The sequence below is a fragment of the Azolla caroliniana genome, unplaced genomic scaffold (genome assembly GCF_043228905.1).
Source record: "Azolla caroliniana isolate FFs.n. ecotype wild unplaced genomic scaffold, voAzoCaro1.0.p SCAF_10, whole genome shotgun sequence".
Taxonomy (NCBI): domain Eukaryota; kingdom Viridiplantae; phylum Streptophyta; class Polypodiopsida; order Salviniales; family Salviniaceae; genus Azolla; species Azolla caroliniana.
This window is the reverse complement of record NW_028230445.1, coordinates 16,118,825-16,263,003: the sequence shown is the minus strand read 5'-3', so window position 1 is coordinate 16,263,003 and position 144,179 is coordinate 16,118,825. Positions and strand designations below refer to the sequence as shown.

General features: G+C 42.5%; 1 protein-coding gene, 1 long non-coding RNA gene and 5 pseudogenes across 6 annotated transcripts; 3 read left to right on the top strand and 4 right to left on the bottom strand.

The window, feature by feature from the left end:
• Positions 1–11,814: 11,814 nt before the first annotated feature.
• On the bottom strand, positions 11,815–14,835 carry LOC147859197 (pentatricopeptide repeat-containing protein At3g53360, mitochondrial-like; annotated as a pseudogene).
• Positions 14,836–27,366: 12,531 nt separating this feature from the next.
• Positions 27,367–42,168, top strand: LOC147859196 (uncharacterized). 2 transcript variants are annotated; one of them, XR_015530365.1, is made up of 4 exons: positions 27,367–27,582; positions 27,635–27,785; positions 28,414–28,497; positions 42,095–42,168. It is a non-coding gene; the product is annotated as an uncharacterized LOC147859196 (long non-coding RNA). The 2 variants fall into 2 exon arrangements; XR_015530364.1 differs by lacking the exon at positions 42,095–42,168 and having other exon boundaries at positions 28,414–28,941.
• On the top strand, positions 42,139–43,236 carry LOC147859195 (syntaxin-81 pseudogene; annotated as a pseudogene). Its single transcript, XR_015530397.1, has 3 exons — positions 42,139–42,168; positions 42,441–42,591; positions 43,117–43,236. The product of XR_015530397.1 is annotated as a syntaxin-81 pseudogene (transcript).
• Positions 43,237–44,846: 1,610 nt separating this feature from the next.
• On the bottom strand, positions 44,847–82,196 carry LOC147859192 (putative cyclic nucleotide-gated ion channel 20, chloroplastic; annotated as a pseudogene). The gene is made up of 13 exons (XR_015530363.1): positions 82,013–82,196; positions 80,314–80,519; positions 76,995–77,093; positions 66,659–66,793; positions 62,156–62,281; positions 62,030–62,070; positions 61,688–61,835; positions 47,824–47,969; positions 46,539–46,616; positions 46,340–46,466; positions 45,814–46,057; positions 45,243–45,399; positions 44,847–45,038 (listed from the first exon to the last, which is right to left on the bottom strand). The product of XR_015530363.1 is annotated as a putative cyclic nucleotide-gated ion channel 20, chloroplastic (transcript).
• Positions 62,922–64,938, bottom strand: LOC147859194 (uncharacterized; annotated as a pseudogene).
• LOC147859193 (uncharacterized) lies at positions 74,560–76,070 on the top strand (annotated as a pseudogene).
• Positions 82,197–83,777: 1,581 nt separating the features above from the next.
• LOC147859191 (uncharacterized) lies at positions 83,778–88,557 on the bottom strand. 2 transcript variants are annotated; one of them, XM_087325516.1, is made up of 3 exons: positions 86,201–88,557; positions 85,594–85,949; positions 83,778–85,446 (listed from the first exon to the last, which is right to left on the bottom strand). In XM_087325516.1, the coding sequence occupies exons 1-3, from the start codon at positions 87,673–87,675 to the stop codon at positions 84,020–84,022; spliced, it is 3,258 nt and encodes a 1,085-aa protein (XP_087181642.1). In that variant the 5' UTR covers positions 87,676–88,557; the 3' UTR covers positions 83,778–84,019. The 2 variants fall into 2 exon arrangements, with proteins under 2 accessions (XP_087181642.1, XP_087181643.1); XM_087325517.1 differs by having other exon boundaries at positions 83,778–85,443.
• Positions 88,558–144,179: the final 55,622 nt, after the last annotated feature.

The window sequence follows — 144,179 nt, the reverse complement described above, 5'->3', positions numbered from 1 at the left end:
TGGGAATGCCCCATAAATAAGAATAGTGTACACGCTTTACGTCAATTGTATGAGGTGTACTTAGATGAGAAGCGACATCGCATAGATGATATGGCCATAGCATTGAAAGCATCGGCGAGCTAGAACTCCGAAGAAAAGGGAAAAGGGAAGATGACTCCAACATTCAAACTTGCCTTGGACATCGAACAACAGACGGACCTAAAGAAGGTGTTCGAGGCGAGAATCCTGTATAGTCGGCTGGAATTTTCCCTCTTGGAATTGTTCGGAATAGCAAAGGAGTTACACGATCTCCTTGTGGATCTTGTGAAAAGAAAGAGGCAGGTTACAGAGGAGTAAAATGCTCTGACAGTGAACGTGACTGGCATCCTAACAAACGACACGGAAGCAGAGGATGATATTCCAAACTCTCATTATACAAAACCACACTAGGCATGCGCAACTAAGGAGACTCCAGTTCGGATTGGAAACATTAGAGAACTCGTAGTTGTGTTGATTGATCATGGATCAGAGATCAATCTGATGTCCAAGGAGTTCTGCCTTATGGGGAACTGGTCTATAAACACAAGTCATGAATGGACGATCTAAGCAACCATAGAAGATTTATTTGTGGCTTGTCCGGATGTGATAGTTAAGATTGGAGATGTGGAGATTGATCAAAATTTCTTCGTTTAGGATGAGATTTCACATTCCGTGATCCTTGGGCAACCCCTCATTACGACGTCATAGATGGAAGCAAAGGTGCTCAACAGTGGAGCAACTTTTGCACGAATTCGGAGCCAAAGGAGAGGAAAGATTGTTCAATTCTTGATTGTACCATCAAATCACGAAAGGAACAAGAGAGAGCTTTTGTCCCACACAAAAAGGGATTTTTAAAATGGACTATTGCGGAGTGGGGGAGTGATAGTCTGAGGAGCCCCGATACCCCACGTAGGAAGAAAACTCTCAGAGCCATACAAGTGTGAATCAGTCTAGATGGGGCATCTACGTACATGGTTGTGATCGGAGTAATGAAGAAAGAATTCCGGAAGATGCAGAATGAGCTACAGTCTGCATCAATCATAAAAGAAGATGAAGAAATCGTTGGGAATTGAGACCGTTAGTGCGGAACATCAACAACACCTTGACATGAAGATCACCAAGTGTACAAGATGGAGGCAAGATCAAAGAACAGAAACTGAGATTAAGAGAGAGACAAAGAGGCACACAAGATGCAACGGTATTATTCAAGCTTAGAGTTATAAATGAATGGCGGCATTAACCAAGATGAACATCAACAATAAACTAGGTTACAAAGCCCCTTATATACTAATTGGGCTAGTGCAACTACCCTTTGACCTATTTACAGAATTGTCCTAAATCTAGTTTGTCCAAGATATAATGTGAATACGGCCATTATAAACTAGTATTCGAAACTCCCCCGTAATGGGTGTATATAATGAAAATCTGTAATATAGAAAGCAAATGGACAATACAATTTTGTATAAAGTCGTTGAACAAATTAGATTTCTGTTCGAGTTGGTAAACTCCAAAAAACAAAATACCAAATTGGTCGGGGTCGAAGAAACTAAGACTGAACCTCTAATTGTCGATGATGATTGTTCGAAACTATCATGAATGTCCGACTCAATCAGACGAATTCTTCATTACGCCCATCTAGTGCTAAAGGGATCTGAATCAACCCGCCGAAAGACACTTGGTCATCCTATCTGCGACATTATCGGTTGTAGGTATCTTCTCGAGGTCGATTTTTCTTGAAATGACCCAATCCCGAACAAAGTGATATCTCACGCCGATTTGCTTCGAGGCATTGTACTGAACCGGGTTTTTCGATAGAGCGACAAAACCTTGACAATCGCTATAGACAACTGGAGCTGAGCCGGATTCAACTTGTCGAAACGTGCATGCCAGTCGACTGAGCCATAACGCCTCCTTCGCCACGTCGGACGCGGCTACATATTCAACCTCGATCATTGATGTGGTAGTGCACTCTTGAAGTTTCGATTTGCACGAAATTGCTCCATTGTTGAATTTGAAACTATATCTGGTTGTCGATTTTCGACTGTCCACACAGTCGGCAAAGTCCGAGTTGGTGTATCCGACTATGCCTGAAGTGTCATTCGGATCGAGTAGGATGCCATAGTCTTTTGTGTCCACTAGATATTTGAACACATGCTTTACTGCGTTCCAATGCGATCGGCTGGGGTGGTGCATGAATCTATTGATGACTCTGATGGCATGAGCAATGTCAGGCCGTTTTGCGACCATCACGTACATCAAGGAGCTGACTGTCGGTGCATACGATACCAAATTCATATCTTCCCCCTCCAAACCAGATGTCGGGTAGTCTCGCTGAGATAGTCGACGGTTAATGGGGAGCAGGGTTGAAGCATATTTGGCTGATTGCATGTTGAAGCGTTCTAAGACACGTCCAATATAGTCGAATTGAGATAGAAACAAGTATCTTTGATTCCGATTCCGATTTATCTTCATCTCGAGAATGTGTCTTTCTAGACCGAGACCCTTCATGGCAGACTTCAACCACAATTGCCAAACTAGTTCGGCAAGCTCTTCGGCATGCCGACCGAAGAGTAGCATGTCGTCCACGTAAATGATGAAGAAGATGGGTGACCCATCTTGAGTTGTTTTGGTGAAGAGGCAGTGGTCCTCATTGCTCTTTGAGAGGCCGACTGATTGGATGAAGTTGTCAAACTTCTTGTACAATTGTCTCGGTGCCTGCTTTAGGCCATATAGACTCTTCCTGAGTCGGCGGACTAGATGTTCCTGGTTGGATGCCACAAAGCCTTTCGGTTGCTCCATATAAATTTCCTCCTCTAAGTCACCATGGAAGAATGTCGTTTTTAACTCTAGCTGAATCAGCTCCAAATCTTCGGTTGCCACTATGTCGAGCATGAAATGAAGGGTCGTCATCTTGTTGAAATCGATGCCATATTCTTGTCGAAAACCCTTTGCTACTAGTCTGGCCTGGAATTTTGGGGTGGACGAATTGGACATCTCTTTTAATATGTAGACCCACTTCCATGGAAGAGCACGTCGATTCTTCGGTAATTCGACCAAGTCCCAAGTCTTGTTTGCCCGAATGGAGTTCATTTTCGACTCCATAGCCAAATGCCATGTGGTTGAATCGGTTAATACCGATGCTTCTTCGTATGACGTCGGTTCGCCAGCATCCGTGAAGAAGATTCCCAGAGAGTACCTCTCCGGGGGTTGCGACAGTGTGTCGGATCTTCGAGGGATGACTTGTCGCATCGGGTGTCGGAGTTGAATGGTCCAAAGCCAAATCATTCCACTGTGCCGAATCGGTCGGAGCCGAATTGGTGCGAGAGGTTTCGGCTACCCGTAAAGCTGACCTCGTGTTTCGGGTTGGGCCATCATGAAGGGTTGGCACTTTAGAAAAAGTTACCCTTTGGACTTCAATATGTCTTTCGGCCGTCTTGTGCATCGCCGACTCATTGAACACTACATTCGAACTTCGAACGATTTGTCTGTGCTCGGGGTCCCAGAGTCGGTATCCGAACTCGCCGTATGATCCATAGCCAAGGAAAATACATTTCTTGGACCTCGGTTCTAATTTGTGGCGGTCGTCTTTCTGTATGAGGGCGTATGCCTCGCATCCGAAAATCCTCAGCATGTCAAAATTCGGCTTCCTGCCGGTCCATAATTCCTGAGGTACTTGATGTCCTCGAGGCCAACTCAGTGACATATTGATTATGTGTATTGCCATAAGTAGGGCCTCTACCTAGAAGCCATCTAATAGTCCGAAGTGTTAGAGCATGGACACTACGCATTCCTAAATTGTCTGATTCATTCGTTCAGCAATTCCATTATGCTCTGGACTATAGGGTGTCGTATATTCACGTTAAATGCCGCATTGTCGGCAAAATGTGACGAATTCTTCAAACTTGAACTCTCCTCCGTTGTTAGTTTGAAGACATTTTAGCTTTCGATTGGACTGATTTCTACCATTGGGAGCCACCCGATCTTTGGTTTTGATCGGATAGGCACACACCTTTCGAGTCGAATTATCAAAACTGACGACGTACAAGGCACTGCCGAGAGACTGATGTGGCATAGGCCCACTGACGTCTGAGTTGACCAAATCGAGTGGACTTAATTCTCACAGTATTGTTGTCGGGTGTGATGCGGCTATCTAGTTTCCATACTAGCAATGTTCGCATAATTGATGATCGGAGAAAGAGAATTTGGGGATGTATCTAGCTCTAGATAAATGTGTTATGTCGGCCTTGTTGAGGTGTCTGAGTCATCCATGCCATAGTGAAGACACGAGAATATAAACCAGGAACAAGTCACCCTCTTTGAGTGTGACGTATAACGGGTACAATGAATGTACTTTTGGTCCTCGAGCAAGCAGGAGGTTCCCCCTGTGGAGCGTCCACCCACCTGATGAGAAGCCAACACGAATGCCATCTTCATCCAATTGTCCAACTGAGATCAATGGTCTTAAGAGCTTAGGTACATGTCAGACATTGTGTAGTACTAATGTAGAAACACCTAAGAGGTTTGATAATAACGTAGTGCTGCAAATTTCCGACTCGGATTGAGTCGGAATGTCGGGTCGAATATTGCCGAAACTGGGATCTATGAGGGGTCACATGGTAAGATGCACCTGACTCCAAGAGCCATGTGCTCGATTCCTTAGTCATAAGCAGAACTTCTTATTCGATTGGGTTTTCAATGGATAATATATTCGGGTCGTTTGACAATACTTCGGCTGAAGAACCAACGTAGTTGACCTCCTCATGCCAGCCACTCTTTTGATTAGCTCGCTAAGCCTTATCATTCTTGGCTTTGAGTGCACGACAATCGGCTTTGATGTGCCCGGTTTCTTGCAGAGTTGCATATTCGGTTGTCCCGGGACTTGCTCGGACTTCGCTGATTGTTCAGTTGTTGGGAAGAACTTCTTCCTCGATTGTTCGATCGATCGGTCAAACCTTGTACTACATAAACTTCATCTGTCAAATCTTTTGCAAACGATTTCCTCCACGTTGCTTTAGTCAGTATTGCACTCGTAACTTCGGAGTACTTCACAACAACAGTGGAAGCATTGCACACAATTGTGACGAATGTTCCCCACGAAGGAGGCAGACTACTCATGAGAAATATTTCTCTTAGTTCGTCCTCAATTGTTGTCCCTTGAGCTGAAATCTGGAAGCTTAAGCTTTCGTAATCGTTCAAGTGTGCATGGACCGTGTCGGATTCTTTCATCCGAAGGTTGTAAAGGTGCCGAATCAGATATATCTTCATGGCAGTGATCTTCTTCTCATAAGTTTCTGACAATGTTTTCCATAGTCGAAAGGTTGTCGAACATGATTGCATTGTGAAGTACACTGACTCCAACAAGTGCATCTGAATGGTGGCTCAAACAATTTTATGAAGTTTCGTGCCCTCATTCGGTTTGATTCCTTCTGGAGGGTTTTTGTTTTCGATTGGATCTATCTCACCCTTGACTATTTGATAGTCTTGGATCTGCTCCTTCAAGAAGTTGAAGTTCGATCTATCGAACTTCCATAGACTCATCTTTGATGAGCGGGATGTTGATGCCATCTGTGTCGGCTTGTTAGAATCTGTTCGATTATTGGTAGATTGTGTGTGAAGTGGTTAAGTCGATTGAATTAGCCGAATTGGACACGAATGCGCCGATTAGCCGTGTAAAAACGTAGGTGCAGAAGCGTTAGACAACCAGCTTAGCCGGATAACAACAGAGAGAGAGATTAACACATAGAAGGTATGCAGGAGAGACAGAGACAGACAGAGAGAGAGCAGAACAACTTAAATCTATCATAAACAACTCTGTAAAATTCTCTATACCTACAACGTGCTCAACAACACTATTTATACAAGTTCTAAGAGGACTGACAGAAGTACAATGTACTTCAATGGTCACACAAGCGTCTGACACTAACTACAAGACATTAACTACCTAGTAGTCTAGGCTGCTACTAGGCTTCCGATTACTAATGACTCCGGCGAACCGGATCCCCAACTCACCGGCTCACCGATCTGGCTCATCCTTCCGGTGTCGTGTTGTTACGCTCTCACATTTGAAATGAGGCGGGACCGCGGGGGCCCTGAACCAAGGAGCACGAGAAAGAAGAGGGACTACGATTCACAGAAACAAAGAGAGAGAGAGAGAGACGAGAACAGAAGATTCTATTACAATGTCAATGACGATTACAATCGGCAAACCGGCAACAGACCCAAAACGGAGGTCCCACGCACACACACGGACAACACAGAGAACGCACGGTGGAGCCTCTGTTGGAAGCACACAGGCCTACACGCAGCAGAGGCAACCGACACAGAAATGTAGTGGAGAGGAACGGTTTAGGAGGAGAGGGCTCGGTCCCCAATCCGATAGCACTTCGTTCTCCCCAAAAACGTGATACCTTCTTCTTCTTCTTGGCCTTCTTCTTCCGGTTGGCTCTGTCCTTCTTGACTCTGTTGTCGTTGCTGCTTGTTTCGATTTGTTCGAATGTGTCAACTTCTTTTGTCGACTCGGCTCCTTTCTTCTTCTTGTCTCTCTCTTTGTCGGTTCTTCGCTCACCGGCGCAATTTGTAGCTTCTTTGACTTTGCCCGTTCCGGTGTCTTTGCCCGTTCTCCCCCTCAAGTGTGGCACGTCGAGATGCTGAACACCAAGAATTTTGGTGAAGTGTTGTAACTTGTCCGATCCGAGCGGTTTGGTGAAGATGTCCGATCCGTATGAACATACCGAAGTTCAACGTCACTGGTCACGCTCACACATGAAGTGGTAGTGCACTTCTATGTGCTTTGTGCAAGCATGGAATACGGGGTTCTTGGTGAGCTCCATGCTGCTTATGTTGTCGCAGTAGATCAGGATCGAGGTCGGCACCTCGATCCGCAAGTCTTGCAACAGTCGCCGAAGCCAAATGGCTTCACAGGTGGCAATGGTAGCGCCCCGGTATTCAGCCTCTGTTGGTTGTTTTTTGCTGCTCCACGCAACATCTACGCTACCAAGGGAATAGCTGGAGGTGGATCGGCGATTCGATGCATCGCTGGCCTAGTCGGCATCGGTGTAGCCGACTAGCTCTTCGGTTATACCATGCCGGTATAACAGTCCCTGTTTCTTCGTGCCGCTCACATATCGCAAAATTCAATGTGCACACAGAAGGTGCTCCACGGTCGGCTTCTGCATATATTGGCTGATCACGCCAACCGGATAACTGATGTCGGGTCGGGTGATTGTCAAATATATAAGGCTTCCGACGATTTGTCGGAACCGCTTCTCATCGCAGGCCGGTCCAAGGGTGTGGAGATTGGTCGACATTCCGTCATGCCGAACTTGTACAACATATTTAACACATAGTGTCTTTGTGAGAGCAATAGCCGTCAGGGGTTTGGATCACATCGATCCCAAGGAAATAATGAAGGTCCCTTAGGTCCTTCATCTCAAATGCATTCGACAGTTGGGACTTGACTCGGCTGATTTCATTGAGTCCGGGTCCGGTGATGACTAGATCATCAACATACAGGAAGATGCAAACCGGACCGTCCGAACCTTGCTGGATGAACAATGAAGAGTCGGACTTGGAGGCCGCAAACCCCATCTTACGCAACCGATGCGTGATCTTCAGCCCGCATACAACTGACTTGTTCATCTCCGACTGGAAACCGGGGGGTTGGGTCATAAAGACTTCTTCTTCAAGATCGCCTTGAAGAAATGCATTCTTCACGTCCATCAGGTGAAGATGCCACCCCCTTGCCGCAGCAACCGCTAGCACCACATGAACCGTCGTCATCTTCGCTACCGGAGCGAAGGTCTCGTCGTAGTCGATTCCGTGGGTCTGCGTGTATCCCTTCGCCACTCACCGGGCCTTGTACCGGTTAATCGAACCATCGACATTGTACTTTACCTTGTACACCCATTTACATCCAATCGGTTTACAGTGTCGGGGAGGGTCAACTAGGTCCCATGTGTCGTTGGCATCAAGTGCTCGCATTTCTTCCTCCATAGCGGCACGCCAATTTGCGTTCTTTGCCACTTCTGTGTAGCTCTCTGGCTCATGCACTTCCGTCACTTTGGTCATGTACGCATAATGATGTGCCATGTACTCATTGTACCCGTACCGCTTCATGGAGTTCTTCTGGCGAGAAGACCGGCGTAGCCTATCGTTACCTGGTTTGAGGCCCTTCTTGGCTGGTTCAGACTTCGTTCCAAAAGATCCGCCTTCAACCTTCCCGGAGTCGGATTTGCTCCAATCTGACTCAACGTTGCCGGTTTTGTATTCCGGCATCTTCTTCTTCCCCTTCTCTTTGCGCGTGAACCGTCTCCTCGGTTCCTTGCGCAGGTAAAACATAGCAGAGTCTCCACTACTCGCTGGTTCCTCATCCGACTAGTCATCTTGACTCAACCGCTCATTCGGTCTGCTCAACCAAAGCGATTCTGGACTCACATCTAGAGTCTCGAACCCTTTGTCTTCTAACTGGACCGGTTCAGGCTAACTAGGCTCATGCTCCAGTATCGGGTCGGCGTCGGAAGTCGGAGCCGGTAAGGCATACCATGATGCCGTCTCATCAAACTCAACATCCCGGCTAACTTGGACCTACTTCGTGCGGGGGTTATAACACTTATATCCCTTTTGCTCATGTGAGTAACTGACCAGGATGCATTTCTCTGACTTTGCATCCAACTTCCTCCGCTTCTCATTCGGCACATGCACATATGCAATGCTATCGAATATACAAAGGTGTCTCAAATTCGGCTTGCGCCCAAAATACAACTCATGCGCAAACAGCTTGTTACCGATCCGGTTTTGGATATAGACACCGTCTGGACCGCCTCAGCCCAATAGAATTTGGGCATGCTCTTCTTCTCGAGCATTGCCCTTGCCGCGTCAATAATTGACTGGTTCTTCCTCTCGGCCACACCGTTTTGCTCCGGTGTGTATCTGCAACTGAACTCTCTCCGAATTCCTTTTTGCTGTAGATAATTGTTGAATTGGCCGGAAAATACTCTTTTCCGCCATCCAACCGCAGGCACTTGATCTTCCTCTCCGTTTCCCATTCAACCAGGCTTTGCAGGTTCCGGAAACACTCAAAGACTTCGCTCTTCCGCTCAATGAGGTAGATCCATGTGTGTTGGCTGTAGTCGTCAATGAAGGAGACGAAGTATCGACTCCCGCCAAGACTGATGTTCTGTGCCGGTCCCCATACATCCGAATGAATAAGGTCGAGCTTGTTATGGCTACGGTTTCGTTCGGTGGGGAATGGAAGCCAATGTTGCTTCCTGAGTTGGCAGGTTTCACATATTTGGACCTTCCGGCCACTGAACTTCGGCAAACTGGAAACAACTTGTTTCATTTGCAGGTCTTGAAGCCTTCAGTAATTGACGTGGCCGATCCGCTTGTGCCAGAGATCAATATCCGATTCAATCTTCTATCCTTTGGCGAACAAAACGGGGCCGACGTTATTGGTGTCGAGGATGAACATCCTCCCATCTCTGCGCCCTTGCGCAATAATCTGGCCCTCTTCCTCGATGAAGCACCCAAGGTGCGTAAACCGCACCTGCATTCCCTGGTCAATAATCTGACCGACTGACACTAGGTTCTTCGTGATAGTCGGAACGTGTAATACGTTCATCAGCTTCCCCCTCTGTCCGACGTGGCTCAAAGGGACTTCTCCGACATGCACGATTGGGTGAGGAGTGTCATCTCCGGTTTCAACGACTCTCGGTTGTTACGGTTTCTCCAAGAAGGAGAACCACTCTTTGTGGCTCATCATGTGATTCGACGCACCGGAATCAACGTACCACACTTCCTCCGATTTGGAAGTGGTCTTCTTCATCGAGTTAGCCTCGTGTTTCATCACCAAGGCTCCCTTTACCAGCTTTTCCGGTTTTGGATCCTCCTGATCCTTCTGCGTAGTGTGAGTATTGTCGGTTCTCTCTGCCGGCCTTACCGGATCCGGATCTATCCAAATCAGCGCGCCCTTTTTACCACAATACCAGCATTCCGCGTCGGCCCTTGCTTGCCGGCCTCTGGCGCCGCCTTGACTCCCCATGCTTGTGGAGGGTCCGGAACTGTTGTCGGCACGTTCTCTGTGCCTTCGGTCCTGCTCTTGCTGGCCGCTACCATTGCGAGTTGACCCACCTCGTCCACCACGCCCATGGGGCTGATCCGCCTCCGCGTACAACATTCGACTGTCGGTGGGTGCACTTGTTGATGCACCGGCGTGGTTCTCCTCTACAAGGAGCATCGAATGTAAGTCGAAAAATGACAGTGTATTCTCCCTTGTACATACCGTCGTTCGGAACGCCCCCAAGACAGATCTGTACCATCTCATCTTCCTCCACAGTGACGTTGATAGAGGCAAGTGAGTCACAAATCTCTTTGATTCGGGCCATGTAATTGGCTACCGACATGTCCTTCTATCGGACATTGCTCAACTCCTATCGAAGTTGCAGCTTCCGGGCTATAGTACTTGTTGCAAAAACCTTCTTCAGGTTTCCCCAAGCTTCTTTTGGCGTCTTGGCATCTCGGACATGGCTCAGCATCTGGTCTCCGACACTGGACGCAAAGCAGTACATCACTTTGCTTGCCGCTTGTTCCCACACTAGGAAGTCCTTGTGTGCCGCATCAGGTGTTGTATCGTTAGCTCTATCGACATAGCTCTATCATATGTAGGGGCCTTTTTTTCGCCCTTGTTCTCTCCCCTTTGAATTCACTAAGAGCCACTTTTCTCCAAGTAGCTTTTCCATGTTAAATAATTAAGATACATATATATACATGTTTTCTACTTACCAATAGTATATTTAATTAAGATAGATCATATATTTCTTATTAAGAGTCATGTTGGCTCATTTATAGAAACTCAATCAATATATATGTTGTAGCTTGTAGGATAGAAAGAAAAAAAGAGGATGCACTTTGTTTCTCTAATATATAAAGCTAGGTCAAACAATGTAAATAATGACGCATCGATGCCAAGGTATCCATACACTAGATGTCTTGTCAGTTTGGCAATGTCTTCCATTGCAAGAATTAACTTTTTTTTGATATATCTTACATGAATACCAAAATAATACTAAGAATGTACAAGATCATAAAACAATGATTCATAGAAAATCACACACAATGTATTCTTTAAACTCAAACTCAAAACCTCATTCTATTCACTTCAAATGTCTCAGATTTTGGATTAGCATCTTTTGTAGTCAATATCTTCCATTGGTTATAGCCCTAGGACATTGTCAACTACATTGCATAGGACATTTGTCCCATCTTGATTAGCTATGTCATTAGGTCATCAAATACATAATGATTGACTGAACATTATCAGATTGTATCCATTTCCGATTGCATTTTTATCTAAACATGTAATCCATAAGATGTACCATTGTTAATTGAAAATCATAACGAACACAATGCTAGACTAAAGATATATATGTAATTATGTGAGATTTTAATAAGGAAAAGGTTTCCATGTCAATCTTACCAATGTGAGGATTTTATGATGACACACAGTTGGACATTAGGAATTCTATTTTATAGGTGGATTATGTTGCAATTCCCCAATTTATTTTAAAGGGGAAAATACCAAATGCAACTAACTTGTTGGGTATTTACAGAAATACCCTTATGTAGCACCAAACTACTTCGAGATAATCTTGTAAATACCCAACAAATGTAATTGGGTGTTTTGCCTTGAAGCTATGTATTTGCCTAATTTTTAAAAATATATTCCACAACTTAATTTATCATTTCTCACGAAGTTTATTCTTCGTTTATAGGTTCAAATTCTACCAAAGAACCTGCATTAATCTATTTGAACTTAGGCTCCTCGATTTCAAAATTCTGCATGTAGTTAATACCTTCCAGTAACCTTTATGGACACTCCACTATTTGGTGCACATGTTTCATCACCTGCAACTAATTCATGCAATATATTGCCAATTTCAATACAAGCCCTTATTGGCTTCTTCCAAGAATTGACAATCTTCATTGATTGCATGCTACAAGATTTCTTGACATATTCGAATCAGAGTAAATATTTGCCATAAACATGTACGCTACCGGAAAAGTCGGATTGATTTGAACAATTTCATTAAAGCAATCCCCACCCATTCCTGTATGACTGAACTTCTCAGAGGCAGTAAGAAGAGACATCCATCCTATGATGTCAGGTGAAGTCGGTATTGTTTTAAGTATCTCTAAAGCCTCGCTCAAATTCCCACTCCTAGCAAACAAGTCAATCATACAGTTAAAATGTTCCTCATTTGGCAAAGACCCATAGACTTCCTTTAGAGACTTGAAATATCGATATCCTTCATCTAGTTCCCCTAATTGGCTACATGAAGCAAGCATGATCGTATGGATTCTATCATCTGGCTTAAGGCCTTGGCATTGCATTTCATGTATACATTGAACTGCAAAGTCCCATTTCTCATGTTGGGCATAACCAGCAATCAACGCGCACCATGAGAACCAATTCCTATTCTCTAAGGTGTCAAACACTTGCCGTGCCTCATCCAAAGCTCCACAAGTAGCATACATGTCAATAAGACTAGTTCCAACAACAACATCTGATTCCAGTTGATTTTTCAACACTTCACTATGTATATGTTTTCCTGTCCCCAAGACTCCTACATTACCACATATTTTTAAAACACATGAGAATGTGACTTTATCTGGATTCACCCAAGGACTCCGTTGCATTTGATCAAAAAGTTCCAATGCAGAAATCGCATGTCTTTGCCTGACATATCCCGAGATCATTGCATTCCAAGATACCATATCGAGATGCACAGCTCGATCAAATATATTCCTTGCCTCTTCTAAGCTTTCACAGGTCGAATACAGGTTGACTAGTGCATTTCCAATGATAACATCTGACTCCAGACCATTTTTGAGAATTTGATCATAAATCAGTTGTCCTTCTTCTAAAGCTCCGATCATTGTGCATGACTTTAGAACAGATGAGAATATAAAGCTACTGGGTTTTACGTGCTTCTTTTGCATTTTCTCAAATACCAATAATGCCAAGAGTCCATAGCCATTCTGGCCATATCCAGCAATGAGAGAACCCCACAAGACAACATCTTTCTTGGGTGAGATGTCAAATACTTTCTGAGCCTCTTGAATAGCTCCATGATTCGAATACATATCGACAGCAGAGCTTCCTACAATAGCATCAGAATCCATCCCACTTCTAATGACTTGATCATAGAGTATTAAACCTTGCATTGTATCCCCAATAATGCTACATGCCTTGAGAACACTTGCAAGGATGGCATTGTTGGGCTTGATAGTGCCCTTTTGCATCTCTTGGAAGTGCTTAAGGGCAGAATGACCTTGATTATGTCGAGTGTATGAACAAATCAAGGCATTCCATATAGCCACATCTTGAACTGGTAAGCTATCAAATACCTTCTGAGCTTCATTTAAGCTACCACAATTCCCATACATGTCAATCAAAGCACTAGAAACGATCGGATCTGATATATGCCCCATTCTAATGATCTGATTATGTATATATTTGCCATGAACAATGGATTGAATGCTACCACATGCTTTTAAAGCACAGACAAATATAACTTTATCTGGAACAATATTAGACATGACCATTTCATTATAGAGCTGAAGTACAGCATTGCCATAGCCATGTTGGGCATATCCAGAAATCAATGCACCCCATGAAATAATGTTCCGGTTTTGCAATATGTCGAATGTTCTTTGTGCCTCCTCAAGGCTCCCACACTTGGCATACATATCAACGACTGCACTTCCAATCAACATATCTGATTCAAATCCACTCTCGATTAACTCACCATGAATCAACCTTCCTTGCCTTACTGAAGCCTCATTGCTACATGCTTTCAATGTGGTCAGAAATGTGACTTTGTCCAGTTTCTCGTCTTGTTCATGCAACTTCTCAAACAAGCTGAGTGCCAGTGATCCATACCCGTGAAGTGTGTATCCGGTAATCATCACACTGAATGACACGATATCTCTATTCATGGTCTTGTCAAACACTTTCTGAGCTTCATCGAGATTGCCAGACTTCGCATACATATCGATCAAGCTGTTCATGACAGCTTTATCTGAATCAAACCCGTTTCTCATAATCTCGTTGTGTATAATCATGCCTCTTTTCACACCATAACCATCTGAAGTAGAGCCTTTGAGAATAGAAAGAAAGATGCACCGATTGACCTCAATTCCTTCAACATTCATGGTATGATACAACGTTAAAGCGACATCGTGTCGTCCCGAAGAAGCATAAGCTGAGATAATGGCTTCCCATGATAACACACTGGGCTGGGGAATGCTGCAAAATACTAGGTTTGCCTCTAGCAAGCAACCACAAGAAGCATAGAGTCTGATGAGATTATTGCTTAGTATGTTAATCTGGAAAAACCCATTAGTGATGATAATACATTGAACTCTCCTTCCACCTTTAAGGTCCTTCTTGTGGATACATTCTCTTAAAAGACCGTAGATGAGTTCCTTTGACACATACATAATCTACATTATGATAAATATGATTCCAACCGATAGGTTAATAATTTTCAACATAACCAAGAACACCTTAGAGACGGTAGGCTATGACAATATTTATTCTGTCTGGTCCTGAGTGAAAATAGAACACGAAGAAAAGCCATAGCTTGAAACATTTGGTGCATGCATGTAGAATCTGGGCTGTGTTTGGTAGGAAATGGTGATGCTTGAAATGATTCCCATTGCTTTTGAGTCGAATAATTTTTTAGATTTAGCAAGCAGAAGAAACAGGTGACAGCACCACGAAGCCTTTGGCCACTCCTCAGCATCATCTCTCTTTCATACAGTGTTTGGTTCCTTGGTTTCGATCATACCCAGATTCTTACAATTAGTGCTTCTACTCTACTATTAAAATTTAATACCTTGGGGTGGAGAATAGCTAGCTCTAGGGCCAAAACAAAGGCTCCCCAAAGTTGTTGAATGAATGGTTGGCTCTAATGGTGAATAATTTGCAAGTAACAATCAGCCACAGTTCGATTCGGTTCGAGAGTGTGAATACCAAACCGGTCTAAACCCGAACCGTTTAAAAATTTTGAAACTTGAATCGAATCGAATCAAACCGGAAAACTGTTTTAAACCAAACCGTTGCCGATTGCAATTTGCAAGTAGGAACTACATCATCTTCTAAATGCTAGCTACTATGGACTGTAAAAAAACAAGGTCTACAATGATGCCTTTAAGACATGAGGATAACAACATAGCCACGATTCATATTGTTGGTCGTGGTTTTGGGGTATATGTATGCCAAGACAATCATCAAGCGATTGAGGTATTTCCTAGGCTATCCTTAGTCAGCCTTGGGCAACAACTTCTTAACTAGGAGAACAATCACATGGTAATCGTGATTGCCTTGTCATCCAAGGGTGAAAGGGTGAAACCACTTATGCTTGTAGTTGACAAGACAAGCGAAGTGGTTGGACATGCATTACACATGTGATACAATGGGACAAAGTTCACTCTTTGAAACACTCATACTTAATGGCACACAAAACAATGCATTGTGTTTAATTACTTGGTAGAATTCAAGACTCGCAAAGTTAATCAATTAACACATAACAATGCACCATGTTTAATAACTTAATAGAACCCAAGATTCACAAAGTTAATCACTTAATTTTAAGAATTAGAATTAGAATTAGAATTTTTTATCGTCCATAAAGAGGCCAATTTTGACCTATGGGACCAGAGTATACATGTGTTCTTGATATGTGTCTCCTTTCTAAGAAGGGGTATTCATACATTGAAGCACAAAGTCTCTATGTGTGAATAAAGCATACACATATGAGCTCAACCTTCTCGATGGTGTCTTAAGTATGGCACTTAAGTTATCACTCCCTCTTAGTATGTCAGCATATCTTGAATGAATTGCACTATATGTTGAGCATGTGAAGAGCAAGTGACATTCATCCTCTACCATGCCTTCATTGCATACTTTGCATGTCTTCAAGTCCGTTACATTTTGACACCATGATGCAACTTCAATACCTAACTTGTGAGGTCGAGTGCGAAGTGGTGAAAGGGCTCTACGAGCATTACTACTCATATTGGTAATGAAATAAGGTTGGATACTATCAATAGGAATTCTTGCTTTATATTGAGACCAACATTCAAGGTTGACATTTGCAATGTAGTATTCTAGCTTTGTCCTCTTAGCATCTTCCCACTTCATCCTTAATGATTCCACCAACCTTTCCTCAATCATTACATATTGCATAGCATTGCCCGAAAGCTCTAAAAGATCATCCACACCCCATCTTCTAAACCATTTCCTTATGTCAACAACCCAACCGGATGAGAGAATCTTACTTTTATGATTCTTTTGTAGCTTACATCTAACATTCCAAGCAAGATGTGGTAATCGATGATTTGACATATTCTTGACTTTTGTAATGTATTTATATACTCTTTGGAGTGCCAATAGTTCTATGGGTTGAACACCTATTTCCAAGAGCATGATCTAGTAAGAGGTAGTGCATTTAACTCCTAATTGCCTCCTTAAAAACATCTTTTGAATTTTCTCGATCTCATTCCATGCATTAAGAGAGATGGTGCCACCCCATACTTCTACTCCATAAAGCAATACTTGAGTTACCATGGCATTGAACAACATTAGTTTTACTTCCCATCCACAAGTATCACTTTGGTTGCATTGGTTCTCCAAAAGGTAATACGATTTCCAACCAACTTAGAGCCTAGAATCAAAGCACACACTCCATTTATTTGTGGTGGGTACATCAATACCAAGATATTTAAAGCTTTGAACAAATTGTATATGTTCTCCTCTATATGTGAGCATAGGGTAATGATGAGGTTGGATGGTTTGCAATACCATCATTTTTGTTTTCTCCACATTCACTGCTAGTCCAATACTATGGCAAATTTCTTCTAATACACCGAGTAAATGTTTCATACTATCAACATCATATGAGAAGAGTACCACATCATTTACATATAGAAGCAATAAGATAACATGTTGCATCAATTTGAGGGCATTCAATCCTTCTTCTCTTGCAACCTTATTCATCTTCTTCTAATTTATCAATGTAAAGAATCGTGTATGATCCTTGTGTAGCGGAATAGGTGTGAACTGTATGTGTGTGTATGAGAGAGAGAGAGAGTATACGCAAGGTTAAGTATATTAACAAAGGAGAAAGACTCAACATTTTACAAAGAGGGAGGAGGGTGCTTTATATAGTCACCCTCTCTCTTCATTAACTACAAGACTCATGGAGCATAGGGAATGTGAAAGCTCATAAGTTATATGTCATAGAATATGATTCTATGATTCATACTAAATGCTAGAATACAAAGTGGTGACTTAATGGTGACTCTTGACCGTTGGAGTGTCTATTCACTCTCAAGGTGAGTTCACACACTAGACCAAGTTGAGCTTGATTCTCAACACGTCCCCTCAAGCTCAAGTCGGGTCGGTTTCAGATGGTATCTGAAATCCGCTTCGACTCACATTCCGGAGTCCGCGTCGACTCGCTTTATGCGGAGTTGCAGAATCCGTGCTCCAGCTTGCGTTGTGTGTAGTTGCGAAGTTTGTGCTTCGGCTTGCGTCTTTCTTCACGGCTTCGTTGCGTGGTTGTGGAATCCACGCGTTATTGCATAGTGCGCGATTACGGAATCTATGCGTTATTGTGTAGTGTCTTCAATACTCCCCCTCAAGCTTGGCAGGTCAGGGATCGTCAATCCAAGATCGATCATGAATTGCCATAGCTTATTCGCTCCTAAGGCTTTAGTGAATATGTCGGTCATTTGAAGATTGGCGCTAATGTGTTGTAGGTCGACATCGCTAGCTAGAGTGCGCTCTCGAATGAAGTGATAGTGGACTTTGATGTGCTTTATCCGCGTGTGGAACACCGGGTTCCGAGCCAGATAGATATTGCTCATGTTGTCACAGTAAAGGGAAGTCAGATCCTTGATGGGTACGCCCAGATCCTTGAGTATCCTTTTGAGCCATACGGCTTCACATGCGGCCACTACCGTGCACCTATATTCCGCCTCTATGCTTGAAAGAGCGACGATTGGTTGCTTTTTGCTGCTCCAAGATATTGCTCCACTGTTGAGGGAGAAAAACAAATCCGGAGGTTGATCTTCTATCAGCTTTGTAGCCGGCCCAATCGGCGTCTGTGTACCCCTCGAGTCGTATTGGCATCGCGGTTTTGTAGAGGATGCCGCAATCCATTGTGCCGCTCACGTATCGTAGAACTCGCTTAACGCAATCCAAGTGAGTATCACGCGGTGTTTGCATGAATTGGCTAAAGAGACCGACCGGATAACTGAGATTGGGTCGAGTGATCGTGAGGTAGATGAGACTCTTGATGAGTTGCCGATACTGAGTCGGCTCACACACTTTGGTGCCGGAGTTCACATCTAGTTTGAGATTGCGATCGAGCGGGGTTGCTGCAGATTTGCACTCAGCCATTCCGAACTTGTATAACAAGTTGAGGATGTAGTGTTGTTGAGAGATCATGATTCCGGCCGGAGTCCGAATTACCTCGATGCCAAGGAAGTAGTGGAGCTCCTTCATGTCCGTCATTTCGAACTTGTCGGAAAGGAGGGATTTGACCTTATTGATTTCGACGAGATGCTCGCCTCCAATGACTAGGTCATCCACATATAAGATGATGACGATCGGACTGGTGGAATCGCTTCGTATGTAGAGGGAGTTGTCCGATTTTGACATACGAAAGCCGATTTGATGAAGGTATTGCGTTATCTTCGAATGCCAAGCACACGGTGCTTGCTTGAGGCCGTAGAGAGGCTTCTTGAGTCGGCATACAGCTTTCGGATGGGTGCTCGAGTTGAAGCCGGGTGGTTGGATCATGTACACCTCCTCTTCTAATTCGCCTTGTAGAAAGGCGTTCTTGACGTCCATTTGATGGAGGTGCCACCATTTCGCTGCGGCAAGCGCAATTATAGTTCGTACCGTCGTCATCTTTGCCACCAGGGCAAAGGTCTCTTCATAGTCAACTCCATGCATTTGTGCGTAGCCTTTCGCTACGAGTCGCGCTTTGTAGCGGTTGATGGAACCGTCGACGTTGTACTTCACTTTGTAAATCCATCTGCATCCGATCGCCTTTTTGTGTGGTGAGGTGGGAACGAGATCTCACGTCTCGTTCTTCCGTAGTGCCTGCATCTCCTCGTTCATTGCTTCGATCCATTGCGGGTCCTTCGCAGCTTCGGAAAAGGTTTCCGGCTCCCGTACTATCACTACCTTCATCATAAAGGCGTAATGGTACGCCATATAATCGTTGTAGCCGAATCGGCTTACAGGGTTGTTTTCACGAGTGGATCGGCGAAGCTTTTCATTTGCAGAGATGAGGGCTTTCTTAGCTCCGATTGGTACCTCAAAACCGCCAAACTCACTGTTGAGTGAGTGAGTCAACTCATCGTCGTTGAAGTGATCGTCTGCGTATTCCGCCATTTTCGCCTTGCCTTTGTCCATCTTCGGGCTAGGCCGTGATGTGCTTTGATCGCTCAAAGGCTCTTGTGGTCCGCTCAGTCGGGTCATGATCGGACTTTCTTCGAACATGCGTGTAAGGCGATCTTCATCCATTATCTCTTGTTCGGCGGATTCCGGGTTGAGCGGAGTTGTCTCTAGTGCGTACCAGGATGCAGACTCGTCGAAAGCGACGTCTCGACTTACTCAAGATTTTCGAGTTGAGGGGTTGTAGCACTTGTACCCCTTTTGCTCCAATGAGTATCCTACGAGGATACATTTCTCCGACTTCGAGTCAAGCTTTTGACGCTTCTCATCGGGGATGTGCACATACGCTATTGCGCCGAATATCCGAGTGTGCGATAAGTCCGGCTTCTTTCCGAAGTATTTTTCGTGCGGAGTGACCTCGTGCATGCCGGATGTTGTGCACCGGTTCATTAGGTAGACGGCCGTATTTGCAGCTTCGGCCCAATATGACTTGGGCATATGCTTCTCGTTCATCATGGCCCGCGCTACTTCGAGGATGTGCCGATTTTTGCACTCGGCTACTCTGTTTTGTTGCAAAGTGTGTCGGCAAGTGAATTCTCGCCGAATTCCTTCCTTTCGGAGATACGCCGTGAAATCGTCCGAGAAGTACTCCTTGCTGCCATCTTATCGGAGACATCGTACATGTCGGCCCGTGGCTTTCTCGACTTCATTCTTGAATTTTTGGAAGTGTCCGAACACTTCGCTCTTTTGCCGCATCGGATAGATCCAAGTGTGCCTAGAAAAGTCGACGATGAAGAGCACATAATATCGGCATCCGCCGAATGTAGCCGTCTGTGCCAGTCCCCATACGTCGGAATGACTACGTTGAGTAGACCTTTGCTCGTGTTCTGCTCTTTCGGGAATGGGTGTCGGTGTTGCTTGCTGAATTGGCATGCTTCGCATACACCTTCAATCTCCTTCTCTTTGAATGTCGAGGGTCCGATGACGACTCCTTTCGATTTCATTGCTTTGAGTTTGTTGGGATTGATGTGACCGATTCACTTATGCCATAGCTCTATGTCGGAGACGGCTTTCATGCCCTTTGCGAACATGGCTGATTTCATCTCGTGTGAGTCGAGAATGAACATTCGGCCCTCTCTTCGTCCGCGTGCGATGAGTCGGCCCTCTTTTTCAATGAAGCAACCGCCTTGATTAAATCGAACTTGCATCCCTTGCTCTACAATTTGGCCGACAGAGACCAAATTCTTTGTAATGGTCGATACATGCAAGACATTTTTAATGTAATTTTGCTTACCTTCTTTTCCGAACGGAACATTGCCGATGTGCCGAATCGGGTGCGTAGTGTCGTCTCTAGTTTCGACATAACCGGGTCGCTCCGGCTCTCAAAGTTCGAGAAACCATTCTTTATGAGATGTCATATGGTTTGAGGCTCCGAAGTCAACAAACCATATGTCCTCCGGATTGAGGGCACTAGTTGAGGTAGAGGCCGACATAGAGTTTGCTCTATGTTTCATCATGAACATTCCGCCACGGTCGGAGTTGTATGCGTACATTCCGCCACGATCCTCGTAGTCGGAATTGTGCCCGTACATTTCGCAATACTCTTCGTAGTCGGAATTGTGCACGTAATTCGTGAGTTTTCAGGTTGTGGAAGCTGATTCACGCATCTTCTTTCGGCACTCTTCTTCGTGGTGGCCGAGCTTTACGCAATATCCGCATTCGGTTGCGTTTTGACGGCTCGAGCCGGAGTGGAAGCTCTCCCTTCTTGCGAAGGTTCCTCGTTGGCTTCCGTTTTGCGACCGAAATTGGGAGTTGTTATCGTAGGTCGGACCTCGTCCGCCTTGTCCTTGGTCGAATCGGACTCTCGACCATCCGCGTCCTCTTCCTCCGTTCGAGTGCGTGTAGAGCATGTGGCCTTCCGACTCATTGCTCCTTGTACGCACGTGGTTTTCTTCGACCAATAGCATTGATTGGAGCTCAAAGAAGGAGGGAGATTTCTCCCGTGCTAGAACAGCGGTTCGCATCACGCCGAACCGTGGTGCAAGGCCACCGAGGCATATTTGAACCATCTCATCATCATCGATATTTACGCTTATTGAGCCGAGCGAATCGCAAAGCTCCTTGATCTTCGAGGTGTATATCGTGATGGACATGTCCCATTGTTGAATGTTGTTCAACTCTTGGCGGAGTTGAAGCCTTCTTGCGGTTGTGTTTGCCGCGAAAATCTTTCGTAGATTTTCCCATACCTCCTTCGGCGTCTTGGCTTCGCGAATGTAGCCGAGCATGTGATCATGAACACATGTCGCCAAGAAATACATCACACGGCTTGCAGCTTGCTCCCATGTCGTGTATCCGGGAGCCGCTTTGGCGGGTCAGTCTTCGTGCTCTCCTTTGATGTAGCTCCAATAGCCTTGTCCGACAAGGTATTGGTGCATATTGTACTCCCAAGATGCGAAGTTGTTTCGATCCAACTTCTCAGAAGGGAGAGCGCTCCCCATTTGAGTATTCATTATGTCGATTCTTCTTCTTCTTCTTCTTCTTCTTCTTCTTCTCTCTTCGAATGCGAGCTATGTAGCGATGCACCGGTTCTTGGTCGTTAGTGTGGAGCACAACACACGATCACGATGAGGCGAATGGGCTAGATCGAGCTATCAAATCGCTCTGATACCATGTAAAGAATCGTGTATGATCCTTGTGTAGTGGAATAGGTGTGAACTGTGTGTGTGTGTGTGTATGAGAGAGAGAGAGAGAGAGAGAGTATACGCAAGGTTAAGTATATTAACAAAGGAGAAAGACTCAACATTTTACAAAGAGGGAGGAGGGTGCTTTATATAGTCACCCTCTCTCTTCATTAACTACAAGACTCATGGAGCATGGGGAATGTGAAAGCTCATAAGTTATGTGTCATAGAATATGATTCTATGACTCATACTACATGCTAGAATACAAAGTGGTGACTCTTGACCGTTGGAGTGTCTATTCACTCTCAAGGTGAGTTCACACACTAGACCAAGTTGAGCTTGATTCTCAACAATCAATACATAAGCCAAAGAGTGTGGGTGATAGTGGACATCCTTCCTTGACCCCTATGTTACTTAAAAAGTGCTTTGAGATTCCACTATCCATTTTTAGTTGCCATTTAACTTGTTCATATAGGCGTGCAATAACAACTCAGTACTCTAATGGCATGTCAATCTCTACCATTCTATTCCAAAGCTCACTTTGTGGTACGATATCAAAAGCTTTCTTGAAATCAACAAAACAACTATAAAGTGCTTTTCCTTGTAGTCAACTCTCTTCCATGATTACTCTCAATGTGACCAAATGATCCACAGTGAAGTGTTTTGGTCTAAATCCTGCTTGCCCAAGTGCTCTTTTGCTTGTACTTTCAGCCCATGTGCTTACCTTTTGCTCCATAATAGTGCTATATAATTTAGCAATAGTTGAGCTCGCCATTATTGTACAATAATTTGATACTTGATTCTTATCTCCGGCTTTAAATATTAGTTTAATCCAATTCATAAGCCAATCATTTGGAAATCCTTGTTTTATAACTTGCTCTATAATTGTCATTATCCAATGACGAGTATGTGGCATTGTCCATTTTAAAAAGAGTTGGTAAAGATGGAAAGTGATTAATGTGAAACATTATATTAGCGTTAATCGACACATTGGTTTACAAATAATTTCCTAATCCATCCCTTCTTCCTCTTTGTCATTCGTCTCTCCAAACCACAATAGTTTGTCGGATAGTCAACAAATGTATGAAACATCAACAAATAAGCACCTCTAACCCAAAAGAAGTTACGAAGAAAGATGTTGAGCAAAAAAATTTGTTGATATTAATACAAGCACAAAAGAACTAATGAAAATGCGTGGACTAGTAGTGGGCAAGTTAAGGTCAACAAAAACACAAAATATATATAATAAATGACGAGATTGAAAAACTGAGTGCTATTTTCAACTACACCCCACAAGGATCGAAGAGTAAAGACAACAAAAGATGTAACGTCTTTTAGTATCCTTACCGGTTTTAGTAAGGATAACAAAAGATGCAAGCTATTGACATACAATGATTAAACTTTTAAGTTATAATTAGTATAATGATCAAGAGAGATAGATAGATGGATAGATTCTATTCTCGTATTCAGAGGTTAAATATGACCAATGAGACCAAAAATATTAAATTTCACGTAATACATGTGAAAGTGAGTAGCGACTCTCGATGTCGATGTTCAATAACTTTACCAAAATGAATGTTGCAATCAAGAGTGCACATTGTGATTGTGAGAGAAATTCGTGGAAAGATTGTGTTTGGTCAAAGATGTGTGGAAAGCATAGTTAAATATGATCAAATGCAGAGAGCATTGTATCAAAGTGTGATACTTGACTCTCGAACTTGTTTTTGGAAAAATGTGCATAGTCAACCACTCTCATCACTTGTGCCCGACACCCCGCCTCACCTCGCAATGCATGTGAGCTATGTCGCATGTAAGCAATGGTTTGGATGGCAAACAAGGGGATGAGGTCTAACATGTATTGATGTGTATGGTTTATGGAGGAATTTAGTGATGCATCATGAAGCAAGTGTGTTGCATCCTATCCATCCAACCATTTTCCCATATTGTATTTGTTGAGATATCAAGCTCAAGTAGATTTAGTAGTTAACACACATAACTTAGTAGTTACCTAAATAGAATCTAGTTAGTGTGTTGACCTTAAAGCCTTAAATAGGATTTTGTACTTGAGTGGGATACATTGTAGATCCTCCACTCCCATGTCCATTTAATATAGGACTTACACCTTTGTACCTATATTCTAATCACACATGTGCACCTTTGCACATGAGATGTATTTTTGTACCTCATTGTGGGTATTTTTGTATTTGATGATGCTTATTAATATAGAGGAAAAGTCTTTAGCTACACTCTTGTTAATCATCCCCCATTTACATTATTGTTCATGAGTATATTTACACCTTCGTACCTATATTCTAATCACACATGTGCACCTTTGCACATGAGATGTATTTTTGTACCTCATTGTGGGTATTTTTGTATTTGATTATGCTTATTAATATAGAGGAAAAGTCTTTAGCTACACTCTTGTTAATCATCCCCCGTTTACATTATTGTTCATATTTACACCTTTGTACACCTTTGTACCTATATTCTAATCACACATGTGCACCTTTGCACATGAGATGTATTTTTGTACCTCATTGTGGGTATTTTTGTATTTGATGATGCTTATTAATATAGAGGAAAAGTCTTTAGCTACACTCTTGTTAATCATCCCCGATTTACATTATTGTTCATAAGTGTATCTTCCTCTCACACACATACACACACAAATCACATAATCTTCCGTTGCTTTATATACTCACATAATTAGACCCTAATTAACCCTAGTTAATTACCTAATTATTAATAGTATCCAACCGAAACAAAAAAATTTGCTTTTATGTGTCTTTTGAATCCATTTGCTTGTTTCCCATGAGATTCGAGGAAGTCAATGTGAGGGATTTTTTAAAACCTTAAGCATGTATTCAATAACCCTTTCCATGGTCACGATCTCAAAGGGAAGTGATCTCATCTCAAGTAGGAGGAGGGTGTATGGTGTTTGTTTCTTAACTCGTATAAACTTTGTAAAAAAAAGCTTTTGGGCATTTTCGAAAGATTTAGGGATGCTACCACCCCATAGAGAAGTACCAGTGTCACCAAAGTGTCGAAAATGTATTTCTCGAGGACCCAACACTATTTCTCCATGATTGCATGTGTTCTCAAAAGTATAATATGGTCTCTTTCTTGCCTTTAGGTGGTGGGTAACACATTCATCCCATCTATGATTTGATTTGAATGAACTTCAAGGCCAAGATATTTGAAGCTCTCCACATGTTCAAAAAGCTCATTATTGTATATAATGCACGATTTATCTCTTTTTTGGCTCTTCACAACCATAGTCATTGTTTTAGAGCCATTGATTATGTGTGTGTGTGAGAGATAGAGGGAAAAACTTTTAGTTTCCAAGATGGATGTAACTCAATTGGTAAGGTTTCCCAACGGAGACAAGGAGGTCATGGGTTTAACCCTTACATTCCACAATAGCATCTAATGAATTAATAGATATCTATGAAGTTATAGAGATGTGAGAAATTTGGGTTTCGAACCCAACACGCAGTGCTTGTAGTGTAACAACTTACCACCAAGGGTAAGTTAATTATAATAAAAAGAGAGAGACTTTTGTTTAGGGAGTATAATAGAAGGAGGGATAACCCTTGTAAAATGTATATAATTTCACCTTTATACTTCCCATTCATTTGACTAAATTAAAGTTATGTCATTTTTCACACTCGAAGGGTATGATGGTCTATAAATATTACATTTGTATCCCTTTTCAATCTCCCATTCACCCTCTCTCGCTACTTATATGTATGTAGGAATCTTGAGTGTATCCTCAGATCAAAGCATCAAATGGGAGATTTTCAGTGGATACTTAGCAAACGAAAACCTATAGCTATACCTAATCAAGACAATAATGGTATTGCAATCTTGAAGATTATTGCTATATTTTTTTCGTTTATTGAAGATACACTGATTGCTTCATGGGAATAGTATGGCGCATCGTGAACAAGAACACGAACAATTTCTTTGAATCTAATGGCATGAATAACAATCGGCAACAATTCGGTTCGATTCGAGAGTCAAAACCGAGCGGTTAAATTTTTTTGAAACTTTGAACTGAACCGAACCAAACCATGAAACCGTTAAAAACGAAATGTTAGGTAAAAATCCAAATAGTTAAACTATTAAACTATTAAACTGTTAAACCGTGGTTTCGTGGTTCGGTTTTGGTTTTCAACTTAGGTCAAAATTCAAAATTTTAAAATTTTGATGATTTCAAAATTAAAAGAATTTTCCTAAAATGTGAAAATAGGCTTAAAAATGAAAAGGTTGTTTAAAAAAATATTGAAATATTTAAAAACCATTAAACCAAACCGAACCATTAAAAAAACTTGAACCTAAACTGAGCCGCGAAACCGCGGCTTAACGGTGGAAACAGTACGGTTCGGTTCGGTTCAAACCGAACCGTTGCCGATTGTTAGGTATGAAAGAAAATGGATGTGTGGGGAGCATGGTTCATGGACTACTTACAACTAGTAATAACACTCCACAAGAACTAAACCTCCCCACACAACCTGAACCCATTGAGGTTCCAACCCAAGACCTAAATCCCACCAACCCTCTCTCTCTCTCTCTCTCATCAATCATTCTTTGTTGCAGTGTTATATTCTTTCCATCGCCAAGCAACAAGACTTACCAGGTACTCTCTCTCTCTCTCTCTTCCCCCATTCCAGTGATATTCAATGTTGTAATTACTTTGAATGGATCCATCGCTATGTCCTGGGGGAATCAATCAAAACTTTACTTTGCAGATTCCATCGTATAGATCCGTGGAATCGCCAAAAATATGTCATGCCACGCAACAATTTTACACTAGTGTTAACCTTCTGCATGATGCAACATTTGCACACTACTATCAGCATGCTGTGTCAGGAAATCATTGCTATTCCTCATATACGTAAATCATACCCTGATGCAGCATCATATTCCATCATCTTGCGATGCACCATTTCACTCTAGGATTGCCATATTTTGTCTGGTGATCATTATGTTCCACATGGACATATGACTTTCACCACGCAACATTAAACACTAATATCATCCTATTTTGTCCGAGAATCATCATATTGCACATATAGACCACATGCTATGATTCAAATTTGCACCGGCATGATAATACCTTGCCTGGAAGTCATTATATTCCAGATATGCACACATCATATCATGATCCAGTGTTTCACATTATCATCCGATTGTGTCATGAATTTATCATATTCCATAAATGCGGACAACATATCATGATGTAACATTGCACAATATCATTCTATTTTCTTTTGACCAATAGATATTGCCATGTAGGTTTTTCTTTTTGTCCAGCGAGCTATTTTGCAAAGTTTGAACTAGTGAAAGCCATCTGATCCTTCTCATGGATTTCTTATTTTTGCCTTTATAAATCGAACTGTTGTTAAGGTACAAAGCATAATAAATAGATTTTTATCAAGGATTTACCAATCATGTGAAGCATTCCATCCTCCATGGGCTGCATTTGAATGTCAACTTGACCTTAGAGATCAAGGATCCTCTTGACGCTGAAGATGGGAACAGCCAGAGATATAAACAATGACTTCAAAACTTGCATTCGTGCTGTGGCTGTCCATCAAGGGCTGGATGAGGTTAGTTAGATCACATCCTTGTTTTATTTTTCATAAAGCGTCTTTCACTAGTATCAAAGATATGAATAAATGCTACTTATGAATATTATTATACATTGTCAGTATAATATTGATGCTAATAGACGGAACTAACCTCTGTGTGGAAAATGTTGCAAAACTATCAAGTTCTCAAGGTTAACTATATCTTTATGTAACTTATCCATGGGTGGGCATATACACATGTAAGAATTCCATAATGGATCGTATGGGATGTTTTCATCCCCTTTAAAGGCTCGTTGCTGTGTACACTCTTCATTTCTGATTCCGTATTGTAGAAAAACATTGATGCTTATAGAGCGTGTAGCAGCATGAGGTCTTTAATGATTAACGGTTGTAAGAGAGTAGCTCACCCTTCAGTCATTATATGGTATTCAAGAGCATGAAGATGAGGAACGGTCATGTTAGAAGTTTCTCTTTCTTTAGTCACTATCCCTTCAGATAGAGAAAGTTGCTACCAAGAAAGGATTCACTTGCAACAATGTCACATTGTCTGCATTAATTATGCTTTAGTATTTTGAATTTAATTTTGTTAAGACTGCTAGTTATTTCGAATTCACTAAATATGTGCTGTATCTTACATTTGCAATAGGCAACCATAATGAAATTGACAAGCTCTTTGATCATGCCGAAAGCTATCGGGCGGTCTGGTTTCACGAGTGCTGGAATTGAATTTGTATGGTATTTTAAACTTATATTATCATGCATAAAGTTTCATAACAAACTTCTAATGTAACTTTCCAATTAATCATGCTTACATGATATATACATGTATATTACGTGAGATATCTATGTTAATTCCATATGAGATGTTTGAAGGATTTTAGAGCTACACACACCCACACTACCAAGGTCGTATCTTGTAGGGATTTGTTTGAAAAGATGGAGGCTAGGTGGATTCTAGAGATAACACTTGGTGAGTTGGAAGTGTAGCAAAAAACTTTTAGGTGACAAACCGCAACCTTGAGGCTCGATATACAAGCTCACTGTTAGGGTAACTTGAGAATTCTCCATATGCAGAGCATTAGCAACTTCTGCATATGCATAAGATACAAACTCTGCCATTAGAATAATGAGAACTCTCTATATACATAATACTAGTAACACTTTTAGGAGTTGAACAACCGCATCCTTGATATTCTTCATACAAGCTCACCATTAGGGTAACACAAGAATTCTTCATATCATAATGTTGATAATTTCTAAAGATGTAACTAAGCCACTTTCAAAGAAGAAGAATAAACCAGTGATGATAACCCTTCAACGGTGTGGCAATGGTGGTCGCTTGAGAGGAAGAGTGAAGTACCTTAATGAAGGAGATATTGTGGGGATATTTACTGCCAAAGATGCCATTTCAGATCACCAAATAATTCTTCTTCATGAGATAGAAGGGAACACCGGGTACAAAAGTATTAATGCCAATGCAGAGAGTTGGGGAAAAAACAGCTATAAATGTCACGTGTGAATGAAGTTTCCACACAATATATTTGGCCATTATCAAGTTTCACATTTTTTGGCATAATGATTCAAATCTGTGTGCTAAGAATGACAATCTCAGTTGCAGTAACCCTCATTCATGTAGCAATATGTCTGTTGATGCAAGTCATTGAATCTTGGATGAGAAAATATAGAATTTGTCAAACTTAGCCAGTCCAACAGTACAAAAGATGCAAATCACACACAGAGTATGAAAGGTCTTCGACATCTTAATTAATAGGAATGTTTGTAGATGAGATCTCTACAAAACAACCACACATTGTTTCAGGTGTCAAAAACAAACGTTCAAGAGCCAACTCGACAAATGGCCACTAAAATAATGAATAAGTTATTTACATTCATGGGATCATCTCTACACATGCAAATTATCTAACACTGGATGATATCAGCATTCCATTCTTCTTCTTGATGGAAACTATTCATAACACCATCTTCACTTCGATGTATGACCTAACTGCAGAGCGTCTTGTTTTGCCTATTACGTGTGGATTGAGACATTGATTGGGCAACAGAATGCCATTCTCAATGTTTGCATGCAGCTACAGCATTGGCTTCATCCTGGAATTAATCCTGCATTTCTCTTGGACAGGACCTTTCAGGTTTCTATTCAATGAGGCACCTGTCACAACTCTATCACTTCTTCATGCTCTCTGATTTGCAGAGATAAGATCTTTGGAATTGCACTATCCAGCACAGTTTTTTGTGAGGAGATGTACGAAAATGTCTTATTGGAGTTCACATCTCAAAGATTCTTAAAGCCTTCAACTAGGTGAGCATACACCAAGCTCGTGTTGTCCAGTACGGTAAGTATATGATCTATGCTATATTTACGGTACTTTAAGACTTATATCATACAATATGATGATACGACGGTGAACTGTGTGCCATATGGAATCAATCCTTGCATAGGAGGAATTAAAGAAAGCAGAAGCAGTTATGCAAAACAGAAGCCCACAATTTTAAAAAATATACAAGGTCGGAGTGCATGCACACACACACACATGTGCTATCCAAGATACATCATAGAATGTGGTCTTAGAAGAAGAGCTTTAAATGTTGGTGGGGCAGCGAAGTCATGGCCTCATACATACCAATTTAATGCTGAGTAGGAATCTTGTCCAAGGATCCCATTCAAATTACAAAATATTCTTTTAGAAGTTGTACAGTTCTGAAAACGAGACTGTACAAACTTTAGTAAAAATTAGAAAATATTAATGAATTTAAAAACGTTTTTCTAGTTTAGCTAGAGAAACCTAAAGGGCCTTTAATCCCAACAGCCTCTTGGGTACTTCATGACTGTTGCCTTTGGATCTGGCAGAACAGTTGTTATGCTGGTTAGTTCAGGATGCAAGTGAGTGAATGTGATCCTCAGATGCACGGCTTGCTAAGTGCACATGGATTTGTGGTATATAATAGATTGTCACAATGGCCTGGATCAGATGCTTTGAACTCTTGGAACCCAAAAGAAGGTGCAAACACAGTCGAGTACCTAATCTGATCTACATCTCTTATACCTGAAATAAGACAGTTCACAATACCTGGTAGACCTATTGTCTTGGCAGCAGATCATGCATATCTATGCCTTGAGGTGAAAGATGGGTGCACAAGGGATGTATATGCCAAGGAGAGTGGGCTGGCTAACTACAAATTTACTCGAGAGACAATTGATGTGTAAAGTTGTGGAGTATATAATGTTATGCTAGATTTGGATCCTTTGGCACAAGGATTGTCAAAGTCATTGCATAAAGCAGCCACAAATGCCTTTCCTCACACAATGGCCAATGCCCCCAAACTCAGTAGAGTCATACAAAATAGTTGGTATGATGAGGAATGTCGTGATACAAGGAGATGCTTGCAGCATGAAGTAACTTAGGGTATTTATACACACAAACAAGCAAGCGCAACCTTCCAATGCCTTGTGAGGAAGTAAAAGAGATTGTATTTAGCTAAATTTGAACTTCATTTGTATCGCTTGTTTCTAGGACAAGAAAGTAAAAGAGCGTGGAAAATGTTTAATGAGAGGTAATCTACCACACAAGTGACCTCACGTCAGGTGTGGCATGATATGCTAAGGTCCTATATGATATCCTGGGGCAACCTCCACTTCCCCACCCACATGGCTCACACCCATATGAATCCACTGTTTCTACTTCACAAAATGTAAGGAATGCCATTGATCGGTTACAAAATGTAAGAAATGTAATGCCCAGGATCATGATATTGGTGAGCACTTTATCTATGCCCACGACTTGTTGCTCCTGTTGCTAGCACACATATTTAATAGAGCTATGTGAGAAGGTTTCCCTATTAGATGACAGAACATACCATTGTGCCAATCCTCAAGAGTGGAGATCCAATGATGCCAATCAACTATAGAACAATTATAAATGGCTATTACTTGGCTAAACTATATGGCTTGATTCTAGAGTCAGAATTGAGTATATGGGCAGAGCAAAATTGCTGCCGTTCAGGTGGACAAGCAGGCTTTCAGAAGGGGTTCACAACTTTGGATCACATATTGACCCTCCAAGCCCTTATTGAGGAGGGAAGAGCCCATAATAAGAGGATTTATTACTGCTTTGTGGATTTTTGAAAAGCCTTTGACACTGTACCGTGTGCTCGGCTTATGCAACAGCTAGAAGCCCTTGGTGTCCCGACAGATATGCAATGGGGAATCTATGCACTGTATGAATCCATGGTGTGGTCGGTCTCCCAAGGGTTTGTCAGAGGGATTGAATAGCACAATCAGAGTGAAACAAGGATGCCCACTATCACCCACTACCTTCGGTCTCTATATAGATGAGGTATCACATCGCATAAAGAGATTCGGCGGTTCAGGAGCATGCTTAGCGGGTATAGCTATAGAAATATTAATGTACGCTGAAGATATTGTGCTGATTTCTGACTTTCTGGAGGGGCTACAAAGACATCTAAATGCCCAAGTATTTTGTATGGACAAAGGTTTGTCAATAAACATGGATAAAACTAAAGTGATGGTGTTTAACACTATTCAAGCATGGGTAACATTATCAAAACTAGAATTCTTCTTGGGGCCCCTCTCCACCTTCCACCTAAGCTGTGCAAGAAGGGCTCGAAGCCAATCCTAGGGAACAATGAAGCTTCATAGCGTCTTTCTGTCCAAGTGCGGGTAGTCCGCATCTTCACAGACATGTCTATTTTACTGAGTCTTTCTCCGATACAGTGCCCAGATCGTTACGCCTTTCATGTGGGTCGGAACTTAGCCGACAAGGAATTTTGCTACCTTAGGATCATTATAGTTATGGCTGCCATTCGCTGGGGCTTCGGTCACGAGCTCACCTGTCATTAGGTCACCAACTCCCTTAACCCTCCAGCATTGAGCAGGCGTCCGGCCCCATGGACTACGACCTCCAAATAAAGGCCATTATCTCCTGGCATTGCAGGTGCTTCCCTCGCTTCAGAGACTTCTCCATTCTTGATCAACCTATGCTAGAGATCTTTCGAAGACAGAAGTTACAATATATCTGGCTTGAGAATCTTACATGTGCAGATAACAAGATTCTTTAGTCTCTTTTTATCTTATTTACTTTTATGTATACTTAATAACATTTATTTTATTTTGATTTGTTGTTCTCAAAGACAAGACGACACTTAAGATGTAATCTCTTGTTTGTTCTTATTGGCCATTTTGGCCCCATAAAAGACGTTAATATATCTTTCTTTCTTTCTTCACATACTCTTTGGTGATTTTGAGAAACATGTTGATTAGGCGGAAATATGCTGCTCTTATACAATTATGATGTTGGCTCATGTTGGACCCAATCATACATTCCAGATATGACATTGAATTTGTTTGTATGTCAGGCCTAATCATGTTGGTTAGTTTGAGATGTAGATGCACGGTCTGACAAGGGCCATGGTCCCTTCTTTGCGTAATCTTCGCCAATTAGAAGATCATGTTGGATGGATAGAAAGATGACATTGGGTTCGTGTTGGGCTTGCATACATTCGAAAGCCAATTATGGGCATGCATTTGGTCTTTAGATATCAGCCAGAGTTATATTTTTCATTGAAAACCATGAATATGACATGATTATTCTTTTTAAGAGTTGTACTGTGGGCACAACATAGTTTGGTATGTACTTATCTTACAAAGGGCATTTATAGGATCTTGTCTCTATGCTCACATAGTCAGAATGTTGTGAGGAACTCTGAGCATGTCACATGCTACCCCCTGATGATTCAAAGAACCATCACAGAATAGGTGTATGTATGTATTGGCACTTTCAGGGGCATGAAACTAAAAAAACCAAGCTTTTCTCACCTCTGCTTAGTTGTTGCTCATAGTGAAATTGCAGGTGGATAATGTCCCCTCTTAGTAGTATCATGAATGAGACTCTTGGCCTGTTGCCATCATATATTTTCATAGGACAGTTGTGTACTGGGCCCATTTGGAACACTTGCTTAAAAGAGGGCGTGTGATGAGGAGATCTCTTTGTTTTCTTGGGCATATCCTCTCTGCCCAGGACTTCTGCTACACAAGTGGGGTCTCAACCAGGAGAAGGGTTACAATAGATTGGGCACATATAGGCCACAACCATCTGGACCATGGCCACACCACCCTTATCAACAAATAAGGGTACTTCTGTCACTTCTGAGATCTCTCCATCTTGGGGTGGCCCATGTTGGTGATTTTGAAGATAGAAGTTTCAGTCTATCTAAGTTCAGAATCTTAAATGCTTAGACAACTAGACTCTTTAGTATCCTATATTTAGTTTTATTTATTTTGGTTGGTTATCCCAAAGATGAGAGAACATTTTACAATGTAATCACTTGTTTGGTCTTACAAGCCGTTTTGGCCTCTTAAAAGGTATTACCATATCTTTCTTTCTTTCATCAAATCTAGTATTTTACATCCCTTCATGATTAGACTACATTTGAAGATGATGTAGTGGGTGAGAAGTAACCATGGAAGCCTCTACAAAAGTTGCTTGGGGAATGGAACGTAGCTGATGATGCTTCCGTTGCAGCCTTGGATGACATCAAGCATTTCCATAAATCTTCCCACCAAATGTTTTTACTATGTTATTTGTTGGAGGGGACAACCCTAGAAACTAATCTCTCCATTTTACACTCTCTAAACATTTCTCTCTCTCTAGATTCACTTTATTCCAATAGTTATTTCATTTGACTTTTTGAACTAGGACATCGCATGCGACGAGGTTACAATACACCAGGCAATAGCATTTTGTCATGCACGTAGGCCTTGGCCTCTTGGACCACAATCTCACGACCCTTGTCATTGACAAATTCCCATCATTGCAAGTTCTTCCCTCTCTTTGGAGACCTCTCCATTTTGGATTGACCTATGCTAGAGATCTTTTGAAGACAAACATTAGAATGTATTTGACTTGAGAATCTTACATGTATAGATGACGAGATTCTTTAGTCATATCTTATTCTATTTCTATTTACTTATTTACATTTATTTTGGTTTGCTATTCTCAAAGACGAAACAACATTTTATGATGTAATTTCTTGTTTGGTCTCATAGGCCATTTTGGCCTGTTAAAAGGTCCTATATGATATCTTGGGGCAACCTCCTCTTCCCCACCCACATGGCTCACGCCCACATGAATCAATCTTTTTTAATTCACAAAATGTAAGAAATGCCATTGATCGACTACAATTGGGACGGCCCAAGATCGTGATGGATTGGTGGGTGAGCACTTTATATATGCCTGTGACACCTTGCTCCCATTGCTAGCACACATCTTTAATAGAGCCATGTGTGAAGGTTTCCCTACTAGATGGACTTAACATACCATTGTGCCAATCCTCAAGACTGGAGACCCCATGATGCCAAGAAACTATGGACAATCATGATTGGCCGTTACTTGGCTAAACTATATGGGTCGATTCTAGAATCAGAATTGAGTATATGGGCAGAGCGGAATGGCTGTTGTTCAGTTGGACAGGCAGGCTTTCGGAAGGGGTTCACAACTTTGGATCACATATTGACCCTTTGGGCCCTTATTGAGGTGGGCAGAGCCAATAATAAGAGGATTTATTGATACTTTGTGGATTTCTGAAAAGCCTTTGACACTCTGCCACGTGCTGGACTTATGTAGCGGCTAGAAGCCCTTGGTGTTCCTATAGATATGCTATGGGGAATATGCACTCTATGAATCAGTGTCAGGAAAACTGCGGTTTTCCAAGGGTTTGTTAGAGGCGGTGGCTAGCACAATCGGAGTGAAGCAAGGATGCCCACTATCACCCACTCTCTTCGGTCTCAATATAGATGAGGTATCACATTACATAGACAGATTCGGGGGTTCAGGAGCACGCCTAGCAGGTATAGCTATACAAATATTACTCTATGCTGATGATATTGTGCTGATTTTTTACTCTCTGGAGGAACTACAAAGACATCTAAATGCCTAAAAACTATTTTGTACGGACAAAGGTTTGTCAATCAACATGGATAAAACTAACGTGATGGTGTTTAACACCACTCAAGCATGGTAACAAGATCAGAACCGGAATTCTTCTTGGGAGAGGAAAAGGTGGAATACACACGCTCCTACACATACCTAGGAGTAATATTTACAAAGCCTAGGTTCTCCTTACGGGAGGCTGCTTGTGCCCGACTTTCTCGTGGATATGCAACCCTTGGTGCTCTCGAGAAACAATGTGCACATTTGCAGTTCCAAGAGCCATGAACTAAGTTATGGTTATTTGATACACTTGTCACACCAACTCCCCTCTATGGAGGAGAAACATGGGGACCGAGTCTTAACAAGGCACATCATTGGAAAGATTTATAGAGACCTTTGTGAGAAAAGTTGTTAATAGCAGCAGTGGAAGAGTTAGAATAAAATAGACACAGCCAAGCTGTGAGAAGGCTGTTAGACAACAATAGAAAAATGGTTGCAAAGAGTAGAGACACAACCAAATAATAGAGCTTGTTTTTAAGTAGCAACCAAAGTAAAAAAGTCTTTTACAAAAGAGGCTGGTATAGCCTATTTATACAAAATTGGGGAAAGTGGGTGAAATGGTTGTTTGGTAGTAAAGTGGCTCTTGTACTACCAAACAGGTACAAACAACTAGGAATAAAAGGGAATTTCTTGGAAAAAGTAGAAGAGAAAAAAAGGCATTTAAAGCATTACAAATTCTAGAGAGAGAAGGCATTAAAGGAGTTGCAGATTCTAGAGAGGGAAGGATCTAAGAAGGGAGAGAATATAGTACAAAGATAATAAAGATGAAAGAGAGTGCAGGGCTGGAGCTGCCACCCTCCAACAACCTTTAGTGTCAATGATTGCCCGCGTGATAAGGAGCAAAGCATCGGTGCCCCACAATATAATCCGGGTAGAGATGGGAGCAACACCTATAATCACTAAGGCATTGTTCCGATCAGTGACATTTATCCAATGTCTTTGGGAGCTCCCTAAACGAAGGTACCCAAGGTTCGCACTTATGTCAACAAGACAACTGGCTAAAAATGGAGACCTTCATTGTTGATATGTTGAAATGCAGCAATGGTTTGAGTCACATGGCATGAGTATAGCTTGGATTGTCCCCATCTAAATATGACCAAAGTGGTAAAGAATAGAGTGATCCGAACTGATATTATTAACTTGGAAAACAAGATAACATGGATTATCCCCAAAATATCATTTGGTACAAAGATGGCCCACTATAAGACACACTTCTTACACATATCGAAGGATGGATTTATCATCATGCCACCTTATATGGACATACATCTATCCTATGAGCTGTGCAGTGTGATAGGTCAGCTAAGAACTTCATCACATCAGCAACAGATTGAGGTAGGCAGATATACACGAATACCTCTAGAAGAAATTAATTTGCCAATTGTGTCATCAAAGAGTGGAATCCGAAGAACACTATGTTTGTCACTGTAGTGTCTTTTATGAAATTAGAGGGAGATACCATTACCTTTTTCTAACGGGATTAAGATTGTGAGATCTTGATAACCTATGCTCATATTTTTTCTCCAATACAACTTAGTTTGCTTTGAGCAGCCAACTATTTGTTTTTTTTCCATTTCTGTCCCTACCACCCTATGGAGAATGCTCTAAGCAGCTATATATAGTTCCATTTAAATTATCGCTTAGGGAGGAGTAGGCAGCCCTAGTGTATCTAGTTACAACAATTTGCCTATATCCATGGCTTCCAATGCCCCTATTAATCTTCCACCATTCCTCAACTTCGCAAAGAGTCTATTCTAGACTGAACCAACTATCTAGATTGGAAATTGTAGACGATGACCATACTGCAATACTATCTTTTGTGGAATATTGGTAAAGGAACCGAGCTCAATTGTAAGGAAACTTCTACTATTTCATCTTCAACACCCACACAAGTTGCAATTAACTCTTGGCTGGACAAAGATGGTCACGGTCATGCTTTCATGCTCTTCAATATAAAGTCTCAAGTTCCTCGTCAATTGCTTGGGAAAGATGAAGAGACATCTAAAGAATCGTGGGATGCAATCCATTTAAAGTATCATAGAGGCGACAAGCTCAAAGAGCTCTTCAAGTTAGAGTTGGGAGGTGAACTAGCACTTCAAGTTCTACATGTTAAACACAAAGGCAAATGGAACGACTCACCTAACAATAATAATCCAACTAAAATATCGTAAAGGCAACAGGCTCAAAGAGTACTTCAAAATAGAGTTGGGAGACGAACTAGCACTTCAAGTTCTGCATGTTAAACACAAAGGCAAATGGAACTACTCTCCTAACAATAATAATCCAACTAAAATATCATAAAGCAGCAAGTTCAAAGAGCACTTCAAGGTAGGGTTGGGAGGCGAACTAGCACTTCAAGTTCTACATGTTAACACAAAGGAAAATGGAACAACTCTCTTAACAATAGTAAATCATCTTCAAAACTAGGCCACAATCCATCCTACAAAGAGCTCACTCATCACTATTGTGGCTAAAAAGGCCACATCCAGCCTGATTGCAAGAAAGAGAAAAGGGATATTTCCTCAAATGTCATCCTCAACGAACCCCAATCTCATACAATGGTCAAGCACCAGTCATACAACCAACGCCAATTCTTCCCCTATGACTAACTGAAGCTCATTCTCTTTTGATGATTGGATTATGGATAGTGGTTGCACAAGTTATATAACTCATGAAAAGTCTATCTTGTGCAATATATAGCAAAACAACTCAAAAATTTCTATTGGAGATGGCTTGATTCTTGAGGCTTAATGCATGGTAATGTATTTTTAATTCTTCTTCAAGTCAACAACCAACTATGATTCAAAGTGTATCACATGTATGTCGCCTTTCAGCTGACCTACTCCCAGTTTCTTCTATCAATGAACAATGTTATGGTGTCTACTTTGATAACTCTAACATAGAGGTTATTGACATCAACAACCTACAAATTGTTGCTTGCCGCAAAAAGGAACCTGGTATGCATCAGCTTAACAGCTCCAACATCCCATTACCATTCTCCAAGTCTCATATACTACAACTTCTTCATCCAAGTTATGCCTTGGTAGCTCAACAAGAATCCTCAGTTGTGACATGCTTGCTTTTTGTTCAAGAGCTCTCTTCATCCCAAATAGTGCATGATCTTCCTCATTTCAATATCTCCAATACTGGCTTCTATACATGCAAAGCACCACCACAAACTTCTCCCTCTCAAGCTACTCATCATGCCACATCTATGTTGGGGTTAGTGCATCTGGATTTATTTGGTTCAATGTGACACATGACTCTCGGAGGTGCATGATATTTCATGCTTGTAATTGATGAATTTCTCATGCAAAGTTTGTGTTTACTTACTTTCAACCAAATCCGAAGTATCCTCCATGTTGCAAGACTGGGTGTCTTTAAATGAAAACCAATATCTCCAGGAAGGTTCGGAAAATCAGATCTGATAATGGCGGTGAGTTTATTTCAGGCACCTTCAATACCTGGTATTGTTTGTCAGTTTTCTGTCCCCAATTCTCCACAATAAATGGAGTGGTGACAGGAAGAAAAGACAATACAAGAAATGGCTTGATCTATGTTGTGTCAATCTTACCATGTTCTCAACTTTGGGGTGTAGTTGTCCACACAACTATCTATATCACCGACCATTGTCCTACTACAGTGGCTGCTGAAATGACCTCTGAAGAGGCATTTACAGGTCACAAAGCTCCCACTTCTCACCTTCGTATTTCAGATACTAAGCGGACTAAGTTTGAGTCCTTGGGTATAGCAACTATTTTAAGCATATCAACTATGGGCTCCTTAAACTAAAGCCCTTCTCATTTTTAGAGATGGTCAATTTTTATAGTCACAGTCTAAGAAATCAAGAGCTATTCCAGAATTTATTGTGGAGGATCCAGCTACTCCTATTTCAACTTACCCACCTACGTCCTCCGATCCTATTTCCACTATCGAAAGCTTATCCTCTGTTTCAAATTCCCCTATTCAATCCTCATCTCACAAACCTACCTTGAAATGTCAACTTCCATGATGGCTATGACAAACTGTTTGTGATTCACATCTTTTCATGTTGGTCTTTATCAACATGCAACCACCTCATATATACCAGTCACAAGAGCTCATATTGAAGGGCAGCACGAGGATTAGGGTATAGGTCAACCAAAGAGGGAGAGAGTGAGAGACAAATGGAGAAAGAAAGAAAGAAAGATATATTAACGTCTTTTAAGAGGCCAAAATGACCTATAAGACCGAATAAGAGATTACATCTTAAATGTTTTCTCGTCTTTGAGAACAAATCAAATTAAAGTAAATATTACACAGTAAATATAAAAGTAAATAAGATGAAAAGAAAAGAGACGAGAGAATCTGGTTTTTGGCACATGCGAGATTCTTAAGTTAAGTATATTGTAGCTTTTGTCTCCGAAAGATCTCTATCATAGGTCGATCCAGAATAGAAATGTCTCCGAAGCGAGGGAAGCACCTACGATGGCGGGAGATAATGGCTTTTATTTGTCGATGACAAGGGTGTCGAGGTCGTGGTCCATGGGGCCGGGGCCTACGTGCACGGCAAATTGCCATTGCCCGATCAATCGTAACCCCTTTGTTATATCCTGGTCTGGATCCCATTTCTGTATCCTGGGGTTGACTTCTAGCATTAGGAGTGATCGAGCTAAAGAAAGTTGTGATTGTTCTTTGTGGATGAGCTTGTGTGGCTGTATTCTTCAACAACTTTTCCCGATGTCTCTTGAGCTCGGCAAGAAAAGTCCTAGGCAAATATGAGGACCAAAGATGCCTAGGACTTTTCTTGCTCGAGCTCAAGAGACATCGGGAAAAGTTGTTGAAGAATACAGCCACACAAGCTCATCCACAAAGAACAATCACAACTTTCTTTAGCTCGATCACTCCTAATGCTAGAAGTCAACCCCAGGATAATATTGATTAGTTCCCTACTCATTTCAATGTAGGTGGACTGTTCTGGAGCTGAGAGGTGTTGGAGGGGGACTGTCCCAGAATTGATCTCTCCATTGTACATAATCTCTCTAAACATTTCTCTCTTCAGATTCACTCTATTCCAACCATAGATTGACACATGCGTGATATTCGTGATATTCTCCATGCGTAATATTCTCAATATTCGAGAATACGAAATGGCCCATGAATATTTAAAAACCAGTCGTTTTGCAAAATAATATAAACATTTTATTTATTTATTTAAATAAATTTATTTCACCAAAAAAAGAACAATTATTCATTAATAGATTATAGTGTCAAGAGAGTTTATGAAACTTATTTTAATTAATCAATTAATCAATTAATTAATTAATTTTTAAAAAACGAGTATTTTTATATTTATTATACAAATATGATTAGTACGAACTTTGAAGATATGATTAGTTTGAAGTACTATTTTTAATGTCAAAGTAAAAATATCCATAAATTTTGAGGGAATAAAAAGTGAGAAATTAATGAGCCTTTATTTTATTTTATTTATTTATTAAAAATAAAACGAATACTTATAACTTATAATTTATACATTTATTATAAAGATTTAGTAGCGTCAAGTCCCCAAGTCCCTCTTTTATTATCCCTATTTATTGTCAAGTTCCTTTTTTTTTATCCTAGGAAATTAAAAAATAGGGAGTTTTTATTTTTTTTGGTTTAAATGAATACTTGACCACCCATTCGTATTTGTATTCGTTTGCAATCGAATGGGAAACTCGACGAATGCGAATATGTCAATCTATGATTCCAACATTAATTTCATTTGACTTTTGAACCTGCCAATACTTCATTACAACATTTACTAATTGTTGTTTTGTCTTCAGTGCTCAACTATTTCAATTCATTATGCTCCAAGACATAGTTTATTCCCTTTCATAAATGCATCTGCAATGAACCTGCAGTCTCATTTTTGTATTTCAAGGCTTTTAGCGTCACTAAAAAAATACTCCTTGTTTAGTTTATTTTTCTGCTGCTGGAAGCCTCTTTGCACGTTATTACTGTTCGTAACAGTTTTCTCACATTATTATCTTAAAGAATACTATTTCAATATAACATTAATAATTATTTTGATTTGTTGTTCTCAAAGACGAGACAACACTTAAGATGTAATCTCTTGTTTGCTCTTGTAGGCCATTTTGGCCTCTTAAAAGACATTAATATATATATATATTTCTCTCTTTCTTTCAGCCTTTTGACTTGATTTCCAGCTGCAATGTTATTTAAATGCTCAGTACCAGGAGCGATATGCTGATATATTCTGACTTTTCTAAGTTTTTTTGCTTCTCTGTCATTGGCATGTTCTGCTCCTGCTATTAGAGCCCATAGTTTCCAACTAGAGATACTTTCTCGTACATTGTAACGAACAAGATCGAGACAGCATTGAGCATGAGGTATGCTGCTTTAAAATTTTAAATTTGTAATACTAATTTTCTTCTTTCATTTTGTTCGCTTGATGTATTTTCTTTCTTTCTACCGGATATTATGAAAGAAATTGATGAAATTATTTTTTATTGATACGTTTCTTATATGGAATAAGATGAATGTTCTTCTGGGTTGCATATATAGGATAAATGTCTGCATAACTGCCGGCAAATAAGGATGTAGTTCATGAAACAGGATAATCTGGGAACTGAGCAACAGTATGCTTTCTTACTCATTTCAGATGGGAATGTTTGTTAAGACTTGTCAAGGAACGTGTAGAAATTTTGAAGAATACCATTGGCAGAGATGAATCAGGAGGTCAAAGCAAATGGCTTAGTGGAGTCATTGGCAATTCTTCTAATGCTGATTTAGTTGCACACGAGCATGGTGTGGTATGATTTCCTCTTGGTTTCCTTGCTGATGTGTGACTTGACATGAATATCTATAGTATTAGAAGAGCTAAATTTATGTATAAGAAGAGCTCTTCAAAGAGATTTTGATTTATGGACTTTCCTGATCTATCCTTTCATGGTGCTACAATATACTGGTATAAGCAAAAAATATATTATCTAGCAAAGATGAAAAGAGACTGCTAATGCATGGAGTGGGGCCACCATTACTGTTGGTGTTTGAATATATGTGAGCTTTGAATACTATTATCATTTGTGGAGATGTATTCTGTACAATAAATTGCGTCTATCTTTGGCTTCTAAATATTCTCATCTTGCTACATTTTACTTTCAATTGCCCATTTTCCTTGTACACTAGTTAAGGACATATTTGTAGAGAACCTTTAAAAAAAGAATCATCGTAATTAGTCACCATGTCATTTTACCCTTTTCGAGATGTTGAAAATTGCAAGTGAATCAAATTTTAGTTAATGAAAATAAACATTTTAAATTAGCTATGTTTTCCAGATGCTTATTCTGAGTGAACGGTTGCATTCAGTGACTGCATATTTTGATGGCTTACGTGCGGTGCGATTTCAAGAAGCTATTGGAAAAACTATGCCATGATGGAGAAAAGGGATGGTTGCACAGAGGGTATATATGAATAGGAGTTGATATTGTAAAGGAAACTAGACAAGAAACTCAGTCTGAATTTGAATCAAAGCATCAGTTGGATGATGAGATTCATGCCTTGCAGTAATACATAATTGTCATGCTTACATGCATATACATACAGCATTATGCACATGTATATTTATATACACATTGTCCTTCCATGAACAAATCCGTGTGAAAAACATGTGATAGGTGGAGCTTACGAATCTACTAGATTCTGCACAAGAGACAGAAAGATGATCAAGCTTTAAATCACTTGTCTTCAACCCATGTTCTTCAGCAAGCGCAACAAATTGAAATACTATATCAGCAGTTTTGCCATTTATTTATTTTATACAAAATCATGCAGGCAGATGCTATTTTCATGTACATACCCCGCTTCCCCTTTTTTCAGCTCTAAGATCTACTGTTATGGTCATATTTTTAATGCCTGTTTACTTGATTGTAATGGTGTCGTTGTGAGTTTTTTTTTAATATCATGGTGGCATACGGTGCCTTTAAATGAGGAAAACATCGCATATTCTATCAATTCTATTTTCCTTCTCTTCAACAGTTAGTGTTTATTACATTTTTTCTCTCTTGTAAGACTTGTTTTTTTTTCACTGGTCTACTTGATGTAGGTGGCTGCAACAGAAAATGTGGATAAAGGAAACAAAGAGATACGCAAAATGATTGATTGATCCAACATTAATTGGACTTTCATCATTCTTTTCTTCATCGTCTTTCCTCTTGCCCTTCTATTTTTGCATTGGTATAACTGAACAGTTTTGTTTGCCATGAATTATGTGTACCATGTATAGCATTGTCTCTTTTTAGGATGTCTAGCATACAGAATTGTTATTGACTTTGTTGTTCTATACCATGTTTCAAGAACCTGTGTTTATCGGACCCAAAAAGACTGCTATTATGGAAACCAATTGGACAGCATCCCAATTAATGATATATATAAGAAATCTGGTCTCTTAATACCTTTTCAATTTCTTCATTTTAAATGATTTTTTTCTTGCTTTTCGTCAAATGAGAAATGGTTTTGTTAGATGTAGTCCTATCTACATGACATCAACTTTGTGGCAGACTACAATGGTAATCCAACCTTCATATACCAGTTTGATACATCATACCTCATTGTTGAATACAATGGAAAGCTTCACATGCTTCAAGTCTATTTATAACCCACTTAATAAGGCCAAGTAGGCACCAATCTTTTATATGCCAATATAGGGCACCTGCACATGCAAATGGAAATGTGGGCATTTTCCTCATATTTTGAATACTGACATCTCAACAATACCAAAACAATACAGACATTTTACCTATTATGGTGTTAAAATGCAATGTAATGATTTAAGTTGCAATTCTTATGAAGTGTTGATTCTATCAAATTTGTAACACATACATTAAAATGTGTATTTTGCTTCTATAATAATATATTTGACCTCCATGGGAAGGGCAATAATAAAATCTCCCCCCCACAAATACAGGTAGTGAAATGAGATGCAGAGGGTAGAGTGATGCAAATGTTGCACAAGATCTCAAACACATGAGTCTTATTCATTGTGGTATTTTATCTTCTTCCAAAGGGATTTACAAAAGCTTTTAAGATATGAAATTTGACTTCCAGATGAAGGAAAGAAGTATTTACATTAAGTAGCCTTCATGGGCACACAGGTAGCTATATCACATTTGCACTCTATACCCTTTTGGCAGACATCCGTCTTCTCCATGCTCCTTGAATACAACGCACAGCCACATTCTTATAAAACGGGGACTCATACCTATTATGTAGCATGATCATTGGCGGCAATAAAAAAAACTTAGGGGCATTATGAAAAATACCAATGTATTTTGAGTTCTTTTCTAAAATTTATTAGTGTATGCATATAGCTATTTATTCGTAAGTGATTTGATCACGTTTTTCTAGAATCTTTGACTAGCTCCATAAAACGAAGATAAAAGTAGTAGTGGGAGCTAGGATATACCTTATTGCACCTTGAATTCTCGGGTTTTTCAAATGATGGTTAAACTGATTAACCAAAAACACTAAATCCTCAGCTTCCAATGAGAATGCCTCAACATTGGTAACACATTCAACGGTCCTAGTTGAGAAAACTCCACGTTTCATGTTCATCCCAGGTTCTGCACAATGCATTCATAACTAATAGTAAACGAAAAAGATAAATGAAAAATGATGTTCAAAATCGAAAATAGATAAGAGTTAACGAGAGAAACAATTGACTCACATAGAATAGAATACAAGTGTAGTGGAAAGACACTGAAAAGTACACTATTATGCAGAACTTAGGAATAAGTTATACTGCAAGTACAAAAGTTATTACTTTTTAGATATTCAATTTTAACAGGTAGTTTTGTCATGCTCAGTGTAAAATCAAACACACCTTATATAAGTGTGCTGACAACAAAGCTTCACAATGGATACATTAATGTGTAGATTTTATAAAAATATACAATTTAATAAAGAATGCGATAAACCAATTTCTATCTCTAAAGAATAAATGATTATACTGGACTTAGTAGGATGAATGATAATACCTGATTTGATATGATGCTTCAGGCAGAACATAAATAGTTCTTCTCCACAAAAACTTCCTCCAGTAAGTTCATCCTTGCTACCATCATCATTGACACTTACAAGCTCTCCTCGAACAATGAATAGCATACGATCCACAGAATAGTGAGGTTGAATGATTACACTGTTCTTAATATAGACCTTCTGATGTAAGCGTTCAAGAATAGCATCAAGAACATCCTTTTCCATAACTTGAAAAATGCGCACCTGGATGGAACATAACATTTCATCTAGTTTAATATTTCTAGTGTTTGGACGTCTGCACTTAAAATAAAAATATGAGTACCATCATGCAAATATGCTCTTATGAATGATAGTAAGTTCAATATGAAATAACATTGCTCCAACCACAAAACGGAGTGAACTTAAGAATTGCTCCTAATAGAACCCCCCAATTCAGAGATGCTCCAGGATTTCATTACAGGCAATCACTTCACTCGAGCATTATAGCGAGCACGAAAATGAATGGAAAGTAGGGTTTAGGTTTACATCTTTAGCATAGGCCAGTTCACGCCTAATTTCTTTATGTAAATCTTCAGGCAATCCTTCAAGTAATTCTCCCTCATTTACTCCTCTTGTGGCTGCCCATTTATACCTTTCTGCCTGTCGCACCTTCCTGCAAGGATATGGGGATAAAAGTTGGTACAAATATATAAAATAATGATATGAAAAGAGGTAGAGAAAATACCTCTTCAGTTCTTGGGAAAGGTTACGTCATTTCATCCAGACTTCCACATCATACCTTCGCAGATGCATGTCCATTTGCCTTAAATATGAAAAACAAAAAGAAGAAATTTTTCATATTACAAAAATACACATGGGAGACACATAAAATTAATTTCCCATGAGAACTCCCTAATATTCCTAGGCAATGATAACTGCGGAAATCATTGAGGGAAATGTTTCCGCATCCATTCATGAAAGAAGAAAACTTCTTTTTCCTGATCATGATTTAAACGTTTTGAGATGAAGGATCAGCTATTCCAATGATGGTTCTCCACGCAATAAAGATTGGTTTTCTAAGCTAGGAAATAACAATGTGCCCATTAAAGGTGTCATTTATCTAAGCATCTAAAAATTGGGCTGATTCCCTGTAGATACAGGTATGAAGAAATAACTATAGCAGCTTTTCAAGGTAATAATCATACCTTACCGAACAAAAATACTGAAATACCAAAACATAATCATAGAAAATGGTTTTTCTTCTATAATACATCATAAACAGCATTTTTTTTTCTATAAACCCATTTCTGAAAAACATAATGGGTGTTGGGGTGGTGGTGAAAGCCATTATCTCCAGCCATCACAGGTGCTTCCCACTTGAGAATCATACATGTACTGTCACGAGATTCTTTAGCCTCGTCTTAGTTATGTTTATTTTGGTTTGCTGTTCTCAAAGATGAGACAACATTTCAAGGTGTAATCTCTTGTTTGGTCTTATAGGCCATTTTGGCCTCTTAAAAGACAGTACATATCTTTCTTTCTTACTGTAACCCCATGGACCACGACTTCAACACCCTTGTCATGGACAGATAAAAGCCATTATCTCCCGCCATCGAAGGTGCTTCCTTTGCTTCGGAGACCTTTCCTTTCTGGATCGACCTATGCTAGAGATCTTTCGAAGACAAAAGTTATGATACATCTAACTTGAGAATCTCACATGTGCCGAAAACCAGTCTCCCTAATCTCTTTTTATCTTATTTACTTTTATATTTACGGAGTAATATTTATTTTATTTTGATTTGTTGTTCTCAAGGACGAGACAACACTTAAGATGTAATCTCTTGTTTGGTCTTATAGGTCATTTTGGCCTCTTAAAAGACATTAATATATCTTTCTTTCTTTCTTTCTTTCTTTCTATACACAGGCACATTGAGATGGTGATTAAAATAAAACGTTCTTAATCCTTCAAAAGAAAAACTAACCTGGAATTTTACAAAATAATCCAAAATGATGAATCATAAATGTATTACCTTCTCCCCAATGATTGCAAAAAGTTCTGCACATTTCCAATAAGCAAAGCAAATAGTAATAATCCTAGACCAATAATGCCCATGGTAAAAAGGACCTCCCAAATAAATAAGCTTGGAACAAGATTCCCTGCCAGTGTGGTTATTTGCTGCAATAACAATAAGCTTTATCATATTATTTTCAACTATATGGACTTCTAATGGTGTAGATAAATATTTGATTATTCTTCTCTAAGCATCTAACATATGTCAGAAAATGCACAGAATTGAAAATATACTGCAGAAAATATACTGCAGCTTTACTTTCTGTCACTATTGCGTCAGGCATATGCAGACATAATATTTTAACTATATAAACATCAGCCGTGGCATGTAGATTGAAGCTTCCAATCAACTAACTGAAGACACACACTCTACATTCTCATGAGCTATTATGGTTTGAGAAAAAAGATCACAATAACGCTAGGTAGTCTATACTAGGACTCAGAAAAGGCAAAGCTCACTTGATGGCAGGTTTATGACATGACACAAGAACTGTATCAATTGTGAAAAGTTAAAATAAGGTACTATGGTCACATTCTGGATATGAGAAATTAGGGGCTAGGCTATATTTATGTAAAATATGCGTATGAAGACCAGCACAAAAACATTTTCAAAAGAAAATGTATAGAATAAGGAAAAACAAGTTCCTACCAGAGTTCATGACGTCAAATCGGAGTGAAGCGTAAGATTGTGACAAACAGATATAAAGAGAGCCAAACTATACAAACCACAGGAAGTGTTAATGCATTTTCAATAAGTTAAACTCTTCCAATAGCAGAAAGTGTTAATTCATGGAACTCACAGCAAATACAATAGTTGGGGAGACAGGTCTATAAATTAAATGCCCTTTGATTTGATGACTGTCAGGACGTAAAAGTTATATACTTTTAGAACAATTAAAATTGCATGGAACTAGCCTATTTTAAATTTCTTTTCAAATAGAAAATTTATTTATTGCAAGATCTTGAGCAGAGTGTATTATTGTCATTTTAAGATTATAAGGATTAGTTATATTATTAGAAGTAAAGGTATTGAGAGTTAAGCTGAAAAAACTAATAAAATAAGTGTGTGTTCCAAGGGTTTAGACAAAAACACGTCACCTTTTGGTCAGGATGGCATTAGTCACATTTTATGGTTTGTACTTTTACTATATGAATTAAGTTTACATCCGGGATTATACATCTATGAATTCTCTTCCTTTGCTTCAATCAGAAGGAAATTGAGGAATCAAGTTTATGTGGACGAAAAATGATTATAAGGCATGGGGAGTGATATTTCCCTAAGTTGAATAAAATGCTGAATTGGAAATGAATATCCGGGATTATACATCTATGAACTCATGAGCCAATTCTATGCCGCTTACCAAGAAGCTCATGAGACAGTTCCACAATTTATTATTCGGTTTCAAAATCTTCAGAGGTAGTTAGCACTCCAAGAGCCACTCCCGACTACATTAGCCGTTTTTTATTTTAAAGAATAATCACTGGAATAGGTGATCGACAAAGCACTCATAATGTATATAACATAAACAAGTAATAGTATGTCTATGACATCATTACAGAAATCATTACCAAATCCGGAAGAATTAAGGTTCTGGCAAGCAATTGAATGCACCACATGCTTGAATCCAGGGCATTCTTCAGTAGAATGCACACTGAGTACGCAAAGTCCAATCTGCCATTCGAAGGCACACACAATTAACCTGTGTGAATATAATCTCCTGAACAAAGTCGCGGCTCCAATAAGGCAGATAGAACCACATGACGATCGCAGAAATGACAGAAGTCGTCAAACGCCCTGGTTTCAGGAAGACACTCAGTCACCCTGGATCGAAATCGACGAGATGATTATCGAAGGGATAAGCGGCACAATGATTATCGAAGGGACAATGACCACCAAGATGACTACATAAGGGATAGTCGTCACAAATATGAGCGTGATTACTCACCTCGCTATGATAAAAATGATCGATGACAGTACAAAGACTCGAGACATCAGGATGACAGACGATCTTACGAGCAATGGAGGCATGATGACAATCGATAACCTAATCATCGATTTAGTGACGAACGATGAGATGACAATAGACAACCTAAAGCCTCCAGGCAGTTTCAATATAATTCTCGTGCCCGAGACAAACCAGAGCCACAGGATGTTCGACAATCGCATTACGAAAAAAGGGGAAGCCAGTGGGCTGACTGAACCTATTTGCTATATCTGTAGAAAAGACGGTCACTATGCAAATCAGTGTCCGACAAAGGAAAAACGTAAAGCCCCAGCAGTAAATATCGTAACCGTAGAGGTCCAGCAAGCAGACAGAGTGGGAAATGCAGGAAGCAATTCGAAAGGCTGTTAAAGAATGGGTAGACGAAGCTAATAAGAACAATGTCGCCAGAATGCTGCAAGAAAATAAAGAGCTAAATGACACACCAGTAAATTCGGAAATCCGCTCAGAAGAAGTAGCGAGACAATCACCAACAGAGGATGAAACGAAGAATGAGTTGAACCAGGTGTCAGTAAATCACGTTACCTCTTGCAAGATTACTGAAATTAGTGCCCCGATTTACGGAAAAAGTAGCACACATAATCACAAAGAATGAGTTGAACCAGGTGTTAGTCAATTTTACTAATCAAATTAAGGGACCAACAATTATGGATAGCATCATACGGGGCCAAGATCTCTTGCATAGCATCATCGACGGCGGGTCAGGAGTCAATGTCATAAACAAGACGACCTGTGATCGACTTGGAATTACGGATTGGGAAGTATGCCCATTTTGGCTAAGAATGGCTGATACGAGTTTAGTACGACCATTAGGGCAATTCAACAATTAGAAGTATCAATTGGGGGACACTTGTTTCACATATCGGCAGTAGTGCTGAAGTTAGATGCACCGGGGGCATACCCACTGCTACTTGGCCAACCATGGCTTCCAACTGCTAATATCAAGCAAAATTAGCAAAAAAATGTCATCTCATTCCGAAGAGGCAAGACAAAAGTAAGAGTCTCTACCCAAGAAAAGGTGTTAACCAAAAAGGAATTGGTGCCTCTGTATGTGGAATTATGATGGAAGGCTTAGAAGATAGTGAAATCAAGCAATATTTAGAGGAAAACCCAAGAATAGTACCATTGTTCGAAATTGATGTAGTAGAAATTATCAACCCTTACATCAATAATGAGAATCTTGGAACAGAGGACCAGGTTCATCAATTAGATCCTAAATCTTTGAAGGAATTGCAACATCAGCAAGAAGCAATAGAAAACGAGATGCAGGTATTTCAAAGAGTAAAACCTTCAACACTGGAAGAACTTAATCTTGCAGGGAGTACAGTGAACAGAAGACAGTGCTCATAGCTAAGGATATGCCACCGAACGATAAAGCCGAATTAGTAAAGTTTTTTCGCCAATATAAGGATGTTTTTGAATGGTCGTTTGAAGACATGAAAGGGCTGGATCCAGCATTTTGTTAGCATCAAATTCACCTTAATAAAGAGGCCAAACCAGTTCAGCAACGCTGATATCGAATGAAAGAGGAGATCAACAAACTATTAAAGGTCGGTTTCATTAGTTTCATTAGACCAGTGAAGACGATCAAATGGACCCGTTGGAAACAGAGGTCCTCAAATCTTATTTTGGTGAGTATTCTCCTTCTGCAAAAGCTTATAGAACTCAAGGAGGTCCAGATGTTTTCTTCCGAGAGGTTGCAAATTTTTTGTTGCAGGTAGCATGTATGAATCTGAAATCTTACTGCATGCCAAAACAGAAGGCAGGATTCATACATTACAGGAGGAAAAGCCACGAAGCCGATTATTGCACAATGGCTAACTTTATTATGCCCAATGCCATTAGCCACCAAGGGACGTAAGACCCCGGAAAAGCAAAAGGGGCAGTCATCGCAAGCATTGCCAAAGCAGTCGGCAAGGCGACAAATATTGACAGGACCACATGAGGAATGGCAAGAAAGTCAGGCAACAACAGGGCGACCGGCGACTGAGAGAGTCGTAGAATCGAAGGGCCCAGCAGCAACAACCCATCGATGAAGAACAACCTCCCAGGACACAGCAGGAAGAAAGGGGATCACAAGAGGAGACGACTACATTCTAACCACCACTCCCCAAAGAAAAGAGGCGGCTAACTTCACAACAAGTCGACAGAGAACAAAGAGCAAACCCAAAGTTGACACACAGCAAATAGTGTCAACTGGGAAATGTCTAAAAGAAAACAAACAATGACTGAAGATCAGAACCAGCCAAAGAAAAAGAAGAGAAGATTGGTAAAACAGCATCAAACACAACAACAAGAAGGAACAACAAATAACGTCACACTAGTAGAATAGTAGAATATGCCCAGACAGGCACTATGGAGAGGTAAATCGTCAGAGATATCCACGAATGAAGTCTTAGCTCTGCCTGACATACCACCAACAGCTCATGAAATAGCGGCCATATTATGTTTTGGCACATCATATGAGCTCATCGACTGGTTAGCTAAACGCCTACAATTTGCCTCTAATTACCTAGCGCAGGAACACAAGGACTGAGAGATGATCCAATGCGCGCTACTAGGGGAAATAGAGCCAGAAGACGAACGAGAGCTTAATAGAATCGGACAAAAATGAGATGTCAGAAATAAAGGGGTGCCTATTCAAATTCCTCCTATGCATACAACATTGGTCGAGGTTCATCAAGAACTGGACAAAACGACTCAGGCAGCAAAATATATGGCCAAAGTATGCAAACGTATGACAAAGGTGTCCGAACTAATGAAGAAAGAGTGGTTCGAAGCTACTCAAGACAATGCAAAATTAACTGTCCGACTACAACAAGCTGAGTCGAAACTTAAGGAAGCTGAAGAAAAACTACAAACACGACCAGGCCATTGTATGGGAGGAGTTGCGAAAAAAAGAAGATATAATCGACCAGGCCAATAAACGAATAAAAGAGGCGGACACTGAACTACAAAGAATGAGAGACCAACTCCAAAGACGCATCAACAGGTGGACGGGTTCCAGAAACGAATCCATGACACGCTTCAAACACGAAAGGAGGAGTTTGATCAACTCAATGATCAACACATGACTCTCAAAATACATTTTAATCGGAAGCAACGAATAATAGATGATCTCAACAGGCACATTAAAACACAGGAAGGGTTATGCCAAAAACATACAGCTTGATTCGAAGCAGAAAAGGAGGAGATGACTCAGCAAGGCTGCAAACAGCTCATGCATAAATATGAGCAGGTGCAAACCTCACTCATGGTGGCAAAAGCAAAACTGCAATTTGAGCAAGACTTGGCAGCAGCACGACAAGAGTGTTAAAAGATGAAATTAGTACTCTGGAGTATCGACTCAACATGGGCAAACAAAAGTACCAAGCCAGATTGAGCAGACACAAGAAGAAAATGTACCAGGCAATCACAAAGTCACTAGTAAACAGCTGGAAGACGTAGTCGACTCAAGCAACCGAGTTACAATTATTGTGGGCCGACCACGAGAACAAGAAAAAGCAAGGCCAGGGATTTTTTAAGATGGATGAGGCTACCATGTCCATTGTTCGAGACAAGTTGCCTGGAGATTTCTACGAACTAGCATCCAGCTTGGGATGTCTCCATCTAAACATTGATGGGAATCAAGCTCAACTCGTGTGAACATGTGCTTATGAAGAAAAGCACACTGTGTGAAAAAGTGTGTCAGCACACTTTACTGTAGTCTGTGTAGTTATCAAGTGTAAATGTCGTCAAAGAATATCAAATATTCTTACGATAGAGTCATACTCGAGGGGTTATCTTGATTAGATTCCACCAACTACATTTAATATGGCAATCCCTCGAGGGCTTGTATATTAAACCCCCTTGGCCCATTGTGTTTAGTTGATGATTTTTAGTTGATAAATATAGTTTTCTCTTTAGTGCGTAAGTTGTCATCCCCCTACCATGTATTTTATTATTTCTAGTTATTTTGTTTGATTCCTTATCTTGCTCACACCTCCACTCTTACACACACTACGCTTCCGCACAACCCCAAATCCACGAGAGTTAGATCCTTTACAAGGATCTCCAACCCTCACGCTCTGATATCATGTAAAGAAGGCTAGCTCTCATAAAGTTGGGTTATGTGGAAGTGTGGTGTGTGTGTGAGATCGGCATACGAGCAGGAGAATAAATGAGAGAAAATAACCAATAATAAATACACAGTAGGGGGATGACAACTTATGCACTGAAGAGAAAACTATATTGATCAACTAAAAATCATCAACAAAAACAATGGGCCAAGTGGGTTTTGTATACAAATCTTCAAGGAACAGCCTGGAGTCTACTTATAGACATCCACTCAAGTACAATTTTGTCATAAGAATATCTAACATTCTTTGACCACATTTACACTTGACAACTACATGTCACAATCTAGTTTTTCTTGTAGCTATCACATGGATTACAATAAAGTGTGCTCACACACTTTTTCTCACATCGTGCTTTTCTCCATAAGCACTTCTTTACACGAGTTGAGCTTGATTCTCAACACCCGTGACAAGACAAAAGACAAGGGAGATGGGGTAAGGCCAGCACAAGCTCTGCACCCAAAGTAAATTCCAGTCAGATAATCCCTGCAAAAAACATAGGCACTCTTGAATTTTCCCATCGACTTTGATTCGGCAAGATTGAACTTTCATGATCGAGTTCAAGTATAGAGGAGCAACTTAAAGACCACGGCCCAGCAGATCGAGCAACTTCAACCAAGTCAACAATTACACCAACCGAGCTTACCACAACACACAATTCATCTGGAGGGGGCATGTTGAGAATCAAGCTCAACTCACTAAACACGTGCTTATAGAGAAAACCATGGTGTGTGAAAAGGTTTGTGAACATACTTTAACGTAATACATGTGACCTATTTAGCTACATGAAGAACTAGATTGTGATATCTAGTTAATTGTGAGCTGTAAATGATGTCAAACAATATTAGGCATTCTTATGAAAGAACCGTATTTGAGTGCATGTCTATGACAAGACTTCACAAACCACACTTAAGGTGGAAGAGCATTGGGAACTTGTATATACGGGGCCCACTTGGGGTATAACATTACATAGAGATACGGGGGTTCAGGAGCATGCCTAACAATTATAGCTATACAAATATTATTATATGCTGATGATTATGTGCTGAATTTTGACTCTCCAGAGTGACTAAAAGACAACTAAATGCCTTTAAACTATTTTGTACTGACAAAGGTTTGTCCATAAACATGGATAAAATGGAAGTGATGGTCTTTAACACCACTCACGCATGGGTAACAAGATCAGAACCGGAATTCTTCTTGGAGAGGAGAAGGTGGAATACACATTTACAAGGCCTCGCTTCTCCTTACCGGAGGCTGCTCGTGCCCGACTTTCTCGTGGATATGCAGCCCTTGGTGCTCTCAAGCGACAATGTGCACAGTTGCAGTTCCAAGAGCCACGAACTAAGTTGTGGTTATTTGATACACTTGTCACACCAACTCTTCTCTATGAACTAGAAATGTGGGGACGGAGTCTTATCAATGATTGCCCGCGTGATAAGGAGCAAAGCATCGGTGCCCTATGATATAATCTGGGCAGAAATGGGAGCAGCACCTATAATCACCGACGCATTATTCCGATCAGTGGCATTTATCCAAAGATCTATGGGAGCTCCCTAAACGAAGGTACCCAAGGTTGGTACTTATGTCATCAAGACAACTGGCTGAAAATGGAGACATTCATTGTTGGTATGCTGAAATGCAACAATGGTTCAAGTCACATGGCATGAGTGTAAATGCACTACCCCCATTCCAATACAAGTTGGACTGTCCCTGTTGAGAATCAAGCTCAAGTTGTGTGAACATGTGCTTGTGAAGAAAAGGACAATGTATGAAAAACTATGTGAGCACCCTTTATTGTAATACGTGTAGTTGTCGAGTGTGTGAGAGCACACTTTATTGTAATCCGTGTAATTGTCGAATGTTAGTGTGGTCAAAGAATATTAGATATACTTATGACAAAATCGTCCTCAAGTGGATATCTTGGTTAGATTCCACCAACACATTTAATAGGGCAGTCCCTTGAGGACTTGTACATAAATCCCCCTTCAGTTTAGTTGATGATCTTTAGATAATTAATATAGCTCTCTTAAGTGCATAAGCTGTCATCCCCCTACTGTGTGTTTTCTTATTTTTCTGGTTATTCTCTATAATTCTTTCTGGTTCAAGTCACATGGCATGAGTATAAATGCACTACCCCCGTTCCACAATAGCTTGGACTGTCCCCATCTCAATATGACCAAAGTGGAAAAGAATAGAGTGATCCGAACTGATATTATTAACTTCAGCTGACTGGACCTGACTGGACCTGAGGTGTCATCCAGCAATCAGAGTCTTGCACAGCATGAAGAAACCTCTGATGTGCTGTCACCTTTGTTCTACACCCGTAGAAAGAAAAAAAAGGGCAAGATGCCTGAGCAAGAGGCCAAGGACATGACATCGAGTGAAGACTCAGATCATTCACCCCGATCAGTCCACAACAAGTATGAAATGAAGAAGGCCCCAGAAATGACCAAAGGAAAACTCCGTCAATCGAACCGACAAAAGAGCCCGATAGTTAGGTTCGGGTACAATGAGTACATGGCCCACCACTATGCATTCATGATGAAGGTCGCAGCAGACCAAGAGACCAAGAACCCGAGACTTACAAAGAAGCTGCCCAAGATCCCCGGTGGATCGAGGCAATGAGGGAGGAGATGCGCGCGTTGTTTGACAACGATACTTGGGATTTAGTTCCATCCTCTGAAATCAAGAAAAAGCCAATTGGTTGCCGCTGGGTGTTCAAGATAAAGCATAATACGGATGGCACGGTCAATCGGTTCAAGGCTCGGCTAGTCGCCAAAGGGTATGGTCAAACCCATGGCATAGACTATGAAGAGACATTTGCCCTGGTGGCAAAAATGACCACTGTGAGGACAGTAATTGCTCTTGCAGCAGCGAAAGGATGGCACTTGCATCAAATGGATGTGAAGAACACATTCCTCCTAGGTGAGCTTGAGGAGGAAGTTTATATGATGCAACCACGTGGCTTCGAATCAAACAAACATCCACATGCAGTTTGTCGATTCAAGAAGCCGCTCTATGGACTGAAGCAAGCCCCAAGAGCATGGCATTCAAAGATCACATCATATCTTCACGACATTGGCTTTCGGATATCAAAATCTGATAACTCGTTGTATGTTCAGAACAATCCCAAAAGCCCCATCTTCTTAATCTTGTATGTCGATGACCTTGTCATCGGTGGAGAAAGCCTTACCGAGACACAAAAGATTAAAAAGCTGCTTTTGCAGAAGTTCGAGATGAAGGATCTGAATGACTTACATTATTTTCTTGGCATCGAGGTCATTCAAACTCCAGAAGGGTTCCTACTCTCAGAACGACACTATGTGTTGAATTTGCTCTACAAGTTCGGAATAACCGAGTGTAAGTCCATCTCAACACCCCTTGATCGAAATATAAAGCTAACAGCAGATTCTAGAAAATTCTGTGAGCCGACACAGTAGCGCCAAATAATTGGGAGTCTTATCTACTTAACTATCACCCGACTAGACCTCAACTATTCGGTCGGGGTTCTTAGCCAGTTCATGGAAACCCCCTGCGACAGTCACATGGATTGTGCTAAGAGAGTGTTACGTTATATTAGTGGAACACTTGATTATGGTATCTTCTATAAACGTGGAGCACCACTTCGACTCGAAGGCTTCACGGATGCTGATTGGGCAGGCAATGCATCTGCTAGGTGATCCACTTCGGGATTTATGTTTTCACTCGGTAGTGGAGCAATCTCTTGGAGCAGCAAGAAACAACCAACAGTCGCTCTATCGAGCACTGAGGCGGAGTATAGGGCTGCAGTTGTAGCTGCTTGCGAAGCTGTATGGCTTAAAAGATTGCTGAAAGACTTCAACGAATTGGTGAACAAGCCAATAATGATCCACTGCGATAATCTCAGCAGCATTCAGCTTGCAAAGAATCCGGTGTTTCACTCCTGGACTAAGCACATCGAGGTGCACTATCATTACATCCGTGAGCGCATATTGGCCAGTGACATTGACGTCCAATACGTTGGCACCAACTTGCAAGTGGCTGATATTTTCACTAAGGTGCTAGGTCTTGACAAGCTACGGCAATTCTCAGTGGATCTAGGCCTTAGACAACTCAATATGTTGAGCTTGGGGGAGAGTAAAAGTACAAAGACGAAGGAAAACATGGAGAATAAGCACCATACAAGAGGAAGAGTGAGACCGGCATTGGCAAAGTAAGGCCAGCACATCTAATGCAGCTTGACCCGGAAAGTTAGAGGAAGATTTTCCAAAGCCCGGAATTTTTGAAGCTCGAAATTTTGGATTGGCAAGATCGAGTACATAGGAACAATTGGAAAACCACGGTCTAGTAGTCCAACCAACTGCAATTGGGTCTTCAATTACAACAAGACAACCAAGCTTAAGAGGACACACAATTGACCTTGAGGGGGCGTGTTGAGAATCAAGCTCAACTTGTGTGAACATGTGCTTGTGAAGAAAAGGACAATGTATGAAAAAGTGTGTGAGCACACTTTATTGTAATACGTGTAGTTGTCGAGTGTGTGAGAGCACACTTTATTGTAATCCGTGTAGTTGTCGAGTGTTAGTGTGGTCAAAGAATATTAGATATTCTTATGAAAAAATCATCCTCAAGTGGATATCTTGGTTAGATTCCACCAACACATTTAATAGGGCAGTCCCTTGAGGACTTGTACATAAATCCCCCTTCAGTTTAGTTGATGATCTTTAGATAATTAATATAGCTCTCTTAAGTGCATAAGTTGTCATCCCCCTATTGTGTGTTTTCTTATTTTTCTGGTTATTCTCTATAATTCCTTCTCTTGCTTATACATTCACTCTCTCTCTCTCACACACACACACTACGCTTCTGAATACTAAACTCTACTAGAGTTAGATTCTTTATAGTACCCATCCAAATATGACCAAAGTGGACAAGAATAGAGTGATCCGGACTGATATTATTAACTTGGAAAACAAAATAACATGGATCAGCCCCAAAATATCACTTGGTACGAAGATGGTCCACTATAAGACACACTTCTTAAACCTCAAAGGATGGATTCATAATCAGGCTACCTTATATGGGCATACATCTATCCTATGCGTCGTGCAATGTGATAGGGCAGCTGCGAACTTCATCACATCAGTTACAGATTGATGTAGGCAAATATACACGAATACATCTAGAAGAAAGAATTTGCCAACTGTGTCATCAAGTAGTGGAATCCAAAGAACACTATGTTTGCCATTGTAGTGTGTTTTATGAAATCAGTGGGAGATATCATTGCCTCTTTAAACAAGGCTTTGGCCTGCTACGCAAGGTAATGGAATATGAGGACCAATGGTGCCTAGGACTTTTCTTGCTAGAACTCAAGAGACATAAGGGAAAGTTGTTGAAGGACAATAATACAGCCCCACAAGCTCATCCACAAATCACAACTTTCTTTAGCCCCATCACTCCTACTAATGCTACAAGTCAATCAAGGGATACACAAATCGGCTCTGGACCAAGACATAACAAAGGGGTTACAATTGATCAGGCAATAGCAATTTCTTGTGCACATAGGCCCCGGCCCCATGGACCACGACCTCAGCATCTTTGACATCGACACATAAAGGCCATTATTTCCAGCCATCGCAGGTGCTCCCCTCACTTCCGAGACCTCTCCATTTTGGATCGGCCTATGCTAAAGATCTTTCGAAGACAAAAGTTACAATGTGTCTAACTTGAGAATCTCACATGTGCCGAAAACCAGATTGCCTCGTCTATTTTTATCTTATTTACTTTTATATTTACTGAGTACTAATTATTCTATTTTGATTTGTTGTTCTCAAAGACGAGATAACACTTAAGATGTAATCTCTTGTTTGGTTTTATCGGCCATTTTGGCCTCTCAAAAGACGTTAATATTCTTTCTTTCTTGTTTACACACACAACGTTGTCGTGAAGATTTCCGGCCATAAGGGGAAAGCGAGACGGATGTGCGTGAACGGGGGCGTGCAAGGGTCCACAAGAATGAGGCTTATGTACAAAATTAAAACAAATGTAAATATTGAGTATTGATAAGTACTAGGTAGAGTGTCTTAATAAGTACTTTATGATCACACCTATTGAGGGAATAAGGGATTGAAGGGAGAAAATCGAGGAGTGAATCTGAGAGAAAAGCAGCTGTCTTAACAGCCTGATGTAACGGCTTCTCTGATTCCTTGAGCTATAAAAGGGGGGAGAGAAGACGGAGAGAGTATCCACAATTGGGAGGGGAAAGTGCTGCCAGACCGAGCTCTGCAGATTTCCTTCCTATTCTCTGTTTTTCCAGTTTTCTGTGGTAGCCTCCGTTTCGTTCTGCAGTGAGGCCTCCGTTTCGCGCTGGTAGCCCTTCCTGATCAGAGGCTCACTAGTGTCTGCGTGCGTGAGTGAATGGAGCTCGAAGCTCCGTTGCCAGCTGAGTCCGGTTGTAATTCTCTTAGTAAAGATTAATAGACTATTTTGTTGTTTCCAATTCCCTGTCTTCTGTGTCTCTGCCATGTTCTTATCACCGCTCCTTCTCACTCATGTGGGCGTACCTGAGTGTGTGCGCCCGTGAGCTCATTGTACGTTATCCATCGCAGCTTCGAGACCGATAGCGCGTGCCGAGCCCATGTGCTCACTGTTCAACATCCGGAGACTGGTCTAGATAGGATACTTGTCCGGACCTCACTCCGGCAAAGATATCTGGATAACCCCCTTTCCTTACCGACTCCGGAACAGCGCTCCGGCGAGAGTTATCCGGACATCGATCCGGTTAATCCTTCTTCTCTTGCCAGCTCCTTGATCCGAGGCCTCGGTGGTCCCACCCCGTTTCAGCACATCCACACGGAAAAACCACGACAACGCTTCAGCACATGCCAACTTATCGAGAGGCTATATTCTTTACACCTTCCTTGAAGAGGAAATGGTATCTTCTTAATTCATAAAAAACAACACAATAACATAATGTTGTTGAAATTCCACTCCCTCATGACACAATTGGCAAATAAATATTCCTTTTTTTAGAGGTGTTGAATATCTCACTACCTCAATCTCTAACTAATGTGAAGAAGTTCATAGCTTCCCTATCCCAAGTGCACAACCCATGGGATAGATGTATGTTCATATAAGAGGGCTTGATGATGATGATTAATCCACCTTGGGATGTGTGTAAAAGTGTCTTATAGTGGGCCATCTTCCTACCAAGAGAGGTGGGGATGATCCATGTTATTTTGTTACTAAATCGATAAAAATAGTTTGGATCACTCTAGTCTTTTTTTCCCAATTTGGTCACATTTAGATGGAGACAACCCAATCTATATCGGAACATGGGTAGTGCATTTATGTTTATGCCATGTGACAACGTAAGTGACACGCTTGACTACCTTGGTTTAGGGAGCTCCCAAAGTCCTTGGATATTGTTCTTGATGATTATTGGGGCTGTTCCTATCTCTACCTCGATTATATCATGGGGCTTATAATGCAAGCAACCATTGAGACTCAAGGTCTCTCTAAATCTTTCAAGGTATTTTCCTTGTTAAGACTTGGCCCCAAGTTTCAACTCCATAGAGTTGGTGTGACAAGTGTATCAAATAGCCACAATTCAGTTTGTAGCTTTCAAAACTGCAATTTAGAGTGCTCTATGAAAGCATGCTACAATTATTAAAGCATATTATAGACATTGTACAAAAAATGGGAGAGAAAGAAAGAAACTCACAAGAAAGCCCCAAAATAAGGAATAGAAATATTTTGATGCTAAACTTGGGTTCTTTGTGATAGGAACAGCATTTACATAAATTCCATAATCAAATGTTGGGGATGTAAAGCAATTGTAAGATGCATTTGTTGCATTTATCCAGCTTGACCTATTGTGACCAAATTCTATATGAGTACCATCTCCACAATCCAGGTATGATTCAATGCAACTACTTTTCTCAGTTTTGCAAACATTGTGGAGACACTCATTCACCCGCTGTGAAAGCATGTAAAAATACTATAAATGCCACAGGCCCAGAAGACTGTTTACGAAATTCAAGAATGGAAAGTATTTGTAGCAAACCTGTAAACCAAAAAGGTACCAACATGCACCCACCACATGCCCTGCCAAAACGTACATAAAAAGATTGATTGCAAAATTAGCCCACGCAGTCTCATAGATAAATCCTAATTGGGAATGGCCAGCCACCAGAGGTAAAAAGCGAAAACAGCGTGGCACATATTGAAGAAGTACTGTAACTCTAAGAATATTTTTTATAAGATTTGCACTTCCTTCTCCATTATCAAAGTGATGGATCACTAGCCACAATATTATCTGCAAATGAAAATAGCAAATACTTTTAGCACCGATTGATTCAAATATTAACAGATCATTTGAAGAATGACTTAATGTAGAAGAAAGAAAGAAAGATATATTAACGTCTTTTAAGAGGCCAAAATGGCCTATAAGACCAAATAAGAGATTACATCTTAAGTGTTGTCTAGTCTTTGAGAACAAATCAAAATAAAATAAATATTACTCCGTAAATATAAAAGTAAATAAGATGAAAAGAAAAGAAACGAGGGAATCTAGTTTTTGACACATGTGAGATTCTCAAGTTAGGTATATTGTACCTTTTGTCTTCGAAAGATCTCTATCATAGGTCGATCCAGAATAGAAATGTCTCCGAAGCGAGGGAAGCACCTACGATGGCGGAAGATAATGGCTTTTATCTGTCGAAGACAAGGGTGTCGAGGTCGTGGTCCATGGGGCCAGAGCATACGTGCACGGCAAATTGCCATTGCCCGATCAATTGTAACCCCTTTGTTATGTCTTGGTCGAGAGTCCATTTGTGTCTCCCTTGATTGACTTGTAGCATTAGTAGGAGTGATGGGGCTAAAGAAAGTTGTGATTGTTCTTTGTGGATAAGCTTGTGTGGCTATATTCTCAACAACTTTTCCCGATGTCTCTTGAGTTCTAGCAAGAAAAGTCCTAGGTATCGCTAGTCCTCATATTCCATTACCTTGCGTAGTGGGCCAAAGCCTTGTTTAAAGAGGCAATGGTATCTCCCTCTGATTTCATAGAAGACACTACAATGACAAACATAGTGTTCTTCAGATTCCACTCCTTGATGACACAATTGGCAAATTCTCCCTTCTAGAGATAGTCGTGTATATCTTCCTACCTCAATCCGTAGTTGATGTGATGAAGTTCGCAGCTGCCCTATCACAGTACGCAGCGCATAGGATAGATGTATGTCCATATAAGGTGGTCTCATGACAAATCCATCCTCCCATGTATGTAAGAAGTGTGTCTTATAGTGGGCCATCTTTGTACCAAGTGGTATTTTGGGGCTGATCCATGTTATCTTGTTTTCCAAGTTAATAATATCCGATCGGATCACTCTATTCTTTTCCGCTTTGGTCATATTTAAATGGGGACAGTCCAAGCTATATTGGAATGGGGGTAGTGCATTTATACTCATGCCATGTGACTCGAACCATTGCTGCATTTCAGCATACCAACAATGAGTGTCTCCATTTTCAGCCAATTCTCTTGATGACATAAGTGCCAACCTTGGGTACCTTCGTTTAGGGAGCTCCCAAAGACGTTGGATAAATGTCACTGATCGGAACAACGCCTCGGTTATTATAGGTGCTGCTCCCATCTCTGCCCGGATTATATCATGGGGCACCGATGCTTTGCTCCTTGTCATGCAAGCAATCATTGACACTAAAGGTCTCTCTAAATCTTTCCAATGATTTGCCTTGTTAAGACTCGGTTCCCATGTCTCTACTCCATAGAGAAGAGTTGGTGTGAAAAGTGTATCAAATAACCATAGCTTAGTCCGTGGCTCTTGGAACTGCAAATGTGCACATTGTCTGTCAAGAGCACCAAGGGTTGCATATCCACGCTACAGTTGGGCAGAAGCGGCCTCTTGTAAGGAGAAACTAGGTCCTGTAAATATTACTCCTAGGTATGTGTACGAGCGTGTGTATTCCACCTTTTCCTCTCCCAAGAAGAATTCTGGTTCAGATCTTGTTACCCATGGTTGGGTGGTGTTAAACACCATCACTTTAGTTTTATTCATGTTGATTGACAAACCTTTGTCCGTACAAAATAGTTTTAAGGCATTTAGATGTCTTTGTAGTCCTTCCGGAGAGTCAAAAATCAGCACAACATCATCAGCATATAGTAATATTTGTATAACTATACGTGCTAGGTGTGCTCCAAAACCCCCAAATCTCTCTATGTACTGTGATACCTCATCTATATAGAGACCAAAGAGTGTGGGGGATAGTGGGCATCCTTGCTTCACGCCAATTGTGCTAGCCACCGCCTGTCCAATTGAACGGCAGCCATTTTGCTCTGCCAATATACTCAATTCTTATTCTAGAATCGAGCCATATAGTTTAGCCAAGTAATGGCCAATCATGTTGTCCTATAGTTGCTTGGCATCATGGGGTCTCCACTCTTGAGGATTGGCACAATGGTATGTTGAGTCCATCTAGTAGGAAAACTTTCACACATGGCTCTATTAAATATGTGTGCTACCAACGGGAGCAAGGTGTCACAGGCATAGAAAAAGTGCTTACCCACCAATCCATCATGATCTTGGATGTTCCTTTTTGTTTTTTTACTACCTCTATCCAAGGAGCATTTGCTTTAATTTCGTTTTGGGTGTGCTCAGCTTGAGCTTTGGCATCTTTGGCCATGCCTGCCCATGTTTGCATTTCCTTCATGACATTGGCTTTCACTGTAGAGATGCATCTTTCCGCTGCTTCTTGTCCTTTTTCTAAATCCACTTTAATAGCTCCTAAGTCAACCTTACTTAAGGATATTTCATCCTTAAGGTATTGTGTCATGTCATCCTTGAGCTCTAAGAGTGATTTCTCCACATGGCTTATTATGTCTTTCCACATCTCTTCTAATAACTCAACCTTGAGAGAGGCATACAATTCTGTTTTTTGTTTCTCTATCTCCTTTTTCATTTCTTCTTTTAGTGCTATTTCTATATCTTATCTAATAAGATTGATCTCTTGCGCAATCAAATGGCGTAATAAATCATGTTTCCCATTTTCGACATCAAATGGAATGTCGGATGGGGCTTGCGTTCTAGGTGCCTTGTGTACCTTTCTAACGCTATTCGGGGTGCTTCCATCCCGTCCTTTTCGTCTATGATATCTTCTTGGGGTCTTCCATGGATCTGGACCCTCGTCATGCGTGTTAAGATCCATCTTTACATTTTCTGTCCATTCAGACTCCATGGTGTCTTAGGACAGCAGCCTGCAAGTATAGGAGATGTTGAGGGCAGAAAGAACAATATAGACTCTAGAAATTTCTACTGGGCAAAAAGCATAGAGGAACAGATTTGGCAGATGATACAAGGAATCAGATTTGGCAGAAAACGCACAGGATCACGCATTGCAGAAAACACAGAGGACAGACATTGCAAAAAACGCAGACAGACATTCACATTGCAGAAAACGCAGAGAAAGACCCATCAACGAGTGGACAAACTTGAGTCAAACACAATTGGGTTTAGGGGTTTATTAAGATCTTAAGAAGGGTGGACAGCTACCGTCTAGGCGATAGACCTAGGGTTACTAGGTACCATAATTTCTGTATTCTTGTCACTTGATGTATGTGAGGTTGATGTGTATTTTCATATCAATATTGATTACCACAACCCTACTATGCAAAGACAAGATGTAGTGTACATATACAAGAGAAGTTACAAACATTGGTCAGATAATGGATTTAGCACTTTTCATATTTTCATGCAATGACAACTTGGATGTGTGTAACTCCTAGCTTCGATAACTGTGGAAATACATGGAAATGCACTATGTACTGTACAAAATATTAAACAATAAAAAAGAAGGCATGTACAACGCAACATATTTCTCGTTGTACATGTGGTTAAATATTGTCGCCATTCCACATCTCTGAAGGAACTGCAAAGCTACTAATGAACAATGACTTCCTGGAAATGTAAACTCAAAATGCACCAGGATTCACACAAATAAACTAGTGTGGAACTTAAATTCAATGACCGTTTAATGTTTATGGACTACTTCGAAGATGAGAAATGTCCCCTGAAGTTTAAGCTCTAATTAGTACTTTGACTGTACTAGACTGAATAATATTGGCAAGATGCAGCTACAAGTCATTTCAAATTTTCTCAATGCTGAATTTGTATATCATTAATCTTGGTAAGCAATGGGTTTTTAACTTTTCTCTTCTACCAAAATATATGCAAAAAACAGGAACGTCTAGAAAATTTACTTCACATGCTTGTACATTTATGTTTTCTAAAAGATATCATGCCAAGCATAAGGTCATGGATATGATATGTTTGTATTTTCAAGGAATCTGAACATTCTAGAACGTCTTTTATGGATTAATATCAGTTCTTCAATGTTTGGATTTCGGTTTTAGCGCTCTAATCGGTATAGGAAAAATAGATTGACAGCATGCATTTAGAAGTATTTGTTTTCACTATCCTAACGATTCTTACCCATTTAATTGAGGACTATATCATCAACACTATTGATCACTGACGAAAATAAGAACATTCATGGCTTATTGATTCCTTTACAACCCTATATTTTTCTTAGTTATGCAAAGATGCTCAGGCACATTGCACTTCTGATAAGCATCAATGCAAATTGTACATAGACTGCAAAAGAAAGTTTCCAATGATCAGACCTGAGGCATAGGCAACACTGCAAATATGTCTAGTGTGAAGTAAGTTCGTAGATAATTACGTGCTGCCTCTTTGGGGTCATTTGCCGGTTCTTTCCCCCCTAATGTGCTTGATGGAATACTAGTCGCCAACCTGAACTGAAACACATCCAAGATCAAAATCAATCATTTCACTCGAACATATACTATAAATAACCAATACACAAAAAATTCCAAGAAAATTTAATATATCAATAGCCCAGATTCAAAACCTCCAAAAAAACATGATTCAGATTAACACTCCTCATTAGGGCTTTTGTAGGTTATATATCCATTCCCAGGGCCTGTCTCATGATTTGAGGTCACTTTTTAGCATCACCAGCATATAGTTACGAGAATCCTCGTCCATTTCTTTCATCCCACAGGACATTAGGACAGAAATGATTTAAATATACCTACTAACCCTAGGAACACAAATGTTTCCGTTTTCAATGTGACCACATTTCAGAAAACTCTATGATGAACCATTGTAACCACACTGAAATGGAAACAAGTTTCAATCAAGGCTAACAAATGTTACAACAAAATACCAAAAGAACAAAATGGCCTACGTTAACATCTTTTAAGAGAACAAATCAAAGAAACAAGTTATTGGAATTTTACAAATGTACGAAATTGGATCCCCACACTCCAGGTGGTATGAAGATATCTTCTTGGAATTATTCGTAATCGTTTGAATATAGTGCATTTCTACGAAGTCCATTTCATGCGGTACGTTTGTCTCCTCTAGCACCTGATACATGCTCATAGGATGGTGTGATTCTGAATGGGATGGGAATCTTGGCACTCATGGTCAACTATAAGCATTGTCTTTATTAAAAGGCACTGTTTGAACCCCAATCTAATATTATGGATCTGCAGGCAGCAACTTATCACCTTAAAAAATATAGAACTCTTGTGAAATAATTTCCCAACTATTGGGAATAAAGGGCCATCGTGCCTTTTATTAGTGCACAAGTGTGAACGCACTCGTAGCACACTTTTGACTTGTATATACATAATATCTAAAAACCAAAAAAGAGTTACACTCTTTGTACCCAAGACAGTGTGCATCTCTCTCTCTCCCTTTGTCTCTCACTCAGATTCTCTCCCTCTCTGCTTTTGACCTAAACCCTAATCCTCGAGCTGCCTTCAAATTGGTATCAGAGCAGAGTTTAGGGTTTTCTGCAAAGCAGAGTTTAGGGTTTTCTGCAAAGCAGAGTTTAGGGTTTTCAGCAGAGCAGGTTTGGTCCTTCGTTTGGGCTAAGAAATCATGACTAACAGTAGCCACCTTATGCACATCAAGAAGCTTGAGGGTGCACATAACTTTGCAGTATGGAAAAAGCAATGTTACAACATCCTGCTGCAGAAGAAGCATGCAAAGCCTATTAAAGTCAAAGGGGTAAAGCCTACAGATATGGACCAAGATGATTGGCAAGAATTGAATGAGCTTGCACGCTCGACTATTGAGTTGTCGATTTCTAATGCTTTGTTGTTTAATATTGAAGGTTTGGACTGTGCCTATTCTATATGGACGAGACTAGAAGAACTGTTTTAAAGTCAAAGCGCAATGGCAATTGCGAGGAACCCTGTGTTCCATGCTCGCACTAAGCACATTGAGGTGCATTATCACTATGTCAGGGTAAGGTTCTCCGCTGGAGAGATCAGTTTGGCTTATGTGCCCACGCAAGAGAACATTGCAGACCTCTTCACAAAGGCTTTGCCTAGGGAGAAGTTTGAAGCTTTCCGCAAAGCTTTAGGCCTAATCCCATTTGTAGATTCATCTCTATCCACATAGCTTGGCACTTGTTTAACTATGAGTGTCAGCTCCTTGTTCACCGCATCACTCCCAAGGGGGATTTGTTGACATATTTTGGTAGTGATGTGTGTGAACACATTTAGGACAATAATGTGTGAACACACTTAGGACTACAGGGGCATTTTTTCCCTCTTTAGGAGGTTTTCCCCCGTCTAAAAATACTCTTAGAACCCTAAAGTGGTCAAGCTTTTTGGGATTCAAAGCAAGAACCCAACAGATATTGGTTTCCTAATAGTGTATTGAAGTATTTTTTTCTCTTCCTCTACTCTTCTCTATCTTTTTCCTCTCTCTCATCATCACATATGAGGGGTAGGTCACAACAGAGAGGCAAATCTGATAGTTATGGTCGTAGTAAATTACGTGGTAAAGATGTAGAATGCCATCACTGTCGCAAAAAGGGTCACATTAAACGTGATTGTTTCAAATGGAAGAAAGAGAAAGGAAAGGGCAAGAAGATAGATGATTTCATAGAAGAAAAGAGAAACCTTCAACCGAGGAAAGGCAATACTAAAATTGAAGAGGTGAATGTAGTCACTCATGATAATGATAGTGGAAATGATGTACTCTTTGTTTCATCATGCCATAGACAACATGCTTTACTTGCAGATACGGATGGTGACATGCACACTTGCATACTCGATTCCGGTGCTTCTTTTCACGTCACCCCTCATCGTGAGTGGTTTTCAGATTACACAGGGGGTCGACATGGTGTTGTCCATCTTGGGGACAACTATGGATGTGAAATTGCAGGTATTGGCACTGTGCAATTACAGTTTCAGCATGGTTATGCTTTCACACTTCAGCATGTACGGCATGTACCTCAGCTCAAGAAGAGCTTGATTAGCACAGGACAGCTAGATGATGATGGATTTCACACAACCTTTGGTGATGGGAAATGGAAGATTTGTAAGGGATCTAGAGTTATTGCCAAGGGTAGTAAAAGTGATACTTTGTATCCCCTCCATGTATCTAGCGTGAGTGACCATGTTGTTGCCATAACCGAGCAGCCTAGTGTTTCTTTGTGGCATGGCTGGTTGGGACACATGAGTGAAACTGGTATGAAAGTATTGTCTCGTTTGGGTTACTTGCCATGTCTTCATTATGCTGATTTTGAACATTGTGATCATTGCATTTATGGTAAACATGTACAAACATCTCATAAAAAGTCTCTTTCGCTGAAGTCGTCCCCGCTTGAGTTTGTAAATTCAGATGTATGTCAGATGCCAGGGCTATCATTAGGGGGAAAGAAATACTTAGTCTCTTTTGTCGATGATGCTACACCGAAGGCATGGGTTTACCCTATTCGTAGCAAGGATGAAGTGCTCGACAAGTTTCGAACATTCTTGGCATTAGTTGAGAATCAAATTGATAAGACACTTAAGTGTCTTCGCTCTAACAATGGTGGGGAATATGTGTCCAAGGCCTTTCAAGCATTTTGTGACAGCAAAGGGATAAAGAGGGAACTCACTGCCCCTTATAATCCACCCCAAAATGGAGTTGCAGAGTGTATGAATCGGACTATTCAAGATAAGGTCTGTACTATGCTGCCTCATGCTGCGTTACCCCATGGTTTTTGGGCAGAGGCAGTTATGACAGCTGTTCACTTGATTGATCGGTCACCTAACAGGTCTTTGGGAGGGGGAATACCCCACGAAGTGTGGTCGGGTAAGCCACCTTCATATGCTCACTGGAGAGTGTTTGGCTGTGAGGCTTTTGTGCACATTCGTAACAAAGAACGCAACAAACTTGAGCCAAAGTCCTGCAAATGTATTTTCCTAGGATACGGTGACGAGGGTGAAATGGGGTATAGATTGTGGGATCCCGAGAAAAGAAAAATAGTACGCAGCAATGATGTTATCTTCCGGGAAAATCGCATGCATAAATAACCCGAAAAGACCGAGGAAGTACGGAGGGTTGTATTCTGAGAAGAAATACCTTTTAGACAGAAAAATGTGCCCGCTGTACAGCAGCAAACACCTGCTGTAAACTTACCTGCAAATGCAGAAAATGAGGTTGGAAATGATCAGCCAGCCTTTGCCAATAATGATGAGCCACCAAATGTGGAGGAACGGCTAGAACAGCAAGCTGTTAATGCTGATTTGCAGGCTGAAATGCCTGGACAGAAAGTTGAAAATGATGATTTGCAGGCTCAACAGCTACCAAACAATGAGCATTGGGTTAGGAGATCGTCTAGAGTTACTAGAAGGCCTGACAGATTTGTTCCTAATGCAAACAGTGTGGTTGATTATGTCATGGTAACTGATTGTGGCGAACCGGCTTGCTTCAAGGAAACAATGGACAGACAGGACAATAAGAAATGGTATAAAGCCATGTTGTCAGAGATGGAATCTCTTGAGAAAAATGACACTTGGGATTTGGTGCAGTTGCCTAAAGGGCAGAAAACACTTCCATGCAAATGCGTTTATAAAATGAAGGCCATTTCTGATTCCTCGCCAAAGTATAAAGCAAGATTGGTTGCAAAAGGATACAAGCAGGAATATGGAGTTGATTTTGATGAGATCTTCTCTCCTGTAGTTAAGATGACTACATTAAGAACCATTTTGGGCCTAGTTGCAGTTGAAGATATGGAGCTCATACAGATGGATGTGAAGACTGCCTTTTTACATGGCGATCTGCATGAAGACATATATGCAGCAGCCTGAAGGTTTTGTGGCTAAAGGCAAAGAGAAGATGGTTTGTAAGCTCAAAAGGACTTTGTATGGGTTGAAACAAGCACCAAGAGAATGGTATCATAAATTTGATGCATTTATGCAGTCTCAAGGTTTTCGTAGAAGTCAAGTGGACCACTGCTTGTACACCAAGAAGGCAGGAGATGGCAGCCTGATTATCTTGGTTTTGTATGTTGATGATATGTTGATTGTTGGCAAGGATATTCATGCCTTGGATTCATTGAAGCAAAGCCTTCATGGCAGCTTTGATATGAAGGATCTTGGTGATGCAAATCACATCCTTGGCATGCGAATACTCCGAAACCAGTCGAAAGGGGTACTTTCTATCTCAGCAGGAGTATATCTCTAAGGTTTTGCAGCGTTTCAATATGGAGGGGGGAAAACAATTGGGGTTCCATTGCCTCCATATTTGAAACTTAGTGCAGAAGACAGCCCTACATCTGATGATGAGAAGGCTGAAATGGCTAAGGTTCCATATGCTTCAGCCATTGGCAGTTTGATATATGCGATGGTTGCTACACGCCCTGATATTGCCTTTGTAGTGGGAGTGGTTAGTAGGTACATGGCAAATCCCAGCAAAAAGCATTGGGAAGCGGTGAAAGGTATTATGAGATACCTCAAAGGCACAAAGGACTTGGGCATTAGCTTTGGAAAGCAAAAGGCATCTATCGTTGGTTTTAAGGATGCGGACTATGTTGGTCACGCAGACTGCAGGAAGTCTACTTCTGGGTATGTGTTTACTTTCACAGGAGGAGCGGTCTCTTGGATCTCCAGACTACAAAAGTGTGTTGCATTGTCTACTACAGAGGCAGAGTATGTTGTTGCCACTGAGGCATGCAAAGAGGCTTTATGGCTTTCATATCTAGTGAGAGATCTTGGCATTATAGAGTTAACTATTCTTCATTGTGACAGCCAGAGTGCTATCATGCTAGCTCGGAACCCCGTCTTTCATGCAAAGATGAAGCACATAGAGGTGAAGTATCACTTCATCAGAGGTGTACTTGACAGCAAGAACATTGAGCTTGTCAAAGTACATACAAATAATAATCCTGCAGATCTTCTCACAAAGGGTCTTCCAGCTGAGCGATTTGCTCATTGCCGACAGATGATGGGAGTTGGATAGATGTATGTAGTTCGGCTTTGTACATACTTGGACTTAGCTGACTTTCTTTTTCTTCTTTTTTTCTTCTCACAGCACATTGCCTTTAGGTGGGAGGTTATTGGGAATAAAGGGCCATTGTGCCTTTTATTAGTGCACAAGTGTGAACGCACTCGTAGCACACTTTTGACTTGTATATACATAATATCTAAAAACCAAAAAAGAGGTACACTCTTTGTACCCAAGACAGCGTGCATCTCTCTCTCTCCCTTTGTCTCTCACTCAATGCCATGGTAACTCAAGTATTGCTTTATGGAGTAGAAGTTTGGGGTGGCACATCTCTCTTAATGCATGGAACGAGATTGAGAAAATTCAAAAGATGTTTTTAAGGAGGCAATTAGGAGTTAAATGCACTACCTCTTACAAGGTTATGCTCTTGGAAATGGGCGTTCGACCCATAGAACTATTGGCACTCCAAAGAGTATATAAATACATTACAAAAGTCAAGAATATGCCGAATCATCGATTACCAAATCTTTCTTGGAATGTTGGATGTAAGCTACAAAAGAATCATAAAAGTAAGATTCTCTCATCTGGTTGGGTTGTTGACATAAAGAAATGGTTTAGAAGATGGGGTGTGGATGATCTTTTAGAGCTTTCAGGGATTGCTATGCAATATGTAATGATTGAGGAAAGGTTGGTGGAATCATTAAGGGTGAAGTGGGAGGATGCTAAGAGGACAAAGCTAGAATACTACATTGCAAATGTCAACCCTGAATGTTGGTCTCAATATAAAGCAAGAATGTCTATTGATCGTATCCAACCTTATCTCATTACCAATATGAGTAGCAATGCTCGTAGAGCCCTTACACTACTTCGCACTCAATCTCACAAGTTAGGTATTGAAGTTGCATCATGGTATCAAAATGTAACGAATTTGACGACATGTAAAGTATGCAATGAAGGCATGGTAGAGGACAAATGTCACTTGCTCTTCACATGCTCGACATATAGTGCAATTCATTCAAGATATGTTGACATACTAAGAGGGAGTGATAACTTAAGATCCATACTTAAGACACCACCTAGAAGGTTAAGCTCATATGTGTATGCTTTATTAACACATAGAGACTTTGTGTTTCAACATATGAATACCCCTTCTTAGGAAGGAGCCATATATCAAGAACACATGTATACTCTGGTCCCATAGGTCAAAATTGGCCTCTTTATGGACGATAAAAATTCTAATTCTAATTCTAATTCAGACTCTCTCCCTCTCTATTTTTTACCTAAACCCTAATCCTCGTGATGCCTTCACCAACATGACTTCAACTTGAGCTTTAATCTTGTAAGTTGACTGCTACTCTTCTTCGTTAAAATGTCACCACTAGGAACCCCATTGTTGAGCATCAACTTCAACTCATGTGAACCTGTGCTTATAGAGAAAAACCCTATGTGTGAAAATGTGTGTGAGCACACTTTATTGTAATCCATGTGAACTATGTAGTTACACGAAGAGCTAGATTGTAATATCATGTTAGTTGTCAATTGTAAAAACAGTCAAAGAACATTAGATATTCTTATGACAGAATCATACTCAAGTAGAAATCTATGACTAGACTCCATCAACCACATTTAACGTCACAGTCCCTTGAGGACTTGTGTATAAAGCCCATTTGGTTCATTGTGTCTTGTTGATAATTTTTAGTTGATTAATATAGTTTTCTCTTCAGTGCGTAAGTTGTCACCCCCACTCCAATGTATTTTTTATTTCTGGTTATTTTATCTGGGCCCTTATTGACGAGGGCAAAGCCCATAATAAGAGGATTTATTGCTACTTTGTGGATTTCCAAAAAGCCTTTGACACTGTGCCACGTGCTTAGCTTATGCAGTGGCTAGAAGCCCTTAGTGTTCCTACAGATATGCAATGGGGAATCTATGCACTCTATGAATCCATGTCAAGAAAAGTGCAATCTTCCAATATCAGAGGCGGTGGATAGCACAATCGGAGAGAAGCAAGGACGCCCACTATCACCCACTCTCTTCGGTCTCTATATAGATGAGGTATCACATTACATAGACAGATTCGCGGGTTCAAGAGCATGCATAATAGGTATAGTATACAAATATTACTCTATGTTGATGATATTGTGCTGATTTCTTACTCTCCGAAGGGATTACAAAGACATCCAAATGTCTTAAAACTATTTTGTACGGACAAAGGTTTGTCAATCAACATGGATAAAACTAAAGTGATGGTGTTTAACACCACTCAAGCATGGGTAACAAGATCAGAACCGTAATTCTTCTTGCGAGAAGAAAATGTGGAGTAACATTTACAGGGCCTAGCTTCTCCTTACAGGAGGTTGCTTGTGCCCGACTTTCTCGTGGATATGCAGCCCTTGGTGCTCTCAAGAGACAATGTGCACATTTGCAATTCCAAGAGCCACGAACTAAGTTGTGGTTATTTGATACACTTGTCACACCAACTCTTCTATCTGAACTAGAAATGTGGGGACCGAGTCTTAACAAGGAAAATCATTAGAAAGATTTAGAGAGATCTTTAGTGTCAATGATCACCCGCCTGATAAGGAGCAAAGCATCGGTGCCCTATGATATAATTCGGGCAGAAATGGGAGCAGCACCTATAATCACCGAGGCATTATTCCGATCAATGGCATTTATCCAACGTCTATGGGAGCTCCCTAAACGAATGTACCCAAGGTTGGTACTTATGTCATCAAGACAACTGGCTGAAAATGGAGACATTCATTGTTGGTATGCTGAAATGCAACAATGGTTCGAGTCACATGGCATGAGTATAAATGCACTACCCCCATTCCAATACAACTTGGATTGTCCCTATCTAAATATGACCAAAGTGGAAAAGAATATAGTGATCCGGACTGATATTATTAACTTGGAAAACAAGATAACATGGATCAGCCCCAAAATATCACTTGGTACGACGATGGCCCACTATAAGATACACTTCTTACACACATCAAAGGATGGATTCATCATCAGGCCACCTTATATGGGCATACATCCATCCCATGCGCTGCATAATGTGATAGTGTAGTTGGGAACTTCATCACATCAGTTAAAGATTGATGTAGGCAAATATACACGAATACCTCTAGAAGAAAGAATTTGCCAACTGTGTCATCAAGTAGTGGAATCCAAAGAACACTATGTTTGCCATTGTAGTGTGTTTTATGAAATCAGAGGGAGATACCATTGCCTCCTTAAACAAGGCTTTGGCCTGCTACGCAAGGTAATGGAATATGAGGACCAACAGTGCCTAGGACTTTTCTTGCTAGAACTCAAGAGACATAAGGAAAAGTTGTTGAAGGACAATACTACAGCCCCACACGCTCATCCACAAAGAACAATCACAACTTTCTTTAGCCCCATCACTCCTACTAATGCTACAAGTCAATCAAGGGAGACACAAATGGATTCTCGACCAAGACATAACAAAGGGGTTACAATTGATCGGGCAATAGCAATTTGCCGTGCACATAAGCCACGGCCCCATGGACCATGATCTCAGCACCCTTGTCATCGACAGATAAAGGTCATTATCTCCCGCCATCCCAGGTGCTTCCCTCGCTTTGGAGACCTCTCCATTCTGGATCGACCTATGCTAGAGATATTTCAAAGACAAAAGTTACAATTTATCTAACATGAGAATCTCACATGTGCCAAAAACCAGATTCCCTCATCTCTTTTTATTTTATTTACTTTTATATTTACGGAGTAATATTTACTTTATTTTGATTTGTTGTTCTCAAAGATGAGACAACACCAAAGATGTAATCTCTTGTTTGGTCTTATAGGCCATTTTGGCCTCCTAAAAGACGTTAATATCTTCTTTCTATCTTTCTTTCTTGCTCTCACACATGCACTATGCTTCTGCAAACCCCAACTCTACGAGAGTTGGCATTCTTTATACCCATGTTTTGTGCTCTTGGCAGCAAATTGCTTCTCTTGCTCTCCTCACACATGCACTATGCTTCTGCACACCCCAACTCTACGAGAGTTGGCATTCTTTACACCCATGTTTTGTGCTCTTGGCAACACATTGAGGTATAGGTCCATGCGTGAGTTCTCCCCAAAGATTTTCAGCTTCTGTATCATCCATCTTCAAACAGTACAATGTATTCACCAAAGGTGTCTAACTGAAGTTTTTGGTAGCTCCAATGTAGTTTTTTGAATTGGGCCCATCCCTAGTGATGTTAATAATCATAGAGATGTAGAGGCATTTATTATTGTCAGCATCTTTGAAGGAGGCCAGTCAAAGTCTTTGGTCTCTCTGTTATGCTTTTGTTGGTTTTATTCTTTCATGTTACCTTTATCTAATCTAAATTAGCCATATTGTTAGTAGTATTCTTCCCTTCCTATTTTGTTTACCTAATCTTTGATTCCCCATAGTTCTAAGAACTTCACAAGTTTTATACAGAATTTTCTTAAGTGGAATCTTTGGAATGAAATTGGTGTAACCATCAAATAGATAAGATCTTTTCTTTTTGAAAATAGATGAGCATTTTATGGTTCATATTAAATCAATTTTGTAGATTTTGATCTATAATAATATTTCTTCTATTCATCGATTGATCATGACATACACAAACAAAAATACACCCAAAAATTTCAAAGATATTAATACTTTTCAATCATTTAAATACTTGAAAGGTTAAAAGATGTAACCTGAAGAAGCACGTGGAGAAAATAAATGAAGTCTGTTATGCTCCTCATTATTGTCACAACATTTGCAAAGGTCGTGTTGAAAGTGATGCAATAGTGCTGCTGTACAAAAAAGTACAAGATATTAGGTTATAGATAAATATTAAGTTGTTAGAGAATCTAAGATAAGGCACTAACAATGTCACAACTTTTTAAAAATAAAAAACATTTCTCGTAGTAAGTTTCTAAATTAAAAGACACCCCACTTATTGCGGAAAACCTGACCACTTTGAAGCAGAGTGCCAGAAGAAGAAGAATGACTCCGCTGCCTCACCCTAGCAACAAACGAACTATGCTGCGATGGCTGGCCTAGATAACGAAGGGTCGAAGTTTGTTGTGCAACTCTGAAGAATAGCATAACAAGCACTTCCCAACCTGATGATGTCTGGTCCGTGGGCTCAGGAGCCTCAAATCACATGACAAATCAGCAAAAATGGGTTCATGAATTTCAGGGAACCCAAGAGACCCGGCGTGGTACAAAACGGTGATGAGTCTACACACATGATTGAGCACATTGGAGATGTGGCCTTCATCAATCACGACAACAAGGGTTACATCAAAGATGTACTCCATGTCCCAACAATCACAAAGAATTTGGTCTTGGTTGGCCAAATTGTCGAGCAAGGAATGCAACTGCGATTCAACCTGGAAGGTTGCTTCATTGAGGATAAGGGCCAGCTAATCACTCATGCAAGAAAAGAAGGTCGCATGTTTATCCGCGACACGACTGAGGTGAAACACAGCAATGTATCAAAGGGACTCAAGGCTGTGTCTGATATCGAGTTGTGGCACAAAAGGGTTGGCCATGTAAACCTCAATAAACTCCGATCGATGCAAACAAAAGGAGTTGTGCACGGATTGCCACGATTTACTTCGAAAAATCCTCATGATGTATGTGAGGCGTGCCAGCTAGGCCAGCAACATAGGCATCCATTCACGAGAGAAAGGAATGTGAGTAAAGGCCTGCTGGATGTCATCCATTTGGACATATGAGGCCTGGCTCAAAACGAGAAAATCGGTGGGTGTAGGTATTTTGTTACCTTCATAGATGATTATTCGCAACATACCTGGATATGCCCAATGAAGTTGAAAAGTGAGGACATCTCTCACTTTCTCAAGTTAAGGAATCGTGTGGAAAACAAGACGAATCGCCATATTCAATGCTTATTGTTTGATTGTGGCCAAGAATACTTCTCAACCGAGTCCACAGCCTTTCTAGTAGAGAAGGGGATTCGCTGGGAATTCTCTTGCCGATACACACCACAACAAAATGGTGTTCCTGAGCAGAAGAATCACACAATTCTTGAGATGGCCCGCACTATGTTGCAAGAGAAGAACATGCCAAAGATCTACTACAAAGAGGCAACAATCATGGTCATGTATCTCATCAATGGGTGCACAACCGAGGGTATCCATGACATCATCCCTCACAAGAAGTATTTTGGGAGAAAGCCAGACCTTCCACACTTGAAGGTTTTTGGCAGCATTGCATACATGCACATACCAAATGAAAATCAAATAAAGCTTGATCCAAAGCCAGAGAAGATGATCCTCGTCGGTTACTCACTTGAGCAAAAGGGTTCGAAGTCTTTCAACCCCATCACTCGATAGTCACGAATAAGCCAAGATGTGGTATTTGATGAATTGGCATCATGGTATGGCCTAGCACTGGCGACCCCCACCGTGTTCGAGACAAGTCGATCTAACACAGACTTTGGGTGTGAAAAAGAAGAGACACCAACGGCCATTATGGGTAGAGAACCAGCAGAATGCCTGCCCTCACTCTCCAGCAATCAGAGTGTTGCACATCAAGAAGAAACCTATGATGTGGTGTCACCTCGGTAGTACACCCATAATAAAAAAGGCCAAGAGGCCAAGAGCATGGCCTTGGGTGACAACTCAGATCAATCAACCCAATCGGTCGATATCGTGTATGGTGTGCCAATAATGAGGACACCTGGATTAAAGAAGACTCACACAGATGACAATAAAGTGTGCTCATGCACTTTTTCACACATCATGCTTTTCTTCATAAGCACATGTTCACACGAGTTGAGCTTCTTTCTCAACACTTGAGCTTTACGATGAGATTTGAATAATGAGACAATAAGATCAAAGAAAACAAGTTGTAGCTCAAGTTCTCTATAAGTGAAGAAGTATAAAAACGTTTGTTATAGCTTTTACAATGTTTGGATCGTTTCGCATTACCTCATTATCCTCTCTCTTTCTTTGTCTTTTTTCGGAGCGCTATATTTGTTCACTCTCTTTTGATAGTGGCCTAAGGAACTGAATTGGTTTTATATCTAGGTTACTTTATATCCACTCATCCATGACCCTACACAAAAGTCACCTTAACCACCAATCTGGTTTACATGATCAAAGGGTCAAGCAAGTCTAAGAGATTGATATTATTGATCTTGGGAAAGAACCCCATGTAGAGATAATATTGGTAGTGTGTCCTTGAACCATACAACTCCTCATCCACCCACGGACAAGTAACAGATGTGTGGATTTTGACATGTTACATCATAACAACCAATACATCTTCTACAGCATTTGGTTCTCTGTTCCAATTAGATACAAGCCTGGTTTGGTTTTTTGGCCTTCAAACTAAACCAAACCATTTATAAATAACAAAAACCAAACCAAAGTGAAACTGACTTGTTTAAACCAAACCATCGAAGGAGATTTTGAAACCAAACTGAACTATTTAATCACAAATGTAAACCATACGTCAAAATAAATTAAATTATTTAAACAAAAGAAAACATTAAACTAATAAATGCAGTTAAGTTAAATTAATTAAACCATTAGGGAAACAAATAAAAAGTTAAACAAAAACCCAATAAACCATTAAACCAAGCCACCTAAACCTATAAAGTGATAAACCCTAGTTGTAGAACAAAACCATTTATAATATTTGAAACCAAACCAAACCAATTACTTATATCCAAACCAATAAACAATTAAAACCATGGCTTAACAGTTCAGTTTGGTTTGAGCCAAACTAGGGCCCACAGCTAGTTCCAACTTCGTCCTGATTTAGTAACATACATATATTATAAAACAATCACCATATATTCATGTCATTTTTATGTAGTTCGTATTTATAGGTTGAAGTACATGGTTGAATATCTCCGAATAATAATCTTGCTGTCTTATACATTGGAGAAGTGGGGTATCGATCCCCATGCCTCTCGCATGCGAAGCGCTCAGCTAGTTCCAACTTCGATAATCATATTATAAAATGAAATAAGAAATGCTTTAGAAATAAAATACTCACTGAATCTACTGAAAAGAGCAAGAAGAATAGTGGATCAACAAATATTGCCACCAAGCATGCGATTACAAAGAATTTGTTCCATCTTTGAACAGCCTTTGAGTGTGGATTCACAACCATAGGAAAGAAGAGTGTCCTCATTCTTGAACTCTAGAGTAGAACTGTATTCTCCATTCTTGAACTCGGAGCATACTCTGAGACGTATTGTGCTATGACCACGAAAGGTATTTTAGCAAGTGTTAGCAATGACGTTTCAAACATGGCCAACAGATGAATAAGATGCAATCAGTTGTAATATAGCTAAATGTCAGTTCCTTGATAAATCTTTAACGGCGTCTTACTGTATTTAAGACATTGAAAACAACTAGTTTATTGTAATACAAACACAAACAACTAGTCTGTTATAATACGATCATATTGAACAAGTTATTTGAACAAATGGTGATTCAGACTTTACAAAAAACTAATTGTTGTATGATGAGAAATCAGTTCTTTGGGAGAGCTTCAGTTATAGAATTTTGGACATAGCAAACAGAGTCTGTTGTATTATGAACTAAAAGGCAGCACTTCAGTCATAACAAACAACTAGTCTGTTACAATATGACCATAATGAGCAAGTTCTTTGAACCAGATTTGCAATGGAAATTCAGACATACCAAACAACTAACCATTGTATGATGAAAAATCAGTTCTTTGGGCAAGTTTTAGCTATGGCATGTTGGACTACGAACAACTAGAGTATGGTAATATGAGATAAAAATCAGTTCATTAATCACGCTTTAGTGATGGTATTTCCCAAACAATTAAACTTTTGAAATATGACCAAATTAAGTCGGATCTTTGGCCAAACTTTAGCAATGGCACTTCAGAAATAGAAATTAACAAACTCCTTGACCAGACTATAGTAATTGTGTTTCAGACATAGCAAACATTTAGTCTTTCCTAATATAACCAGATTAAGTCAGTTCTTCGACCACATTTTAGTGACAATGATTAAGACACACAACTAATAAGTTCCTTGAACCAGTTTTTGTTGTGGAATTTCAAACATTGAAAACAGTTGAAAGATATAGACGCCAACTAGTCTGTAGTAATATAACCAAAAGAAAGCTGATTTAGCAACGCTTTAGTGATGGCTTTTCAGATATAGAAAATTCAAGTTAGTTCTTTGAGAAAGTTTTAGCAATGGAGTTTCTAGCATAGGAAACAAATGGCAGACATGGCAAGCACTAGTGTGTTGTAATATGATGACATTTAGTCATTTCTGTGAGAATGATTCAGCTAGGCGTTTCAGACGTGTCAAAAACATGAAAGACATGGAAGACAAATAGTTAGCTCTTACAAGCAATCTTTATCTATGCCCTTTTAGACATATCAAATAGATGAAACATATGGTGAACAGCTTTAGGGAAAGACATGGAAGACAACTAATTAAGTCTTGTGAGCAAGCTAATCTATCAGTTCTTTTGAGCAAGCTGGCCGTTCAGAGATAGCGAAAGAATGAAAGACATAGCAACGCAACTCGTATGTCAGCATTTGGAGAAACCTTTAGCGATGACTTTTTCAGACAAAACAAACTTGAATAAAACGATAGGAAACGGATGAAATGAATCGCAAATAACGGCTTATTGGTTTCCTTACCAAGCTTTAGACATGGGAGTACAGAATTAAAGAAAACAGAAGAAGAAGAAGAAATATATACCGTTAGATGATCATGATTGGCAGCATCAAAAAGGATGAATGAAGAAAAAACGTCTCGCTGTTTCGATAGATCAGGATTTTGGACTGATGATGATGATGATGATGATGATGATGATGAGTCAATAGTTGGAAGCTTCTTGTCCTTCTTCAGTCTTCTGCAACGACTTCGTTGAAGGTGGAAGACTAAAGAATTCTAGCGAAGCTTCCATGTAAGTGTTATAAATTTGGCATTCGCTATTATTTATTCGGTAATAAGGCAAAATGAAGAGGAATCGGAGCATCTCTACACAAAATGGCTTTTTCCTGTCATTCAAATCCCTACATCTCTCTCTCATGGGCTAATTTTGGCCTTAGAAGACGTTAATATTTCTTTCTTTCTCTCTCTCTCTCTCTCTCGATTCACTCTTTTTCAATTTCCCATCTTACCCATTCTCTTTGTTTCTAATGAAAGATTGTGCATGCGGACACAAAGTGTGGGAGTGAAACACAAATGTTTCAAAGAGATTTCATGATTTGGAGAAACAAAGTTTGGTGATTCGGGGATTTCGTGAAAAATGGTGTGTGTTCTAGGAAATGCTAGATGTTTCCTCTCTATAACTCCCTATATATATACCTACAGGCTACAACAATGAGATTTTTTGTTTCTTTGTCTGCCTTTTTGTTGGTTCCATTGATGCATTGGCTCATGGGTGAGATAAATTATGCTCTTCTTGCTGATAATCATGCACATCTTCAAGTGAAGGTTTTCGCTCACTTGGTGTCAATCGTGAAATTGGGTTCCTTGATTTTTTTCCCATTGATTTGTTGGGTTGGATGATCTTGATATGGTGGTCATAGAGAGATTTTGTTGCCCAAAAGTGGCATCGTTCAATTCCATCACAATGTAACCTTAAGGAATTTTATGGAATGGCACATTGCCCGTTACATATGGGCAATATGTTTGGCTACAAAATGTTCCTGAATTTTCCTTAAAAGACAAAAACCGAGAACATGAATTAATTGAACTATGGATCATCGGAATCAAACAAAGATGCATTTTGTTATCATGATGACAACAATAACAATAAAAAAAACAAAAGAAAAATTTTATCCAGATTAGGATTAGGTCTATACATAAAACCTTGAGGAATTCAACGGAATTGCACAATGACCATTACATATATGCAATATATTTGGCTACAAAATGTTCCTGAATTTTCCTTAAAAGACAAAAACCGAGAACATGAATTAATTGAACTATGGATCATGGGGATTAAACCAAGATGCATTTTGTTATCATGATGATATATTAATAATAACAATAAAAAAAACAAAAGAAAAAATTGATCTAGATTAGGATTATTAGGTCTATCCATAAAATCTTGAGGAATTCAATGGAATTGCACAACGACCATTACAATATAGGCAATATTTGTGGCTACAAAATGTTCCTGAATTTCCGTTAAAAGGAAAAAAACGAGAACATGAATTAATTGAACTATGGATCATGGGAATCAAACAAAGATGCATTTTGTTATCATGATGACAATAATAACAATATAAAAAAACAAAAGAAAAAATTTATCCAGATTAGGATGAGGTCTATACATAAAACCTTGAGGAATTCAACGGAATTGCACAATGACCATTACATAAATGCAATATATTTGGCTACAAAATGTTCCTGAATTTTCATTAGAAGAAAAAATGTAAAACATTGAATTGAACTGTGGATCACGGACATCAAACAAAGATGGTTTAATAATAACAACAATCAACAAAACAAAAACAAAAACAAAAAATTTATCCAAAGGATTATAAGGTCCATACAAATTGATTTGTTAATACAATCGGATGGAATTAAGAACCGAAGAAGGAAAAAGAAAGGCAAAATGAGAGAGTGAGAAAATTAAGAATCTAGATTGATGGATTGGGAATGCTCTTGCTTTTGTATGTGTGTGTGTGTCTGTGTGTTGTTGATGATGATGATGATGATGATGTACTCCACTATATAAATGATGATCACAAGCTAGACAAATCCATCTTTCATGAAATCAGCAGTACTAGTAGCAGTAGTAGAAGAAGAAGAAGTATTGATCCCTGTAGCATTAGCAGTGTGGAGAGATTCATGGACATTCATGAGGGGTCTCAAAATACCCTGTTGCACAGTATTGTGATGATATGGACGAAGATGTGGCTGTGGCTGCTGAAGATCTAAATCCTCATGTATATTGATATGATTAGCATGATGATGGTTCTGATGATGATGATGATGTAAAAAGCCCAGATGATGATTTTGCCCACTTAGTGTAGAGGTCTCTAACAAGCTTAACACATGTGTATTATTGTCACTACCACTAGGATTATTAGGGCTCTGCTCCCATAGCTTTGTTCCCATATGCAAACCATGTGGATGAAGAATCATATGATCATTGGCCTTGTTATGATGACCATTCTCCTCATCATCCCCATCATCACTGTTGTTGTTGTTGGTGTTGTAGTTATCATTGTCACGAGATGCCGCCGATTGTAAGCTCTGTATATGCTCCGCGAGCAACCGGCCATGCTCCTCGGCATTCATATTATATATTTGTAGCCCTGCATTCATCCCCCCACGGATAATATTATTCGTTAATATCATCGATGAACCACTAGGGGTACTAACATTGCTTGGTAACCCTACTAGTTCCCCACCATCCACCCCTAATTTGTTGGGATTATTAGCACTCACATTGACATGGCTTGCAATGTTGATACTATCTGCCACATGATGATCATCCATGGTGTTGGTGGTGTTGTTGTTATTATTATTATGTTGTTGTTGTTGTTGATGCCGGTGTTGGTGTTGCCTTAACCATGGGACCGAAAGCTCAACCTCATCTAAACTACGGCGTGGAGTAGCGACACCCGATCTTTGATGAGTACCACTAATGTTACCATTGTTCACACTACCAGAAATCATATTACTTGACAATGATCCCGCACGATCCATGCTATTACTATTGCTATTGTTGTTAGTTGTCGTAGTAGTAGTACTACCATTGTTGTTGGATAGGTCTAGGGAGAGGCTCGGCCCGCCATTGAGGAAATACGTCGAAGCACTAGCCGTGCTCGACTCTTTCATATTCATATAGCTATGATTGTCATTGGCATTCATGTTGGCATTGTTATTGTTATTGATGTCGAGATGATTCTGAAGTGTGAGCAATACGGATGGCGCGGCCATGTGATGGTCATCATCATCATCGACATCACCGATATTATGGATATTATCAGTCGATGATGACAACATCGGCGCCAATATATTTAATGCTGGGGGCGGGGCCGTGGTGGCCGGAGCTGTTAGATGAGATGAAGTGGAATTGTCGGAGCTTATATCCTCGCGATCATGATGGCCCATTACGAGTGATGCTTGATGATCCACCTCTACCACCTTATTAATCATTTGGTCTCCTACTCACACAATATACATGAGATCCATCAATACTTATTATATACTAGACCACCTAATAAAAATATCTTCATGATGCATATACTTCACCATGAGGATAGATTATACATTTTGCCATTATTATAGTAGTATATAAGCACATAGTACTTCACCATGCTGTTCTAATTCATCGATCACGGGGGAGGTGCTCCTTGTGGTCGTGGTGGTAGTTGTTGTGGTCGTGGTACCGGTACCTAGCCCATCGGCTTGTATTAATAACGTTTGTTTGCATTCATCATTGTTGAAGTTTCGTTTGGCATCATTCTTAGCCGAACCGCTAGGTGTAGTAATAGTGGTGTTAGTAGTGGTGGAAGTACTAGGGGTAGTCGAAGTTGTTAACGAGGAAGTTGTTGCCGGTGTGGTCGCGGTTGTGGGTGTGGCTTGAGGTTTCCTACGCCGCCTATTGTGATCGGCTAACCTCTTCCTACAACTCCGTTTACCTTCATCGAATTCCGGCAATGCATGAAACCTAAAATGATTTTTTTCGTAAGTAGAACACAACCAAAACATGCATCATCAACATGGTGTTGTGGATCCAGCACTAAGTTGTGCATAGAAAACCATACCATTAACATATACATACCTAATGTACATTCAAATTTGTCTAGTCAAGTTACAGCTAGTTCCTAATGACCTAAAATTCCATGTGTTTCGGACCTAAATTTAATCACAAAACACACATGGGATCAAATGTGAATTGCACATATATGTACTACCTACCTACTACATTGCTGGCAAAATCTCTGCGTGTTGCCATTGATCACTACAGTCGAAGCTTTGGAGTGATATTCACACACTTTGTGGCGGCGGTGGTAATGCTTCGCGATGCTGAGATCAGCTTTACATCCTTCGGCTTGGCATAGCGGGACATGTTGCATACTCGCACCGGGCAGGCTGTTCATAGTGTGGAACCGTTTCCCGAACCGGGCCGCGAAAGCATAGTTGGCGCTGTCCTCGGCCGAGAAATATGTGCGACCGCCCAGATTGAGTCCGATCCTCGTGCTGTTGAAATCGTGACCCCCGTGTATTCCCCCACTGCCTATGTTGGCCCCGCTCGGGCTCGATCCGGCAGCCCCGCCTCCAATGCTAGTGTTGTTGTATAAGCCCCCTTTGAATATGTCTTGAATTCGGCGTTGCTGCTCGATGCTAGCTAACCCTAGAAGTTGGTTGTGCAAACGTTGCTCGGCCGCCATGACATGGTTTGTCTCGTGATGATTGTCACCGCCATTGCAATTGCCGCCATTGTTGTTGTTCCTAGTGCTCTCGCCCACCCCGGACAAATAGTTGTTTAGGTTAATGCTAATATTGCCACCAGGATGATCATTATAGCTGCTGTTTGTCGCGGCCGCGTGAGTTATCCACGACGGACTAATGTTCCCGACGGCCGCCCCTAATCCATTATAGCTTATCGTTTGTGAGTAATTAGTATTGCTGTTAGCATTATGAGATGATGACGATGACGGCGATGAAGATGAAATGTGGTGGAGATCCAAATTAGCTCCGATGTTTTGCCTCGCTATTGCGATGTTTAACGGCCATGGGGAGCTGGCCGCATTGTGATTGATTAGTACATGTCCATTGGTGTTAAGGAACCCGCTATATAATTGGCGGAGCTGCCCGGCTTGAGCGGAAGCGGAATTAGCATTAGCATTTGGGTTAATTACACTAGCTGTAGTGTGATTAAGGTCATGTTGGTCATCGTGGTGGCCGGCGGCTTGCATCATGATGTAAGGTTTGCATTCCATGTGGTCATGATGGTGATCGTCGTGGGTACTAGTAGTGGAGGTATGGTCGGTCATGGCCGGGGCGGCCGAAGAGTTGGCATACTGGGAAGCTAAGATGAGATGATTTTCCGACCAATCCCATTCGGGCCGGCACGATCCAGCGGAGGCGGCCGTAATCACATCGGACGAAAGAGTGTGAAACCGATGCTCGGACCCTGGATGATTGTTGCCATTGTTGTTGCTATGGTGTTGATGATGGTGATGGTTTATAAGGACCCCGCCGCTACATGATGATATGGCTTGAGCTGCAACGGGCGGCTGGTCCCACGCACCGGGCGACCATTGCCCATGATCGTGGTGACGATCATCGTGATCATTATGATTATGATTAATATTATCATTACTGTTGTTGTTGTTGTTGTTATTGTTGTTGTTATTGACCATAGAATTCAAGTTGGCTAATGAATTCATGGTACTTTAGAAATAAATAAAAATAAAATCAATCAATCAAAAAAGAAGAAGAAGAAGGAGAGCGCAGCCCGGACTGTTGGATTGATTAAAGTACTACTAACAAAGTAAGAAAAGAGAAGAAAGCTAGCTAGCTAGCTATCATTCATTCAATTCACACATATACATATATATCTCTATCTATGTAGAGAATCCATTCTGTTTGTATAGTAGTAGTACCTTTTTTAGTTATAGTTGGAAGCGAAACTTACAAGTAGGAAGTACTTGTAGCTGTAGATGGAGGTCAATGATAATATAGAGAAACATATTATATATAAGCACCAATATTTTGTATATGATCCCATTCATACTAATCCCTAGGTGGGTCCTTTGTAATTTGAACACTATCATCGGCATAGTTGTCTATATAGTTATATAACGGATTTCGTTTAACTCGCGATAATGCATAATAAGTAAGATTAGGTCAAGAGGTCTTATTATTCATTAGAGTTGTTGTTTGTAGATCAAATCAGAATGGAAGGATATGGAATTACAGCAGCAAATACATGGGATTAAGGAAGAGGAGGAAGAAGAAGAAGTAATAGTAGTAGTAGTAGTAGTAGTAGTAGTAGTAGTAGTTAATAGCTGTAGTTAGTAGTAATAAAGAAGTGATAGCTAATGAGAGAATAGAAGTAGAAAAGAAGGTAGTAGAATTCTGGTTAGAATAATAATAATAATAATCAGAAGAAGAAGAAGAAGAAGAAGAAGAAGAGGGAGAAGGAAGATGGGGGAAATTAGGGAGGATGATTAGCATGATGGACATAAATTAAGAAGGCAAACAACAGAATTGTGTGTAAGAATCAGTAATAGAAGAGGCTTCTTTCTTTTTTCGCCATGGTTATAGATAGATAGGTTCAATGGTAAAACAGAAGGGGGAGTATACTCTATGAAAAAACAGAGAGAGAGAGAGAGAGAGAGAGAGAGAGAGAGAGAGAAGAGAGAGAGAGAGAGATGTATAATATTTATTTATTTATTTATCTATTTATTTATTTATCTATTTATTTATTTATTTATTTATTTATATATGCATATGCATCGCATATATAATATATATACAGAGAGAATGTCTTTCAGGTGGTGAGAAGAAAAATAAAAAACAGAGTAAAATTTGTTACGGGTCCCCCCCCCCTTGTGTTCACACCCCACAACACAAGAGTCGATTCCCTTTTTTTTCTTTTTTGATTTTCCTTTTTGTCCGGACAAGAAACGAAATGGAAACCTTCTTTTTTTTGAGAGAGAGAGAGAGAGAAATTGTTTTTAAAAAAAAAAACACAGAAAAAGAAAGACCAGGCAGACACACACATACATACACTTTTGTCTGTCATCGCTTGTGTGACTTATCTACCTATCAACGACTCCGTGTAAATCCATCAAAAAACACCACAGGTAAAAAAAATGAATAATAATTATACATTATGAAAATGCATGCATATGTATTTGTGTTTGAGGAAGGGGGGGGGGGGGGGGAGATAAGGTAAAAAAATTATAAATCATCAATAAAAATGAATAATGGTAAAAAAGAGAAAAGAGAACGATAAATATATGTTATATATACGCATAAATAAATAAAGTGAAAAACACTTATTATCATTTAGCCAGCCGGCCTTTTTTTTTTCTTTTACTTACTTATACTATAAGGCTGCCCAGATAGTGATCCTTCGTTGGCCCCACACAACACACACACTCCCTTTTCCTTTTCCTTTCTCTCTCTCTCTCTCTCTCTCTCTCTCTGTGCTACCATCAATTATAAAGGTTTGACAAGCTGCCTTTGAGTTATTGTGAGCCAATTAACACACACACATTCCTATATAGCATATCTCTCATTCAAATTTTGATTTGTTTTTAACAGCCTTTCCCATGCCCACCCCTTCCTTGCCCCCCCTCCATATCCATTTCTTTTTGCATTCAAATTTTATGAACACCCTTTCCAATGAACATGTTGTGCACCTAACGTATCTCGTGTGTCCCTAAAGTATACATATACATATCACCCCTCCCTATTAGAATGCCTCTTTGCACATTCGAGTCTAGCTCCCCCTCATTGTGAATCCAAACTTACCCCGCCCGATACACATTTCTCTCGCAGTCACGATGCACTCCCAATTGCAACCTTCATCGATAGATTTCTTCACTACCCAGAGTCAATAATCAGCTTGAAACACATACTACAATAAAATCTTTCAACTTGGTCCTAGAGTTCATGTTTCATTTCGGTTCTTTACGATGATCAAATCTACCATTATTTCTATCCAACCCCCAACCCCTCGAGTCTGTTAGAATCATTTGTTTGGGGCTCTACGCACACCCTCACTTACCCATTGTTCAGTTACATGGCCATTATGTACTATATAAATCATTAGGCAATCCCAAGTAGCTTGATCAACATTGCATCCAACGAAGTATTGCCCTTTCATTCACCCAACCATGTCACAACCATTTCCCAATATATATGGTCATCAACAAGAATATTGTCTTGAATGTGCCTTGCTTATATCGAATTCGTGTTGCAACATCAACACACTATGGTAGTAACACAGTGACAAGACCAATGGAGATTGGCAATCAAGTTTGATTGATGATTCCCTCTTGGTAATGGCCATACAATACTATATATGTATGAAGTTGTATGCACATTGGACTCAATTACAACAACAAGAAGTTTTGTACAGGATTGCAAGATGAAACTTGTACTATATTGTGACACTATATATACTGTCACATCACTTCCTAAGGAATATCGATCCCCGATAACATTACGTAGGTCTGAATATCTTATGATGGAATTTGTGCTTATAAATGTGCTTCACATTATCAAATTACACAATTAGAGCTAAGCCAATATTTATAATAGTTACCTAGTTATAATTAATGTATATATTGCATGAGCAACATGTTTTTCTAGCCTATTTCTAAGCAATTGTACATTCAATTCAAGTGTTTGTTATACACATGAGCTACTTCCAACAACAAAGAAATTTCATCACTAACAATGCGACGGTTGTGTACATAGGTATACCCTCTTGAATAAAAAGTTTTCATCCATCTTTCATAACTTCTTCTTTTTGCGTACATTATTGCTTGCTTTTCCAAATTTACCATTGGACAATGTTGGTGTGCCCACATTGCCATACAAGCTTCCATCATAGCAAACAAGTCAGAAGGCATCATCACATTACACAACTAGGAATTCGTGATCGATAAGTAGTGGGCACCACACATGTCCCAATTTCATTCCCTCATTATTGATTTCTGGACTTGAACCTCTCATTGAGATGCCACTCATTGAGATAGATGCGAATAATGCGAAAACTTATAGTAAAACAAATCACACAATCAATTGACGATTTTTTCATTGACGAATTGTTTATGGACATCTTCTATAATTGCGAAACATCACATGGAGTATAGTTCAACATGAAAACATGTGCAATGACCAAACTTAATTTTAATCGCTCTAAAAACAAGAGAGTTTATTGCAAAATTAATTACAACTTAATTTGTAAATGAAATGATGTCAAACACATCTATGACAGAATTCCGAATTTGTACAAGGCCTCGAAACCTAGTTGGGTTGGCAATGTAATAAATTTGACACATAAATTTTGTGTACTTTTAGGGATAAATAGAAACAAAGGAGGTTTTGGCGGGGTAGAATGTTGTTTCCTTTAAGCTAATATTATCACTACATTTTGCTTGTGATGTGAGATGGCTAAGGACAAATAAGAAGGAACCAAACCACATGGTATTGTGTGATGATTTCAAGCTTGTGATTAGTGATTGTGATAGACAAATAAAAAGGAGCCAAACGAGATGATTTTATTTGTTGATTCCAAGTTTGTGTTTCTTGATTGCAAAGGACAAATGAAAAAAGGGCCAAATCAAATGGCTTGTTTTACTAATATCGAGATAGATATATGATGGAGGAAGTGATAAGATAGACGAAAGAGATAAGTACATTTGGGAGGTGCTAGGGACAAGTGAAAATTTTGCTAACAAAATAGGGTGCAAACATTGAGAAATGAGAAGGAAGAAAGGGTGTACAAAAGTGCTGGGAAGGGGGAGATAAAAATGGGTGTACCAAAGGGGTTTTATTGGAGGGGAAGGAGACTTGGAATCATAGGAACACGTGCCTAAGAAACAAAACACGTTAATTTTTATAGGGGTACTTTTAGAGGTGGAATGTTAGTTAGTTTACAAGGGTACTTTTAGAGAAAGCACGTATTTGTGTGTGCGATATAGAGGTATCTTTGGAGGTGGACATTGGAACGTCAGTCAGTCAGTTAGTTAGAGAGAGAGATAGGGGAAGTGTTTTTTTGTATAGGGGTACTTTTGGAGGTGGACATTGAAATGTTACATGGTTAGAGAGAAAGGGATAAAGTGTTTTTTTTTCTCTTATATATGGAATGGACATTGCATGACAGTTAATTAGAGAGAGAGAGAGGGTGTGTGCATATGTGTGTGTGTGTGTGTGTGTGTGTGTGAGAGAGAGAGAGAGAGAGAGAGAGAGAGAGAGAGTGTGTGTGTGTGTGTGTGTGATTCGTGAGTGTCCTCTACAAATATTTTTGAAGGTGGACATTAGAATGTTTGTTTGTTGGAAGAAGAAGTGTCTTAAGCTCTTTGGTGAGGTTGTTGTGGCCTACGAGACCAAACCAACCAATATGCTTAGTATACAGTCTATTCATGAAATTAAAATTAGCAAATGTTAAGCACAAAAAAAGGGTGTAATCAATCATGTCTACTATACTTAAGGAGACTTGCCGCAAATCCCTATGGTGGCTCCCCACAAGGTCTCTTCAAAATTTGTCGAGAGCATGTCTCATTCTTCTCCCAGGTGGTGAGAGGCCTCAGGCATTGTCTCCTAAAGCCCACGAGTTCTTCAACTCTCCTCAAGTTTAACCAATCCCTACCCTGGGATGACTTGTGTTTAGCCTCTTGAGTGCTCGGATTGGGCTTAAGTGAGGTGTGTGGGGCAAAGTAGGTGGAAATGCAGACTTCAAAGGGGGGGGGGGGAGGAGGGGAGGGGGTAGACAAGATAGAATGAATGACTGAAAGCTAAGATGGGTTTTACTCTATGGAATGTTGGTAACTCTAGAGAGAGAGAAAGAGAGAGAGAGAGATCATGTTTATGTGGCGATAAAGAAAGAGATATGTTGAGAGAGAGAGAGAGAGCTGATGAAGATAGAGACAGGAAGAAAGAAAGAAGAGAGAGGGAGTCAGACTTTGAGAAAAAGAAGAAGAAGAAGAAGAAGGGGGGGGGGGGGGGGGAGACCAACAAAATCTGAACATAGCACGAGACTCTCCCACCAATCGCCGGCTGACACGTCACGCGCGCAGTTTACTTCATTCTCTCTCTACACACGCACACCCTCTCTCTACAGCACACACCCATTTAAACATGGGATGCAAAGTGTACTTTGGAATTTGTACCCACTCACACACACACACACACTCTCTCTCTCCCCTTTCTTAAAAGACGTTAATGTATACGTATCTCTCTCTCTCTCTCACATCTGAGCCATAGCTATTATGTGCATGTGTGTGTATACATACATTGTGAATACGAACATTATATGCGTACGTATGTGTATGCATATCTTGAATACATGTATGCGTATGCGTATATAACGTATAATGTGTATGGCTCTTTTATGTGTATGCTTTTCTTTCTTCACCTCACTCTGAGCTTCACAAAGCTTCGAAAAGCTTCAAAAGGCATAATGTTATTGTTGCACGAGGAGAAAGAGCCCATGTGGCATGCCCCCCCTCACCCCCATCCATGTTCAATGCAAGAAAATGAAATGTCATGGGCTTGGAACTCGATTTGTAGCCCGTGTTCACACCTCTTTTTTCATAACCAAACAATATTGAAACATAATTATATTATTTTGCCTAGAAAACTAGGTGTAATTCACTAGAAAATGTCTTTCCAAACTTGAGGTCCCAGTTTTCTTAAGTATCTATCGCTCTCAAAACATAGTTACCAGTGGCCAATAATGTATTGCCATGCCAAAATGATTTGAATACGTTTCTACCTTCAAGTATACCTACCATCCTCAACCAATCAATCATTTACACTCATGCCAATGCCACAACCCTTTTCCAAGGATGACACCATACAAATCCAAGCCAAGCCTCAGGTATTATACCGTTTCTCCATACAACAAGAACATGATATATTGTTTTTGGTTATGTACAAATACATAAACAAAGGAAGATGGATCCCCTTTCAAAAATCCTCAGCTTTTTTGCAACAAATTATCACCATGTCTCCACAAACGCCTTATTTCCAAGGTTTAGATTGAGACCTTGTGACACTACCTTAAGCATCCAAGAGAAAGCACCCACCAAGAGAAAGCACCCAAAACATGGGTATTGCTCTCTCTCTCTCTCTCTCTCCCCCCCCCCCCCCCCCAAAAAAAAAAAAAAGATCCCTCCAATAAAAGCCATGCAACACCATGATTACATATTCTCATTCAAGTTTTTGACTTCAATGTCATGTATCTGCTTCTATAAAGAACCTTGGGTTCCCTTTATTATCTTCTTCTACAAAAGCATGAGTTATTGTCATGCACCCAAGAGTAAAATGTGATTAGCATACTTTCTCAGTAATGACTTCAAGTAGCTAAGCTATAATGACTCCTGAAACCTTTGGAGTAACATGTTTTCGACTTTCTACATTTTCCTCAAATCTCTCTTATGCTACTTTTGTGCTAGAAATGAACATTGTTCTAGTCTCTTCGAGATGTTCAATTAAAGCAAACGTAATAGAAGCAATCGTCTAGAGACATACGGATTTTATGATGCCGAACCTTCAATTCCACATGTGGCGATAGTATTATGTATCTATTTAAATACATAGCCATTTACTAGTTTTACGAAATACATACATATATATAACTTTCATGTGCTTAAATACTTATTAAATGCAGACATGTATATAAACCTTAATTTCATCACATTTTTGCACCTCTAAGTGTTGGGTCCACCCTCTCCCTTTTTTCCTTGTCTTCTTCTTTCTCCCTTTATCATTTCTACGGCCTAAATGCTTTCCAATGATAGCATGACATATACATATTTATGTTAAATGGAAATATGGCCTTCCATGTAACATAGAGCATGATTCCTTGTTTGACACACAAAATACTCGAGTGTTTGAATGGACCTAAATTGAGCAAGCCAAATGGACAAAAACTACACAACCTTTATTAAATGAACCAATGTCAAGTTATTCTAGACCAAGTTGATTTATTGCAAAGACACGATCATCAAAGATGAACATTTGAAATATCTCTTTTCTTTTGGAAGATTTATTCCTTGATATCAATTTCATCCATGTGAGGAATGCATTTACCTATATAACAAATTAATTTATGTGTAACTGATTTTAAGTTCACGATGAACCAACCGGAAGTCACATGATCACCTCCAACATAGTCCGTAGTTACGAAATTTGAGCTACATAATAATGATCACATCATGCACCCATTTAACAATGGAACAACAAAAGTAGGCCGAACTCTGTTGATGAGTAACGACATGGGGGTAGTGACAAGTTACTAAGGATACCATCCAGATTGTCATTAGAAATTGAAATCATTTTGCACTTAGTTTTGGGTTAGTTGTGGTGCTTCTTGGGGCTTAATAACTCTATTTTTACTTCTATTTGAAGTCCAAACTCTTGGGATTTTCTCACCTTCATTTTGTTCCAACCCATGTACTCATACATCTCTCTCAACAAAGCACACTCACACACATAAAGGAAACATAATAAAACAAGTACACACTCACATGTCTTACATTCACATATAGACGTAGAAAAACTCATCACATGATACATACATAGGTAAACTTGATCTATCAAGGACACACAAATAGAAAATGTGAAGTATTACTCAGCCTCCAAGTTTGGCAAGTTCATTAGAATGTTTGGTTAATATTTCCTTCCCATACATGACTATGTACATTTATATTGTTTGTGCGTGTTTTGGAAAAAGTGGTTAAACATCCCAAGTGATATAGAGAATATGCAATCAAGGTAAATTCAGTGAATCTCAATAGTATCCATTGCAATGTCAAATTTCAAGGACTATTATCCCAACTAGAGCCTTGTAAGGTTTCTTTATATCTTAGACAAGTATAAAGACCATCACAAATATTGTTATGTCAAATGGGACTATGTTATCTTTTCCAATATACGACAAAGACACATCATACGATCTTGATAAGCATATTATTTCCCTTTAGATTGAGATTCAAACTACTTTTGGGCGGAGCCTTTATTTTATGGGTGAAACATAGCTCAAGTATTGATAAACATTTTTGGCGCCTCCAAGGAGAAATCTACACTGCAACCCTTCAACCAGAAAAATGGATACAATATTGCAAGGCTAGCTACAACCATATATACTTTGTAATCATAGATCAAAGAATATACTTTGTGTTGTCCATGTCCAGGCGATGAGGTCATATTCCCACAAGATTCTCATCCTTGAGTTGGCCCCTCCGTAGGCCATCTCGATCAAACCCATCCTTGTTTTTTTTCCCACAAGATTCTCATCTTTGAGTTGGCCCCTCCATAGGCCATCCCTGTTTTTTATAGAATCACAAGAACCTCGGGCAACCTCACCATTGGCTCCTATCTAAGGTACATTGTTAAGGGTGACCATTGCAACCAATTCTTATGACACCCTACAAAGAGTTGCTTCTCTTGAGTCTTGACTACAACATAAAACCTCATGGTTGTCCTTAGAGCTAGCATAAATTTAGAGTTTACATGGTTCCTCATGAATCAATTAATGATTTCCAATGAATGGATGTGTCTAAGTGCCCCGGAGGGAACACATCACAATTGAGTTGATTAGGAGGATGAATTGAAGCTAACAATTGGCAACGGTTCGGTTCAGTTCGAGAGGGTCAAACTCAAATCGTTAAAATTTGTTTGAAATCTAAACCAAACCAAACCACGAAACTGTTAAACCGAACCATTAAAAAAAGTTCAAACCATTAAGCCATTAAATTGGCAAAACCACGGTTTTGTGGTTCGGTTTCGGTTTTTGGCTTAGGTCAAAATTTAAAATTTAAAATATTTCATTATTTAAAATTTCAAAAATTTAAAGATTTTCCTAAAATGTGAGAATAAGGCATGAAAATGAAAAGATTGTTTAAATTTTTTTTTAATTTATTATTATTATTATTTTACAATTTAAAAAATATATATAAAATAAAAAACCGTTTAAACCGTTAAGCCATGGTTTCGCAGTTCGGTTCGGTTCAAACCGAACCATTGCCGAGTGTTAATTGAAGCAGTCCCATACCAATGTAGGATAGATGAACAAGTTTCATTGCCAACCAACTTTGATAAAAAACCATTGCCATGGGGTCCATAAAGACGATGATGAGACGCCCAAAGCCGCCACAAAGCCCAAGCCGATCTTGAAACCCAATCCATACAATTGTTCAAGTTTTTCACTTTAAACAACACCTTTATATTTGTTGTCTATCATGGAATGATGTTCACGACCATATTTATGCCTTCATTTTAAGTTTAATGCGACATATTGCAAATACTGTTAGTGGGCTTGCTTAACTCCAAATTTCAACCGTATTTGAGAGTTTTTGGCTACTTTTCATCAAACTAGAGAGTGTATGAGAGTCCAAAAGTACATGGTTAAAGTAAAGGGAATAGAGGCATGCACATTGCACATTGGAAAAATAAAAGCAAATCCTATGTTCTAGTTGGCAACAAAATATAAGCAAATGGTTTTAGAGAGAATATGCCAACGTTATTTGAGCTATCCACCAATGATATGCTCATGACAAACATCCAATCATGTATTGTAGATGTGCACACAAATGAAAGGATACAAGGATGCCAAGAATAGCACATTGCTATATTTACTATTATACACACTAAGAAGTCAACATGTTGGGTCAAGTACTAGAAGATGATGGGACATCAAAATTCCCATCCATTTAACACAAGATGGACAATCACTCTCCTCCACACTCATAGTCATGACATTTAAAACTAGGTCAAATTGCATTTGCATTCTTTGATCTAATCATGATGTTGTGGATGAAGACATCCCACAATACATACATATGTTACATTCATGTCCATCTAATAATGCTCGCAACATCAATTACAACCTTAGCATAAGCTCTCCCATACAAAAACACCAAACCAGTCATTCCCATTTTAAGCACATGTATAGGTTTTCTACTTAACCATAGGAGTTATCCTCCAAAAATTACATGATCCACATGTGGCTATGCCCTTTGGATCAGTAAACGAGACTTTCTAGTAACAGTCACTTTGGGACCATGTTTTTGGCTTTTTGATATATGCAAAATAATTTGACATATCACATGCACGTGCACATACAACATGCATAACTAGCCAGGATGTTTGATTGTGTGCATAATTAGCATAATATTTGTATTTTGTCTGAAAATGAGCAAATTTAATTTGTCAAATATTTACTCAACAAATTAGATTTGGACAATTTTATGGAAATTACATACTTGTGGGGATAACATTAACATATATTGGCATTCCCTACAAGCATGGAGGATAATACACAAACATTAGAAAGGATGATTAACAAATCAAGGCTACACGAAGAATAATGGAATTAGAGCAGTTCTATTGAATAAACAACCATTAATCTATGTGATTAAACAATTAAAAACACATATGCATATACAACTATATGGATATATGAGCCACACCATACATTAAGGAGTGTCTTATGTTGTTCACTTACATGCACATGTAGATGTGGATTTGAACATAGTCAATTGCACAACCACAAAGTCACATAGTTATATAGAACATGACTTGTGATATTGTTGTTTATGTCATAATAACATTGTATAACCTTGATGATGCACATGTATTCACAAGTAGCAATCGTTATGTGGTTTAGGTTACCAAGTACATGAATGTAAGTGCCTGCTCATACCCACATTCACACCCGGTCTCTAACACACATATGACACATTTGTTATAACATAGTGACATGTTTCTAATTCGTATTTTCACATCTATATATACTCGAAAATATTACAAATAGACGTTCCCTTCTTCCTTATGGGAAACAATGTAGATATGTACTATTTGCTAAATATATTTCCTCATTATGGGAATATAGTTTCTTTGTTGGATAATGATTTGATTTTTCTCTACATGCATTGCTAATATATATGATACATGCACAATACAAACATCTTAATAACTAATTGGATCTCCATATGACATTGTACATTCCCTTTAGGAGGCGTGGACTTCAACAAGTTGGTCAAATGTTTGATACTTGCCTAGGCATGTTTTTGGGAACATATGTGTACTCTTAGATTCAAGGTACATCATTAGAAGATTTTAGAAATGTGTTTGTCCAATAAAAAAAGACTTTCATTTTGAAGACTCATTGTTATTAGTTAAGAGGAATTAAGAAGCAAATCATTATTCTAGTTTCCAAGGTTCTCTCATCTCACCATTTTATGCACACAAGGGAACCTTTTGTCGAATAGCTTTTTAGATGGAAGAGACACCACTTTTTGATTTAATTCCTTGCTTATGTAGAGACAGTACAGAGGAGAAGTCTGAAGAGTAAAAAAGTTAAAGAGAGATGTGAAAGGTTACACTATTTCCTATTGATATGTGTGTGAAGTGTTATGGTGGCGGAAGACAACTTTCCACCCAAAAAGTGTTAAAAAGTAATCGTTTTTCCATCGATGCAGTTTGAAAACGATCTTCCACAACAAACCAAGAATGGCTAGATATTACCACCAAGCACAAGATTTAAACTATGTCCCCACAACAATAGTTAATGAGTTGAAAGACAACTTAGCAAGCAAACCCTCAATGAAAATTCAACACTTATTATTTTATTAGGTGCCGAAACGTGGAATTTGAAGCTCTCATGCACAATCATTATTTAGACGGGTTCCTTTTATAGCATAGAATAATAGAAATCTTATAATTTATGCCGGATACTTGTTTGGTTCTAGACATTTTGAACCGACTGATTAAAAAATTCAATTCAAGTTTTGGTGAGTGATGACATGTTTTACCTCTACATATGCATATTCTAGTCAAAACAATAACAGTGCCATTCCCCCCCCTCTTGTATCTCTCTCTCTCTCTCTTAAAGAGATGACAACTCTTGCCTTTGGACATTATTGGTTTCTACGTGTTCAAAAAAACAAAGGTGTTTAGGAGATGTATCTAAAGCATATTTTAATCTTTCACTTTCTTTTTCTTTTTTAAGTGGTGGTGGTGGGTTGGAAGGGGGTGGGGGGTGGAGATTGAAAGCAAAAGGCTATCAATGAATTGAGAGAGAAGAAAAGAGAAGAGAGAGAAAGTCATTGTCTCGCAGTGAGGAATCAATGCCTTGTGTGAAAACGAGTTTTGAACACATGAAAATGAAACTAAATGAAATGGAAGGAGTATTACTAATTTAAAAGCCGGAGAGTTGCAAGGTGTCATGGCTAGAAATTGCACACATTTTACACCCAAAACTATACATGTTTCTACTTTTATCCATCGTCCAACACCCAACTACCACTTAATCATGCTCTAATTTATCTTATCCCTTTTGCATGCTACAACTGGTACTAAAAAATTTACTAGAGGTTGAATGTGACTTGAATAACTATTACATCTAATTATGTAAAGTCTCTCCCAACTCTTTTATAGTCTCGCGAAGACTCTCAACCCTTTTAATACACAAGGCTCACCACTACCACTATTATCCCTAGGTTGTTCACCCACCCTCTTCACACCACTCTTAGGTCGTCGTCATCTTTTCTTTTCTGACGAGTTACGTTGTTACAACCTCCTTACCACCGAAATTTGAACATTTTCATGCATCCATCCATTCTTCACTTCTCTCCTCTTTTCTCCATTTAGCTTCGATTCTCGTCTTGTACCATACTTGTGCTTCTCTTGAAAACCAACCCTGATGTCTCACATTCCCCCCCACTCCCCTACAACTATCCTCCCCCTTTAGTACACAAAGTGCATGCATCAAATGATATCATTAGGATAACCAATCACATGTATGTGTCTAACTGTTTTCAACACAACGTTTATGTCAAAATCATTTCCAATTCAAAATTCTAAAGTACATATCAAAAGGGTAACAACCTTCACCTCTGATAATTTATTCCAAATAGCTGACATTAACATATAGAAAATATATCCATTCATAATTTACGTTATGTACACATATGAATGAATAAATATGGAGAGAATTAATACATTTCTCAAGCAAAAGTCGTTAAATACTACTTTCTTACATGTGTGAGCCACTATTTAATTGTCAACATGAAAGGCATGCTATGACATATATGTACATGTATGTATGTATATGTATATATATACATACATATACATACATATACATATCCAAATGAAGAATTGTTTATATTTTCTAACACATAAGCTATTAAGAAAAATGTATCACGTTAATTAATATCGAACAGTTTCCATGTCTTTAAAATCAAATGAATGAATAGTCCAAGGGAGGATTTATAATAGATGGGCAATGAAAAAAAATCTCTCTTGAAAATTCTTTTGACAATATATTTTTAGTATAAATTTGGATGTGCAATTGATTGTTTATTGATAAAAAGGGATTGATCTTAAATAAATAAAATGGCTTGCTAGCAATCATCCCTACATTTCCTAGCATTACTAATAGGTTAAATGTTCTACAAAATAAACTTGGAAATATTTTTATTATCTTGAAAATGAGAACCCACAAATGGGACTTGGTAAGGGCCATAAATGCTAAATACTTAAATTCTAAAATCTTTTTGAAGGTGAATGATTCATGCTCAATTATGATAGTTTTGTTTCGAAAACAATACAACTCTCACTTATTAATTACAATATAGTCCCACAAAGAGCAAATGCATCTAATGATGTTAAGAATGACACATGAAAATAGGGAACAAAGCATCTTTGTTTTAATCCATTACACGTGGAATAACAGAAATGGCTGTCACATATTTGAAGAACAAAATTCTTTTTGTTAGACAAAGAATTCTTATTTTTAGGATGCTAGTTTTTACAAGCTCTGCTGAATTGCAACTTGTTCTCAACGTTGTTAATGGATATTTTTTGTGGAGCCCCTACTCTACATTCAAGTGTGTGTACCCTCTCTTCTAGAGAGACAAAGATTTTTCTTGGAAAATGACATAAAGATGGCCATTTAATCTATGAATACATATAATTACCTTGTGCAAAAGCTGAAAGTTAGATTAAGTGGTCCCAAGGAAATATTTTCGCCACTCAGAAGTAGAAAAAACTTGATAAACTTTCCTTTCATGAGTGTATGTTGCTTGGGATAATAGCGCCAAGATGATGCATAAATGTGTGAATCTTCAAGTCATAAAGGGAATGATGTCAAACATCTATCCATTGTGTTGCTTAAAAAAATGTCACCAATTTTATTATTAGATTATATTGCTTATCTTCTGATAAGTTCTAATAATACTTAATTTAAGGTGCCATGTATCAAATAATTTAAAGGTTCCATTGTAAGGCACTATTGTGATATATAAGGTTGGTACCCAAGTATATGGTAGTCCGTATGCAAAAGACAAAGTATAACAAGATATTTAAAAAAAACTTGTTGAACTCAAAAAGTTACCTTGCGATTGATACATAAAAGAGATTATCTACCTTTACCAATGCATAGCTAAGGTCAACATCAAATAAATGTATGGGTTTCACATCGAATTAAACATAACAAAGAATACATATACAAAGCTTTTACCAATACAAACAAATAGAGTTCGATTATTTAACAACGAATAGAGATAATCTTCGATTGTGTCACGTGTAAGAAGTGGGCGTATCATGACTCATTGTTCCCATCCTAATGTGGTGACTTTCAAATCGTGAGATTCTTTGGCCGTGTTGTCCATTCCCATAAAGATATCGAGTGCAAGAACTCCCTCATGAATAAGCATTGTTAGCAAAAATGATATAAAGTTTTTTTTTTTTCAAAAAGATTTCCTTCATTAGTATTAAGAAAAGTGCCAAAGGGTTACAAAAATGTAAAATCAGAGAGTATTATATACAAAAGAAATGGTTAGGGAAAGGAGCAGGGGTGTGGATATAAAGTTACTCCAAAGTACAGTAACACTAAAATATGTTCATAAACCGAGTTCAATAAGAGTTGCAATTCAAGTTTGTCATTCCATTGAATTGGTGAACACTATATGCTCTTGCTATGAACATATATACAAAATGACATATAGAGATGTAAACCCATGACTCCTTTGAAGGGTACCCATAACAATAACCACTAGTATAACATATTATGCAAAATATTAATCGTAACTTTTATAGATAATTTAGAATATGTGCATAATATTATGAGATGTTGTCACCTCGCACATGCTAATACATGAGTTCCAAATGGCAAATGCCAAACGATGTCATGAAGGATTCCGGCCATGGGAAGAAAAGGGGGGCGGGTGCGTGTGAACGGGGGTGTGTACAGATGCACACGAAACTGTCTTTATGTACAAGCATGTGTAAATAACATAGTATTAGTTGAATGTTGATGAATACTAGGCATGAGTGAGTTAATAGGTACTTTATGGTCACACAAATAGAGGAATAAAGGTGATTGATTGGAGGAGATCGAGGAGAGAATCAGGGAGAAAGCGAATGTCTTAACGGCCTGATGTAACGACTCCTCTCTCTCTCTTGGAGCTATAAAAGGCAGGAGATAAGACTGGGGGGGGGGGGGATCCATGATTTGGGGGAGAACGAAGTGTAGATTCTTGTCTTCCTATCCTCAATTTCTGTTGTTGTGTTGTGAGGCCCCCGTTTCGTACTGGTAGCCCATGTGCTCCCGATCGGAGGCTCACTAGCATCTGCGAGTGTATGTGTAGGGAGCTCGAAGCTCGGTTGCTGGCCGAGTCCGATTATAATTCTCTTCTTTATAGAATAATAGACTACCTCTTTGTTTTTGGATTTTCTGTCTTTCTCGTCTCTGCTTGTGTTCTTATCTCTGCTCCTTCTCGTTTGCGTGTGCATACCCAAGTGTGAGAGCCCATGAGCTCATCGCTCGCTACTCGACGATAGGTCCGGAACAATACACATCTCTGAGCCCATGCGCTCACCATCCGACATCTGGAGACTGGTCCGGATCGGATAATCTCTCTTCCCTTACCGGTTCCTTGGTCTGAGCCCCCGATGATCCCGCCCCGTTTTGACACATCCGCGCGGATATCCGCAACATCTTTGGTGAACTCGACATGAAACATGGGCAGCTGAGGAGCCCAAAATGAGAGGAAGTGAACTTGTAGAAGCGATGGTGGTGGCCGTCGACCGCCTAGTGAACGCTTGGGAGAGCACGAGTGGCCTTGATAACGCCATAGAGACGGTAGTTGGCTCGTTAGGACGATTTAATGGGAAGGACACAATGAGCTACTTGGAGGCCTACAAGGCTGAAATGCTGATGAGGGATATCCCGGAGGATTCCCTCGGGTCGTAATGCCGAGCATCCACGTGGAAGTGCTCGAGGTTCAAGCCGCATGCCGGAATTGGATGGAATTCGAGGGACGGCTCCTCGAAAAATATGGCTTCGACGACTCGCTCTGGTTGTCTAAAAGGGAGTTCATGGAGTGGGTTGAGTCGCTTGACAAAGGATGGAACACATCAACGCTCCTCCAAGAATTCGAGAAGCGATTCACGGGATTATCGGCGCTAGATCGGACCGTGCTCGACATGAGCAAGGTGTTGTTTTTCATCAAGTCGGTTGACCTGCATGACCGTGAGAAGGTTGGTCTCCTCTTGGAGACGGACGACGGCGTCACGATTGACTGGGTTGTGGTTAAGGGAGTTTGCAGCCGTTTCGACAAACGGTGAGAATGGAACAACGCGGGGTCGTCAAAGGCTGGCTTGGCTGCCGAGAGGAGGTCGAAAGAACCGATTCCGACTCGGTCTGGAGATACAAGAAGGTGGCTCAAGTCGGGTGTGGTTCCGACCAACGTGGTCAAGCGGCAATCCGGGGACGCAACTTTGGAGGAGCTAACGAAGATGGTATGAGACCTCTAGATTGCTCAGCCCCAGAGGGAAGGCGGCGGTTAAAATCACGCGATTGACGCCCACCGATAGATTAGAGATGCATGTTGTGCGACGTTGTCGACCATGTTCGAAGAGACTACACTAATTGTACCGACGCGATCAAGAACAATGTCGTGTACTTGTGGAACGACCAAGTACACACTTGTGAGACTCGGAAACCCCTCGAGCTGAACACTAGTTGAGGGGGGATGAAGAGGATAATGGAAGAAGTTGCGGTGCGGCATGTCGAGGCCATCCACTACTCGGCTTGAGCCGACATCTGGGTAGGTGGAGAAAAGGGCACTGGCTCCAGAAGCAACACCGGATTTTGGCTGGTTATACTGGAAGGCTTCTTTGGGAAGAAACTGAAGAGGGAAGAAGAAGACTGTGTGGAGATGCGGGTCTAAAAGGACACTGGATGGAGTGATCCAGTGGAGGACAAAACCGGCTTCGTGGAAGTCACGTGCAAGAACTACGAGGTTCTGGTTGAAGACAAGCGGGCCATGAAGGCCAGAGGGGCCGATCCCTCTAACCAATACAACACTTGGAGCGGACCGAAGAAAAATGACGGGGGTCCGGCTGGCTCACAGGAGAGGATGAAGTTCCTGAGCTTCTGGTTGAGCTTGGCGATCGAGAAGACAATAGACATGCGGAAGGTCTTAGAGGAGGAGTGGATCCTCAACAAGAGGGTGGAACTCTCGTTAAGAGAAGTACTGGGAATTGCAAAGAAAAAGTTCCATGACTCGATCATTGACCTCGTGAAGAGGAGCCGAAGCCGGAGAAGCCGATCGAGGTGAAGGCGGTCCACATCGAAGAAGTGGTAATGGAAGAGGGTTTTCGGGATAGTCACTACATGAAGCCACACTGGGCAAGGGTTGCGATAGAGACCCCGGTTTCCATCCTTGACATATGCGTGGGTGGAGAGCCAGGACGGACGACACTCCGTCTAGTTCTTGACGGTTAGGCCGAACCACGAGAGGAACATAGAATCTCTTGGCGGCGAAAGCCGAGAGGATTTTTGAAAGAGGTCGCGATAGTCTGGACGTCTAGAAGAATCCCCATACCTGTACAATAGGTAGGAAATTTTGGCCCTCTGTTAATGGAGGTTGTACCATAACCAACATCGGTGGCCAGGAGAAAAGATAGGTCGAAGGGCGCTTTAAGGCATGTGGAGCCTTGGGCCCCAATGATGAGATCAGTGGTGCCGTGCAGGCGGTCTCATTTGACGACACCATCAAGGAGATTGAGAAGGTAGTTGAAGAGGATCTAAGCGAAGACTAGATGATTCCAGTTAGTTTAGTCGAAATGTACGAAGTCATTGCGGACTTTGGAAGAATGGTCGGAACGGATCAGACCGCTTAGAGGGACACTAAGTACAAGAATGTGGACCGGAAGGTAAGGCTAGTTGCGCCACCCTTACTAGAGGACAACTAGGAACAGATGAGAGGGGTCGCGACCGACCCAAGTCTATGAGATCCGGCTAGCATAGGGCACCGGTTTACCGAAGAGACACTTCGGAAGTTGAAGATCAGTGGGGCTGGCTTTCTACTACCGGTGGAGGAGAACTTGTTTCGGAGAATTCTCGAGAGGCACAGGAAGGCCTTTGCATATTCGCCGGGGGAGATCGGGTGCGTCGACCCGACAATTGTGGAACTGATGGTGATCTTCATAGTACCGCATGTACCGTGGAATCTCAAGACGATTCTGGTTCCGAGAGCTCACATCTCGAAGTTGATGGAGCTGCTCAAGGAGAAGGTCGATATGGGGATCCTCGAGCCGTTGAGTACCCCGTACTCAAATCGGTGGTTCACAGTGCCAAAGAAGAACAACACTCTACGCTTCATTCAGGACTTGCAGCCGGTCAAGAAGGTGACCATTTGTAACGCAAGGGTTGAGCCGACAATCGATAAGTTCGCGGAGGCCTTCGTCGGAAGGTCCATCTACTCAGTCAGAGACTTATACTCCGGGTACGACCAGTTCCAACTAGCCGTTGAAAGTAGGGACATCACGACGATGCATACCTCTTGTCACGGATCATAAACTCAAGAGACAACCAAGAAGATAACCAAATGGACAAGAAAGAAGATAGTACTAAAGGAAAGACTCCATAACTGGTGTTGTTCACCTTGAATTCCTTCAAGGTGAACTCCTCTATTTATACTACATGGCATGCATACTTGTTGCACGCATGTGAATCTACAATAGAGCATGTAGGTATGCATGCATGTGCCAAGTGTAAATACTACAAGGGAGCAACTATGCACATGATGCTAGCAAAATAATAAGGACCAATTACATACATAACTAGTACTAGATATCTTGGTTAACTCATAATAGTAGATTATAACATGGTCGTGTCAAGAGTTCGAATCTTGACATTATCCCCCCTCTTACGTCGCCTTCCCAAATCGGCCGCTGGTTTGTGGGGATATCGGTGATGAAAATCTTGGACGACCTTTGGGGCATTTTGTAAATTTGCCGATGGTTCCCATGTGGCCTCAGACATGGGGTAACCCCTCCATAGGACGAGGTATTGCAAGTGTCGACGGTGCCAACGCGAGTCAAGGATTTGGTCGACCTTGTATTCCTCCCCTGTCGTCAATTGCACAGGTGGTGGTGGTGGGGCTTGACGGCTTGGGAGTTGTGAAGCATAACGGGGTTCGAGGAGGGAGACATGAAAAACATCGTGAATCCGGAAGTGGGATGGAAGGGCGAGCCGGAAGGCGACGGGATTGATGCACTCGATGATACGGAATGGTCCCAACTTCTTGTAATCAAGTTTCGCACATGGACGAGTAGTAGAGATGTGTCGACGTAACAACCAGACCATGTCTCCAACGACAAAGTGTGGAGTGGAAGATCGATGGCGATCAGCCTGCTTCTTGTATCGTTCACTAGCAAGACTAAGCTCCAAGGATAAATCATGATGTACTTCTTCCAAAATGCGGGCACGATCCTCCGCCGAAGGGTTCACGGAAGTGGTAGGAAGGGAAATGTTGAAGCGAGGATGTAAACCGTAGTTGGCAAAGAAGGGAGTGACGCCAGTCGATGCATGGAGAGAATTATTGTAGGCGAATTCCGCGAGCGAAAGTAAGTTGACCCAATCATCTTGTTGGTAACTAACCGAGCACCGAAGATACTGCTCAAGGATTTGGTTGACACACTCCGTTTGCCCATTAGTTTGGGGGTGATAAGCGGAGGACAACTTGACAGAGATGCCTAAAGTTTGTAGCAGGCGCTGCCAGAAGTGAGAGACAAACTGGGGTCCGCGATCCGAGATGACATCATCAGGGAGTCCTTGCAAGCGTACTACATTGTTGAGTAGGAGATGCACCATTCCTTCTCCGGAAATGGTTTTGGAGCATGGAGTGAAGTGAGCCATCTTCGTAAACCGATCGACAACGACCAACACCGAGTCATAGCTATTGACCAAGGGTAGATCAGTTATCAGGTCCATAGAGATAGAGGCCCAAGGACGACGAGGACATGGAAGCGGCTATAGTAAGCCGTATGGCCGATGATGAATGGCTTTGGAGCGAGCACAAACCTCACAACTCTTTATGTATTCTTTGACCAACTTCCATGGTTGTGGCCACCAATACCCCCGAGAGATTAGCTCGAGGGTTTTCACGACCCCGAAATGATCTGCAAGTGGGTCATCGTGGCATTCCCGCAACACCCGGGTGCGACATGGGCCCTCTGGGACGTATAAGAGATGATCTCAGAACAACAAACCCTCTTGTATGGTGAAGGTGTCAATATCCTTCCTTTTGGTCGCCTTGGAGGGGTTTTGCAGACTATCTCGAATCAGTGATTTGTTGGAGTAAAGAATCATCCTGCAACATACAAGTGGCAAACAGATGCAATTGGTCGGGTTTCAACAAACGTCTAGATTGTTGAGCATAAGCAGCATCCCCAGGGCGGAGTGCAAGGTCAGCTCGGCAAGAAAGGGCATCAACCTTCCCATGTTGGCCACCAGGTCGAAATACGATCTCAAAATCGTAGTCGGCGAGAAATGTAGACCAACGGGCCTGCCTTCGATTCAAAGTACGAGTGGTGGAAAAATAAACTAAATTTTTATGATCAGTCACTACCTGGACACGATGTTGTGCGCCGGCCAAGTAGGGTCGCCATTCTTCAAAGGCAGCAATGATAGCAGCAAGCTCCTTGTCGTAAATGGGATAATTGATTTCGGATGCCGTAAATTTTCGGGAATAGTAAGCCACTGGGTGCATTAGGTTGTTGTCGTCTGCTTGGGATAAGATGGCGCCAATGGCAAAGTCAGAGGCATCGGTTTCGACTTGGAAGGGTTTTGTGGGGTCGGCATGTAGCAGCACCGAGGCAGTGATGAATGCGTGTTTGAGTGAGTCGAACGCATTTTGTGCCTCCGAGGTCCATAAAAATGGAGTGCCTTTATGGGTGAGAGCGATAAGAGGTTGTGCTAGGGTGGAAAACCCCTTGATGAAGCGACGGTAAAAATTCGCGAAGCCGAGGAAGGATTGCACATATTTAAGTCGCCTTGGAGTCGCCCACGCCTGAATGACAGAGACCTTCTTCATATCCATGGTGATGCCAGTGGGCGAGATGATGTAGCCCAGAAATTCGATCGAGGTACGGTCGAACTCGCATTTCTCGCCTTTGGCATAAAGGCCATGCTCGCGAAGTTTGGCCAGAACTAATCGGACTTGGCGAGTGTGCTCCTCCATGTTTGGCGAGAAAATGAGAATATCATCGAGGTAAATGACAACTAAAAGATCAAGATATTCCTGGAAAATATCGTTCATCATATGTTGAAAAACTGCGGGAGCGTTAGTAAGACCAAAAGGAATTACCTTGTATTCGAAATGCCCATACCGTGTTCGAAATGCGGTTTTCCATTCATCCCCCGGCTTGATGCGTACTAGATTGTACGCGCCACGCAGATCAACTTTGGAGAAGACACGCGCAACTCGGAGCCGATCAAGGAGTTCGGGGATTAGAGGTAGCGGATAGCGGTTGCGCACAGTGAGTTTGTTGAGACCTCGGTAGTCGACGCATAAGCGTAGAGAGCCGTCCTTCTTCTTCACAAATAAAATGGGGGCCCCGGCTGGTGACTTAGAAGGTTGAATAAAGCCTTTCTCGAGGTTCTCATCGAGATACACACGAAGGGCCTTCAACTCTGGTGCAGACAACGCATATAGAGGACCAAATGGTGGACACGCACCTTCTTGAAGATCAATCGGACAGTCGTAGAGCCGGTGTTCAGGCAACCGATCAACATTACATTTTTCAAATACGTCGGAGAAGTGTTGGTATTTTTCGGGAATAACATGGAGTGTGTTAGAAACGGCGCCACAAACAAACCCATCCTGGACGGATGATGGGGTAGTCAATTCGGAGTCGACCGTCTCCGAAGGATAGGAAACTGAATTTACCTTCATACTTTTGCACGAGCATCTTGACTTGCTAAATGTGATCGAGCGGTTGCACCAATCCACTATTGGATTGTGCGCCTCCAACCACGTTAGTCCTAAGACGATCAGATGTCGAGGAGATGCGATGAGGTAAAAGGTGAGCTCCTCTTGGTGTGAGCCCACCCAAAGCCCTAATGGGATTGTAGCTTGAGTAATTGCACCTGACGAGAGGACGCACCCGTCGATGGCTTCAACTGGAATGGGTTTTGAGAGGCCAACGACAGGTACGCCATGTGCTTGGGCAAACATGACGTCGATGAAGCAAGAAGATGCCCCAGAATCAAGTAAAGCAACAGACTGAATGGAACTAGAGTTAAACGAAAGCTATACCTCCAATGTGAAATTGCCTGATGGTCCGGCAATGGAACCAAGAGAATGTGGGCGACGGGAGATGTCCAGTTGCATGGCTCCTACTGCAACCGAACGATGTCGTTTTCCGGATGTTGGGGTCTGTTAGCTCGATGGAATTGTGGGCGAGTACTCCTAGGACAATGGCGAACGACATGACCGGAGGCGCCACAATACATGCACAAGCCATTAGCCCGCCGAAATTGTCGTTCAGCATCAGTCAATGGCCGAAATCGGGCTTGATCAATTTCCATGGGGACAGGAGCATCTGCCGAAGTAGACGAGTGTGAGGATGCTTGGGGTTGTATGACCGGGGCGTGGCGTGGAAGTGAATGAGGTGGAACCCAAGTCCGGCGCTCTTCTTGGCGAAATTCGAAAAGACGATTGTCACAATGGACTGCTTGTGATATCGCTTGGGATAACGAGGTGGGCTCCGGAAAGTTTAAGAGAAGATTCTTGACATTGCTTCGAAGACCGCGCCGAAAGTGATCAGCTAAAGCTTGATCATCCCAATTGACGTCGCATGCTAGTTGTCGAAATTCGGAAGCATAGACCGAAGCTGCACGTGAACCTTGTTCGAGTGCATAAATCTTGTTAAGAGCTGTACGTCGTCGGTCCGTCTCTCCAAATGTGGCCTCTAACTCGGCGAGGAAGGTGGGAAAGTCCTCCAATAAAGGTGATGAGGTTTCTACCAATGGTGCAAACCAAGCTTGGGCCGGACCAGAGAGAAGGGTGCCCACAAGGCCGACTTGTCGAAGACCATCTCCATAACGTTGAGGTTGTAGCCGAATGATAAGTCGAACTTGGTTGATGAACCCTCGGAAACGCGACCTCGTTCCATCAAATTTTTTTGGGAGGCTAACCTTAGGCTCAAGAAACTGTGACGAAGCTAGGCTAGATGTTGGTAGAAGATCGGGCTCTAGGCTAGGTTGTTGTGGGAGACTAGGGTTCGGGGGTTGTGAGGATAGGGAGGTACCGACTTGAAGTTCTTGTAAAGAATTTCGAAGAGCTTCATTTTCAAGCTGTAGTTGTCGTAAGGCTACCATTATTTGGCCTAACTCACTAGTTGAGTCGGACATAGCTATGGCTTATGAGAGGGAGAGCTATGAGGATGGGAAGGTGAACAAACTGTCACAGATCATAAACTCGAGAGACAACCAAGAAGATAACCAAATGGACAAGAAAGAAGATAGTACTAAAGGAAAGACTCCATAACTGGTGTTGTTCACCTTGAATTCCTTCAAGGTGAACTCCTCTATTTATACTACATGGCATGCATACTTGTTGCACGCATGTGAATCTACAATAGAGCATGTAGGTATGCATGCATGTGCCAAGTGTAAATACTACAAGGGAGCAACTATGCACACGATGCTAGCAAAATAATAAGGACCAATTACATACATAACTAGTACTAGATATCTTGGTTAACTCATAATAGTAGATTATAACATGGTCGTGTCAAGAGTTCGAATCTTGACACCTCTCTCGGCTTACTTCGGATGTGTACCCTACCTCAAGGAGGTACCAATTCGGTGGTACACATGGTGAATGCAATGAATAAGGTGCTGAGGGATTGCATCCCGGACATCACCATGCCGTTTCTAGACGATATCCTGATTAAGGGATGTTCGGAGGACACGAAGGACGAAACAGTTGGAACAGATGGATGTCGTAAATTCGTTGCAGACCACATCTCCGATTACGAGAAATGTTGCGAAGGCTTGAGGGCGCTCGACTTACCTTCTCTGGGGAGAAGTCGGTGTTCGGACAATCGGAGGTTTTGGTGGTCAGACACCTGTGTGGACCTTATGGTCGGAAACCGTCTCTGGCCAAGGTAGAGGCCATCACGACGATGAAGGAAGAGTGCAGGCCAGTCACAAAGGTCCGACAGTTCCTGGGAGCTCACACCTTCTACCACATTTGGATTCCCCATTACGCGCATATCACCAAGCCCCCATGTTATCTCCTTCTTGGAATAACACCTTCGATTACTCCCTGGGTAATCGGGTCAAGGAATCATGGTTACATAGGGGACTATGATAGGGCCGTGTAGGCCGAACCGTTACACGATAGTCGGCCACAACCGGCTTTCCACTTACGACTTAGAATAACAGAATTGAAAGTACAGATTAAGATGGAACAGACATAGAGATGACCCACAAAGTATGTATATTGATTACTCCACGTATTGATTACCAGGCAACATAGGCCGATACTATTAGTCACACACACACTCTCTTCTATATCATAACCTATGCATATATTCACTCCTCCTTTTCCTTCTGCTCTTCCATGATTTATATAGCCTATTCTCTGCTTGGCGCGCTTTATCTACTTCCTCCTAATTCACGACCTTTATTCTCGGCTGCATGTATTTCATTCTACCTTCCTTGGCAACGAGTGCTCGGTCGATTCCCTTTTTACATACTTGACCTACTCGGCTCTTTAAGATTCGTTTCACACCTCGTGCCTTTTGTCCCATGGATAACATTTGGCATGCCTATGGGACAGTGCCTTGCACGTTGAACCCAAAAAGACAAAATCGCTCCAAAAAATCGAAATCGAGAATTTGAGAATAGGGTTATTTGAAAGAGCTGAAAAAAATGCTATTTCTACACTCAGTCTTCTTCCAAAATTGATGTGATGCCCTTCGGTTGCTCCGATTCCCTTAGTTTGAGATCGACCCTTTGTTCCGTGTTCTCTTGGGATGTAGTTTGTTCCACTGGCTCTTGAGTCTTCTCCTCCTGTTTTGGCTCGTTCGTGTGGAACTCGGCTAACAAATCGAGCCGTTGGTATGTAGCTTCCATAGCCACTTCCTCCTGCTTTGGCTCTATGGTCTGTTCTGTTGGGAAACAGGTTCCTCCGGATGGGAAGTGAGAAACCGGATGAAGAGTACTCGGCTATGGAGGACCCGGTGAGAACCGGATGTGGTGTACCCGGCAAGCGCCGGATGAGGAGTACCCGGCTACGGAAGATCCGGTGCGAACCGGATGAGGAGTACCCGGCTATGGAAGACCCGGTGAGAACCAGATGAGGAGTACCCGACAAGAGCCGGATGATGAAGGCCCAGTGAGGAGTGCTCATCGGATGAAGGGACATATTTGTAAATATGTTCCTGAGAGTCCATCGGGGCTATATTTGTAAATAGCCAAAAAGTCATATTAGTATAAATATGACTTAGGGCAAACTTTGTTTATGATGATAGTTGTTGTCATTCTTGTTGGCGCAAGATTGGAGCGTGCAACTGTGTACAAAGAGAGCGAGAGAGAGGAAGAGGTCGTTGCCTCTGATTGTAACCGCCGCCTGTGGCGAAGATAGCAAGCTCGAGGTCGTGGCCTCGGTGCTTTCTTATTATACATTCTGACATAGTGATAATTTGCGGTCTGTGGGCTGCCGTGGTTTTTTCCCGAGTTTGGGTTTTCCACGTAAACATCCTGTGTACTCTTCTCTCTATCGTGTTGTGTTTCATTCCCTATTTTCTGTGTTTTATTCTAGGCTCGGTTGTGGCCGAGAGTTGTTTAAACGGAGCGTGTAGTTCCTGTCATGTTCAACCACTTGTTCCATCTCCGGGCCGGGGTGTGTCGCCTCTTCTTCCTTCGGCTCCTAGTTTTCTTCTTCTTTTAGCTCCTGGGCTGCTTCCTCGGTCATCTTGCCTGCTAAGGCTTGTGCTGCGGTTTCTATTTCCTTTTCGGCTTGGAGACACGCACGTTTATAACCTTCTGTTTCAATCATGGGAAACAGTTGATCATCGTTAAATTCCTCTAGGAGGTTTCCAATGCCAGTGTTGTGTGTTCGGGCCAAAGCTTGGAATTCCTTGGTGAGGTCTTCACGGAGGATCTGAATGATGTTATCATCCATTTTGGAAAATCCGCGGCCCTCTTTTTTCCGATTTTCGGCATCTGCTCGAAAGACCTACAATTCAGCTTCTTGAGCTGACCATTCTTTCCATCCGTGAGCTAGTGCCTCTTCGATCTTCTAATTCAGCTTGATCCTGTGCTTTGCAACTAGTGCCTTTACTCGTGCTTCGCCCATCTTGTATTTGGCACGTAGGGTGTCCAATTCCTCTTTGGCAGTTGCAACGTCAATCACGAGCTTGGCTTTCATGATTTCGAGAGACGCGATAACCCCGACGAGCTTTGCCTCGATTTCTTCCGTATGTTGGTTGTAGTGTCGGAGAAGCCGATCTGAATTCGTGGCTAACTCATGCAGATACCGTTTGTGCTCCCATTCCCGGTCTTGTGCAATGCTGGTGGAGGGACTTCGACAATGTATATTTGTCCTGCACCGCTTCTTCCAACATTACAAGCTGCCGGTTGAAACTTTCTTGGAGTTATGTGTGCTCGTTTTGGAGACTGATGAGTTGGTCGTTGGCAATGGCCGCAACCCGTTGGTATCCTTCCTCAATATCATGTATTTTAGCCACAAAAGCCTCGTTTGCTGCCCAAAAAGCAAGTGCGGCATTTTCTTCAATTTCTCGGAGCTTGGTTGTGTGTGTGTCGAGCCGTTCTTGTAGTTCAGCTTTGCGTTTTGTTGCCTGCTCCCGGATTTTCTTGGCTTCTACTTTGGCTGCTTCATAGCGCTCTTTTTCTTTCTCAGCGATTGCCAATAGTGCTGCAAGCTCCTCTTCGTAGGTGGGTGGAGGGACCTCGATCATTTCAGTGGCCGACATCGAGTCGATTGTGTCATCGGTCTGTGTGGACACATCCATATGGTTGAAAACTGGGGCTGGAAGGGCGAGAGTGTTTGTTTGCCCGTTTTCTTTGAGCTGTTGCTCAAGCTCGGCTCTTCCGCTTTCCGAAGCCTCCCACAGTTTTGTGGCCGTCTTGGCCTGTTTGCGTGCTTGTTTTCTACTGGTCTCCATATCTTTAGTTGCGCAGGTCATCTTGTCCAGTTCTTGGTAAGGTTCGACTAGGGCCGTGTTCAGCTCAGGTAACTCAATTCATGTGTGACGGGACATAGTTTGTCGTTTCCGGTCAATTTTCTACAGCTGTGGCTCCTCGTCTGATTCGAGCTCGTTGGTGAGCGCCCGTTGGACCATCTGTTACTCGACATGTTCCTGGGCCATTCGTGCTGCCGTGACAAACTGGAGAGGAGTGAGAAGGTCGATTATCTCGTACGCCATGCCGTGTTGTAAGATTGCACTGAGCTCATAGGCTTCGGTGGGCATGTCCCTGAAGGTCATCACTTCTTCCTTCAAGACAGGGGACGCTTGTCCCTTCTCCGTAATCTCTATCAACGACATGGCTTTTTCTGGGATGACATTGATTTTCTTTTCGAGAGCGATGACCCATTGGTGGTGTTCGGCTGAGGAGTTCTTTCACTCTTCGCTTCTTCATTGTGTCGGTGCAACTTGCGACGTTTCTTGCCAGGGCTCATGTGGGAGGTTTTTGTCGCGTTGGCTGACTATATTCTCTGAGCCATTTCGGTTGCTCCCCGGATGACCGACTGGTGTCAATTGTAATTGTCCGGGTCTCTTCCCTGCGGTTCTTTCGCGGCTTGGGCACTTTTAGTTTTGGTTTTTCCACCAGGGCAGATGACTTAGGTTTGTTGCACCCCCTTATGGTGAAATTGTCTTCGTGCTCATGGGCCCTAGTATCGATGGTCGGTCGTGGCGCGGTGGGAGTTTGGACAGACGTATCATCTTGCCATTCTTCTTGAGCTAATTGTAAATCTCATTGTCGTTTCACTAGGGTGGGTGGGGAGGGTGAGGGTTTGGTGGGGTACGATAGTGGATTGGGGGGGGGGGGGGGTAAACCACAAATAAGAAGTGTGCTAGGCAGGCAAGAATTGTTTCCCTACCTGGAAAGCCAACAAGCCGACGCGAACTCCTTCCCTTGTGATGATTCCCCAATTCAGTGCACTGCCTCTGTAGGCGGTGATGATTATTCTTTCCTTCTTCTGCGGCATGTTGTACACATTAGCGTGCATGCAGCCGAATTCCAAAAGAAATTTGGCAGCCAAAGAAATTGTTAGGGCCGCCTTGTATACGATACACCTTTGCCGACACCGAGTACTACTTGAAATAAGCTTCGAGGACGTTCTGAGGTGGAGGCTCGATGTCATGGTCCTCGCCTCGCTGCAGGCCCAACACCGACCGGATCTGGCTGTTGGTGATGGTGTTAGGATGCACGTTGTCGTGCCTTTCGGCTCTGGATCGTTGCGTGAGTCGGGTGGGAACCACTGAGGTTTTGGACTAGGAGAAAGAAGAATACAATATAAGGCTAGTTATGAAATAGGTAGAAAGAGAAGTAAGAAATAAATCTTGGAAATCCCACGTGTTTAGTGTATTTAATCAATATTTAGATTATAAGAAAGAGAATTTTGATGATAAACTCGTGAATCCCATGAATATATTAGATTGATCAATCCTTGTAAAAAATCAACAACCTCATACATCCCACGAATATATTATATAAGGATGGAAGAGGCTAAGCATAGTTTCATGCTTTTTCTAAAGTGTTCATGCACACTAAATGTGCACGGGTAATTTTTTATTGGTGTACATTTTTCTTATAATTAAAGTATTCACGCATTCTAAAAATGCATGAATTACCTTTTAATAAAGGTAGGCGTAAATAAAGGTCTTGTACGTATTAAATCTATATTTAGAACACTTAGGATAAGTTAGTACAATGGTAAGGTTGGGGTTTATCTACGTGGAGGTACAAGGTTTAAATCTTGCCCTATGCACGTAATAAATATTTTCTTCTATTTTACAAATTTGTCTCTTCATCCGGTGAGAGACTCTCACCGACCTTCTTTATCCGGCTCTTGCCGGTTCTGCTTGTTCCGGTTCTTACCGGATCCTCCTTACCGGTTCTTACCGACTTTCTTCATCCGGCTCTTGCCGGCTCTGCTTCGTCCCATCCGGAGGAACCAAAAATGCAATTTTCTCATAGTGTGCCATTTACACTACGACACTCGCCCCCTCCAAACCCGCACATCCTCCGGTATGTGCCGAAGTTTCCAATGCTCATTATTCGCCTTCATCCGTAACACTCTCCGATTCTCCCCTTATGTTGACTACGAGTTGAAGTCCACTTTCTTCGCTTTCCGCATCACTGCGGTCTTTGTCCGGTTGCTCCTCATTGTCGGTCTTGTCTAGGGTTACATAGGGTTCATCGTCAGTTCGCTTCTTGAAGATCTTTACCCATTTCCGTGCTATAGGCACTCGTAGTATCGTTCCATCCAACTTGCATAGTCGGTAAGTTCCGTTGTCGAAAACTTTCTGAACCTCGTATGGCCCGAACCACCTTTTCGCGAACTTCCGTATCGTTGTATGTTGATGATCCAAACTACTGCCATAGACAATCACCCAATCTCCTTCTTCAATCTTCCGTGGTCGTAGTCGGTGCTTTGTATCGAATCGGCTTTTGATCTGGAATCACGCTTCTTGTTGTCGGCGTGTTGCTTCCGCTATGTCTTCCGGTCTTCCCTCTAGTTGTCGTATCTGGACCGCTAGTAGTTCTTCCTGGCTCATCTCTTCCTTCCACGGTAGCATTGTCCATGTCGCGATCGCGGTTTCCATCGGCATTACCGGTGCTTGTCCGGTCATAAGTTCTGTCGGCATATAACAGGTTACAGAGCTATGCGTCGTCCGATCTGCCCATAGTGCATACAGGAGCATCTGCGGTCAATCCTTCGCCCTTCCGTTGCATGCAGTGCTTTGACGATTGGACTATGTCCTCGTTCGATTTTCCCATTGGCCTCCGGATTGTATGCCGTTGTTAGTGTTAACCGAACTCCATGTTTGGTGAAGAATTCCCTAGCTTTATTAGAGTCAAGTTCTCCCCGATCCGCAATCACTTGTCCTACGCACCCGTACCTGCAAAACACCTCCTCCAAAAGAAATTCGCATACCGTAGAACACGTTTTCCTTCGTAGCGCCCGACCTTCTACTTGGTTTGTGAGATCTTCCCGAGCTAACACCAAGTACTTCTTTTGTTCGATCCCGGTTGGCATGGCTACAATGTCGACCATCCATTTGAAGTTGATTGTCGGTGAGAATGTCGGATGTAACTCATCTCGGTGTCGAACTCCGGAGTAGATTTGACACTTCTCGCAGCTTTCCGTGAACTCCGCTATATCTTTTTACATATTCTTCCACCAATATTTTTGTTTGATTTTCGCAAAAGTTGCCCATGTCCCTTGATTTCCAGCCCAATCAGATTCGTGAAACTCGGACATTATCCGGTTTCGTTGCTCTTTCGTCCTGACTACTCAAAGTGGTATGCCATCCGGTCTTTTTGGCTCCCTCCATATTAATCCATTTTTCAAGAAGAACTTTCGAACTTGCCGCTTCTTACTTCGGATCTCGGCTCTCTTCTCTTTATTGTCCGATGATTCCTCCATTTCTTGTAGCACTTTCCCGATCAACAAGCTTTCTCCCTCCTATTCTTCTTCCCGGAATACTCGGATTACGTTCACCCGGCATATGTGCTCCGAAGCAAAGTAGTCTTCAGAAACTTCTTCATTATCGGATTCGGTTATGTCGTCTCCGAACCGAGCCCTTGATAGCATATCTGCTACCACGTTGTCTTTTCCGGAGATGTGTCGTACCTCCGGGTTAAGTGACTTAACATATGCAATCCACCTTGGCATAGCCACATCCGGTATCGTGCAACACCACATCATCCCGAGTATCGGAAAACAATCCGTTTCGATCACTACTTTGGCTCCAATCAAATAATTTGGATCCGATTTGATTGCTGACACGACTCCTCATAATTCTCTTTTGACTTGTGCATATCCGCGTTGCCTTTCGTTAAGAACCTTTGCTCCGAATCGGATCGGATATTGCAAACCATCCGAGTCGGCTTGATTGATGACCCATGCGATCCCGGTTGGACTTGTATCAACCATTACTATGATTGGTCGCTCATAGCTCGGCTTCTTAAGTGCTTCAGCCCTCCGTAATGTTTTCTTGAGCTTCTTCATGGCTTTGGCGTGTTCCGGTTTCCATTCGAACTTCTTCCCCTTCTGCAATAAGTGATAGAGTGGGTCCGCAATATGTGCATAGTGCGGAATCTATATGTGATAAAATGCACAAGCTCCAAGAAAGCTTCGGACTTCGGATTATGACTCGCATACTTCTTTCATAGCTTGAATCGCATCGATCTTGGTTGGAGACGGTCTTCGGCCGTAGGGCCCACATAGATGTCCGAGTACCAATATCTCTTCTTGCCCGAATGCCGATTTCTCCCCGGAAAGTGTTAGGTGCACATCTTCTAACTTTCGAAGCACTTTCTCGCAATCACGAATATGGTTGACTACAAACTTTAGGCATCCCCGATCATCCATAGTTTCATCTTTTTCTTCTACCGTGCATCCTGTCATCGGAATGTCATCTAGGAACGACATCGGTATCTCCGGAATGCAATCTCAAAGCACCTTGTTCATCGCGTTCATCATATGTGCAACCTAGTTTGTCGCTCCTTGTGGTAGTGTGCACATTCGAACTAATCCTATCGGTGTCCGCATGGTAGTGATGTCTCGGCTCTCGATGGCTAGTTGGAATTGGTCATACCCCGAGTATAGGTCTCCGATGGAGTATATTGCACGACCGACAAATGTTTCCGCAAATTCGTCCACTATTGGACCGACTCCGGAGTTCCGGATCGTGACCTTGTTCACCAGTTGCAAGTCTTGGATAAATCGGAGTGACCCATTCTTCTTCGGAACCGTAAACCATCGATTTGAGTACGGAGCGTTTGATGGCTCTAGAATCCCCATCGCCACCTTCTCCTTGAGCAAGTCGATGATTTTGGGAATATGCGTCTGTGGCACCGGAATCGGCTTCAAGTTCCACGACACATGGTCAATCGTGAAGATCACCATCGGTTCCACTATCTTCGATCAACGCACCCTATCTCCTTCGATGTGAATGCAAATGCTTTCCCATGTTGTTCCAACATCCCACGAATCATTCTTCTTGATTTTGTAAAAGGAAACCACCTCCACCGATCCAAAGTTTCTTTTGGGTCTCATCCGTGAAGGCATGTCTGATATCCACGGACTTCCGAAAGTGTCGGATCTCCCGAGACTTCTTTCCTCTTTTGCTTGCTATCGGAGGGTAACGGTTCCGTGGCCGGTTTCACTTTCTTCTCCACGGTCTTGTATTTTGTACTTACCATTGCTTCTTCTGTGGAGCGCATCCAACCCCATTTTCACAATGATCTCGTACATCTCGACCGATTCCATCGGGACTACCCGGTCTCCTCGGCTTTTATCCTCTAGAAGTTCTTCAAGCCGTTGTAGCGTGATCCCATAGAACACTTCTTTGACTACCCCCATGATTTCTTTGTCTTCTTTTATTATTGATGCCGACCGCAACTTATCCTCTATTTTTCGGTATTCTTTCTTCTTTCCTCCGGTTACGACCGTGTACGTAGATGCCCCATCTGGACCGATTCGTACTTGTTTTGCTCCGAGAGTTTTCTTCCTGTGTAGGGTATCAGGGCTTCTCGGACTATCACTTCCCCACTCCGCAATAGTCCACTCTAAAAATCCATCCTTGTTTGGGACAAGACCTCTCTCTTGTTCCTTTCATGATTTGCCGGCACAGTTAGGAATTGGACGGATTTCCCTCCGCTTTGGCTCCGAATTCGTGCGAAAGCCACACCGCTATCGAGCACCTTTGTCTCCATCCGTGAAGCTACGATAAAGGGTTGCCGTAGGATCACGGAATGTGAGACCTCGTCTTGTACGAAGAAATTTTGGTCGATCTCGACATCCCCGATCTTCACCCTCACATCCGGAGAAGCCGCAAATAGATCTTCCGTTGCTTTAGTGGCTGCTCGGATCTTCCATCCATGGTTAGTGTTTGTAGGCCACTTCCCCTTCCGGTAGAACTCCTTGGACATCAAATTGATCTCCGATCCGTGATTAATCAATGCTAGCATGAGCTCTTTGATGTTGCCGATCCGGAGAAGCCGCAAATAGATCTTCCGTTGCTTTAGTGGCTGCTCGGATCTTCCATCCATGGTTAGTGTTTGTAGGCCACTTCCCCTTCCGGTAGAACTCCTTGGACATCAAATTGATCTCCGATCCGTGATTAATCAATGCTAGCATGAGCTCTTTGATGTTGCCGATTCGGACCGGAGTCTCCGTAGTTGCACGTGCCCAGTGTGGCCTTGTGTAGTGGGAGTTCGTAATTTCGTCCTCCACTTCGGTGTCATTCATTAAAACCATGTTCGTATTTACCCTTGAAGCATTTTCCTCCGTATGTTGTCTTTTTCTCTTCACGATGTCGTGAAGATTTTCGGCAGTGGTGTGAAAATCACATAAAACGTACAAAATCAAGTGTCAATCATATAAAACAATAATAGTGAATATACTAATTTTAAGTAAGTTTAATATCTTAGTATAAAAGACGAAGATCTTGAAGAGGTGCACTTTACTACATAAGAAACAGACATCTAAGTGTCAACTTATGTGGGTAAGAAGTTGCGAAAGAAAAAGAGAAAATTATGAGATATCCCACATAGACAAGACGAATAAGGCTCTCACCATATATAAGGTGGAGCAAAAATTATTATCTTTGTGTCTATGTGTGGAGCATATAGAGTTCAAGGTAACTTGAACTAAGAGTGGAGGTGGCCTAGCTACTTGTAAAGGTTTTGGCCAACCAAAACTGGACCGGCGACGGTGGCACACCGGCAACCGGTTATCCGGCGGAACCGTCATCCGACGGAGATGGAGCCAGCGAGTCGGTGGAACCGACATCCGACGGCATCCGGCGCCGGCGAGGCGACGACATACGGTAACCGGCGCCGGCGCATCGGCATCCGACGACAACTACTGGTAACCGACGACATCTGGCGACCAAATAAATAAATAAATATCACATATATGTGAGGATTCGAACCTTGCACTTCCTAGTTAAGAGTCAATAGGCTTACCACTAAGCCATGACATTTAGTTGAATTTATATTTATATCATTTTACTTTTACATATAAATTCTCATACATGAGAGCTAAAATGAGTGACATGGTTATCATGCACCACATGTAATACATGAGCGCCAAATGGCAAACATGCATGTCTTGAACCCTCAAATGCATGAGGGCATTTATAAAAGAGGGAATGAAAAAGATCAATGGGACTTTTTTTATTATAGAAAAAAGCTTTGTACTTTAAATCAAAATTAATATTAAGAAGAAAATTCGTTATCCTTTGGATGATATACCTTGTTCTTGAAATCTAAAGTCAAGAGTTCTTACTCTCTCTCTCAATCTAAAATCAAGCGTTCTATCTTATCTCAATCTCTCTCTTTCAATCTATCTTAATTCCTTTCCCGCTAAAGCTTGCGCCAACTTTGAGTCCTTCCGGTCCAGAACCCTAGCGGTTCCGCCTCACGATCCGCGCGTAGTGACGGATCTTCATGACATAATTAAGTGGTGCAACGTGAGATCGAAGAGACGGAAGATGGAGGAGATGTCGTGAAGATTTTCGGCAATAGTGTGAAAATCACATAAAACGTACAAAATCGAGTATTAATCACATAAAACAATAATAGTGAAGATAACATTTTAAAGAAGTTTAATATCTAAGTACAAAATGATGGAGGTCTTCAAGAGCGACGACATCCAGCGAACCGGCGGACGACGACTAGATAAATAAATATATAAATATATATACACATATACAAGGAGGGCAAGTAAGGATTTGAACCTTGCACCTCCAAGTTAGGAGTCAATTAGCTTACCACTAAGCCATGACATTTAGTTGAACTTATATTTCTATCATTGTACTTTTACATGGAAATTCTCATACATGAGAGCTAAAATGAGTCGACGACATCCAGCGAACCGGCGGACGACGACTAGATAAATAAATATATAAATATATATACACATATACAAGGAGGGCAAGTAAGGATTTGAACCTTGCACCTCCAAGTTAGGAGTCAATTAGCTTACCCCATTTTCGCAATGATCTCGTACATCTCGACCGATTCCACCGGGACTACCCGGTCTCCTCGGCTTTTATCCTCTAGAAGCTCTTCAAGCCGTTGTAGCGTGATCCCATAGAACACTTCTTTGACTACCCCCATGATTTCTTCGTCTTCTTTTATTATTGATGCCGACCGCAACTTATCCTCTATTTTTCGGTATTCTTTCTTCTTTCCTCCAGTTACGACCGTGTACGTAGATGCCCCATCTGGACCGATTCGTACTTGTTTTGCTCCGAGAGTTTTCTTCCTGTGTAGGGTATCAGGGCTTCTCGGACTATCACTTCCCCACTCCGCAATAGTCCACTCTAAAAATCCATCCTTGTTTGGGACAAGACCTCTCTCTTGTTCCTTTCATGATTTTCCGGCACAGTTAGGAATTGGACGGATTTCCCTCCGCTTTGGCTCCGAATTCGTGCGAAAGCCACACCGCTATCGAGCACCTTTGTCTCCATCCGTGAAGCTGCGATAAAGGGTTGCCGTAGGATCACGGAATGTGAGACCTCGTCTTGTACGAAGAAATTTTGGTCGATCTCGACATCCCCGATCTTCACCCTCACATCCGGAGAAGCCGCAAATAGATCTTCCGTTGCTTTAGTGGCTGCTCGGATCTTCCATCCATGGTTAGTGTTTGTAGGCCACTTCCCCTTCCGGTAGAACTCCTTGGACATCAAATTGATCTCCGATCCGTGATTAATCAATGCTAGCATGAGCTCTTTGATGTTGCCGATCCGGAGAAGCCGCAAATAGATCTTCCGTTGCTTTAGTGGCTGCTCGGATCTTCCATCCATGGTTAGTGTTTGTAGGCCACTTCCCCTTCCGGTAGAACTCCTTGGACATCAAATTGATCTCCGATCCGTGATTAATCAATGCATCTGACGCCGGCGAGGCGACGACATCCAGCGAACCGGCGGACGACGACGAGATAAATAAATATATAAATATATATACACATATACAAGGAGGGCAAGTAAGGATTTGAACCTTGCACCTCCAAGTTAGGAGTCAATTAGCTTACCACTAAGCCATGAAATTTAGTTGAACTTATATTTCTATCATTGTACTTTTACATGGAAATTCTCATACATGAGAGCTAAAATGAGTGACATGGTTATCATGCACCACATGTAATACATGAACGCCAAATGGCAAACATGCATTTTATGCATGTCTTGTACCCTCACATGCATCATATGCATGAGAGCATCTTTAAAAGAAGGGATTGGTTATGAAATTAAGAAGAAGAAAATTCGCTATCGAATTGATCGTGTAACTTGTTTCTTAAATCTAAAGATAAAAGTGCAATCAATCTCTCTCAATCGAAGTTCAAGCGTTTAATCTCAACTTCTGTCTTTCCCAATCTATCTTAAATACTTCCTCACTAAAGCTTGTACCGACTTCGAATCCTTCCGGTCCAGAACCCAGGCAGTTCCGCCTCACGATCCGCGCCTAGTGACGGATCTTCACGACATAATTAAGTGGTGAACCCGATGTGAACGAGGCGGTAGGAAGGATCAAGCTGAGATTAATAGTTGGAGATGGCGTCCTCAAGCAACAAAGCGGGAGAGCTCGAAAGGATGATGCTAATCGTCGAGCAAATGATGAGATCTCGGGACAACGACACGAGCGTGGAGAAGGCTATCAATTGTGTCGTAAAGCTCGAGGGCCAATTTGATGGAAGGAACGTTACGAAGTTCCTTGATGCATATAGAAGGGAGATGAATCAAAGGGACATGTCTGAAGCACGTCAAATTGCAAGCTTCAAGAGAGTTGTCGCCAACAACGTTCAAAGACGCGTCATCGAACTTCAAGAAGGGAAGACAACATGGTCCGAGTTCGAGAAAACGATATTTGTGGAGTTCGCGACTGAAGACTCAACAAGGATGACTCGACATGCCCTGATGAAGTGGATAGAGAAGAAGAATAAGAAGATGAACACCTCGAGGGTGTACGACGAATTCAACCAAATGTTTGGTCGTCTCCCCAACACGGATCAAGTGCTACTTGAAGAGGACAAGACTTTATACTTCTTAAAAGTTGTGGACATGAAGGATAGAAGACAGTTGGGGACTCTCCTCGAAGATGATACCCAAGCGAACAGGCTTGTGGCGGACTAGGTTACGGTGAAGCAAGCATGCAACAAGATCGATAGACGTCGTCAATGGCTTGATGGTATTGACTTGGTAAGGCTGATCATAGAGAAAGCAAAACCATCCAAAGAAGTAGAGACGCCTAAAGAACACATGCAACATGAAAAGAAGATTGATGATGAGTCGAGGACGATGACGACCATTTCAAAGGAGGACAAATGTTTCAGAACATGCGTCGTGTTCGAAACAAAGAATGATGAAGGAGCAAGCCTAATCGAAGCTTGCATTAAAGGAGATAAAGAGTGCGAGATCGACATGATAGAGGATCTAACCACTAAAATCGAGGAGGTGGCTATATGAAGACAACAAGAGTCGACAACGACCATGGTGAGATTTTCTCCGCAGCTGTACTAGAGACTTGGGCAGTTACATCCGCTAACCAACGTGAGACCCAAGAGATGGGAGGTGGCGGCGAAGAACCAGAGGTCGAAGCTAAAGAGAGAAGGATAATCAAAGCTTGTTCGATGAAGAGAGTCAATGGGTGCGAGGCCCATGAGATTGAAGAGATAGCCACGAAAAACGACATCGAGTTGGAGAGGGCTATGAACGAGTCAATGGCAATTGGTCCTGTTGAGACTTTCCCACTGCTAACTACAGAGACTTCAGCGGTTGCGATCGAAAGGCAAGGTGAGACCGAAGAGACGGAAGATGGAGGAGAGACAACAAAGGTCAAAGCCGATGTATATGATAAAGAGATAGCCGAGAAGGAGGCTATGGACGAAATGATGGAGGAAGGTGATACTAAGGAATCCGGCCCACTAACTCTAGAGACTTCAGCAGTTGTGTCCGAGAACCAACGTGAGACCGGAGAGACGAATGGTGGCAAAAAGGAAGACAAGGACAAAGATAGTACAGATAATGACGACGACCAAATTTCCTCCACACTCTTTCCAGAGACTTGGGCAATTGCGTCCGAGAACCGATGTAAGACCCAAGAGACGGGAGGTGATGGCGAAGAACCGAAGGCCGAAACTAATACATACGGCAAAAGACAGAAGCTGGCGGCGAGGAAGCAAAGGTCAATGCTGATTCGCGCAACGACGACAAGGAGGCAAAGATCAATGCTGATTCAAGAAACATTAAGATGGAAATGGCTAAGTGCGGCACGAAAAAGGCAAACGACGGAAATGTATAGGTCCCTCCACACTCTTTCCGGAGACTTGGGCTTTACTTGATGTAAGACCCAAGAGAAGGATAGTGATGGGGAAGAAGTAAGGGTTAAAGCTGATGCGTGCAACGAAGAATTTGCGCAAAATATGGCAAGGGATAGCGATGGCCAAGCGAGCCATGAGGATTTGACGGATGTGATCAAAACATCTATCAAAGACACTGCTGTGAATGAGTCCAAGTGCCTTGAGCAAGGAGACGATCAAGACAAAGGTGGTACATTTATGAGACTTAAACGATTATTCTCAGGAAGGGAGCAAGGGGCCATGACAACAAGTCATGGTAAAGCAAAGAAAAGACGAATGATATGGTGGATTGGCTGGCAACCATGATTTGAGTGCAAAGGAAAGGACATGCTCGACGTGGAGGAGTCATGCTGATCACCATTGCCGAAATCTTACTTTCTCTCTTCTTGGCACGTACCGGAGGACGTGCGGTTTGGTGGGGGTGGATGTCGTGAAGATTTTTGGCAATGGTGTGAAAATCACATAAAACGTACAAAATCAAGTGTCAATCATATAAAACAATAATAGTGAATATACTAATTCTAAGTAAGTTTAATATCTTAGTATAAAAGACGAAGATCTTGAAGAGGTGCACTTTACTACATAAGAAACAGACATCTAAGTGTCAACTTATGTGGGTAAGAAGTTGCGAAAGAAAAAGAGAAAATTATGAGATATCCCACATAGACAGGACGAATAAGGCTCTCACCATATATAAGGTGGAGCAAAAGTTATTATCTTTGTGTCTATGTGTGGAGAATAGAGAGTTCAAGGTAACTTGAACTAAGAGTGGAGGTGGCCTAGCTACTTGTAAAGGTTTTGGCCAACCAAAACTGGACCGACGATGGAGCCGGTGATCCGGCGGAACCGTCATCCGACGGAAACGGAGCCAGCGAGCCGGTGGAACCGGCAATCGGCGACCAAATTAATAAATAAATATCACATAATATACAAGGAGGGCAAGTGAGGATTCGAACCTTGCACTTCTTAGTTAAGAGTCAATAGGCTTACCACTAAGCTATGACATTTAGTTGAATTTATATTTATATCATTTTACTTTTACATATAAATTCTCATACATGAGAGCTAAAATGAGTGACATGGTTATCATGCACCACATGTAATACATGAGTGCCAAATGGCAAACATGCATTTTATGCATGTCTTGAACCCTCAAATGCATGAGGGCATCTATAAAAGAGGGAATGAAAAAAAAGATCAATGGGGTTTTTTTGATAAAAAAAAGCTTTGTACTTTAAATCAAAATTAATATTAAGAAGAAAATTCGTTATCCTTTGGATGATATACCTTGTTCTTGAAATCTAAAGTCAAGAGTTCTTAATCTCTCTCTCAATCTAAAATCAAGCGCTCTATCTTATCTCAATCTCTCTCTTTCAATCTATCTTAATTCCTTTCTCGCTAAAGCTTGCGCCAACTTCGAGTCCTTCCGGTCCAGAACCCTAGCGGTTCCGCCTCACGATCCGTGCGTAGTGACGGATCATCACGACAATGAGATCCACAAGAAGGTCGTGGAACTCCTTCTTCGCTATTCCGAGTAATTCCCGAAGCGAAAATTCCACCCGACTATCAAGGATTCTCTCTTCAAACACCTTCTTTAGGTTCGTCTGTTGTTCGATGTCCGAAGCGAGTTTGAATGCCAGAATTGCTTTTCCTTTCCCCTTCCCTTCGGAGTTCCAGCTCTCCGGCGTCTTTGATGGTCCAGCCGCATCATCCGTGCGCCGCCGTTGTTCATCCACATACACTTCATGCAATTGACATAGCACATGTACGCTATTCTTATCTACGGGACACTCCCATCCCGTAGCTTCCCGGATACATTCTGTGGCGCTTCGGATGTCATCATGGTCGGCTTTCTTTGCTTCTGGCCAAAAAGACGCCTTTGCTCCAGATGACTCCCCCACACGTATTCCCACGGTTGTCGCATAGTTGTTTTTCGCCGCGATCTCCTCCTCTACAACCTTCTTCATGCCGCCTTTTCGAAAGTTTGGTCGGAGTGGCTTTTGAGAGTCCATCGAATGGATCCGATTTCGATCTGTTGAGCGGCAAGCTCAACCGGAGCCGGATCGGCTAAATAAGCCGGAGCCGGTAAGCGAGACGGATCGGGCGAAACGGATCGGTATGACGGTGAGCAACCGAACCGGCAAGCAGTGGAGGCCGGGTGCAATCCGTAACCGGCAGTCCAATCGGAAGCCTAGAATAGGATAGACTACTAGGTATCTATAGTCTCGTAGTAAGTGTCAGATGCTCGTGTGAGCATTGAAGTACATGGTACTTCTGTCAGTCCCAAGAGGACTTGTATAAATAGTGTTACTTAGCACAGTGTGTAGTACAGAGTCTTGATATAATTTTGGAAATTGTGTTCTGCTCTCTCTGTATCTCTCTCTCTCTCTCTCCCCCTGTGTGTTGTTCTCTGTTTTACGTTTTCCGCAAACACTTACGTTTTCATGGTATCAGAGCGCGAGGGTTGAGAACCTCTGCTGCAGACATTTACTCTTGAGAAGAAAACCCTAACAGGTCGAGAACAGACACAGTAGAAGACATGGATAGAGGCATGGCTACGTCGCTCCCGGTGGAGAAGCTCGACAGGAGCAACTACGCATCCTGGTCTTACAAGATGCACTAGTACCTGCTTGGACACGGGTACTGGAGTTATGTCGAAGGAGTGAATGATGGGGCGCCAGACTCGGCACACAAGGACTTCCCGGTATGGGAACAGGCGGAAAGCAGGGTGATGTACTGCTTCACGTCCAGTGTCGGCGATCAGCTGCTCAGCCACATCCGTGACGCCAAGACACCGAAGGATGCTTGGGGGAACCTGAAAAAGGTTTTTGCCGCAAGCACCACTGCCCGGAAGCTGCAACTCAGACAGGAGTTGAGCAATGTTCGACAAAAGAACATGTCCGTAGCAGATTACACGGGCCGGATAAAGGAGATCTGCGACTCGCTCCCCTCTATCAATGTTACCGTAGAGGAAGACGAGATGGTGCAAGTATGTCTCGGAGGCCTGGCGTCCAAGTTCGGAGCGTTCCGGACTGCGGTGTGTACAAGGGAGAATACCCCCTCATTCTTCGACTTACAGTTGATGCTCCTTGTAGAGGAGAACCACGCCGGTGCATCTACTAGTGCATCTCCGGACAGCCGAATGCTGTACACGGGAACGGATCGGCACTGTGGGCGTGGTGGAAGAGGTGGGTCGGCACACAATGGAGGCGGCCGGCAAGAGCAGGAACGGAGGTACTATGAGTGTGCCGACAGTAGTTCCGGGACTTCCACAAGCAGGGGGAGTCAAGGCGGTGCCGGAGGCCGGCAAGACAAATCCGCTACGGAATGCTGGTACTGTGGCAAAAAAGGCCACAGGGAAAGCGAGTGCTGGAGAAAGCGTGCCGATTCGGACAAATCCGGATCTGCCAAGACCGGTAAGGATGGCCGGCAAAACTCGCACTACGCAAACGGATCAGGAGGATCCGGAACCGGAAAGGCCGGTAAGGGGCCAGCCTTGGTGATGAATCACAAGGCAAATTCAATGAAGAAGACCACTTCCAAATCGGAGGAAGTGTGGTATGTTGATTCCGGCGCGTCGAACCACATGACGAGCCACAAAGAGTGGTTCTCCTTTCTGGAGAGACTGGATCAACCAGGAGTAGTCGAAACCGGAGACGACACTCCTCACCCAATCGTGCACGTCGGAGAAGTCCCTCTAAGCCACGTCGGACAGAAAGGGAAGCTGATGAACGTGTTACACGTTCCGACGATCACGAAGAACCTGGTGTCCGTCGGTCAGATTGTCGACCAGGGGATGCAGGTGCGGTTTATGCACCTCGGGTGCTTCATTGAGGATGAGGGCGAAGTCATTGCGCAAGGGCGCAGAGACGGGAGGATGTTTATCCTCGACACCAATGACTTTGGCACCGCTCTGTTCGCGAAACGACAGAAGGTCGAGTCGGACATCAACCTGTGGCACAAGCGGATAGGCCACGTCAACTACCGGAGGCTTCAAGATCTGCAAACGAAACAAGTCGTTTTCGGTTTGCCGAAGTTCAGCGGCCGGAGAGCCGAAATTTGTAAAGCCTGCCAACTTGGGAAGCAGCACCGGCTTCCATTCCCCACCGAACGGAACCGGAGCCGTAACAAGCTCGATCTCATCCATTCGGATGTGTGGGGACCGGCACAAAGTGTAAGCCTTGGCGGGAGCCGATACTTCGTCTCCTTCATCGACGACTATACTCGACATACTTGGATCTACCTCATTGAGCGGAAGAGCGAAGTCTTCGACTGTTTCCGGAGCCTCCAGAAGATGGTGGAACGGGAATCGGAGAGGAAGATCAAATGCCTTTGGTCGGATGGCAGAAAGGAATATTTTTCCGGCCAATTCACTCGTTATCTGCAACAGAAGGGAATTCGGCGAGAGGTCAGCTGCATATACACACCGGAGCAAAACGGTGTGGCCGAAAGGAAGAACCGGACACTCGTCGAAGTGGCGAGGACAATGCTGGAGGAGAAGACCATGCCCTGGTTCTACTGGGCGGAGGCGGTCCAGACGACCGTCTACATACAAAACCGCATTGGTGACAAGGTGTCAGCTCATGAGCTGTATTTTGGGCGCAAGCCGAACTTGAGACACTTTCGGATATTCGGCAGCATAGCGTATGTGCATGTGCCGGATCAGAAGCGGAGAAAGCTGGATGCAAAATCGGAAAAATGCATCCTAGTTGGCTATGCTGAAGAGCAAAAGGGGTATAAGTGCTATAACCCCCGGACGAAGGAAGTCCGAGTTAGCCGGGATGTCGAGTTTGACGAATTGGCATCCTGGTACTCCGTACCGACTCCGACTTCCGATCCCGACCCAATGCCGGAAGATCAGGCCAGTGAGCCTGAATCAGCCCTGGCAGAGGATGATGAAGCCGGGACTCAAGATGAGAGTCCGGAATCGTTACAGTTGAGTGGACCGAATGAGCGACTGGGTCGGTTGGACCAGTCAGATGAAGAGACGGCAAGTGGTGGAGACTCTACCGTGCTCTCCCCGCGCAAGGAACCGAGGAAACGGTTCACGCGCAAAGAGAAGGGGAAGAGGAAGCTGCCGGAATTCGAAACCGGCAACGATGAGTCGGATCGGTGCGTATCTGACTCCGGAAAGGAGAAAGGCAGATCTTCGGCAACGAAGACCGAACTGGCCAAGATGGGCCTCAATTCAGGTGACGGTGTGTTGCGCCGATCAACCCGTCAGAAGGATCCCGTCGTGCGGTACAGGTACAATGAATACATGGCGCATCATTATGCGTACATGACTAAGGTGACAGAAGTGCGCGAGCCGAAGAGCTACGCAGAAGCGGCAAAGGACGCAAATTGGCGTGCCGCTATGGACGAAGAAATGCGGGCACTCGATGCCAACGAAACTTGGGACCTAGTTGATCCTCCCCGTCACTGTAAACCGATCGGATGCAAGTGGGTGTACAAGGTCAAGTACAACGCCGACGGTTCTGTTAACTGGTACAAAGCCCGGTTAGTGGCGAAGGGATACGCGCAGACCCACGGAATCGACTACGATGAGACCTTCGCTCCTGTGACGAAGATGACGGCGGTTCGTGTGGTACTGGCGGTTGCTGCGGCAAGGGGGTGGCATCTTCACCAGATGGATGTGAAGAACGCCTTCCTTCAAGGAGAGCTTGAAGAAGAAGTCTTTATGACTCAGCCCCCCGGATTTCACTCGGAGATGAACAAGTCGGCAGTATGCCGATTGAAGAAGTCGCTTTACGGCTTGAAGCAAGCCCCCCGAGCCTGGAACGCGAAGATCACGCACCGGTTGCGTAAGCTGGGGTTTGCTGTCTCTAAGTCGGACTCTTTGTTGTTCATCCGGCAAGGCTCTGACGGTCCGGTATGTATACTCTTGTATGTGGATGATTTAGTCATCACCGGACCGGGTCTTCTCGAAATCAACCGCGTCAAGTCCCAGTTGTCGGACGCATTCGAAATGAAGGACCTGGGGGACCTCCATTATTTTCTTGGGATCGAAGTGATCCGGACCCCCGACGGCATATTTCTCTCACAACGACATTACGTGTTGAATATGCTGTATAAGTTCAGCATGTTGGATTGCCGACCTGTCTCCACACCCCTGGATCGGAACCAGAAGCTCCGTCCCAACTCCGGACCGGCCTGCAATGAGAAACGGTTCCGACAGGTTGTCGGAAGCCTGATCTACTTAACCATCACCTGACCCGACATCAGCTATCTGGTCGGCATGGTAAGTCAGTTCATGCAGAAGCCGACCGTGGAGCACCTTCAGTGCGCGCAAAGAATATTACGGTATGTCAGCGGCACTAAGGACCGGGGACTGCTATACCGGCGAGGTATACCCGAAGAGCTTGTCGGTTACACCGATGCTGACTGGGCCGGCGATGCGTCTGATCGCCGCTCCACTTCCGGATACATGTTTTCCATAGGTAGCGCGGCCGTTGCGTGGAGCAACAAGAAGCAGCCCACAGTGGCGTTGTCAAGCACTGAGGCTGAGTACCGGGCCGCTACCGTTGCCACTTGTGAAGCCATCTGGCTTCGGCGACTGCTGCGAGACTTGCGGATCGAGGTGCCGACCCCGATCCCGATTTACTGCAATAACATGAGCAGCCTGCAGCTCGCCAGGAACGCTGTGTTCCATGCTCGCACAAAGCACATCGAGGTGCACTACCACTTCGTGCGTGAGCGGGTCCTGAGCGGTGAAGTTGACCTACGGTATGTTCATACGGATCGGCAAGTTGCCGACATCTTCACCAAGCCGCTCGGATCGGACAAGTTGCAGCACTTTACCGACATGCTTGGTATTCAGCGTCTCGACGTGCCACACTTGAGGGGGAGAAGCAAGGGCAAAATCCCTATCGAAACGGGCAAAGGCAAAAAAACTGTTGAACCCGTCGGTAAGAGGAGAGCCGGAAGAAGAGGAGACAAGAAGATGAAGGAAGCCGAGTCGACGAAGGAAGTCGACACATCCGAACAGGTCGGAGCAAGCGGCTGTGAAGAAGAGTTGTGCACTCAGGAAGAGAAGTGCATGCTGTGCGGAGGTCATCACGACGGTACTGACCATGATGCGGAGTCGAATGGAGAATTCGATTTCGGTTCACCGGCTGAAGAAGCCGAGGGAAGCATGGAGAAGGCCAAGACTCGGAAGTGGTCCGATGTGGTGAGAGGCCTGAAGCCGGAAGTCGAATCGGAGTGTACCGATTCGGACAAGAGCTGGAACGAGTTGGATACAGCTAACTCGGATCAACAGATGGACCCGGATGAGTCGGATCGACTGAAGGCCAAGGGGACACAGACACAGCGGAAGTCGATGCCATCGTGGGAAAACCAACGGATCGGCAAGCGCCGGAGTCACAACAACGTGACTGCTGAGATGGGCCTATTGAGCAGACATACCGACCAAGAGGGTCGAGGCGCGCAGAACCAAAGGGGTCGCGGCAAACGGGACCGGACCGGACGAGGAGCGCGAGCAAGGCGGAGTGACGCCAGGAGAAGTCGGTTGGAAGAACCGACTGCCACAGAGGTCGACACTACGACCCCACCTTAGGTTGAGCTTGAGGGGGAGTGTTGAGCGGCAAGCTCAACCGGAGCCGAATCGGCTGAATAAGCCGGAGCCGGTAAGCGAGACGGATCGGGCGAAACAGATCGGTATGACGGTGAGCAACCGAACCGGCAAGCAGTGGAGGCCGGGTGCAATCCGTAACCGGTAGTCCAATCGGAAGCCTAGAATAGGATAGACTACTAGGTATCTATAGTCTCGTAGTAAGTGTCAGATGCTCGTGTGAGCATTGAAGTACATGGTACTTCTGTCAGTCCCAAGAGGACTTGTATAAATAGTGTTACTTAGCACAGTGTGTAGTACAGAGTCTTGATATAATTTTGGAAATTGTGTTCTGCTCTCTCTGTCTCTCTCGCTCTCTCTCTCTCCCTGTGTGTTGTTCTCTGTTTTACGTTTTCCGCTGTCGTGAAGAAAACCGTCCACAAGCGGAATCGGTGCACCGGAACGTAGGAACCGGCTCTTCATGCACGAACATCTTATGTTGTACATAAGAGAGAATTGGGTACATAGAAGATCCTAGGTAGGTAGATTCGGTAGGTAGGAAGTTAATGGGAAATGGCTCCTTTCTTGCCTATAAAAGGAGGGAGACGGGGAGGAGGAAGGGATCATCGAGGAATCAGAGAGGACGAAGTGCTGTTGGGTTGTCGGTCGAAGGCTTCTCTCTCTTCCATACTCCGTAGCTTCTTTCTGTGCAGGGTTTCGGGGAGGCTCGCGCTGCTCTGAGGAATGCCCGAGTGCTTCCGGTAGCACCTCCAACCTACTCCTTTCTTTCTGAGCGTTTGCGAACAGGCATCAACATCTGTTCGCCGGCCTGTTCGGTTGTAACCGACTTCGTGCTTCTTGTTGTTTGCCTCTGTTAATATATACATACATACCTTCGTGTCTCTCTGTGTTGGTCTCCCGCTCGCGTCTTCGTGTCGAAGGGCTGTGTCCCTGTGGATCTACGCTCGCACCTAGTGGGTCCCTTCCCTTCTCCTTTCTCTCTTGCTCTTCGGTACAAGACCCCCGAGGTCCCGCCTCATTCCACGCATCCGCGAGGAATACCTCGACATCTTGGTGAACCCGACGTGAAGGAGGCGGGAGAAGAGCAGAAGATGAAGGGGTCGGATCTTGCGGAGGCCATGGCTTCGGCCGTGGATCGGATATTGAGCGCGCGGGAGGGCACCGGCGCCCTCGACAGAGCCATTGAGGTGGTCGTCGGTACGATCGGCCGGTTCAGCGGAAAGGATGCCACGAAGTATTTGGCGTCCTATGGGGCAGAAATGCTGATGCGGGACATTCCGGAAGAGAGGCGTCTTGCCGGGTTCCCTCGAGTGGCGATGCCGAGCATCCATGCGGAGGTGCTCGAGGTACGGGCGGAGAGCCGTACTTGGGAGGAGTTCGAAGGCCGACTCCTAGAAAAATACGGGCTGGACGACGCGCTCCGGCTTTCGAAACGGGACTTCATGGAATGGGTGGAGTCCCCCGGCAAGGGAAGAAACGCGTCGGCACTCCTCCGGGAGTTTGAGGAACGCTTAGCGCGCCTTTCGGCGCTTGACCGAACCGTTCTGGATACGAGCCGGGTCCTACTGTTCGTCAAGTCGGTGGACGAGCGGGACCGGGATCAAGTCGGCTCCTTGCTAGAAACCAAAGATGGGCTGACGACCGACTGGGCTGCGGTTAAGAGAGTCTGTGGCCGTTTCGACAAACGGCGAGAATGGGCTGACAACGGGGCGACCGGAGCGGGCTCTGTCACAGCAAGGAGGCTTGAACCGGCACCACAAGGGCGAAGGGCAGAGACCCGAGAGTGGCTCGAAACCGGTTCGGCTCCGACCGGCATGGTCAATGACTCGTCCGGAGGAGCAGCGCTGGAGGAGTTGACGCGGGCTATAAAGGATCTCTAGATCGCCCAGACTTGAAGGGAAGGCAGCGAACCGGCTCGTGACCAACGACCGGCAGCAGGGAACAGGTGCATGTGGTGCGACGAGGTCGGCCACATCCGGAAGGACTGCGGCGATTTCGCAGAGGCGTTGAGGAACCGGGTGGTATACCTATGGGAAGGCCGGGTGCACGCCGGCGATACCAGAAGGGCCCTAAACCGGAACGACGGGCGAGGAGGTATGAAGAGACTGATGGAAGAGGCAACGGCCCGACACGTGGAGGCCATCCACTACTCGGCGTCGGCCGGCATTCGGGTCGGGGGCAGCGAGGCCCGAAAGGAGAGCAAAGACGGATTCTGGTCGGCAATGCTGGAAGGCCTCGCCGGCGCACGGCTGAGGAAAGATGAAGCGGACCGCGCTGAGAGACGGGTCCGGGAAATAACCGGGTGAAGCGACCCGGTCGAGGAGAAGACGGGCTTCGTAGAAGCCGCCTGCCGGAACTACGAGGCTCTGGTAGAAGACAAACGAGTGGGGAAAGCCGGAGCGGCCGGGCCCTCACAACGATACGAGACCCGATTCGGGCAACAACGGAACGATGCCGGTGGGTCCAGCGCGCAAGATAACCCCAGGAAGGGCGGATACCGACTGGGGACGGAAATAGAAAGGACCACGGACCTATGAAAGGTCCTAGAAGAACGGATCCTCGACAACAAAGTGGAGCTGCCATTGCGGGAGGTGCTAGGGATCGCTAAGAAGGAGTTCCACGACTCCATTGTGGACTTGGTGAAGCGGAAGAGGCTGTCGACGGAGACAGAACCGGAGAGACCGGTGGAGGTGCGGACGTCGCACATCGACGACATGGCGCTGGAAGATGAGTGGGCGGAGAGCCACTATGCAAGGCCGCACTGGGCCCGAGCGACCACGGAGACCCCGGTAAAGATCGGAGATGTTCAGGAACCGGTGGTGGCACTGGTGGACCACGGTTCGGAAATAAACCTGATGTCCATGGACTTCTATAAGAAGGGAAAGTGGCCGATCAACACCAAGCACGGGTGGAAGATACGGGCGGCGATGCGCGCCACCGAGGAACTGCACGGGGCCTGCCCGAACGTGCGAGTCAAGATCGGCGACGTCGAGATTGACCAGCACTTCTTCGTACAGGAGACGTCCTCGCACCCGGTCATATTAGGGGAACCATACATCACGGCGGCGCGGATGGAGACCAAGGTGCTAGACAACGGTTCGGCCTACGCGAGGGTCAAAAGCCAGGACGGGCGCCATTCGGTCCAATTTCTGACGGTGCGACCGAACCACGAGCGAAACCGTGAATCCCTCGGTGGCGAGAACCGGGAGGATTTTTAGAGAGGGCTGCCAAGGCGTGGGGCCGAGACAGTCCGGACACTCGGGAAAGACCCCACAGTTGTACGATAGAACCGAAACCGAAGAAACCTTGTACGATGGGTAAAATTTTTTGTTTCTCCAACGACGGAGGGTGTATGATAGTCGGCATCGTTGGCCGAGAAAAGGCAAGGGCAGAGGAGCGACTTCGAGCGTGCGGAGTTCTCGGCCCGGACGAGGAAATCAGCAGAGCCGTGGAGGCGGTCTCCTTCGACGACACCTTGGGGATGCTGAGGAAGGTAGCCGGAGAAGACCTTAACGAAGACCGGACGATACCGGTATGTTCCGAAGAGATGTACGAAGTCATCGCGAACTTCAGTCAGGGGCTCGAGCCGGATCGGACGGCCCGGGTTAGCACGAAGTAGAAGACTGTGGACCGGAAGGTAAGGCCAGTCGCGGCACCCTTACCGGAGGGCAGCGAGTCCCGGATTAGAGGGGTTGCGTCGGACCCCAGTTTGCGAGATCCGGTCTGCATAGGACACACCTTCCACCAACGGGACGCTCTGGGAGCTCAAAATCGGTGGGGGTGGGTTCCTACTGCCGGCAGAGGAAGACCGGTTTCGGAGGATGCTCGGAAGGCACGGGAAAGCCTTCGCATTCTCACCGGAAGAGATCGGGTGCGTAGACCCGACAATCGTGGAGCCGATGGTGATATTCACGGTACCGCATGTGCCGTGGAATCTCAAGCTGATTCCAGTACCGAGAGCTCACATCCCGAAGTTGATGGAGCTATTGAGGCAGAAAGTCGATATGGGCATTCTCGAACCGTCAAGTGCCCCATACTCGAACCAATGGTTTACCGTACCAAAGAAAAACGGAACATTGCGCTTCATTCAAGACCTGCAGCCGGTCAACAGAGTGACCATTCGGAACGCAGGAATTGGACCGACCATAGACGAGTTCGCGGAGGCCTTCGCCGGAAGGTCGATTTATTCGGTCGGTGATCTGTACTCGGGGTACGACCAGTTCCAGCTAGCCGTGGAGAGCAGAGACATTACGACGATGCGAACTCCCCTCGGCCTAGTGCGAATGTGTACCCTGCCACAAGGGGGTACCAACTCGGTGGCCCACATGGTGAATGCAATGAACAAAGTACTAAGGGATTGCATCCCGGACATCACCATGCCGTTTCTAGACGATATCCCGATCAAGGGGTGCCCGGTGGAAGGGAAGGACGAGACACTCGGGCCGGACGGATGCCGGCGATTCGTGGCAACACACATCGACGACTGCGAGAGGGTGCTACAAAGGATAGAGGGTGCGAGGCTCACCTTCTCCGGGGAGAAATCGGCCTTCGGGCAATCAGAAATCCTGGTGGTCGGACACCTATGTGGACCATATGGCCGGAAGCCGTCTTCGGCAAAGGTAGAAGCCATCTCCGCGATGAAGACCGACTGTAGCTCGGTTATGGAAGTTCGGAGGTTCCTGGGGGCATGTGCATTCTACCATATATGGATCCCGCATTACGCCCACGTTGCGGAACCGCTATACGGGTTGTTGAAGAAGGGGCGAAAATTCGAGTGGCGGGACGAGCAACACCGGCGCTCCGGAAGGCTGTCTACGAGAAGGGTACCCCGGTATACATAACGGTGGATACGAGTCTGACCGGGATCGGATGGGTCGTCAACCAAGAAAAGGAGGACGGCATTCGGTTCCCGATCTGATTCGGCGCAAAGGTCCTCAGTGAGCGACAACGAGGGTACGCCCAGGTTAAACGCGAACTCTGGGGTATCGTTTCGGCAGTAAAGGCCGACAAAGACTACCTGATCGGGACATAAGTGATTATCGAGACGGATTGCCTACCAATTCTCGGCATGGTTTCCGGATGCGCGACACCGGACCTGGCGATGCTCAGGTGGATAGCGTACATCAAATCCCTGGACCCGGAAATACGACACATTTTCGGAAAAGACAACGCCATGGCCGACATGCTTTCGAGGGCGAGGTTTGATGACGAGGGCGGCATGGTTTCGGAGGACGAAGAAGTCGGGGTGGACTTCTTCGAGGCAGCGTACGTGACGACCGATGGGACGAGCACTCCGGCACTTAACGGCTTCGACGAGAGCAAGTACGACGGCGAGTGGCTACAGATCGGTGGGTTCTTAAGGACCATGACGCCGGATGCGTCATGGACAAGGGACGAGACCAACCGGATCCGGAAGAAAGCATACCGATTCTTTCTCCGGGACGGATACTTATGGAAGCACCCGAAGAAGAGGAACGGCGTCCCGCTCCGGGTGGTGGCGATGAAGGAAGAACAGGAGGAGCTGCTGACGGCCTACCACGATAGCCCTTGGGCTGGACACTGTGGAACGTGGGCCACGTTCGAGAAGATAAAGGGGAAGTACTGGTGGCCGGGACTGTACCGGGACGTGCATCGGTTCGTGACAACTTGCGAGAGCTGTCAGATGCACTCCATAGTCCGACATCGGGACGAGCTTCACCCTACGTACCCTCCGACCATCCACTTCAAATGGATGGTAGACCTGGTGACGATGCCGATGGGAGTAGGACAGATGCGGTATCTGGTCTTGGCTCGGGAAGATCTGACGAACCAGGTGGAAGGCCGAGCCCTTCAGAACAAAACGACCGCGGCCGTATGTCGGTTCTTGATCGAGGACGTGATATGCCGGTACGGGTGCGTCGGGAAGATCGTGGCTGATCGTGGGGAGTTGGACGCCGAAGAGGCTGAGGAGCTGTTCGACCGGCTGGGAGTCAAGCTCTCGCTTACCACTGCGTACAATCCGGAGGCGAATGGGAAGGTGGAGCGCGGACACGGACCGATCGTCAAGGCGTTAGTTCGGGCATGCGGAGGACAAGTCGGGAACTGGCCGCGGCTATTGCCTTACGCGTTGTGGGCGGACCGAACTACGCATAGTTCGGTAACGGGATTCATGCCGGCAGAGCTCATGTTTGGGCAGAAGCTGATCATGCCGATGGAACGTACGATCTCCTCATGGGCAACCGTGGACTGGAAAGACGAGATGAGCCGGGAGGAACTGTTGGCGGCCCGCATACGACAGCTCGAGCGAAGACCAGAGGATGTGGAACAGGCCGCGAGAAAGCTTCGGGTGGCAAGGACGAGGAACAAAGCCCGGTTCGACCGGACGCACCGGCTCCGACCAAAGAAGATCGAGGAAGGCGACTGGGTGCTAGTCTACGACAGCAGCCTCGACAACCAGCACCGAGCGTCACGGAAGTTCGCAAGAAGGTGGTTCGGGCCTTACGTGGTCCAAAGTACCAACGACAACGGGACGTACCATCTGGCGGAACTCGACGGCACGAGAATGACGATACCGGTAGCTAGGAAGCGGATCAAAGCGTTCAAGAAGCGTCACGACGACGAGCCGGATCCGGTTAACCTGGACCGCGACGACGAACGATCCGAAACCAAGGAAGAACCGACGGGCGGGGAATGAAGGCTGGACCGGTTTTCTCCGTCCCAACTCAATTTGGTGCATGCCGGTGGATGCGCGGTTAGGTGGGGGCGGATGTCGTGAAGAAAACCGTCCACAAGCGGAATCGGTGCACCGGAACGTAGGAACCGGCTCTTCATGCACGAACATCTTATGTTGTACATAAGAGAGAATTGGGTACATAGAAGATCCTAGGTAGGTAGATTCGGTAGGTAGGAAGTTAATGGGAAACGACTCCTTTCTTGCCTATAAAAGGAGGGAGACGGGGAGGAGGAAGGGATCATCGAGGAATCAGAGAGGACGAAGTGCTGTCGGGTTTTCGGTTGAAGGCTTCTCTCTCTTCCATACTCCGTAGCTTCTTTCAGTGCAGGGTTTCGGGGAGGCTCACGCTGCTCTGAGGAATGCCCGAGTGCTTCCGGCAGCACCTCCAACCTACTCCTTTCTTTCTGAGAGTTTGCGAACAGGCATCGGCATCTGTTCGCCGGCCTGTTCGGTTGTAACCGACTTCGTGCTTCTTGTTGTTTGCCTTTGTTAATATATACATACATACCTTCGTGTCTCTCTGTGTTGGTCTCCCGCTCGCGTCTTCGTGTCGAAGGGCCGTGTCCCTGTGGATCTACGCTCGCACCTAGTGGGTCCCTTCCCTTCTCCTTTCTCTCTTGCTCTTCGGTACAAGACCCCCGAGGTCCCGCCTCATTCCACGCATCCGCGAGGAATACCTCGACACCACAAACACTTACGTTTTCACCATCGTAGTAGATAAGATCCCGTCGTAACGTTTCCTTGTGCTCATAGCAATCCCTCCGATCATGTTGGGTGCTATCGCACCATATGCACCGACGGTCCATGTACTTGGAGCTTGTGGGACAGTCATCCAACTTCTTCACCATCGCGATTTTTAGATTCTCCATCTCCTTCAGCAACTGCTCCACCGTGGTTGCGTCGATTCCCTTCTCGGTTGTAGTCTCCTGAGCCCGCGGTTGATGGTCTTCCAGTCCGGATCTTGTTTTCGGAATCGGTTCTGAAACCCTCTTTTCTTCATTAGCAAGCCATTGCCCCATCTTCGTGTATCACGCGATGATATCCCACACGCTTTCCCATGTTTTGGTGAGGCCACTCTTAGTGGTCATGTCCTCCAAAAGCACTCCAAGATCTTTCCGGTCCCGAATGTCCACGGCTCGTAGGAACATGATCACTTTGTCCGGTGCGAGGATAGCTTGATCTCTCGTAGAAAACCTCCCGAACCGACTTTCGAATGAAGAAAATACATCGAGGACCTTCATCCCCTTATGCGGTGTTTTTACCCAATCTTCAAATCTCCTCCTCGTTGCCTTGGAGGAGTCCTCGATGGAGAACGTGGTCTTTAGCGCGTCTTCAAATGCCTCCCACGTCGGATTTTGCTGCCGTATCTCGTGGATACTCCCTTGAAGCCCATCGGTCGCTACCCGATTGAAGGATGTCATTTGCAGTCCTTCCGAAATCCCGCACCGTAGCATTTCCGCCTTGTAATCTCGCAAATATCGTGACACGTCTTTCCCGTTGAATTGCCCGTTCTGTTGCACGAGCCGCTCTACTGCCACCGCAATCTCTGACATTGCGCGTTGTTCTTGTAGCATCCGCTCAAACATCGCCATCATGTTGTTAGACCCCGGTTGATTTTCCATCTCCTTGTCACCCGGTTTCACGTCGGGTTCACCACTTTGTGTCGTGCCTTACGGCTCCGGATCGTTGCGTGAGTCGGGTGGGAACCACTGAGTTGTTGGACTAGGAGAAAGAAGAATACAATATAAGGCTAGTTATGAAATAGGTAGAAAGAGAAGCAAGAAATAAATCTTGTGAATCCCACGTGTTTAGTGTATTTAATCAATATTTAGATTGTAAGAAAGAGAATTTTGATGATAAACTCGTGAATCTCACGAATATATTAGATTGATCAATCCTTGTAAAAAATCAACAACCTCATACATCTTTCTCTCCTCCTTATATAAGGATGGAAGAGGCTAAACATAGCTTCATGCTTTTTCTAAAGTGTTCATGCACACTAAATGTGCACAAGTAATTTTTTTATTGGTGTACATTTTTCTTATAATTAAAGTATTCACGCATTCTAAAAATGCATGAATTACCTTTTAATAAAGGTAGGCGTAAATAAAGGTCTTATACGTATTAAATCTATATTTAGAACACTTAGGATAAGTTAGTACAATGGTAAGGTTGGGGTTTATCTACGTGGAGGTACATGGTTTGAATCCTGCCCTATGCACGTAGTAAATATTTTCTTCTATTTTACAAATTTGTCTCTTCATCCGGTAAGAGACTCTCACCGGCCTTCTTTATCCGGCTCTTGCTGGTTCTGCTTGATCTGGTTCTTACTGGGTCTCCTTACTGGGTCCTCCTTACTGGTTCTTACTGACTTTCTTCATTCGGCTCTTGTTGGGTCTGCTTCGTCCCATCCGGAGGAACCAAAAATGTAATTTTCTTATAGTGTGCGATTTACACTACGACAACGCAATGTTTGATTTCCTGTGCCTCTAGGTGAGGGGTGGGGGGGGAGGGGGGGGGGGGGGGTGCATCCACTACTTTGGGGTATCCACCTAGGCCGTGCCCGTTCTACCATGTGTAGCGCTTCTTGGACACAGCAAGTGGCATGGTTGTCTCGGAAGAGTACGAAAAGGTGTGGCGTTACAGAGACTGAGAGTGAGAGCAAGCTTCTATGTAGGGAGTGTGAGAGTGGAAGGGCGTTTGAGCAGAAGGTGAGAGAGCTTGAGGGCTTTGTGCAGCTTTGCATCTATACATGTGTGAGTGTTGTGCCTGTGGTGCCTTTCTTTTTGTATGTGCCTCCGTTTTTGAGATGTGGCCTTGTGCCCTAGATTTAGAATCTCATAATGAGGTTTTAAGACCACGCGTCTCAAAACTGTTTGTATTTTCTTTTCTCGTATGTCGTGCATGTTCCTTAAATACTTAGTGAAATTTGTTTTTTCACATAGTATACAATTTCGGCCGTGCTGGAGTTAGCATCGATCTTGAAATTAC

What these genes read in the sequence shown, in the direction of transcription:
- LOC147859191 (XM_087325516.1), bottom strand. Translation starts at nt 87,675, where the DNA reads ATGAATTCATTAGCCAACTTGAATTCTATGGTCAATAACAACAACAAT. An exon ending in TTTTGCCAGCAATGTAGTAG is followed by an intron (nt 85,950 to 86,200) that starts GTAGGTAGTACA and finishes AAATCATTTTAG; the next exon opens with GTTTCATGCATTGCCGGAAT. An exon ending in CGATGAATTAGAACAGCATG is followed by an intron (nt 85,447 to 85,593) that starts GTGAAGTACTAT and finishes ATATTGTGTGAG; the next exon opens with TAGGAGACCAAATGATTAAT.